Source organism: Gorilla gorilla, chromosome 4 (genome assembly GCF_029281585.2).
Source record: "Gorilla gorilla gorilla isolate KB3781 chromosome 4, NHGRI_mGorGor1-v2.1_pri, whole genome shotgun sequence".
NCBI classification, from domain to species: Eukaryota; Metazoa; Chordata; class Mammalia; order Primates; family Hominidae; genus Gorilla; species Gorilla gorilla.
The window spans coordinates 179218698-179362876 of NC_073228.2; the positions used below are offsets into that span (position 1 = coordinate 179218698).

General features: G+C 42.9%; 2 protein-coding genes and 1 non-coding gene across 4 annotated transcripts; 1 reads left to right on the top strand and 2 right to left on the bottom strand.

Moving 5' to 3' along the window:
• Window positions 1-24073: 24073 nt before the first annotated feature.
• Window positions 24074-28798, bottom strand: DRD1 (dopamine receptor D1). Of its 2 annotated transcripts, none has more exons than XM_019026187.4 (2): window positions 28683-28798; window positions 24074-27619 (listed from the first exon to the last, which is right to left on the bottom strand). In XM_019026187.4, the coding sequence occupies exon 2, from the start codon at window positions 27134-27136 to the stop codon at window positions 25796-25798; it is 1341 nt and encodes a 446-aa protein (XP_018881732.1). In that variant the 5' UTR covers window positions 27137-27619; window positions 28683-28798; the 3' UTR covers window positions 24074-25795. The 2 variants fall into 2 exon arrangements, with proteins under 2 accessions (XP_018881732.1, XP_004043082.1); XM_004043034.5 differs by lacking the exon at window positions 28683-28798 and adding an exon at window positions 27736-28220.
• A 6075-nt stretch (window positions 28799-34873) lies between these two features.
• On the bottom strand, window positions 34874-34976 carry LOC115934872 (small nucleolar RNA U13). The gene has a single exon (XR_004070609.1). It is a non-coding gene; the product is annotated as a small nucleolar RNA U13 (small nucleolar RNA).
• A 27804-nt stretch (window positions 34977-62780) lies between these two features.
• SFXN1 (sideroflexin 1) lies at window positions 62781-113608 on the top strand. The gene is made up of 11 exons (XM_004043035.5): window positions 62781-63040; window positions 76496-76668; window positions 92929-93099; window positions 94006-94104; window positions 95351-95426; window positions 96005-96090; window positions 97357-97484; window positions 100502-100551; window positions 105817-105866; window positions 106275-106322; window positions 110494-113608. Exons 2-11 carry the CDS (start codon window positions 76505-76507, stop codon window positions 110588-110590), a joined length of 969 nt encoding a protein of 322 aa, XP_004043083.3. The 5' UTR covers window positions 62781-63040; window positions 76496-76504; the 3' UTR covers window positions 110591-113608.
• The last annotated feature ends 30571 nt before the right edge of the window (window positions 113609-144179 follow it).

The window sequence follows — 144179 nt, forward strand, 5'->3', positions numbered from 1 at the left end:
CCCTCTTGCACAGCTCCTGGGTGCTCTTGGCAGCTCTTACCAAATATTTTTCAGTCTGTCTCCTAGCTTCACTGAAAAAGGAGTTTGAATTTTTGTTTTCTGTTCTCCTTATTGCTTTGGATGATTTCCAGGAAGAAACGAAGAGTTTATGAAGTTTGCACATCCATTTTCAAATGGAAGTCTGCCTTGCTTCTAGAATAAGAAAGTAGCATGGAGTCTTGGAACAAATGTGGGCTTTAGAATCAGACAGACCTGAATCAGATCCTGGGTCTGCCACTAATTTCTGTGTGAATTTGAAAAATTTACACTGACCTCTTTGAGCTCCAGTTTGTTTCTTCAATCTATAAAAAGGATCTAGTAACACTTATCTCAGAGTTATTAAAAAGAACATCTTCAGAAAATGAAAGCTAAAATATGGACAGCATCTAGCAGTGCAAATAGTAGGCACACCAAAACATGAAATGAAAACCTATTTTTTTTTTTTTTTGAGACAGTCTCACTCTATCACCGAGGCTGGAGTGCAGTGGCATGATCTCGGCTCACTACAACCTCCGCCTCCCAGGTTAAAGTGAGTCTCCTGCCTTAGCCTCCTGAGTAGCTGTGATTACAGGCACGTGCCACCACAACCAGCTAGTTTGGTTTTTTTTGTTTTTATTGTTTGGTTTTTTTCATTTGGTTTTTTTCAGTTTTTTGTTTTGTTTTTAGTAGAGATGGGGTTTCACCATGTTGGCCAGGCTGGTCTCAAACTTCTGACCTCAGGTGATCCGCCCATCTCACCCTCCCAAAGTGCTGGGATTACAGATGTCAGCCACTGGACCTGGCCTGAAAACATAATTATTATAATTCTTTCATTGCATTGTTGGTGGTGACTAGAGAACAAAAGATATGAGAATGCAGTTTTTAAAACACCTAGATGAAAAGGCACTAAAAGTACAGAGATATGTCTTCCATTCTGCGAAATCTGCACAGGAACAGTGAGAGCTGCTGATTCTTACAGAAGCTCAGAAAATAGGTTAATTCTTTGCATCCTGTCCCTCCTCTCCATACTTAGGTTTTCTATCCCCACCTCTACAGAACACATGTCTTGGTTCTGGGCCAATGGCTCAAGCCAAGCCAATTAGCACAACCTCATTCCCTGACCACGATCCATTTGTTCATTGATGGGTATTTGATTAATTCAGGGCCAATGAGATTGTAAAAGATGTTAGCTGGTGGTTTTAGAAAACCAAGATTTTACTCTTCTGAGGGAATTTCTGAGAGCAACCTTGTCCCTCTCCCTTGACACGGTCATCAAGTCCCAGAAGATTTTGAGAGCCCTCTTAAAACTGCAACAGGAAAGGGTTATGGTCTTGAGATGAGGCTACCATGACAGAGAGGAAACACAGAGAGAAAAAGACCCTGGATCCTTGATGATATTGTTGCACATCTGAATCAAAGCAACACTGGAGCCCATCCAACCTCTTCACTGTGTGGTAAATAAGCCAATTAACCTTCTTCAAAATGGTTATGCCCATTTGAGTTTGGTTGTCTCTTACTTGCAGCTGAATGTACTCTATCATATTATCAGACAGCAAAGTTTCCCAACAATTCCCATCACCATCATTAACACATTCTCAGCAAAAGACCATCTTTAATCCTGTGTCCCAGGTGGTTTCCAGAATCAAAAAACCATTACTCAGTGTCCCTTTTATGATTCTGTTTTTTCATAGACTATGCTATTGTATGGGCCCAACAAACGCTTATCGATAAAAGCCAACATCTGTTAAGTTCTTAATACATACCAGTCTCTTTACCAAGCCCTTTGCTGCATTCTTTCATCTAATTCTTACAACATTCCTCTGAGATAAGCACCACTGCCTCTTCCTACACAGGGAGAAACTAAGACTTAGCCATCTTAGCTCCCCGACCTAAGTTATAGATCAATAAACTGGTGAATCCAAGAGTCAAACTGACTCCAAAGTTGAATTCTTAAACACTTCGCTAAACTGTGTCTAAAAAATATTTATTGAGCACCATCTATGCACAGAGAGGAATCAATTAGTTTTTCCTCATGAGTTGCTTGTGAGCTAATGGGATAAGCAAATTTGTACACAAATCATTATAGCACAGCAGGGAATGCAGGAACATGCCTGAAGAGACAAGTGGAGGCCAATTCAGGAAAAGTCCCGTAATATGCAAAGCAGCCAGGACTCTATCCTGAGGGTGATGGGGACCCAGGGAAAGGTTTTTGGGAGGGGGGTGACGTGATCAGGTGGGTTCTGTAAACTGTGGATGTGACTGTAATGTGAAAGATAAATGAATGGAATGAGACTGGGGTTTAGCCAGCCAATGAGGAAGGTGTGCAATACTCCAGGTGTGATGCGATGTGCACATGGCCCGTGAAGAATATTCAAATGACTTCCCCTTGAATGGAAGAAAGAAAAGGAGTGTAAAGTACTTCCACATTCTGCTGCAAGCACACATTCAGCCCAGTGGGAGCTGCAGGTGTGGACAGCACATCCCACATTAGGGAAGTGCCCCATCACACCAAAAACCATACCCCTGCCACCAACAATGAATATCACTCTTTCTAGGTGACCTGCTGAACTGCCCAGCAAGTGCCTATGATAATTGGATTGCAGAGAATTAGGCCAGAGTCAGCCATGGATTGGGTGTGGCCTCCAGAAGGAGAATGTGCTCCATCGTGCTTTCAACTATTGTAAAGACTAAATTGATTCTGTGACTCATCCCAGTTCTCACTATGGAAATCTGTCCTTAACCATGCCAAAGCACACACACACACACAAAAATGTAAACACATCCAAATGCACACAAGATGAAATGAAAAGAACACTTAATTGCAATCAGTCAATGGCGTAAGCCATTTCTTTATTTCTATCTGTGTCCTAACCTTTGTGGCATTGCTTCTAAGCCAGAGGTCATCATCAGACTATAATTGCTAAAATTTAGTGAGCATGCACATTAATGTATTCATCTCATTGAATCCAAAAAGAAGAAAAGATCCTGTTATGTCAGTATTACTATCCCAATTTTGAAGAAGAGAAAACCAAGGCTCAGCAAGGAAGTACCTGAGCTGAGACTCGAATCCAGTCTGTGTAACTGGGACCCCATGCCCTCCAAAAATGAGTACTATCTTTCACATTTATCCAGCACTTCAGATTTACAGTAATATAATGTTAGGTTGTTTAATCATCACAGCCACTCTCTATAAAACAATTGACATTTTTCAGGTGCACAGGCTGAGGCTTAGAGAGGAGAAATGACTGAGCTGGGATCACACAGCAAGGAGTAGAAGCAATGTTTCTATTCAACCTCCTGAGACAATTGTTCTAATCACAGGAAAACACTGCTCATTTCACTGTAGGAGCTTTGCACCTGCCTGGATTGATATGCACCTTCTATTTCTGACTCCAAATGGCTGAGTAATCTGCTCATGTTAATGCATCAACCTAAATTACAGTAGAAAAGAATCTAAAGTTGACCACCACCTCATTATCTCACCCTTTTGCACAGAACAAACAAGAAGAAGAACAGTAGAGAATGTAGCCCTTGGCATTCTTTCAAAAAAACCCTTTTCTTATTATTGTATTCTAAAGTATCTATGCACCAAAATTGCAAAGGAGTTTAAAGAACTGTCTTAAAACACATTTGGGAGTAGATTTGCTTCCCGTTCTTTAACAAGTCCTGGGCTGAGGTAAAGAACACTCATTTTATTCTTATGGGTCTTGAAATCCATGTCTTTCACTTTTTAAGAACTAGGATTAAAGCATCAAAAGAAAAGTCCTTATTGAAGGGCTTTGCGTGACTGGTCAAGAGTGAATTTACCAGCCATCTCTCCAGGCTCCTGTCAGCTCTGGCCACAGGGGACAGGCCACCATTGCCAGATCAGGGCAACTAATGAACCAAGAAAAAAGGAACTACCCCTTTACTGAAGGCCCACCACATGCCGGGGGCATACCACTTGCCAAGCACTCTACACAGTCTAGGGATGCATAGCTAAAAGCCTAAATGCACACACCCTGGAAACAGCCTCTCTGGGTTTGAAGCCCAAATCTGGGCTATTGGCTGGAGGCCTTAGTCAAGTCTCTTAACCTCTCCATGCCTCAGTTTCTCCTCTGCACAATGAGGGCTGTAACACTAGCTTCCTCATTGTATTGTTGTGGGTTGGGATATACAGAGAGCATAAAGTAATTCCTGGTACACAGTAAGAGTTCTCTTTCTTTAAATATTAACCATAATTATTACTACTGTCTTTTTTGATTCTTACACCCACTCTGTGAGATAGTGGTTCTCATCCTCTTCTGGTAGATGAGGAAACTGCAGCTCAGAGCAACAAGGCAACAGTGGCTGGGGAAGTGACTGGAAGAGATGAATTTAGCCCTGGTCAGGCAAAGCACGGGCCTGTGGTCTGCACTCCCTCACCTCCAGCTGATGGGCACTATGCCAATATTTTCAAGTTTCATAATCCCGGTAAGTAATAACCCACAAGGAGAAACCCACAAGGTAGAAGTGCTGTCAACATAGGACAGTATACACAGATAGCTGGCAATCAAACACACACTATAATCTGGTTGTGTCTGGTTCTGCTACTTATACTCAGTCTCAGAAATTTTAATGACACTGTCTTCCATCCATCCATCCTTTCCTCCACCCACACACCCACCCATCCATCCCTTCATCCACCCACCCACCTATCCATCCATCCTTTTATAAATCCATCCCTCCATCCTTCCATTCACCCACACACCTATCCTTCCATCCACTCACATGTCCATCCATCCCTCTACCTATTCACCCATTCGTCCACCTATCAAATATTTACAGAGATCATACTCTTTGTCCTTTCCGGTAAAACTGCTAAAAATCTTTAAAATAATTCCAAGTTGAACTGCTTACTGAATTATGTGCTGGGTGCTACCGGGATATAAAAAGGCTATCTGACAGATCTCAACCACAAATGTACACCCTTCAACACTGGCACCCAGAATATATTTATCATTTACCTTCCGTGCCCACCACCACCCCGCCCCGCAACAAGCAAAGAATTACTCATGAGACAGTTCCTGATTTGCATCCAAGGCAAAGGGCCTTGTTATTTGGACAGCTGACACATCCAACTTTGCTAGCTTAAGATATATATTTTTCTTAATATTCAAATGAAACTACTTCAATCTCCCATCTACCTGCTATGGTCTGAATATTTGTCTTCTCCAAAAACTTGCGTGTTGAAACCTAATCACCAATGTGATGGAATTAGGAGGTGGGCTCTTTGGGCTGATTAGATTATGAGAGTTCATGAGTTTAGTGCCCTTATAAAAGAAGTTCCAGAGAGCTGTCTTTCACCTTCAGACATGAGGACACAGCTGTGAGAACACAGGGAGAAAATACCATCTATGAACCAGGAAATGGGCCCTCAACAGACACTGATTCTGCTTGATCTTGGGCTTCCCAGCCTCCAGAACTGTGAGAAATAAGTTTCTACTGTTTATGAGATACCCAGTCTATGATATTTTATTGTAGCAGCCCAAACTGACTAAGTCACTCCCTATCAGGAGCAGGTCTGTCTTCCCACCCAGGGTGATCCCAAGAACTTGCAGGGTGTCTATTCAGTCTAAGGAAGCAGGTCTTGTAGCCACTATCAAAAGATCAGAACACAAAAAGCTCTGCTTGACTCAATTGTTGCCTTAGGCAGCTTGGGCTGTGGGACTTTGGTGACTGATAGGGACACACTACTTTATCTCTGAAGATGCATAACATCAAGGCCATGTCCAGCTGGGACATGCATCCCCATGGCCGAATGGTATAGGTACTATTTTCTCCAAATGCTTAATGAAGACAGCAAAGGGAGTAGGGAATACACAATCTCCTCTTCTTAAGTGTCTTGCTTTGTTGTGGTTGCTGCACCAAACCTCTACCTCCATAGTGAAGCTCTTTGGGGACTCAACTCTCTCAACACATGACACACACACACATAGTTCTATGCAACATTTATAATCCAGGGAGTCTATGTTAGAAAGAATTCAGTCCATTATGCCATGTATTCTGCCTAGAGCTCGTCCTCCCCTAAATTTTGGAGAGCTTATACAAAGAGGTGAGTGGGTCAGAGTGTTGGGTCCAATGGTGCCTCACAGGCCAAGGAGATCATCCCAGCATCAGAACTTCAGTTTGGCCTCCACACACACTCCAGTCCGGTCTAGGGGAAGTCCTACCCTCCCCCATCCCAGGGCCCACCCACTCCCTGACCCATGATGATTGGCAGCCAGAATGCCCATTCTCTTGTCTCATGTTTCCCTAAAGACTGATATCAGTAAATTTCTCTCAGTTCAAGATCCTCAGTTACCACCCTATATTTCTTTTCAAATTTTCCACCATTTCATTTTCTGGTGTCCTCCTCTTTTCCCCTGAGAAGCATCGCTATGCTGTGGCCTGGGGAGGGGAGGGAGAATCCACAGGCTGTGGGGACATTTCATAGGCTTCATCTAGGCATTAAATGAGGAAATGAATGCAAAAGTGCCCAGCACAGTGCCTGACACATAAAAGCACCAATAAGCTTCAGCTGTCTTCCCCCTTCTTCAAACTACTTAATTTTCTGTGAAACTAACACTTCTTTTCTAATTGCCCTTGACTTCACATTCTTTAGCCCATTCTTCGTTACTAATCCATTCTTGCTACTTCCTCCTACATTCCTATTGTTCGTGTTAAAGATGACTTTTCTATTCACCTGTGTAAGTCTTGCTGCCTCCTACACTGATTAATTTAGCTAGATTGAAAAGGAGGACTAGTGCTTCCTCCATAAAACTCCAATTAATCAATCATTTTAGAACTTGAGCTACTTTGTGTGGTGGTATTTGTGGAAAGAGCAGGAATATTGCTGTCAGTCCTGAGAGGTGGCATTTACTGGCAGATAGACTTCAGACAAGTAATTTTACTCCTGTAAGCCTGAATTTGTTTATAGTACCCTAACTCACAAGATTGGTGAGATGTTTACAAATAACCTAAGAGAAGTTTCCTGGGCAAAGCCTGACTTACAGGTGCAAGGTAACATGAAATTACTGCACTGAGACAGATTTAGTTCTGAGTATGTTTATGCCACTTAGCCTATTTTTGTATATAAATTGTACAGAATACTTTATCAAACAAGAATAGAGTATACATTCTTCTCAAGCTCATACAGAACATTCACCAAGATAGACCACATTCTGGGCCATAGGATACACCTTAACAAATTTAAACAGATAAAAGCATACAAAGTATGTTCTCAGACCACAATGGAATTAAACTAAAAATCAACAACAGGAAGATAACCCCGTATATTTATAAGTTAAACAGCACATTTCTAAATATCACATGGGTCAAAGAAGAAGTCTCAAAGTTAACAAATATTTCAAATTAAATGAAAGTCTGAATATCAAAATATGTGTGATACAACAAAAACAGTTCTTCAAAGGAAATTTATAATATTAAGTGCATATAAGAAAAAAAATCCCAAATCAATAAGCTAGGTCTCCACCTTAGGAAATTACAAAAGCAAGAGTAACTTAAGCCTAAAGAAAACAAAAGAAAAACAAGAATTTTAAAAGCTAGAGCATAAATCAATGAGACTGAAAACAGAAAAAAACAATAAAATCAGCAAGCTGGTTCTTTGAAAGTTTCAATAAAATTGATAAATTTGACAAATCAAGAAAAAAGGAGAGATGACACAAATTAAAATATCGGAAATGGGTGGGGGGGAATGACTTTACAACTGATTCCATGGACGTTAAAAGGATAAGAAAAGAATAATGTGAACAACTCTATGCCCAAAAATTTGATAAAGTAGGTGAAATGAAAGACAATTCCTTAAAAGATACAAACTACCAAACTCATACAAAGAAAAAGATAACCTGAATATCCCTATATTTATTTAAAAATCAAATTAATAATGTTGCTCTTAACCTTCCAAAAAAAGAAAACACCAGGCTTAGAGAGTTTCACAAGTGAATTCTACCAAACATTTAAGGATTTAAGGAAGAAACAGTATCAACTCCCTACAATCTCTTCCAGGAAACAATTTCTAACTCATTCTATTAGCATGAGGCCAGTACCATAACCAGATAAAGGTATCACAAGACATTACGAAAAAGAAACACTGTAGATCAAAATCTCTCAGGAACATAAGCACAAGAATCCTCAACAAAATATTATTAAATCAAATCCAGCAGTGTTTAGAAAGAAATTTACATGATGACCATATTGGATTTATTCCAGATATGCAAGGCTATTTCAACATTCAAAAATCAATCAATGGTCTGAAATCTTACATTTATGTCTTTAATCCATCTTGAGTTAGTTTTTGTATATGGTGAGAAGTAGGATTCTGCATATGGTTAGCCAGTTGTCCCAGCACCATTTATTGGGTAGGGTGTCCTTTCTTCATTGTTTATTTTTCAAAGAATTTATGATGAAGACCCCAAAAGCAAATGCAACACAATCAAAAGTTTCATTAAACTAAAGGAGCTTCTGCATAGTAAAAGAAACCCTCAACAGAGCAAACAGACAGCCTAAAGGATGGGAGAAATTTTTTGCAAACTATGCATCCAACAAAGAACTAATATTCAGAATCTTTAAGGAACTTAAATGAATCAACAAGAAAATAAAAAAAAACCCCACTAAAAGTGGGCAAAGGACATGAATAGACACTTCTCAAAAGAAGACATACAAGCAACCAACAAACATTTTAAAAAATGCTCAACATCACTAATCATCAGAGAGATGCAAATCAAAACCTCAATGAGATATTCCGTCACACCCCAGTCAGAATGTCTATTATTAAAAATTCAAAAAATAGCAGATGTTGGCAAGATTGTGGAGAAAAGAGAACACTCATACACTGTTGGAGGAAATGCAAATTAGTTCAGCCCGTGTGAAAAGCAGTTTGGAGATTTCTCAAAGAACTAAAAATAGAACTACCATTTGATCCAGAAATCTCATTACTGGGTATATACCCAAAGAAAAATAAGTCATTCTACTAAGAAGATAATAAGTCAATAAGTCATTCTACATGCACTCATATGTTCACTGCAGCACTGTTCAAAATAGCAAAGGCATGGAATCAACCTAGATTCCCATCAGCAGTGGATTAGATGAAGAAAATATGGTACATATACACCATGGAATAGTACCCAACCATAAAAAAGAATGAAATCATGTCCTTCAAAGCAACATGAGTGCACTTGGAAGATGTTACCCTGCGTGAACTAATGCAGAAACAGAAAATCAAGTATCACATGTTTTCCGTTATAAGTAGAAACTAAATCCCACTTGGGTTCACATAAACATAACAATGGAAAAAACAGACACTGAGGACTCCAAAATAAAGGAAGACAGGGAGCGGGGCAAGGGCTGAAAAACTTTCTTTTGCATACTGTGTTTACTATCTGGGTCATGGGATCAATAGAATGCCCAAACCTCAGCATCATGCAATATGCCCTTGTAACAACCCTACACGTGTATCCCCGAATCTAAAATAAAAATAATTTTTTTTGAGATGGAGTCTCTGTCACCCAGGCTGGAGTGCAATGAAGAGATCTCGGCTCACTGCAACCTCTGCCTCCTGGGTTCAAGTGATTCTCCTGCCTCAGCCTCCCAAGTAGCTGGAATTTTAAAAAATCAATCAATGTAATCCACCATATAAACAAGCTAAAGAAGAAAATTGTATAATATCAGTTGATGAAGTAAAGATGTTTGACAAAAATCTAGCAGCCAATCCTGATTTTTAAAACTCTTAGGAAACTAGGAATAGATGTGAACCTCCTCAAAAAATAAAAATAAGAATATTTACAGAATTCTATAGCTAATGTCATGTTTAATGGTGACAAGCCAGATGCTTTTCCCCTAAAATAAGGAACAAGAAAAAGATTTTTTTCTTCAACCATTTCTATTCAATATCATACTAGAAATCCTAGTTAATGCAGTGAGACAAGAAAAGCAAATACAAAGTATACAGATTGGAAACAAATAAAAATATTATTTTCACAGATTATATGATTGTCTATTTTAAAAACCTCAAAGAATCTACAAAAAAAGAAAACTGGAACTAAAGTGATTATAGCAAGATTGTGGGATACAAGGTCAACATACTAAAGTCAATTGCTTTCCCATATACTAGCAATGAACAATGGAATTTATTTTTTTAATGTCATACAGCACAATAAAATGAAATACTTATAGATATAACAAAATGTGTACAGAATCTGTGTGCACAAAACTACAGAGCAATGACGAAAGAAATGCAAGATACAAATAAATGGAGAGATTCTGTGCTCAGGGATTTAAAGACTCAATATCGTGAAGGTGCCAATTCTTTCTAACTTGATCTATAGATTCAATGCAATCAGAATCAAAATCCCAGCCAGCAATTTTGTAGATATTGACAAACTGATTCTAAAGTTTATATAGAAATACAAGGGACCTACGATAGCCAAAATAATTTTGGAAATGAACAAAGTTGAAAGACTCACATTACCCAATTTCAAGACTTACTATAAGATACAATAAATAAGACAGTGCGATATTGGTGAAAAGGTAAACATAAATTAATGGAACAGAATAAAGAGCACAAAAATAGACCCACATACATGTAGTCAACTGATCTTTGAACAAGGACCTAAAGCAAGTTGCTTTTTGTGTTTTCAACAAATGATACTGGAATAATTGGATGTCTAGATGTAAACCAATGCACCTAGACACAGACCTCATACCTTACACAAAAATTAACTCAAAGTTGATCATAAAGCAGTGCGACATGTAAACCTTTAAAATATCTAGAAGAGGACCTGGCGTGGTGGCTCAAGCCTGTAATCTCAGAACTTTGGGAGACCAAGGCAGGAGGATTGCTTGAGCTCAGGAACTCAAGACCAGCCTGGAAACATAATGAGATCTCATCTCTACTAAAAATAAAAAAAAAAAGTTAGCTGAGCATAGTGGTGCGCACGTGTAGTCCCCGCTACTCAGGAGGCTGAGGCAGGAGGATCGCTTGAGCCTAGGAGTTTAAGGCTGCAGTAAGCTATACGCACGCCACTGCACTCCAGCCTGGGAGTACAGAGACCCTGTCTCAAAAAAAATTAAAATAAAATAAAATACTTATGAGAAAACACAGGAGAAAATCTCTATACCATTGGGTTTTGTGATATATTTCTAGATACAACAGCAAAAGCACAGTCCACAAAAGAAAATATTAATATGTTGTATTTTATTAAAATTTCAAACTTCTGCTTTGTGAAAGACTCTATTAAGAGAATTAAAAGACAAGCCACAGACTGGGAGAAAATGTTCGTAAAACATATATTTAATTTTTAAAAATTGCATCCAAAATATACAAAAAACACTCAACAAGAAAACAATCCAGTGTTGGGCAAAAGATATGAAAAGACACCTCACCAGAGAAGGTATACAGATGACCAATAAGCCTAAGAACAGATACTCAATATCACTTGTCATTAAGGAACTTCAAGTTAAAACAACAATGATATACTACTGCACACCTATTGAAATGGCTACTGTTTAAATGCCAATACAATTTGCTGGTGAGGGTGTGGAGAAACAAGAACTCTTACTCATTGCCGGTGGGAATGCAAAACGGTATAGCCACTTTGGAAGATAATTTGGTGGATTTTTACAAAACTAAACAGAAGCCCCATATGATCTGGAAACTACAAGCAGTCCTACATATTCACCCAACTGATTTTAAAAGTTGTATCTACACAAAAATCTGCATGCAAATATTGATAGCAGCTTTTTAAATAATCACCAATAACTGGAGGCAACCAAGTCGTACTTTATTTAATAGGGGAATGGATAAACTGTCCATCCATGCAATGGAATACCATTCACTGTCCATCCATACAACGGAATACCATTGAGCAATAAAAAGAAATGAGAAAGAGAAAGCTACACAGAGACATGGATGAATCTTAAATGCACATTGCTAAGTGAAAGAAGCAGTCTAAAGGCAATGCATACTGTATGAATTCATGTATATGACATTCTGGAAAAGGCAAAACTACACAAAGGGTAAACAGATCAGCAGTTGCTGTGGCTTGGCAGAAGGAAGGTTGAATAGGTAAAGCACAGGAGGTATTTTAGGGCAGTGAAACTACTTTACATGATATTATAATGCTGGATACATAGCATTATGTATTTCTCAAATACCACAGAACTTTACAGCATAAACAGTGTACTTTAATGTATGGATTTTTTTAATCATTTGGGAGTTCAGCATATCCTAGGATGGAATGTAGACTATGACAAAATAATCTAACTATATTACAAATGTATGAAACAACCTCACTGAAGGGGGTAGAAGAAAAAAGGACTGACGTTAAGTAGCTTTGGAAATGGTGGAGTCTGTAAGACAAAAGGCCTTAAGGAACTGCACATAAACATTGTACCTACACACTTGATAAAATTGATTCCCACAGGGATATGAGCTAACAACTCTGAAACCACTATACCTGTGTCATGGAATTGAACAATTAAAATTCAGTAATTGTCCATGCGTGCTTAATGTTTAGCTCCCACTTATAAGTGAGAACATGTGGTATTTGGTTTTCTGTTCCTGCATCAGTTTGCTGTGGGTTATGGCCTCCAACTCCATCCATGTTGCAGCAAAGGGCATGATTTTATTCTTTTTCATGGCTGCATAGTATTTCATGGTATATATGTACCACATTTTTTTAATCCAATCCACCACCATTGATGAGCACCTTGTTTGATTCCATGTCTTTGCTATTGTGAATAGTGCAGTGATGAACATATGAGTGCGTGTGTCTTTTTTGTATAATGATCTATATTCCTTTGGGCATATACTCAGTAATGGGGTTGCTGGGTTGAATGGTAGCACTGTTTTAAGCTCTTTGAGAAACGTCCAAATGACTTTTTCACAGTGGCTGAACTAGTGTACATTCCCACCAACAGTGTATACTTTGACACTGCAGACTACGAGAAAGGGAAGGGAGGGAGAGGGACATGGGTTGAAAAACTACCCATTAGGTATTATGCTCACTACCTGGGTCCAAAATACCCAATTATCAATCCTACACATGTACCCCCATATCTAAAATAAAAGCTGAAATTAGAAAATAATAATAATAGCTGGGCGTGGTGGCTCATGCCTGTGATCCCAGCACTTTGGGAGGCCAAGGCAGGTGGATCATGAGTTCAGGAGATCGAGACCATCCTGGCTAACACAGTGAAACGCTGTCTCTGCTAAAAATACAAAAAAAAAAAATTAGTCTGGTGTGGTGGTGGGCGCCTGTAGTCCCAGCTACGCGGGAGGCTGAGGCATGAATGGTGTGAACCTGGGAGGCGGAGCTTGCAGTGAGCCAAGATAGCACCACTGCACTCCAGCCTGGGTGACAGAGCAAGACTGTATCTCAAAATAATAATAATAATAAATAAAATTCAGTAAATGGATGGAAAGTAGTAGGATCCAGATTCCTCACTGTTAGAATGGGAGTTATAGACAAGCAAGGGGAGGAGGCTAGAATGACCCATGTGGTAATGGATTCAAGTTGGAGACATCAGCAAGAACTCAAGTTTAACTTAGTATAGATACAAATGATTACACATAAAAATATTTATATGTATGCACATAGGCTTGAAGATGCATACATTTATTTGCTCTGTAAGCTAAGAAGACCTATAAGTAACAATCCAGTAGCAATGAGCACACCTAAGCACCCAGATCTTGGTTTCCAACACCATCCTCCAATAAAAGGAACCAGAGCTCCCTGGAGAGAGGACTGATTCTAGGGCTGGGGCAGGAAATATCCGAAATGAACCTGGAACATCTTATAGAGCCAGAAAGTAAGGAAGTGCAGAAAGAAAGAAAAAACCCACAATGATAGGAGTATGTCAAAGGGATCCGGGAGCCAACGACAGAGTTCCCAATGGCCAAAGGTGGAACAATCTGAGCAACAGAATAAAGTGGTATTGGATTATTACTCAAAGTCAAACGTAGGTTATATGAGCCATACCGACATAAATAAATAATTGAATACATAAACAAACAACCATGGAAGAATAGACACATCTCCTATGCAGAAGAATTCCAAATAATTCACATAGATAACCCCACCCTTAAGTGCAAACTGCACATAATGATGTTCTTCAAAAAAATATCATATGGAAATTGGGGGTAACTTTACAGTGGAGAAACCTGATAAACACTATTTCAGCCAGGTGATCAAGGTAATAAGTCATGTTGATAGTATACATCCTTGATATGATATGATAAAAATGGCTCAGCAATCTTCCTTCCAAAACCCCATAACCTCAGTCTAATTATGAGAAAAGCAGACAAATCCCAACTTAGGGACAATCTACAAATGACCACTACTCCTCAAAACTGTCAAAGTCATCCAAATAAGAAAAATCTGAGAAACTGTCACAGCCAAGAGGACCCTGAGAATGTATGACTAAATGTAATGTGCTGTCCTGAATGGGATCCTGGAATGGAAAAAAGGACTTTAGGGGAAAACGAAAGAAATGTAAACACGATGTGGATTTTAATTAATAATATATCAATATTAGTTCACTGACCCCATATTAGCGTAAGGTGTTACCAATAAGGGAAACTGGGTGTGGTGTATATGGGAACTCTCTATACTACCCTTGCAGCTTTTCTGTAAATCTAAATCTATCCTATAATACAAACTTGCTTTTAGTTTTTGTTTTTTATTTTTTATTTTTTATTTTTTGAGACAGAGTCTCATTCTGTCGTCCAGGCTAAAGTCCAGTGCAATCTCCACTTCCCGGGTTCAAGCAATTTTCCTGCCTCAGCCTCCCGAGTAGCTGGGATTACAGGCACCTGCCATCATGCCCGGCTAACTGTTTTCTTTTGTATTTTTGTAGAAATGGGGTTTCACCATGTTGGCCAGGCTGGTCTCAAACTCCTGGCCTCAGGTGACCTGCCTGCCTCAGCCTCCCAAAGTGCTGGGATTACAAGCATGAGTCACCGTGCCTAGCCAAAACTTGCGTTTGAAAAACGTGAACTGGTAGCCCATATTTCTTGACAAACCCCAAGCTCTCTCCTCCGCCAGCTCTCCTCTCCTCCTCCGTGCCCTCTCTCCCTCCCTCCATGCCCACCTCCTTCTCTGTTGAATTTGATATCTCTATTAAATGCACATCAGTAGTTTAATAACTGTCAGGGAGAAAAACAAGAAAAATCGAGCTGACTGTTGACTCTTTATGCTCATTCCTGTGAATGTAGAGTGAGTGTGAGCAGAGGTCTCATGACATGCAAACTTAGTCTGGCCAAAGCAGTCGGCCATTCAGGAACTGATGCTCTAAGAAGAGGTCCCCAAAGACATTCTCCTATACAAACTTGTGTTTCAAATCACTTAACCTCATTTACCAATCTCTGTCTACGATTGACTACATATTAGCAATGCTCCCTGATTGAGTATCTCACCTCTGAGGCCCCTCTGCATTTGACTCATTCTTCTAATCTTTTGCAGGTTATACAGTCTGATGCTTCACACTTAAATTTCTTCTCCTTCTAAATACTCTTTCTGAGTATTCCTCCCTCAATACTGCCCTAAAAATTTGATCCTCAAACCTTGGATTTAGAACTTGAAGCCTTCATTGCTATTCTCTGGAAACATCTATAATTAGGAGCCTGTGGGAACATTTAACATAAAAATATCACAAAACATTTAATATCTATGTCAATGATGAGAAAAATAGAATTTGAAAACCTCCCAAAAGGTTAAACCTAAGAACAAACACTGGAGTGTTTTTCAGTTTCAAAATAATCAGAAGTGGTTGATGTCACAATGTAGACTGCTTTTTAGAAGAGGCTGTTAAACATTTGAGCAACAGCAACCGAGCTAGAAAACCTAGAGAATTCAATCGGGAAAATGGCAGTGGTCATTCCTGCTGTGCCCAGTAGCACCTGACATCTTTGCTCTCAAAACTTGGAGAAAATTCTTGCTGTGGTTTGTTCAGAGCCAGGGTACTAGAAGTCTCCAGGGCTCTGAGCTTTTACTATTAATAAAATATCCAAAACTGACCTGAGGGGAATGCATTGGCTCCAAAATATGACAAAAGGACTGCAAAATTAAAATTAAGAACAATTTCACAAACAACATCTAAAAATCCTTCTTTTTTGCAGCAAATATATATATGTATATATTTAAGAAGGAGATGGGAGCATTTTAATATGTTTGATCTGATTTGCATTGTGGCACCAAAAGTAAGCGTAGTTGAGGTCTATGAAGGTCTTAAAACAAGGCAGGCCCCTGGGAAGAGCCACTTTGTGTCAACTTCTAGGATTTCGGACCTGTTCCCACTAATGATCCCCAACCTGGAGTCCCCAAGGACCCCCTTGTGGGTGTGTTTCATCATTTCCCAAAAGCTGAACAGAGAAAATGATTTAACCTGTAAGAAGGGCACACAGTGCATTATTTTCCAAATGACATGCATTTCATCAGCATTATTCCAAATATGGACTCTGAGGAAGCTCAGTAAAAGGGTCCCTTTGTGTAAGACCTCCACGTAGTGGTGAAAGTCATGTCCTGGGGGAAAGGGCAAGGGCTGGGAGCAGGGCGGGCCCTGTAACCCTATGATCTGCACTGGTCAGCTGAGCCTCTACAAGCCAGGCCCCAGTCCCAGCCAGCCTCAGCCAAACCAGGCACTGATGATCAAGCCAGAGATGTGCACAGGTGAGCTCAGAAACACACACAGTGCTCAAGACTGTACCTTCTTTCAGGGTCTCAGCGCCCTCGTCCCAACCCCGCCAGCAAAGCAACCACAGCTGGAGCTCTTCCTGCCTAACACCCAGTCCAGCATGCTTCTCTAATAATTTTATTTTAATTAAACCTACGATACACGTAAACACAAGATTCTTGTAAAAAGCAAGAAATATACAAAGTAAAATGTTAAGGCCTCCCCACCTTGGTTCTCCCCAAAGCTCACTCTTCTCCTGAGAGATACCGCAGAGGTGCACAGTCACGGGGTGGAGCTTACACTTGAGGACTGGGACTTACCTACCAGATTATTTGGAATTCTTCTGCATGGGAGATCTGTCTATGCACCCACATTTATTTATTTATTATTTGTTTCCATTATTCAGGTGGGTAGGCACTTTTCTACATCTTTTTCTATGTATTTACATTAAGAAATATATACTTCTTACACTTTTTGAAATAAAAGGAACTGTATTGCTTGACAACTTGTTTTTTCACTAATATGCTCTGAAAGTTCTTTCTTAACTATGCTTATGGATCTACCTTTCTTTTAAACTACCGCATACTAGCAACAATGTACATTTTAGTAATTCATTCCCCTCCTGGCTGGACACGTGGGTTGTCTTCAGTTGACTTTTACAAGCAAGGCTGCAGTGTGCATCCTTTACACACACATCTCTGAGCACATAGGTGAGGAGGCATGTAAAAGAGATTCATGGAAGCGGGATTGCTGAGCCAAATTGTGTGCATGCTTTAAAGTTTGGTTGTCCTAGCCAAATCCCCCTTGCACTTGTCCATATCCATTTACACTGCTATGAATAGGGCAGGAAAGTGTCTGTTTCTTGCCTCTAACCCAGAAGTTCTGCTATTCAATGGAACCTCATCCAAGTGTGACATTCTAAATGTCATGGCCCTAGGAGCAAGCAATATTAGTACCAATGAAAGCTTTCTAAAAATGGCATGCCAATTTGCTCTTGCCTTGAAGGTATTATGACCAGTCTTGTTAAACAAACTAGAACCCTCACCTTATTGCCCCCGGACTGGATCCTCTTTAATCCTCTCCTTTGCCAGTCAGGAACATACTGTTTTACAGCCAGTAAAAACCCACAGCTGTTTCAGCAGAATTAGTGTGGAGCACCCGTCTCCCCCGACACTCCCCCTCAACCATTTAACAGTAAACAGCAGTGTGCATTAAAGAAGCATCTTACAAATGGGGCTGACCATTATCTTAATTACAGTCAACATGTTTATAATGCTAAATACATCTGTCCTAAAAACTCAATCTCAAAACAGTGTGCATGGGGCTAGATAATCTGGGAGCGCATTTGTGACATTTGGTTGACATTTCCTCTCTCTCCTGGGTAAAAGGGTTGATTGCTATCCAGGCACATCCCCATGAGAGAGAGCCCTAGTTTGCCATTTAAACACTATTTCAATTATTTTTCCTGTGATTGTGTCAGTGATGGAGAAACCTAATTTAGCAGAAAGGATCAGCCCTTATAAACTCAGCAGAGTCAATCCCACAACAAAAATTAAGGTTTGTGTATAATAAGCACCTACCCTAAACTTTTCATAAAGTTATCAATTCGCTTATTCATCTAATGAACTAAAATATTAACTTGGATGGCTATTGCATGCCAGGCCATGCTGGGTGCTGGAATACAGTGTTGAAAAGGACACACTGAGCCCTCCAAGGGCTGCCTCACTCACTGGAGAGAACGGGAACCAAACAGCACACAGGACAAGACGGATGTCCTGCAAGGGGCTGTAGTCTGGAGGGAAGGATTCCAGCTCTGAGGCCTACACTTGAAATGAGTCTCAAACAGATGAGGACGACAAGGAGGAAGGGTGTCCCATTTGGGAGAAAAGCAAAGAGGTGCCACCAGTATGCCTTTGAGAGCAGTGGGCAGATGAGCACAGCTGGAGAGAGTTTGCAGAAGGGAAGGGCATGCTCACATCCTGGGGCTATTGGGAAATCATCTGGTTAATTCTTCAGGTGACCGAGAAGGGGCTTCTGCAGAGGGTAGAGATCACCCCAAAGCCACTAATTTGGCAGCCTGTAAGTCCCCATTTGGATCAAACCTAATACATTTAAATTCTTCTCCACTTCATGGCCTATATCCAGAAAATCCATCTAGCACCCACTTCCCAGTCCCATGTTTTCAGGCCCTGGAGCTCCCACCCCAGCTCTCCTCATTCCCTGTCTCTTTCCACCTGTCAAAGCTCTGTCTGTCCTTCAAGCCCACCTCCAATGCCACTTCCTTCCCAGCCCTGTGCTCGGTTCCCATGCTCTGCCAGCAACACTCTCCCGTCTTCCCCATCCTGTCTTTACCCTCTCACGTCACTCTCCGAAAGCACCAGGCAAGTGTAGGTAAATGTTTGCTGAAATAAAGTGTACCCTGATTGAATTGATCTGCAAACATAGGAATGTTTCAGCCCTTGAGTAAGCCATCTCCCTATTTTGTTATCTTTGAACTCAAGGTAGTGTTTTTGAAATTTTAATGTCTCAAACGTTTTCTTACACTCTACCCAAAGATACAAGCTTCCTGTTGTCCTTACTCACTTAATTCTTTCGAAGACCGTCAACCTCAGTGTTGCTAATGTTCACAGCTGGGTAATGTTCACAGCTTGTTCACAGTTTATAAAACCATTCTCTCTACTTTTTGTATATCCTTGAAAAATGTCAATAATAATAAGAATTTTTTAACACACAGTATTTGAGATATTTGGAACCCTCTTAGGAAGTCCTTGTTTGGTTAGGACTATTTCCTAGTAAACAGATTATTGATTAAAACTATAGGCTTTCAAGTCAGAGAGCCTAAATTCAAAGCTGGCCCCATCATTTACCAGCTGTGTGACCTTGAACACATTACATGCCCTCTCTCAATATTAATTATGATCTGTAAGATAGCAATGATGATAATTGCGCCCACCTCGTAGGATGAGTATAAGAATGGAATGAAATAAGGAATGCATAGTGCTTGACACAATGCAGGGCATGTAGTTATCAAGGCTCAGTAAAATTGAATTAGTGGCATTACCTGGAAAAAAAACTCCTTCTCCTTACATCAAACTTTCAAAACATTTTTTGGTGATGGTTTATTTGCATATGTGTCTTTCTCCTCTAAGACTAGAATAGTGTCTAATCCATTTCTGTGTCCCTAGCACCCAACACAGGGTCTGAATCATAAAAAGTCCTCCTAAAAGGTTACTAACTTCAAATTGTATTGAATCATATATATACATATACACACATATGTATGTGTATACATATATGTACATGTATAAGTATGTATATGTCTCTAAGTACATATGCATATATATGCATATATAAAATATATATTATATATATGCATATATAAAATATATATTATATATGCATATATATAATATATATTATATACATGCAATTACCTCTATACAACCATGTCACTCTAGGGAACTGCAAGCCTCAGAAATCATGTGGAAGTTGTACCCAAAGACTTTAGAGAAAGGCTAGCAGACTTACACAAATACATCAAGCACCCAGAAATAAACTTCGCTGAAATTGTGACTCCAGCATTCCTTATTTTGACTTGTTCATTCTTTCATTCATTTAACAAAGACTTAATAAGCAACTCCTATAAGCCAGGCAGTGTGTCAGAGGCTTAGGAATATACAAAGAGACGAGGGAAAAAATAAAATAGCTTTTGCTCTCATATGCACATAATTTAGGGAAAATAATAAGGAAGTAAGGAGATCACTTCATGACAATGTGGTAAGCCCTTGGGAAGAAATTAGGGAGTAGAGGTGGGAAGAAGGCGCCAAGGAAAAATTCTGACGTTGATGCCTGACTGAGTCAGAGTGGACAGACAGAGGCAACAGGGAAGGGTGCCCCAGGTCAGGGAACGGCAAGCACAGAGGCCTAAGAACAGGAAAGGACTCCACAAACTGGACAAAGCTCACAATGCCTGCAGGGTGGTGCCGCTGGGGTCGTAGCAATAGATGAGGCTGCAGAGGCCACCAGAGGCAGGATCATGAAAGGCTCTGAATGAACTTTATTTTTTTACTAAAAGTAATTGGGAGCCATCGAAGAATGTTAAGCAATGGCATAGCCATCAAATTTGCATTTTATAAATATCCCTCTGTTAGCTTTCTGAAAGCAAAGAGAATGGGCACTTGAGAAACGCATCGGGGGAACTATCAGAGTCATATTTTGCCTATAATAGATTTTATATCTCCTACTTCTTTTCTTTTCTTTCCTTTTTTTTTGAGACGGAGTCTTGCTCTGTCACCCAGGTTGGAGTGCAGTGGCCAATCTCGGCTCACTGCAACCTCCGCTTCCCAGGTTCAAATGATTCTCCTGCCTCAGCCTCCCGAGTAGCTGGGACTACAGGCATGCACCACCACGCTCGGCTAATTTTTTGTATTTTTAGTAGAGACGGGGTTTCACGGTGTTAGCCATATATCTCCTATTTCTAAGCCAGAAAATATCTTAGAAAGCATCTTATCTAACCCCCTTATTGTAGAGACCAACCCCCCACCTTATTTTCAAGGGATGTAAAGCAGCCTGTCCATCTTTTTTTAAAAATGAAATGGAACATCTTGCCCTACAATTCAGCCTTCCTAGGTCCCACCACCACGGCCATTTTGCTAGCATTTCTGCCAGTGGAAGCATAAGAAGTAGTATCAGTTCTGAGTACACAGCTCAGGGCAGACCCTTTTCAATGGCTGAAAACATTTACCCATTTTGAAAGCTGGTAGAGTCTGTGTTCTATGAGCATGAGAAAAATTCCAACTGGCTTTGTATATTTTCTCATAGTGATTAGAAAGTTAAACCCTTTTAAATCAGAGATTATTCTTGAGCTTCTAATACTATTTAAATTACAACTCCCAAATCTTGAATGATGTAACAGACTAAAGTCCAAATGCTGCTTTTTAAATTCTGTGCATCACACGGAAGTTACTTAACGTGACAGAAGGCAACATAGATTGGCCTGCTAACAAAATCCTGGAGGTTTTGTCTGTGCTAGAATGCTGACCATCTTCTCAATCCTCCATAAAATAAACAGGTTGATTTGTCATCGTTTATATCCAGGAAGTCTCAAACATATCCGAAGAGTTGCATCTTACCTATATAGTACTACAATTTCATAGCCCAGAGGGCTCAATCCTTCTCATGACCGAAGTAACCAGATCGTGCAAAGCAGTAAGTCCAAATTTAACAGCCGGCAGGCCATCAACTGATTTATTACTCCTGAAACAAATTCTACAAGATAAAGACATTTTAAGAAGAAAATGTTGTGGATAGATTTATTCAATCAGTATCTAGTGGTAACTTAAAGCAATTTTCTTAACCACGCAGATATAAAAAGCCACTTGCTTTTGGAATACCAGATAACCACAGCAAAAGACAATAGTGTCTGGGAAAATCCCAAACCACCTGTACTCTGAAAGTCATTTCCATTTGCTTTAAGCAAACATGCAACAAGTCAAGTATATAGCAAATCCATTATTACTAATGCAACAAATATTGTGATTAACCCCTTCAGAATAGAGATCTTGCAAAGAATCAGTGAGCACTTCTCAGTGCTCAGAGCTCTTATAGGCATTAACTTCATTTTAACCCTCCCAAGAACCTGCATATTTATTTCCATTTCACAAATGGGCAAACAGGCTGAGAGGCAAAGGCATAGGGCTATGCTCACACAGGTAGTTGCAATTCCTATCTGAAATGTCAGCCCTCCCCTGCCTGAAACAAAGCCTGAGCTTTTTTGCATTCCAGGCCCTCAACTGTGGGCTGGCTCTGGGGGAAAGAGTGGCTGAAATGCTGCTGGTGCAGGCCTGGAGATAAATCATGATGGAGCCCCCAGAGAGTGGAGAGTTCAGAAAGTCACTGAAGTTAGACTACATATCAATTTGCTTTGGGGGGCAACACCCCCAATGAAAAAGTTAATGCAGAGGTTTTGCTCCTCCCATTTGATGGATCAGGATAACTGAGGCTCAGAAAGCATGACTTGCTCAGATGCCAAGAGAAACCAGTCACTTTCCTGAATGAAACCTACCCTATGCATTGAAGCCCGGTGCTCAGTCCCCACTTCCACAAAACTTCCTGCTGTGTCAGTTACCAATAAGAGCTGTGTATCTAGTTGATTAGGAAAGATGTCTTCTTGGACGGAGAGGGGAAAAAAGCACCTCTTTCAAGTTGTCTTAATCTTGGTAAAGTGTTTCACATATATTTAGCATTATTAAGGCTCACCAATACAGTTAAAAATGAAGTGAAAGTCATCTTGTAATTTCACTTTTATAATTATAAATCAAATTCTCCGAAAGGTTCTTTGAGTAAAATTAATATTTCATAAGATGCCCTTTATCAATCCAACATGCCAGGAATCCAAAGTAGTCTCATTGAAGGTGTATTGAATTTTATAATTATTGAACATAATTTCTAGACATATCATTCATTTGCACTCTTTTGCCGAGATAAATGGTAAAGGCTCATATTTCATGGGTTTGACAATTCTGCCTGAGCATTGTAGCTTGTGTTGCTGAGCTTCTAATTTAAGAACAAAATTAGGCTTCAAAGAAAAAAGATATCCATAAAGTTATGAAACAGAAAGAAAAGGCATCATGCTTTTTGGGTGCTCATTCTAGGTATGTTCATTATATGCCAAAGCCCAGAGAAGGGAAATACAGAATTTAAAAAGACACCATCTGTTATGTGATGTTCCAAATTGTAAACTTAACCCTTAATTTCTATATCACCTGCTGTTCTGCTGTTCTCTTTCCTCAGTACAGGGGAAAAAAAATGGCTTAGCGTATTAACTGAGTAGCTTTGGCAGGACCTACGGATGTGCCTCATAAGACATTTTGATAAGCTCAGCATCACAACCTGTATATTTTCTCCAGAAAAAAAAAATTGTTATATTTTACTTTTGAAACAACCATCACATGTACAGTGGTTGCCATCAGCTGAGAGGCTACAACAACGCAACCCAATAGCAAGCCATGGTCTTTTCTGAAATTTTTATTTTCTTTAAAATGGGCTTTTTGGAAGAAAAAGCAGAGATTTTAGAAAGTTTTAAAATCTGTGAAATGAGAAGTAAAATAATTCCTCAACTAATTCCTTTTTTCAAAAAAAAATTATTAAGACAGAAGGAAAAATAGCATATAGCCCAAATCAGAAAACATTTTCACTTTAAATATTCGAAGGCAACATGTGCCGTACATAACTGAAGAAACTTCCATTAAAGAAAAAAAAAAGTAATATATACTTGAAAATGCCTGTGTTTTGTTCCTTGTAGATCTGAAATGTTCTAGTTTTAAAAACACATTTAGCAAATGCAACACAGCTCATTCAGGGTTGATTTGAGTTCACAAAATATTTTTATTATGTGTAAGAAAGCATACAGCCAATAAAATTAAGAAAACATTCACAATACATAAATAACACAGACCTGATGCAGGAGATATTTTTCAGATTTTTTTTCTTTTCACGGATTGCATCTAAATGTTAAGTTCATTGCTTATCAAGAAGAATACGTTGTAAACATTTCAAAGAAACTCTGTTGAAATGCCCCACGAGTTGGCATCTGGCAAGGGAGGCTTATGATACTTTTTACAGTCCAGGTGATGACGCAGGAACCTGATTCCAAAGCACAGAGAAAGGACTAGCATTTGTCAAAAGAGATGCTGATGGCTTTGGGGGAGCTCAACACACCCAAAGGGAAGGATTCTTCTGTTTCTCCCACCAACAGAAGTATCTGACTCAAGGATGATAATGAGGCACTATTCGTTAGTTAGTATACCATTAACATTTAAAGACTCCTTTAAAAATCAGCTCTAAATTCAGATTAAAGCACTATAAAAAGTAGCCCCACTGACTGGTTTGGTTTGACCTGGTAAGATGGAAATGCAGGGTTTGAGTTTGGTCCCTCAGTGGGGCTGCTGTAACCCACTGTCTGTGCTACAGATCTCTCTCCAGGAAAGCCATTTGTGTGGTTCAGAAAAACTACCTGACACATGAAATGAGTAAAGATGGAGAGGGCCAATTATTTTACATAAATACAAAGCAGCATATACTTTTCATTACCACCTAAGATCATAAATTTAATGCTGGGTTCTTCTTAAGTTGGCTTTTATTTAAGATATTTACAGAACTGCAAATTCCCCTGGGAAAGTCTTTTGTCATTTAAAACGTTTTGAACACAGTAGTAGCTATACTTTTTTAAATTTTTCAAAATCTTTTCAGAAAAAGAAAGCATTTATAGCATTTGTCAATTCTCACCTTGCATTTATCTGTGTCCATGAATTTTAAGGAATCATTTCAACTTTATTCCCTTATCTATCAGTTTCTGCTGTGTTTCTAGAAGTTATACATGAACATTTAGAATCTCACAGAGTCTGTGTGTTTGCTTCATTGGCTTATAAAGTGCTAGTTAAATGGCCAGAAATGTGGTTGTAAGGTCTTGGATAAAACTCATTAATTTATCCTATTAAATATGATAAATATATATTTATTATATAATAAATTAAAAATATCCATATATACAATAAATAAATAGAACCAATATCAACAAAACATCTCTCAATTCTGGAAAAAAATTTCTCATTCCTACTGTAAGCCTCGATTAATGTTTTAGAAATAATTTATGAAGGCATGCACCTACCTTTACAATCTGAAAACTTTGCTGGGAACGGTGTTAGCACCTGTTTGTATACAGCAAACTCAACCCATCTCATTTTCTTCCCAGAAAAATTTGATTTTAAGTGAAGCTGTTCACTGTTGATTCTTTGCCCTATTTGGTAAATCCTAAGATAAGAATAAATTTCTAAAAACAATTCTGAAGCCAAAGACATGTCCCTTATGGCTCCCCATGTTTGTAGTGTCCCTGTTTGATTGACTATGAACAACACAGAAAATACACTGGAATGTATTTGAAAACAGAGTTAGTTGTGTGTTGGAAAGCAGCAGAGGGCTCTCCTGACACCTCAGAGTCTCACCGTACCTTAGTTTCTTAACAGCAAGCCCCAGAGCAATCTCCTCTAGCTTTTGGGATGAGCATGTGTGGCAGGATTCATCTGTGAGTTCAGGTTGGGTGCTGACCGTTTTGTGTGATGGGTTGGATCTTCTCCAGAGAGACGTCAGTGTCATAGTCCAATATGACCGATAGGGCTGGGGACAGCTTCTCCAAGGGTCTGGCGATGCCAGCTGCCTCCTCCTTTTTCAGGTCCTCAGAGGAGCCCACAGCATGTGGGATCAGGTAAACCAGATTGCACTCCTTGGAGATGGAGCCTCGTGGCTCATGATGGCTGGAAAACATCGCGGCCCCATTGTTATTGATACTCACCGTCTCTATGGCATTATTCGTCGCAGGGCAAAGTCTGTAGCATCCTAAGAGGGTTGAAAATGCCTTCCGAAAATCAGCATTAAAGGCATAAATGATGGGGTTCAAGGATGAATTAGCCCACCCAAACCACACAAACACGTCAAAGGTGTTGGAATCAATGCAGAAGGGCTGCGTCTCCCCAGACCCACAGAAGGGCAAAATGCAGTTCAAGATGAAGAAAGGTAGCCAACAGCACACAAACACACCCATGATCACCGACAGAGTCTTCAGGACTTTAGTTTCTCTTTTGAAGGACATCTTAAAAGAACTTTCCGGTTGAGAACATTCGACAGGCTTTCCATTACCTGTGGTGGTCTGGCAATTCTTGGCGTGGACTGCTGCCCTCTCCAAGGCCGCAATGCGCCGTATTTGTTTCTGAGCAATCCTGTAGATCCTGGTGTAGGTGACAATCATGATGGCCACAGGGATGTAAAAGCTTATTACAGAGGATGAAATGGCATATGTCCTGCTGAGGCTGGAGTCACAGTTGTCTATGGTCTCAGCCAGGGAAGTGGCATTTCCATCAGAGGGGCTTGTGGGTTTTGCCTTGTGCCAGCTGAGCTGCACTGGGATGAAGGAGATGAGTACAGACAAGGTCCATGCCACACTGATCAGGATGAAGGCTGCCTTGGGGGTCATCTTTCTCTCATACCGGAAAGGGCTGGAGATAGCCCAATACCTGTCCACGCTGATCACACAGAGGTTGAGGATGGATGCAGTGGAGCACATGATGTCAAAGGCCACCCAGATGTTACAGAAGGACCCAAAGGGCCAGAAGCCAGCAATCTCAGCCACTGCCTTCCAGGGCATGACCAGGACGGCCACCAAGAGATCCGACACAGCCAAGGAGATGACAAAGAAGTTGGTCACCTTGGACCGCAGGTGTCGGAACCTGATAACGGCAGCACAGACCAGTGTGTTCCCCAGGAGCGTGGACAGGATGAGCAGCGACAGGAAACAGGCAGTGAGGATACGAACAGAGAAGTCCCTCTCCACCACCAGCCCAGTCCCGTCCATGGCAGAGGTGTTCAGAGTCCTCATCTTCCTAAGAGAAAGCACATCAGGGGCTCTGACACCCCTCAAGTTCCTAAGCAGGGAATAGGGGTCAGTCAGATTTCCAGGAGTCCTCCCCACCAGGCAGCACTTTGCACAGCCAGATTGCTTCCCTGGCAGAGGGTTTCACCAACATTCCATGAGAGGACCGCTTGAGTGGCAATCCAAGTCAATCCCGTGGATGCTCACTCTTGATTTCTACATCTGTCTTCTGACTCCCTTGCTGCAGGTCACTGTCTTGGGCACCAGAAAGCCCCTGAATTCCCCAAATAAAGCACTGGCTTTTTAGCATATTCTAAATCATCAATCCAGTGACTCCTGGGCCTCTGCTCTGCTAGTCAGTTGCAATCACATTTCGGGGCTGTTGCTTTTCTGGCGGTGACAGGAGATTCTCCCCTTCTGAGACTCAGCTGAAAATACATGTCTTCTCGCTCCTCCAAGCCCCTGGCTCCTCAGCAGCTCTCCAAACGCCTTAAAAAGCAAAAGGAAAACACACGGTCTTTCTCCAAGACTTAAGCAGATGGCATCATTACTCACGTCAAGCCCAACCTAATAATTCCCAGGGCGAGCCCGTCCGAGCCACCTACCTTGCCTTGGGGTCGTCTCTCTCAAAGCCCCTGGAGCTTGGAATGTGGACTTCGCTGGGGGCAGCGGCTCCGAAACGTTGAGGAAGCGCTCCTGAGCCCAGCCAGCTGTGCGCAGCAGGGGTTCGGCTCCCGGTGCGCAAAAATCGCCGGGGTGCGTTTGGGGAAAGGATCCCAGGCCAGGTCCCAAGAGAGGCGGCGGCGCCCCAGTTCCTTGAACAGCTGGAGATTGTTCAAAGGGCACTGGACCCCGGGTAAGGGCTCCTGGGCGCTCGGAGCTTCCTTGGGAGAGAGCACTCCCAGGACTGGTCACCTGGGCAGCTTCTTTTCTTGGCTTCCTTTCGAGAGCCCAGAGCCTTGGCGAACCTCGGGCGGCCTTCAGCCCTACAGAGCAGGGCCCTGCGCCTCCCCGCAGGCACTGCCCGCGACCTCTCAGGAGCCTGTGGCAATGCGAGGCAGCGAGCTGAGCTGGCACCAGCAAGCGCACAGGCCGGCGGGGTTCCCGCGGGGCACAGCCCACCCCGCCCGCGCGTCCCCTCCCCTGCCCTGGGGGCGGTCCTCGCTTGACAGGCAGAGTTGCGGGCGACAGCCGCACGTGGTCCCCCTGGATGGTTCTGCGGGCGAGGTGGGCGGAGGACGCCCCGGTGAGTGCTTGCCCTCCCTGGTTACCTCGCCAGTCTCCGGAGCCCCGCGCAGCACGCGCAGGGCCCGCGAGACAAATCCAATGTCAGAACCTCAAGTAAGCTTGAGTCCCCTGAAAGCAAAGCTCAGCCCCGACATCCAGCGCCTCTTGGGGTCAACCCCTAGCCGGACCCAAAGCCCTAAGCGAGCGGGAGCACCCCCCATTCTCCGCACACCAACTCCTAGAACGGCCGGCGGATGTCCGACCTGCTTTGTCTCCAAGTGTCCCCTAACTAGGGTTGGAGATGCCCGTGGGCGCCTGTACTCACCGCTCGCAGGGAGGGCGCGGCGCAGCTGGGATCCGGGCCAGCGCGCGCCGCTGCGCCCCGAGGGGACTCACTCCTTCCCCGCCCAGGTGGCGGGCGCGTCCCGGCTGCGGTCAACGCCGGACTGCAGCCGGTGCCCCGCACCTCCCGAGCGCCCCAACCCCATCGCCGCGCGCTCCGTGTGCCCGGGGCGCCCTCTGCCGGCGGCTGCGACTTCCCGAGCCCCCGCTGTGCCCTCGCGGGTACCAACCTCACTCACAAGGGTTCCAGCGACCGCCAGGGACCCGCGCCCCGACTCGCTCTTCCCGGTCCATGACTGCCAGAACCTGAAAACAGGCAAGCGGAATCTTCTCCACTCAGGACTCCTCCGCTTGAAACACCCTGAAAAACGGACAAGGGTGAAAAATTTTACTTTGCTGGCATTGCATTCGTGAATCTATGTTTCCTCCTGTGCGCCCACTGCGTTCAAACCTGGGGCGCTAGAGCAGGCGAGACGCAAGCCTTACTCTCAAAGAGAACGGCAGAGCGGGCATTGATTCAGCAGCATCCGTGTTCCCGGTGCACGCTTTACGTTGTTCCCCCGATAAAAGAATCTTTCCCCCCCAGGCCGGCTCAACCCGCTTCGCCCAGGTGGAAATGCGGCTCGGAAAGGTAGTGGGGCCTGCTCAAAGTCACACAGCTAACGCGGGAGCCGCGCCGCTGCCCACCTGTTCTTTTAACTCACCGCATGTGGTACAGGAGCCCACAAACTGGAAAATTACCTACAGGGCTAAAATACAGGGAAGAGTCATGTGGAGGCAGCGGGGCCTGGTGGAGGAGGAGCTCCCAGCCTCTCCTGGTTGCCCCAGGCAAGCTCACAGGTGAGACTTTGCACTAATTGTGCATAAATTGCGACACTGTGGTGCCTTCCTGTGCCTTCCGAAAGGTGGGAGGAGAATAAGCATGGATCCCCCAAGTCACACTGCCTGACTTCCTGGTCCTGCCCTGCCACTGTCGGCTGCATGTGCACTCTCTCCTCTCCGAGCTCGGGTTCTTCCTCTGTGAAACGGTGAGGACATAACAGGGTTGTCATAACTATTAACTGAGACGGTGTTTCCAGAGGGCTTGGCACCAAACCTAGGACCCCGTCAGCCCTCCATAGGCAGGAACCCCTGGGACCCATTAACAAACCAACAGTCCAGGCCAGGCGCGGTGGCTCACGCCTGTAATCCCAGCACTTTGGGAGGCCGAGGAGGGCGGAGAATGAGGTCAGGAGATCGAGACCATCCTGGCTAAAACGGCAAAAATACAAAACAAAATTAGCCGGGCGTGGTGGCAGGCGCCTGTAGTCCCAGCTACTCGGGAGGCTGAGGCAGGAGAATGGCGTGAACCCGGTAGACGGAGCTTGCAGTGAGCCAAGATCGCGCCACTGCCCTCCAGTCTGGGCGACAGAGCGAGACTCCGTCTCAAAAAAAAACAAAAACAAACAAACAAAAAAAACTAACAGTCCAATCTCCACGACAGCCATGCACCATATCAGAAGCAAGAATTTTCTCTGGAAAAAAAAAAAAAAAAAACCCTAAACCAAAATAATAATTCCATTTAGTTCGCCAGCACAAACTGTACCTTGGTTGTTTGTTTATTTAGAGACAGAGTCTTGCTCTGTCGCCCAGGCTGGAGTGGAATGGTGCTATCTTAGCTCACTGCAACCTCCGTCTCCAGGGTTCAAGCGCTTCTCCTGCCTCAGCCGCCCAAGTAGCTGGGATTACAGATGTCTGCCACCACATCCGGCTAATTTTTTGTATTTTTAGTAGAGATGGGGTTTCACCATGTTGGCCGGCCTGGTCTTGAACTCCTGACCTCAGGTGATCCACCGGCCTTGGCCTCCCCAAGTGCTGGGATTACAAGCATGAGCCATCGCGCCCGGCCTTTGGCACGTTGGCTTTAGATGAAAGGACCATATTGCTGGCACAGACCCTCCGGTGCCTGTGCTTACGGCTGTCTCCTCCCACCCGTGGCCTCGCCGTCACACACAGTGTCCAACAGACTGGGGGTCAGAGACGCAATTGTTGCCACACACATTCCCCAAGAACGGCATTTCTGTAGAGCCCTAAGTCATGCTTAACGTAACACTTTCAGATCACTTTCCCCAAGGCCGTCATTCTCCAAACTTCTTGACTTTGTTTCATTTTCTTTCTTTCCCTTTTACTAATAAACACCAATTAAAGATATGTTTCTGGTTCGAGACTTGTCATGTAAGCCTGAGCATTTAACTCCTGACATTCTACCCTGGCATCTGCAATTTTCCACTGAAACTACCCAGAAATAAAATAGGTAGGAGAAATTCAGCATTAACCTTGGAAAGCAGGAACAGGTAGGATCCTGATCTGTGGGATAATGAGCCAGTGGAATTGGACTGGGCGAAGCAGGACTCCACAGGAATATTCCATACGGCAAGAAAATGTACTTCAGGAAGTAACCTCAAAAGAACACACTAACTGCCCTGCCACCCCAAAATCGAGAGAGCAGACTCTGGAGGTAAGGATGAGGCCAATTTGAGGGATAAAATTCCTGTCTAATGACTGCCTTTCAGAAGTGCCCCCAATTCCCAAGTCTTCTCAGAGCCAACAACAATGCCACTGCTCTTGTAATTAAAAAACAAGGATGACAAACACAGCACAACACCTGGGCTTCAGGTGGTATCATGCTCAAGAAAACAGCAGTTTAACAGTGGGAAAATATTTGACACGACATTTAAATATTAATCAAAATTGTGTTCCAAGGAACATTCATAACATACTTCATATTCTCATTTCTCTCAAGCCCACCAGCTGCTCAAAAAACCTTTTTGTTTTGCTTGAAAAATCACCTAAATTATTTCAAACTAGCCCATACTGACCTTTATCTTTTTCTCTCAACCCATTTATCTGACAAGTCCAGGTGATCAAATCAACACATACCATTTTGGTAGTGATTGAGCGCTATTTCTTGACCACAAGTAAATTTCTGTCATTTTCAATGAAATGACAATTTCTGTCATTTCAATATTAAATCTCCTCCCTACCCATATGCTATGGTTTGAATGTCTCTGCCAAAACTCATGTTGAAATTCAATTGCCATTGTGACAGGATTAAGAGTTGGGACCTTTAAGAGGTGATTAGGCCAAAGGGTTCTGCCCTCCTGAGTGGACTAACGCCATTATCTTGTTATCTCTGGAGTGGATTAGTTACTGCTGGAGAGAGCTCCTGATAAAAGGATAAGTTCAGCCTCCATTCCCTCCCTGCCTCTTGTGTACTCTCTTCTTCTGCCAAGTTATGATGCCACCCCATGATCTGAGACTTCCCAGCCTCCAGGAACTATGAGCCAAATAAACTTACATTGTTTATAATTTACCCAGTTGGTGGTATTCTGTTACAGTAGCAGAAAACAGACTAGACATCATAATATACAAAAAAGGCTCAGAAACCCAGCCAGCAAAGCAAAAACGGCTAACAGGTAGAGAAGGAGAGAACCTGAGAATAACCAAGGAGGTGATTTTGTTTAAGATCACCAGGAAAACCAGAGTGTTGGACCAGTTTGTCTATCGTTCTATAACTCACTGCCTGAGATTCCCTCCTAACAGACGTAGGTCACCGGCTTTTGAACGTCATTGCTGAGAGAACAGGAAAGAGTAAAATGGAGCTGAAATCTCAGTGTTTCACTTTGCACAGAGTGTGAATTTCAGAGGAACTTACAGTTTTGCTAGAGGTTTGGAGTTTTTCCTATTTTCTTATTTGAAGCTAAGGTGAAACAAAGCCTTCTATTTTGTTCTATAAAAATCTCCGCCACAAACCTCAAGAACACAAATGTAAATGCAATCAGGTATTAGATCATGCTGAGAATGTAAACCCAACACAAAAGCACCTTTGTTTCCCAATTTAGTATGTATTTTAAGCTCTACTGTGTGTGATTTACACACTGCGAAGAGGAGGGTGTCAAAATGATGCTTTTCAACAAATCTTTATTTGGAGTATATAAAAGTCAGTGAATACAGAAGGCACACTATCAAAGGGGAGCTTAATATCATAAAAGACTAAATAAAACAACAGAACGGTCAAGTATATCAAATGATGTATTTAAGACTCTTTGGGATTATTAAAGTGGATTTTATACACAAAATGATTAGCTTACCATGTCAGTGAAAAAAAGATAAAGTTTGGCTGACCTTGACTAAGTAACTAGAATGCATGTTTCAGACAATAAATGTAACTTTTCTGAAATTCCTAATCCCATGTCATATTTTCCCCTCCTATAGCTATACAATTCAAAAATCAACACTTTAAAATTTCAAAATCAATATATATCAGTTTCTGCAGTGGTTGGTGGGTAGTGCAACATGCATAATGTGTTTTCTATTGTTGCACCTGCTCTTCATTCCCTTTTTCCCCTCTTTTCTGCCTTTCATAGGCTTAACTGAGTAGTTTTTATAATTCCGTTTCATCTTTTTTATTGGCTAGTTTTCTATATTTTTTGTTATTTTCATGGTTGCTTTAGAGTTTATATCATTTCTCTGTCTATATATATATACACACACATACACATATATATATATTTTACAATATACACATGTAATATTTTTCAAAGCCTGCATTCAAGTGATATTATATCATTCCATATATCATTAAGAACATTACAATAGTATTCTTCCAAGTCTTCTTAAATGGTCAATTATCTTTTAAAGAACTCTAAGTAATAAGAAATAAATACTATATGTTTCCCATGTGCCATTTCTGATGTTCTTCCTTTTTATATAGATCCATATCGCCATCTGGGATCATCTTTCTGCTAGAAGGACTACCTTTAACATTTCCTGAAGTGCAGGGCTGCTGGTGGTTGATTTTCTTCAGCTTTTATATCTCTAAAAAGTATCCATTTTGCTTTCATTCTTGAAAGATATTTTTGCTAGATATAGAATTCCAGATGGACAGATTTTTCATTTTAATGGTTTCAGATGTTGATCTGCTATCTTCTTATTTATATTGTTTCCAACAAAATATCTGCCATCACCCTTATCTTTGTCCCTCTCTACATAGCATGTCTTTCTTTCCTCTGGCTATTAACATTTTTCTTTTCTTTATCACTGGTTTTTTTGGGCAATTTGATCAAGATCTACCTCAGAGTAGTTTTCTTCAAATCTTTAGCACGTTTGGGATTTGTTGAGGTTTTCTAATCTGTAGGCTTACAGTTTTTGTCAAATTTTGAAAACTTTGGTCATTATTCCTTAATTTTGTTTTCTTTTGTTTTGTTTTGTTTTTTTTGAGACAGAGTCTCACTCTGTCATTCAGGCTAGAGTGCAGTGGCACAATCTCTGCTCACTGCAATGTTGGCCTCCTGGGCTCAAGTGATTCTTCTGCCCCAGCCTCCTGAGTAGCTGGGATTACAGGTGCACGCCACCATGCCTAGCTAATTTTTGTATTTTTAGTAAAGATGGGGTTTCAGCAGGTTGGCCAGGCTGGTCTCGAACTCCTAACCTCAAGTGATCTGCCCACTTTGGCCTCCCAAAATGTTGGGATTACCAGCGTGAGCCACTGCACCTGGTCTAAATATTTTTTTTGAATCTTTCCCCTTTTATTCTCTTCTTTGGGTTCTTCAAATGCATGGACTGCTTGCAGTTGGCCTCCAACTCACTGATGCAAGTTCTCTTCTCCTTACTCTCTTTTCCCTCAATATTACATTTTGGATAGTTTCTATTGTTATATTTTTGAGTCAACTAACATTTTTCTTCTGCAAGGTCTAATGTGTTGTCAGATCTCATTCTGTGTATTTTTCATCTCACATTTTGTAGTTTTCTTCTCTGAAAGTTCATTTTATGTCTTTTTTACATTTCCTGTGTATCTACTTAAGTTTCTGAATATAGGAAATATGGTTATAATAACTATTTTAATGTCCTTCTTTGCTAATTCTAACCTCTGTGTCCATTCAATTGATTTTTCTCTTCATTATGGGTCATATTTGTCTAATTCTTTTCATGCCTGCTAATTTTTTTGGATGCCCTACATTACAAATTTTATCTAGTTGGTGCTACCCTTTTTTATTCTTAAAAATATTCTTGAGCTTTGCTTTAGAACATAATTAAGTTATTTGGAAATAATTTGATCCTTCAGTTCTTGTGTTTTTTCTTTTTCTTTTTTCTCCTCTTTTTTCTTTTGTTCCTTTTTTCCCCTTTTTTTCCTCACATCAGATGAGTGACGTGCTGACACTGTAACAAGGTTTAAGGCAGCACATCACACACATGAGCATGAAAACCCAATCATCATGCTTATGAACCACAAAAGGATTCAGGTATTGCTTTTAAGAGGTGCTAGGTAGAACCAGAGCAGAGTTTAATCTGGGGTTATTTATTTTGTGTTATGGAAGCAAGATTCTTTTTCAGTGTATCTGGCTGGTGGTGGCAAACCCTGTTCATGGCTCTGTGTCAGTGCCAGACACTGAGATACTGTTCCTTATAATTTCCACACTTATATTTCTGCACACTCATATACTGGTTAGTCCTCTGCTGAACGCTCAAAGGGGACTCTCTGAAGATCTCTGGAGTCCTTTCTGTCTCTCTCTCTCTCTCTCTCTCTCTCTCTCTGTCTCTTTCTCTGCAGGTCTCTCGTTTGCAGGACTCTGTTCTGTGACCTCTGGTTGTCTTGATCTCCCTGGACCCTTAGTTCTGTTCACTCAACTCAGGGAGTCTCCCGGACTCCACCTGTGTTCCCCCTCCCTGCGCCATGGCTTGGAACATCTTTTGAGGCAGTAAGCTGGGTGACAGTAAGTCTCACCTCATTTTTCCCCATCTTTCGGGGATCGCTGTCCTTTGTTTCCTGACATCCAGTATCTGGAGAAACATGTATTTTGTTCACATTATTGGTTGTATCTGGTGGGAGGGCAAATCTAATCCCTGTTATTCCATATTGTCTGGAAGCAGAGATCAAGAAAAGTCACAACTTTTAGATTTAAGTCTCAACTTTTTAGGTTTTAAATCTAAAAAGGCAAAGGAATCTAATCAGGCAAGAAAAACTGAGGTTAAAAATGGAGACTAGTCCCCATTAATACTTTAATTAATTAAAGTATTAAAGTAATACTTCAATTAACTGAAGTATTAAAGTAATACTTCAATTAACTGAAGTATTAAAGTAATACTTCAATTAACTGAAGTATTAAAGTAATACTTCAATTAATTAATGTATTAAAGTAATACTTCAATTAATTAATGTATTAAAGTAATACTTCAATTAATTAAAGTATTAAAGTAATACTTCAATTAATTAAAGTATTAAAGTAATACTTCAATTAATTAACGTATTAAAGTAATACTTCAATTAATTAACGTATTAAAGTAATACTTCAATTAATTAAAGTATTAAAGTATTAAAGTAATACTTTAATACCCCAAACCTGCTCTTGGTTCATGGCTCTGACCCTCCATAGCATCAAATCTAGCCCTGGCCACACCTGTCATTACGGTTCCAGCATTCTCATCTTCCCCCATCTAAATCCTTCACTTTTAGGAGACATAGAGGGTCCATTTGGCTCAGCCTGGTCTTTAGGGGCTATGGGGAATGCCAATGCTTTGAGAAGGGATGGAACGGTTATGAACACCACCATGCCTTCCCTAAGTATTTTTTGAGTGCCTATTATTGGCCAGGTACTGTTCTAGGTGTTGGGATCATAGCAGTGAACAAAACAAACCTCCCTGCCCTCATAGAATTTATATCCCAGTGATAAATGATAAATACCTTTAGCACAACACAATATAGAATTGCTATAAGCTTTGATTTTGTTGAAAAAGAAAAATGCACTTGCTAGCAAAGTCATAATCTAAGCTGAGATGAAAGACAGGCTAATCCACAAAAATTGTTTATCCTGTGTAAACATAGAATCTATTTAAGTCACCTTAGAGAGTCTTCTTTAGGCCATTTATAGAAAACATGAATGAAGCCCAGGGGAGAGTCTCTGCAGTGAAAAATGCTGAAGTGGGCTCTTGAGGCTGGAAATCAATGCTTTGCAAAGAAATAAAAGCTGCTAATTTGTCTGCTCGGCCCATGAGATTATATATCACTGGAGGAGCCCAGAGAGTATCCTTCAATTCACAAAGGGCTTTCCTCTCAGCCTGCCTCTGCAATGATTTAATTACTTCCCCTCCCTAGAACACAAGCACTGGTCACTCTCACCCCCAGCTTCAGGTATCCCAATTCAGGAGATGAGCCTGGGGCTGCAGTGGAAGGAACAGTGGGTCAGACAGACCTGGGTTTGAATCTTGGCTCCATTACTATCAAGCTGTGGGGCCTTGGTCAAGTTTCTTCACCTACATGCCCTCCTTATTTCCCACCCCTGAAAATGCAAATACAGCTGCCAAGAAGCTTACATGAAATCCCGACCAAAGTATCAAGTAGATAAGCACAGATCAGGAAATCTTCCCTTGCATTGCATTTTGTCTTGGCAAAGGCTGTATGTAAAGTGTACATTCACAGGTCTTTTCCAGCCCAGCATCCATTTCACCTTCTCTGAAGAAAACATCCCAGATTATTTTCGGGGAATGACCTGTTCTTTATTGAATACATTCTGCTGGTCTGATAGGGCCTGCCCCTCCCTAGCTAAGGGAGTAGACACATAACCTGAGACAGGTTGACCAGATGCTTCCTCCCTGAGATTTGTATCTTCAGCAGAAGGACAGAGAAATTGAACGCATATGAGTGAAATAGCATCAGCCTCATCAGCATCCCTCTGACCAGACTGATTCTGCTGTGAGACTATTCATGGAACTCTTGCTTCCAGAAGCCCTGGGTGCTTTGTTCCTTGTCCTTTTCCAAGCCTGGCTCTACAGCCTCCCCTCCACTCAGTGTTACCTTTCCAGTGAATTTCCATTTGATTAGGTTAGCCATGGTACATTTCTGTGACTTACAATCAGAGAGCTCTATCTGATCAGCTGAAGAAGAAGAGAAGAAGGAAGAGGAGGAGGAGGGAGAGGAGAAAGAGAGACAGGGGAAGAGGGAAAGAGGAGGAGGGAAAAGGGCAGAAGGAGAAAGGAGAGGAGAAGGAATAGGGAAGGAAACACGTTTTATGTCTTATTTGGATTTAAAACAGCTGGAGCCACAGTTTTCGCTTGCCTGGCCAGCGAAGAGAAGAATTAAACACAAGGAACCTCAGGTTTTTTCCTAATTAACAGATGACTGATGACACTACATCATCTATATAATGATGGATCTTCCCCCATAATTTACTTCATTTACAAACTTCATTCCCTATAATAAACATATTTAATAGATTAAATAAATGAAGTGTATTACCTGCTTCTAGTGGGCAATCCCCTGCTATCTTACCTGGAATCAGCAGAGCTGGCAGACACCAAATCGCCCAATTTTGGACACTGAGATTGGCCTGATTAGCTGTACCTCCAGAAATACAGCTAATGGAGGTGCCCATCCCAGCTTTGGGAGGGTGGATAGAGCACCAAAAGAGACTTTACGGAGGGTGCAACACTGAATCTGATCTTAAAGGAAGCTCTCATAGGACATGCTTAGATGAAGAAGGAGGGAAAAGCATGTTCACAGAAGGAACAATGTATGCAAAGACTCAGGTGGGAGTGTGTGGGGAGGGGAGAAAGAGGGTCCTTTTAAAATCAGAGCACTTTTGAGGTCAATGTACTTTTATCCAGAGATTTACAGAGTCTCAAGGATACCCGAGAGACCTTGTTATTCTCATGAAGTAGAGAAACTGGAAGAAGTCCACATATTTTACTAGTTTTGTTACTGGAAAGGAGACTCAATCTAGACACCAAGAGAGGGTTCTTGGATCTTGTGCAAGAAAGAATTCAGGGTGAGTCCATAGAGTAAAGTGAAAGCAAATTTATTAGGAAAGTAAAGGAATAAATAATGGCTACTCCGTAGACAGAGCAGCCCCAAGGGCTGCTGGTTGCCCATTTTTATGACTATTTATTGATTATATGCTAAACAAGGGGTGGATTATTCAGGCCTCCCCTCTTTAGACCATATAGGGCAACTTCCTGACATTGTCATGGCATTTGTAAACTGTCATGAGGCTGGTGGGAGTGTAGTAGTGAGGACGACCAGAGGTCACTCTCGTCGCCATCTTGGTTTTGGTGGGTTTTGGCTGGCTTTTTTACTGCAGCCTGTTTTATCAGCAAGGTCTTTATGACCTGTATCTTGTGCTAACCTCCTGTCTCATCCTGTGACTTAGAATGCCTTAACCATCTTGGAATGCAGCCCAATAGGTCTCAGCCTCATTTTACGCAGCTCCTATTCAAGATGGAGTTGCTCTGGTTCAACACCTCTGACAGCTTTAATTTGGAAGAGATGGAAAACTTTGAGGAGGTTCCCGAGAATGACCAGCAACCTCACAGACAGAATCCTGGGTACCTTGGGTAAAGGTTTCCTCTCCATGCCACCCACAAGACACTGTGACCCCAATCTCCACCCCTCCACCTCTCTGGAATTTTTCTATTATATCATCTGTCCACACAACAGCTCCCCCAGATTTTACTTGTGTTTTTTATCAAACTTATCATCTTCCTCCAAAACTCGCTGCTCCTCTTGTAATTCCTCCGTTGGTGAAAAACACTCCATCTTCTCCATACACGACAACAATTGGACTTCAAAATGAACTTTTGCACATCAAATGGCACTGTAAACAGAGTAAAAAGACAACCTATAGGTCAGGAGCAGTGGCTCACGTCTGTAATCCCAGCACTTTGGGAGGCTGAGGATCATGAGGTCAGGAGATTGAGAGCATCCCGGCTAACACGGTGAAACCCCGTCTCTACTAAAAATACATTACATATAAGCATTGTGTAATGCTTCCCCTGCCTACACCACGTTCAGAGTCATACACTCTTGCTCATTCTTCTGGGATTCGGGGAGATATCTGCTCCTTTCACCTGATTTTAATACCCAGTGTTCTAATCCAGGTCTCAATGTCTGTTGTATGGGTTACCTCAACCAGCCTCCACATCAACATCCCAGCCTCCCCAAGGCATACACCATGGACCTGAGTTGTTTGGTCATGGGCTATGTGTCTCCAGCTTTCAGAGAAACTCTGTAAAATCAGAGGAGCAGCACCTCTAATTGACTCTTCTATTTCTACCTGAGGCAACCGGATGTGGTAGCAAATATTATACACTATTTGCCCCTTACTTTAAAATTGATTGCTTCGTTATATAAACTTTTACTAGGTCTTAGATTTCTTTAGGTCTTGCCTTATTGGAAGAAATTCTGTGTGCAATCTTGCTGAAGAAGGTCCTGCTAAATGTAGGTAAAAGAAGGAAAAAAGCTGGTGTGGCTTCACCTGTAGATGAAATCCTGAACAGTACAGCCTTTTAGGAAAAAAAAAAATGATAAAATTGGAAGTAGGAAACATTTCAAGAATAAAACTCTGGGGCGAAGTTTAGAAGGGGGATGAAGGATAAAAGACTACACATTGGGTAGAGTGTACACAGCTCAGGTGATGAATCCCCCAAAATCTCAGAAATCACCACTAAAGAATTTATCCATGTAACCAAACACCACCTGTTCCCCAAAAACAATTGAACTAAAAATTAAAAAAAAAAAAAACCTCCATTCCCTGATTAGAAACCACAAAAGGGGCCTTAAGAGGTTGTCTGTAAATAATGTACCTTCAATCTCTCAAGGCCTTTCATGCTGATTGACCATCACAGGAAATGGTATTCAAATCAGCATCTATCATTTTTGGAAGGTTTATAAACTGACATTTTACTTTGCCAGAAATAGGAGACTCAGAATCCAACCTTGTTTGTGTCTTCTCTCGTGTTACGGAGGCAAATGAACTGATGAACCTGGCAGATTTCCCATCTTCAAACAATGATGGTTCATGCTGACACTGTCCCTGGCTGCAGACGGCACCTCTTTTTTTGTTCACCTGACAAAAAACAACAATTGGATTGGTCTCTCCCAGACCACGTGGTCCTCACAGGCTGCCCATCATGGGCCTCAACTCTCCTGACCACGTGGGACAGGCACAAGACCCACAGTACTCTGTTCAGACTCTCTCTCAGGCATCTGAAATTTCCATGGAGACAGAAGGACAAAACGACAGAGCTGTCTTTTCAACAAATGATGCTGGGAGAACTGGATATCTACTTGCCGAAGAATGAAGTCATACCCTTATCTCACAGTATCCACAAAAACTAGCTTAAAATAGACTAAAGAGCTAAATGGAAAAGTTAAAATTATAAAACATAAGGAGAAAGCTTCATGGCATTGGATTTGGCAGTGATTTCTTCTTTATGACACTAAAAGCACAGGCGACAAAAGAAAAAAGACGGAAATTGGACTCCAAAATGAAGAATTTTGCACATCAAAAGGCACTGTAAACAGAGTAAAAAGACAACCTATAGGCCGGGCGCGTAGGGCTCACGCCTGTAATCCCAACACTTTGGGAAGCCGAGGCGGGTGGATCATGAAGTCAGGAGATCGAGACCATCCTGGCTAACACGGTGAAACCTTAAAAATACAAAAACAAAATGAGCCGGGCGTGGTGGCGGGCACCTGTAGTCCCAGCTACTAGAGAGGCTGAGGCGGGAGAATGGCGTGAACCCAGGAGGCGGAGCTTGCAGTGAACCGAGATCGCGCCACTGCACTACAGAGCAAGACTCCGTCTCAAAAAAACAAACAAAAAAAAGACAACCTATAGAATGGGAGAAAATGTTTGTAAATCAAATTCCTAATAAAAAATTAATATTCATAATATGTAAAGGACTCCTATAACTCAACAACAACAATTAAAAACTAGGCAAAGGACTTCAATAGACATTTCTCCAAATAAATTATACAAATGGCCAATGAGCACGGGAAGAGATGTTCAGCATCACTAATCATTAGGGAAATGGAAACCAAAACCACAGTGAGATCCCGCCTCACACCCATTAGGATGGCTACTATCAAACAAGCAGAGAATAGCAGGTGTTGGTGAGGATGTAGAGGGATTGGAAGGAACTCTTGCGCATTGCTGGTGGAAATGTAAAATGGTGCAGCTACTATGGAAAGCAGCACAGAAGTTCCTCAAAAACGTAAAAATAGAATTACCATATGATCCAGCAATTTTGTTTCTAGGTGCATACCCAAAGGAATTGAAGGCTGGAACTCAAAGAGTTATTTGTACACCTATGTTTGCAACAGCATCATTTACAGTAGTGTGAAAAGATCACCGTGGGCATGTTAACATTTTAAAGCATTTATTTGAGCAGACAATGATTCATGAATCTGGTAGCACCAAACTGCAAGTAGTGTGGGCTCCACCAAGAGGGTGTGAGGGGAAAATTGTTAAAAGGTGTTCATGAAAGCAAGACAAAGAAAATATTTGATTGGCTAAGGCAGGAAGTCTCCAGTTAGAGGTCAGCTGGAGGTTTCTGATTGGTAAATTCTGTAGTGAGAGGTTAGTTAGCAGTTTCTGAATGGTTAAGCTGGGGTTTCATTTTCCTAGGCTATGGTCACTCACACTGAATGGGGTTTCAGTTTGCTTATGTAGGAATCCAAGGTGCTGGGTTCTCAGCCACATGGACTCCAAATTAATTTTTTTTAACAATAGCCAAAAGGTTAATCGGCTCAAATGTCCGTTGATGGAATGAGTCAATTAATTTGTTTACTTGTCGATGAATGAGTAAACAAAATGTGGTATATACATACAATTAAATATTATTCAGTCTTAAAAAGGAAGAAAATTCTGACCCATGCCATAATGTGGATGAACTTTGAAGACATTATGCTAAGTAAGATAAGCCAGTCACAAAAATAACAAACTCTGTGTGATTCCCCTCATAGGGGGTCCGTAGTCAAATTCATAGAAACAGAATAGTGGTTGCGGGGGCTGGGCAGAGGGGGAGTCATTGTCTAATTTGTAGTGTTAAATTAAGCTTAGCCTAAAGCTGACTGCTTACATATTTTAAGTTTAGCCTAAAGATCCCTCCATACATGGTGAACTGTCTCCTAACTGGATGTATGAACAGATTGTAACCTACTCTTGTACCAGTCACTGAGTTTCTGCAAATCAAAGGTGACCAGACCCTGTTTAAATAAGGCAAACATTGAGCTGTAGCCAATACAGTAGTTTCTGCACCTCACTTCCAGTTTCTGTACATTACTTTCCTTTTTCTGTCCAGCGATCTTTGACCACACTGCAGCAACGGGGTCTCTCTGAACCTATTCTGGTTTAGGAGACTGCCCAATTCATGAATCCTTCTTTGTTCATTTAAACTCTGTTAAATTTAATTTATCTGAAGTCTTTATTTTAACAATTACAGAGTTTCAGTTTTGCAAAATATAAAGAGTTCTGTGGATAGATGGTGGTGATGGTTTCACAACAATGCGATGGTAGTCAATGCCACTGATCCATACCCTTAAACAGAGTGAAAATGGTCAATTTTATATTATTTTATCACAATAAAAAGAAAAGGAGGTCAGAGCTGAGCCATCAGGCAACAGCCTCCAGAGTGTCGCTCTGTCATTGTGTGCTGTTGAAGACCCCGGTGCTTCCCTGACCCCTCCACGGCAGACCTGAAGGATCGGCGCTCTTTTCTAGCCTGTGAGTGCCCCGTTATGTTTACCATCAAGTCCTCTTTTGGACGAAGTCACCCAGGGTAGGCTTCCTTTTGCCAAAGAACATTCCCTGAAATGCCAGCATTCTACATAAAGTGGCTGCAGCTATCTGCCTACCAGAGAGCCATCCCCAAATTGTTCTATGGAAAAAAGAATACCTGCCGTTTGCTTGCCACCCCTTATGCACCCTGCTGCCACCTCGTTCCAGGGTCATCCTAAGCCCTCCAGAATGAAGATTTATTTGGCAGTACATTCATGTTTTTATTTTGGTGTCAGTCTGATATTATTTCCATTTTCATTCCTGTAGGTGGCATGTACCACAGCTCATGGGCCAGTAAAAGCTACCAATTGCACCAGTCCTGATTCCTGGGCATGATGTGATAGTCTGCACTCATCCCATCTGGGTGAGGAGCTTGTGCAGACATCATCTTCATCTTACCCAAGAGAAAATGGAGGCTCCAAGAGGGGAGGGGATTTTCCCAAAGTCTCAGAATGAATAAGATGATGGAGCCAGTGTCTTGCCCAGCCCTGTCTAACTTCAAAGACCATAATCTCTATCCGTTGGAGAAAGCGTGGCTGGGATGTTCTGTATATAGGAGTAGCTCTTGGATCAAATGCTAAAGAGCCAGAGATAACTCTCCAAATCACATAGATTGATTTGAGACTAAGACTCATTATTATTACTTAAAAAATATATTTTTAAACTACTTATGGCATGAAAAGCAAATTTGCAAATTGAAGCAAGGCAGTCAATAGATCAACAGATGTCATTTTTTAAAGCCAAATTGAACACATTCACTAGAGCATATGAGACTCAGTGGCAGAGCAAGAGATCAATAAATTAAATTAAATTTACTTTAATTAATGTATAAATCTACAATTTAATTAATTGGGTTAAATTACTGCAAAACACAGCCAATCTCAAATGGAGGGATTTCTGAATCAAAGCCAGTATAACAATGTTGTTCTAATGAGAACACATGGACACAGGGAGGGAAACATCACACACAGGGGCCTGTCAGGGGGTCGAGGGGGAAGGGGAGGGAGAGTATTAGAACAAATACCTAATGCATGTGAGGCTTAAAACCTAGATGACAGGTTGATAGGTGCAGCAAACCACCATGGCACATATATACCTATGTAACAAACCTGCATGTTCAGCACATGTATCCCAGAACTTAAAGTACAATTTTTTTTAAAAAAAAGTTCTTCTATATTTGCTGCAACATAATCAATGTCATGTTATTGCTCATATATGTTGCAGTGAACACACACGCCTAAAAAATAATGATGACCACAAAACCAACACAGTGAGAAGGAAACTAATGTTTTGTTGGTGCCCTCTATGGGCCAACTGTGATGAAAGTTTTATCATCCTTGTTTTGAATACGAAGAAACTACAGCACTGAAATACTTGTTAACTAGCCTGAGGTCATATACTAAGAAGAGGCAAAGCTGAGATTCATACTTGATTCTATCTGATTCCAAAGTCTGGCCTTGTTCCATGATCTTTCAAGTTTACGTATTCATTTATCCGATGACATATTTATACACACACAGTACGCACACTGCTCCTAAATCACCGTGGACTTATTTACAATTTATAATTGTAATAATTGCTATGAAAGAAAGCAAACAATAGGAAGTATTAAGAGAAAATACAGGCTGGGGGTGACCTTTTTGGTAAATTATTGTTCATAATATTTGCTGCCTTTCCTTGGGAGAATATTCTACTTGCCCAGCTCATTGACTTCAGGCTTAGCTATGGGACTTTATACATCCCTAAGGAACACATGCTTTGTACTCTATGGGACTATTATAGGTCCCCACCCTGGGGAACTGGGGAGTGTCCATGTGACCTGATTTAGCCAATAAAATGAGGCTGGAGAGAAGTGTATTATTGCCAGGAAGAAGCCTGGTTTTTATGCTTAAGGCTCACCAACTTTCTCCACTCCGCCCTAAGTCCAGCAATGTCCCAGTGAAGGCTGTTCATCAGCCTGTGTCCCAGAGTGAAGTCTTCGTGAACAGGAGCTGCAGCTGGCCCTCGATAGAATTGTCATTGTTGGACCAGGCACAGTGGCTCACGCCTGTAATTCCAGCACTTTGGGAGGCCCAGGTGGGTGGATCACTCGAGGCCAGGAGTTTGAGACCAGCCTGGCCAACATGGCAAAACCCCATCTCTACTAAAATACAAAAGTTAGCTGGGCGTGGTGGGACACGACCATAATTCCAGCTACCTGGGAGGCTGGGGCATGACAATTGCTTGAACCCGGGAGTGGCCAAGATCGTGCCACTGCACTCCAGCCTGGGCGACTGAGCTAGACTCTGTCTCAAAGACAAAACAAAACAAAAAAGAATTGTTATTGTTGTAAGTCACTGAGATTCAAGGATCATTTGCTAGCACAACATAATTTAACCTATCCTGATGGATGAGCCTTCTTAACTTGGGGGTGAGTGAAGACCTCTTGGAAGAAGTGACGTTTGAGCTGAGACCTGAATAAAGGGAAGGATTCTATCTGTGAAAGAGCCAGGAGGGGAGAGATTTCCAGACAGTGCAAAACAGCCAGCACACAAGCCGCGGGGTGGGAAAGAACTCAGCACACTTGAGGAAAGGAGGCCTGAGTTACCGAGCTGACGAGAGTGGTGAGGGATGAAGCCAGAGATATGTCCACACCTGAGCACAAGGGCCTCGCCAGCCACGTGAGGAGGTTGGGTGGTATTCCATGTGTGACAGGAGGACACCCAGGGAGCCAAGCGGTGGAACGATGTGGTCAGATTCAAGCATGTAAGATTGTCCTCAATGCTGGGTAGTAGAGGAAGCAGGGAAACCAAGTAGGAGGCTTTGTTCAGGCCTGTTAAGGGCCGAATGGTGTTCCCCAGTAAATCACATGCTGAATACTAACCCCCAGTAGCTCAGAATGTGGCCTTCTATGGAAATAGGATGGTTGCATGTATAATTAATTAAGTTTAGATGAAGTCACACTAGAGGAAGGTGGTTCCTTAATCCACATAACTGGTATCCTTATAAAAAAAAAAAAAAGAAAATTTGGGGCCAGGCGTGGTGGCTCATGCCTGTAATCTCAGCATTTTGAGAGGCCGAGGCGGGCAGATCACGAGGTCAAAAGACTGAGACTATCCGGGCCGACATGGTGAAATCCCATCTCTACTAAAAATACAAAAATTAACTGGGCGTGGTGGCACATGCCTGTAGTCCCAGCTACTCGGGAGCCTGAGGCAGGAGAATCACTTGAACCCAGGAGGAGGAGGTTGCAGTGAGCCAAGATCATGCCACTGCACTCCAGCTTGGCAACAGAGCGAGATTCTGTCCCAAAAAAAATAAAATAAATGACAAAGAGGAAATTTGGCTGCACACAGACACACAGGGAGAATGCCATGCGATGAAGGCAGACATTGGGGTGGTGCTCGCACAAGCCACAGCATACCAACAATTATCAGCAAACCACCAGCAGCAGAGCCAAGGGCATGGAACAGATCCTCTCTCACAGCCCCAAGAAAGAACCAACCCTGCCGACACTCTGAACTTGGGCTTTCAGCCTCCAGAACTGCAAGACAATAAATTTCTGTTGCTTAATTCACTCAGTTCATGGTACTTTGCTATGTCACCCTAGCAAACTAACACAAGGCTAGAAACAATGGTGCCTTGGACTGGGGTCATAGCACTGGAGGTCGTCAAAAAGTAGATGAATTCAAGGTTTTGTTTTGTTTTTTTGTTGTTTTTTTGGTTTTTTTTTTTTTTTTTTTTTTTTTGAGACAGAGTTTTGCTCTGTTGCCCAGGCTGGAGTGCAGTGGCACTATCTCAGCTCATTGGAACCTCCACCTCCCCAGTTCAAGAAATTCTCCTGCTTCAGCCTCCCCAGTAGCTGGGATTACAGGTGCATGCCACCACGCCCCGCTAATTTTTTGTATTTTTAGTAGAGACAGGGTTTCACCTTATTGGCCAGGCTGGTCTCGAACTCCTGACCTCAAGTGATCTGTCCACCTTGGCCTCCCAAAGTGCTGAGATTACAGGTGTGAGCCACCACACCTGGCCTCAAGGTACATTTTTGAAAGTGGAAATAATGGAAGTTTCTATTGGATTAGACATAGATTATAACGGAAAGGGAGGAATTAAAGAGGAAATTCTCAAAATTGTGTATCATGCACTCTGTCCAATGCTTTCATGGATTATTGCCTCATTTCATCTTCACCAAAGTCCCATGTATCAGTTGGGTCCCCTGGGATGCAGACACTGAGACAGAATTAAGAATATAAGAAGTTTATTAGGGGTAATACCTGTGGATGATAAAAAGGAGAGGAAGCAGGATTAGGCAGGGAAAAGACTGTGAAGCAGATGTGACAGAAGATTCAGCCACCCCAACCCAATAGGGATCTTCAGAGCAAAGATTTCCCATCACAAGCATCATGCATTGGCAGAAATAGGCCCTAGTGTTCCCACCATGCTTGGTCGTTGGCTGGCGGGAACTGGAAACAGTGTGGCCTCTGCTCAAAAGTGAAGGTAGACCCTGAAGGCTCTGACAGCTAGAAGCTGTCAGCTAAATTCACTCCTCACAGTGAAACAGCAAGTTCTTATTGGAAGGGAGATCCAAGCCGCTCACCATGCTCTGTAACGTACAATTTCTAACCATATTTCTCAAATTAGGAAACAGAGGTTCAAAAATCAAACTTTGAAACGTTGCCTTGAATGGGACAACATAGACTCTGGCTCTGCTCCTCTAACGTCATGGTCTCTGCTGAATTATGCTGAGTACTTGTGGCAGAGACTGAAAGCTGGCTCACTCAGCACCCATTCCAGTGCCCTCGAAGCTTGCCTCACAGCACGATAGGGGATGAAGAGCTAAAAAGCAAAGTCTCAGATTCCTTTGCAGTGTGGGTACAGGTGCGTGACCTGGTTTAGGCCTGTCTGATGTACCACTAGACTTGGTCATGACTGTCAGAAGTGAAAGGTAGGACTGTGGCAGATAAGAGGCTCACCTGGACAGCTCTGTGGCTGAGTCCCTAGACCCACAGGTGCCGAGTGGCAGGTGGTTAACAGCTGCATTGTTTTTGCTAGAACAACCCTTGATATGACTGACTGATTCTCCCAACTGTGCTGTGCCTGGTTCTTTAAACACTCCAGAGTTTTGCAAACTATCCAATATCCTTTAACAAATTACTTTCTGTTTACTCTAGGAGGAAGGACCTCTGCTGTCTGCAATAGAAAGCCTTGAGATTCATGATACTGGCTAGAGTACACTGAGCCATACGGACACAAATGCACTATTTAGCAGGGAAATTGAATTGAAATCCAAGTGCATTTTTCAAGCTCTGGCGTACTGCACTGCAGCATTTCTCCTAAATGAATTGAACACATTTTGGCCTTAGCTGCATGCAAACATGTCTAAAAAAATCAAGTACACACCTGGCAGGCAGTGTATTGGTTAAAAGGGTCTCAGGTCTCCTAGAAATTGCCATGCAAGAACCAGACTTTTTTCCAGCTGTATGCAAATTAACCATCAGCATCTTTAAACAAAGCAAAATATTAGCTGAAAAATCGAGTGCCTCAGCTACAACACAGAATAGGTGTTCACAGATTTTTGTTTAATACAAGGCCCTCTTAAAAAGTCCCATTTTTATCTCTGATGTAATTCAAAGAATGTGTATGATTTTTTTCCTCCCTAGCTGTCCACCAAAAGCAAATCAAAGGCCTTTTTCCTCAAGGAAGTTTCCACACTACGCAACAGCCAACAATGTCAAGAGCTGATTTGCAGGCTGAGCTCAGTCACATTAGGGACTTCTTCCTATGCAAGCGGGGCTGTTGAAGTCAACAGTGAGATTAGTAAGGGGGAGAGTCGTGCACCTGGAAACAAAAACCTGGACCCTCCTCGTAGCCCTGCAAAATGACGCTGGCAGTGTGCAAGCTCTTCCTTCCCTGAGCCTCTCTGTCCTCCTCTGCAACCCTGCCTCAAGCGGTCATTTTCAGGATTGCACTGAAAATCTGACAAAGCAGGAAGCTGATACGGTCTACAGAGGCACTGAATTGAGGTAAACAGAAATTTCAGAGGCCACCTCTGCATGGAGAAGCTACAAGCAGAACCGTTCAGTGCACCACCACCTCGGACCACACCTCCCCAAGTCATCCAGACCCCAGAGCCACCTTTTTCTGTTGTTTTGTTTTTTCTTTAGAGACAGAGTTTTGCTCTATTGCTCAGGCTGGAGTGCAGTGGCATGATTATGGCTCACTGCAGCCTTGAACTCCTGGGCTCAAGCCATCCTCCCACCTCAGCTTCCTAAGTAGCTAAGGCTGCAGGCTCTCACCACCTTACCTGGCTAATTTCTTTTCTTCCTTTTTTTTTTTTTTTTTCTTTTCATAGAGACAAGGTCTGGCTGTGTTGCCCAGGATGATCTCAAACCCCTGGCCTCAAGTGATCCTCCCACCTTGACTTCCCAAAGTGCTGGGATTACAGGCATGAGCCACCGTGCCTGGCAAAGCCTCTTGGCCAAAATCCCCACTCCAGTGGCTGCCAAGAAGCTGGTCTCAAAAATCCTATCTGTTCAATGGATGAAAAATCCAGCATCCTTATACAATGGAATACTACATGACAATGAAAAGGAACAATGCACTGATGCACGCAGCAACGTGGAGGAATTTCACAGCCATTGTGATAAGCAAAACAAGACAGACACAAAAGACATGCTATAGGGATTCCATTGATTGGGCATGCTAGAAAAGGCTAAGCTAATTTAGAGTTACAGAAAGCAGACTAATGGCTGTTGGGGATGGGGGCTTGACTGCAAAGGGACACAAGGGAAACTTTTTTGGACACTGGATATATTCTAAATTTCAATTGTGATAGTAGATATACAAATGTATATAACTTGGTCAAAACTCAATGAACTATACAACTTACCGTGAATTGTGCAGTGTGTGTTATATAAACTATGCCTCAATAAAGTCAACAAGAAGAATCCTGTCAGGATGACTAAGACTTTCTATGTGAAAACCCCCTTTCTATGTGTTCCTCTTTAAATACCTGCCCCCTTGTTCTCTCTGAGGGCATAGATAGTTTTGCTGCCACTTAAACCTGAATTATAGTTATCCTCATCACAAAATGTTGTCTGAGAAAAATATGTAGGCTCTGCACTTACTTTCTGTGTGACTTTGAGTATAATACTTCACCTCTCTGTGACTCAGTTTCCACATGTGTACTACGGAAACAGCAGTACAAAGAGGGCTCAACAACACAGCTTACACAAGAGAGCCCAGCCCAGAGCTGGGTATATGCTGTGTGCTCAATAAACCCTGGTTTCCCGTCTTCATGCCATCAGTTATGGCTCGTTAGATTGCATATAACAGAACATCTGGCCCAATTTATTCAGAGGTGGGACTAATGGCAGAAGAGCCCAGAGCTTGTACTGACTTCAGAAGGTCAGCATCAAGGCCAGGCACTGGATTTCTCTCCCTCTCTCTGCCATGCACTTGGGTATGTCAGCATAATCCTCTGGCCGCATGTGGTGCACTCCCTCCCAGCAGCACCCGCCTCTCCCTTTGGGCCTCCAGAGCTCTCTGCCTCCCATGCCATCCTGAAGGCCCTCTCTCTGTCCCCAGTTGGAACACACGCCTTTTGTCTTAGCCAAGAACTGAAGCTACGGGCCGGTAACATGCTAGTAGGATTAAGCAAATCATCCTGGAGCTGAAATCTGAATTCTATGCTCCCCAACTAAGTGGCTGCTACAAACTGGGGTACAAGTGACTGCTTCTCTCAGCAGAAGAAGGGGAGTAATGATATGGGAAGATAATCAACGAATGTCCATTGAACACATTCTGTCAGGGAGTTCATCAGGAAACAGAAAATACAGAAGTTATTTTAACAGAGGATTTAATCTAAAGAATTGTTTAAACAGGTGACAGAACACTGAAGCCATCACAGTGTAGCAACTGCAGGAATCAGCTACCATTCCTAATACCAGGGGAATGAAGAGGAGAGGCTGGGATTATGAAATCGGAGAGACTCGGGGAAAAGAGAGCACTTTTTAGCAGGTGCTCCTGGCCCTGAGCTTAGAGGAGAGGCCCTTTGGTTCCAGGACCCAGAACCCTGAGGAGAGGTGCTGGGATCTCTAAAGGGGTGTAATGGGGCTGAATCACGGTGTGTGGAAAAAACCTAGCTCTTGGATGAAGAAGCAAGGCTGTAGTGATGCCAACAAGAATAAGATGCAAACAGGAAGGGACATGTCTCTCCTTCTGCTTTCAGTCTTTCCTCCCTCCCTGGGTCTGCATTAGAGCCAGCTGGCAAAGCACAAATGTGGCTTACAGAGTCATAGAATCACAAAGCATTGTACAAAAAAATTCGGTTTGGAGCAGAGAGACGATTACTTAACAACTAGCCCCCAAACTATTCCACAATCAGGGTATCAGTGAGGACATTTTCGCGGCAAGAAGTAGTAACTCCAACTTAATTAGCTTAAGCAATGAAAACATTTTCTTCCCCAGGAAGAGCTACTCCAGATTTGCTTAATAATTCAACTGTTCAACATTGCTGTTAAGGACAACGTTTTTCCCATCTTGGAGGAGATGCTTCTTGGTTCCGGAACCCAGAACACTAAGGGGGAGTGCTGGGGTCCACACTGTGGATATGTGTGTGGATATATCACATATGTGGATATGCATATAGGCACCTCAGGAGATTTGCTGTCATGCATATACACATATACTATATGTGTATATATACACTGTATATATGGGTGTGTATATATAGAAAGAAAATTTATTTTATTTTTTAATTTTTATTTTTAGTTCTGGGGTACACATGCAGGATGTGCAGGTTTGTTACATAGGTAAATGTGTACTGTGGTGGTTTGCTGCACCTATCAAGCAAATTCATTATAAATATACTGACATAAAGGATGTGTAGAGCAAAATTTACAAATGATAATAAATTTTACAATACTCCTTATTCTAAGTTTCATATAGGCAACTGGTTCTCACAGGATAGATACTTTCATTGATTTTTGCCAAACTCTTGGATTCTTAGCCAACCTATGGTTGCAACTGATCAAGTTTAGTTCAGGCATCACCTTGCTTGATGTAGTAAGACAAACTGAAACCATAAAGATGTATGTGTGAACTCCACTTATTAGCCAACAACACGAGCATCTCCCATAATTGAGCTAAAAAAAAAAATCTCTATCTGGAGCCCTCTTTCCACCGGGGTGATTGAATGTTTATCTTAGTTAATTCGAAGTTTACCTACCTCCTCATTTTCTAGGGATTACATCTAATTTCCAGGACATAGTGGGAGGGCCCCTGTGATCTTGCGACAGTTCAAAGAGCTCACTGGTTACATAGTTGCTCATCCGTCTGTCAGTACTTGTGTTTACACATCCCTCATTCCCGTCCGTGGGACACTTTGGATCTGCCAGCTGTTTCCATATCCCACACTGAGAGCCCAGGAATCTCCATGAAGCGAAGTCCCCATCTCCCAAGACTCATCACCATGCTCTGTCAGGGAAGCAGGATGCAGATTCCTTCTCCGTGGAGCACATTAATATCTGAGTTTTCCACGTTTTCCCTCTGCTCTCCTCTTCCTGCAGCCTGATGAAATCATTTCCATTCTGTGGGAGCAGTAAATCCCGACATGCCTTAAACGCCCTGATCCAGTTTAGCTGAGAGTGCAAGGGAAACTGGCTCACTCTTTGAAGAAAAATAAAGCTGACTTCCTACCTCTCATACCGCATACAAACTCTAGACAGATTTTAGATTACATTTTACCTTCTAGATGAATGAAAGACCTGAATGTGAGGTGTAAACTATACAACTAAAGCATTAAACATTAGAGCAAACCTTTTAAGCCCAGAGTTGAGGGAGACCTTCTCTAATAAGATGTCAAAAGGCCAAAACAAAAGAAAAACAAATTAATGGATTTAATTACACCGATGTTCGAGATAATCTGTTCAACAAAAGTACACGGGAGACAAAACTAACAGGAGGATGACAGGTTGGGGGAAGATATTAGCAATGTTTTTGGCAGACTGGGAACACTTACAAAGATATAAAGCAAAGGAAAAAAGGCAACAAACATAAAGAAGTGCTAATAAGTAGAGGAGAAGATTCTCAAATTTTTTAATAACCAAAGAAATACAAATTAAAATGACAATATAGCACTTTATTCCCATTAGATTGGCAAAACTTAGAAAGAAGAATAACACCAGGTCTTGGTGAGATATGAAAAAAACAGGAGCATTTTTGCACACTGGTGATGAGTCATACAATGACATCATTCTGGAAAGTCCTCTGGCAGTGCTATCTAAATTAGACATGCAGGTATCTACAGAAATTTCACCCTTGGATATGTTTCTGGAGTCCTTATTAAACAAGACCATAATTGGATATACGTTAATAAGTTTTTGCAGGGTTAATGGTACTGAGAAGTACCACAACACATCCTAGGTAGTAGATAAGTAAAATGCATCCTAGGTAGTAGGTAAGTAAAACGTGGTGGCTCTACACCAGGGAATTTTATCAGGAGTTAGAAAGAACAAACTAGATCTATACAAAACAACATAAACAGATCCCAAGCACTCAGAAGTGAGTGACAAGTGAGAAAGCAAATGGGATCTCCAAAAGAATACCATTTTTATAACTTAAAACCATAGGCCCAAAGCATTACATATTCTGCAAAGATATTTTGTAACGTGTTAGAGCTGTTGCCTACAGAGGACAGGAAAACAGAAATGGAGGGTGGGAATAAAGTGAATGATTTCTTTCAAACATCTTGTCTCCATTCAGACTTTCTCCATGCCCCTAAGGATCCAGATTTATTGACCCTAGAGTTCTGAGTCTAGAGCCTTTCTTTCTGCCTTGATGCAGCTTATCATTGAGAAAATCAGCCCAGAACAGCTCAGCCATTTGATGAGGAAGGAGAGGAATAGCAAAGGCAGTTGGGGGTTGGATCAGTTAATCAGCTAACCAGCCAAAATCTCGATATATTCTCCCTCCACGAATGTTTCAGGGTTCTTGGTGAGAGTTTTCAAATCCATAACAAAATAACCAGAAAAAGAATGTCTACTCTGTGTTGCAATTTGCCTATGATTTGGATGAGTCTGTTTCAAATGACCCTCCGTGAGGACTGCCACATTCAGTTGTGCAGCCTGTGCACTGCACAAAGATGCTCCTGCCCAGGGGAGCAGGAGGAAGCTGGAATTCACCAGGGACTCTGTTTACAAGCTGGGCCTGCCTGGGGCTCTTTCAATCATAGCCTGGGGCTCTTTCAATCTTAGAGAGAATCCTCAGGAGGTCAGCTGTAACTTGTCTGCCAGAAAGGGTAACCTTGCGAAATTCCTACAATGGTGCTGTATGTACTTGCTGGAGCCCTGACTTAGTTTACCCTCAGCCTCCCCATGTCTCAGTCTGGTCAACATCCTTATCAGAAATTCACACTAGCTTCCTTTACAATCTGCCTTTAGGACAGTCCTGAGGCAAATTTCACTTGTTCTTCCCTCTGCCTGGAATGCTCTTCCCCAGATAGCCACACGGCTCACTCTCTTCCTTCACTCAGGCCTCTGCTCCAACATCCCCTCTACAGAGAGGCCTTCCCTCCACATCTCCTCTAAAATAGGCCCCCATCCTGCCTTGCTCTCACCTCTCATCCCACATTCTTCATCCTGCTTATCACCCATGGAATGTGTATGTATTCATTTATTGCAAGCTTCTCAAAAGGAGGGACTCAGTCTCACTCACTAGTTGGTGCCTGTCCTGCGCTGGCACAGAGTAGGTGCTCAGCAAATACATGTTAGATGAATGCATGGATTGGATCTAAACAGCAGGCAGAGTACGGTATTCCTCTCCAAAGAGTGCAGGAAATAGAACAGCATGCTGAACCAGGGCAAAAAGAAATGTGAAGTATCACTTCTTCCTTAATTCTGCCCTATTACATATAATAAGATTAATTTGACTAATGAACCAGTTCCTTAAAACCCATAATGGAGTGGCTCAGTTTTCTCCAAATGATAAACATTGTCTTTAGCCTCTAGGAACTATTTCAAAGACATAATTGGCTTCTAAGCGATGCTTAGCACGCTTTATTTTTAAACAAAGAGCCAATTCATGACGTGTTCTTCAGATGCTTTGTATGTGAGGCTTACTGGGCTTTCACTCTAAAACAAGAAATGCTGGCCAGGGGGATGGGAGAGGGGTAACATTAGGAGAAATACCTAATGTAAATGATGAGCTAATGGGTGCAGCAAACCAACGTGGCACATGTATACATACGTAACAAACCTGCACATTGTGCACATGTACCCTAGAACTTAAAGTATAATAAATAAATAATTTTTTTAAAAAAGTTTGTGCTTGAATGTTCTTGGCTGCTTTATTCATAACAGCCCCAAACTGGAAATACTGTAAAGGTCCAACAATTGAAAAATGGATACAAAAAGAAATGTGATATATAACAGAATTCTATGCCACAATGGGAAAAAAATCCAACACCATGGATAAATCTCAAAAACATGCTGCATGAAAGAAGCCAGACATCTACACATACAAGTGTGGCCGTATGATTCCATTTATATGAATAATAAACGTTTCAGAGCATGAATGAGTTCCAGAACAGGCAAAAGTATTAGCTTGGTGCAAACTAACTGTGGTTTTTGCCATTGAAAGTAACGACAAACAACGCAATTACTCTTGGCTACTCCAGACAAGTGGTTAGGGAAGGCACCTCTGAGGAAGGTGACACTAATAACTGAAAATTAGTGTCAGAAATTATGGAAAGCCGGTGACAGAAAGCAGGATGATGTGATGTCGGGAGTGCGGGTACCCTGACTGAGAAAGGGCAGGAGGGAGCTTCTGTGTCTGAGTGGGAGGCAGGCGTCATTGGCCTCTACAGGAAAGGTCTGATGTTGCCTGGCATGTGACCTCAGCTCAGACAATCAGATGCTCCTGCCCAGAGAGGGGAGACTCCATTCTGGTAGTGGCTGCAGCAACCAGTTTCAGGAGAGGAGTGACTTTCGTCCAGTGTTCAGGGGTGGAGACCACAGAGTCCTCACCACAATGGGTCCGTGGCATAATCTGGGCTGTGACAGTAACTGCAGGCACTTTTCAAGGAGCTGAGAATATAGCAGGGGATAAAGAAGACAGGATTCCTGCCCTTATGGTAGAAAATTCTAGCTGAAAACAGAGAAGGAACAAATCAAAAATAAGTAAACAAGGTAATTTTTTGTTTAGTTTGTTTTTGGTTTTGTTTTGAGAAATAATGTTGCTCTATTGCCCAGGGTGGAGTACAGTAGCATGATCTCAGCACACTGAAGCCTCAACCTCCCAGGCTCAAGCGATCCTCCCACCTCAGCCTCCCAACTAGCTGGGACTACAAGGGTGCCACACCATGCTCAGCTAATTTTTTAATTTTTTGCGGAGATAGGGTTTTACTATGTTGCCCAGGCCAGTCTTGAACTCCTGGTCTCAAGTGATCCTCCCACCTCAGCCTCCCAAAGTGCTGGGATTACAGACGTGAGCCACCATGCCTGGCCTAAAGGAGGTAATTCTGAATAGTGACAGTATGACAAAAGAAATAAACAAGCAATGAGCTCCAGTGTGAGTGAGAGGGGCTACTCCAGACAGGTGACCAGGGAAGGTACCTCTGAGGAAATGACATTTGACCTGAGAGCATTCCAGGCAGAGGGAACAGCATATGCAAAGGCCCTGTGGTAGGTAAAGCTGCCCTGTTGAGCCAGCATTACCATGAGCATGGGGAGCAGTGGTATATGGTAAAACTGGAAAACTGGAACAGGACAGATCATGAGGGTCCATAGGCCACAGTAAAGAGTTCAAATTTTATCATAAGTATAACTGGAAGCTGTTGATGATTTAAAAGCAGAGGGCGCATGATTTTATTTACCTTTCCAAGAGATCAGGGACTGAACAGTTAGAGGCAAGAGTAGAAATGGAGATGTAAAATCAGGGGTAGAGTAGTGTGACGGTTGCTTTTATGTGCCAACCTGGCTAGTCTACAGAGTGAATTAATCAAACACCGATCTAGGTGTTGCTGCGAAGGAGTTTTGTAGATGTGGTTGATATCTACAACTAATTGACTTTAAACAAAAAAGATTACCCTCAATAATGTGGGTGGACCTCATTCAATTGGTTGAAGGCCCTAAGAGGAAAACCTGATTTTCCCAGTGAAGTTCAGCCTCAAAACTACAGCATCAACTCTTGCCTGAGTTTCCAGCCTGCTGACCTGCCCTAGAGATTTCAGACTTGCCAATCACCACAATTATGTGAGCCAATTTCTTAAAATAAATCATGCTAGACAAATAGATGGAGAGAGAGAGATGGATGGAGATATAGTATATAGAGAGAGATATAGATATACAGTTTATTGGTCCATTTCTCTAGAGAAGCCTGACCGATATAAGTAGTTAACCCCTCAGGGTTCCAGTGAAGACGAGAGAAGATATTTGTGCAAGTGGTTAGGGTATGTGTTGCCTGCCCCACTCACAGTGGACACTCAGTTACCGGCATTCCTCTCCCTCCCTTCTGTAAGGCTCTGCTGAGTTTCTGGACCCAAAATCTCCAGGTCTTCCCTCACCTGAGAAAAAAACACACTGCATCCAATGTGCATGAGTGGGTAGTGCAAAAAGATTTTCTTCGACAGGTCAGGTAGAAGCTGACACACCTGCTCCATGAAATGTTCTACAGCCATTCAAACAAGAAAGGGCACCTTCCCCTAGGTCTTCCCTGACCTGGCTCCCTGTCACCCCCACACCCCCTTCTTTATTTCCTTATAGGACTTACTACCTTATAACATGCTATATATTCTACACTTTTTTTTTTTTTGAGACAGAGTTTCACTCTTGTTGCCCAGGCTGGAGTACAATGGTGCGATCTCAGCTCACCACAACCTCTGCCTCTCAGGTTCAAGTGATTCTCCTGCCTCAGCCTCCCAAGTAGCTGGGATTACAGGCATGCGCCACCACACCTGGTTAATACTGTATTTTTAGTAAAGACAGGGTTTCTCCGTGTTGGTCAGGCTGGTCTCAAACTCCCAACTTCATGTGATCTGCCCGCCTTGGCCTCCCGAAGTGCTGGGATTACAGGTGTGATCCACCATGCCTGGCCTTATATATTCTGCTTATTCATTGTGTTTATTGTCTGTCTTCATTTCCTACACAATCAACTGCGTGAGGGCAAGGGGCTACATGTGTTCCATTCACCGTAGACTCCTTAGCACTTAGAATAATGACAAATGTAGAATCAGTCAGTGTTCAATAAGCATTTAGTGAATAAAAAGCATGAAAGAATGAATAATGAAGATTATGATGCGACTTGAGAACATGTTTATAAAATATAACTTTGAGTGAAGAAAGCAAAACATAAAACACATGGACCAGGATTCTCACCACATATTTAACAAACAAATACAACATTCACTGGATGTCCTGCTAGACACCGGGGACAGAAAGTTGAATGACACTGAGTTTCTTGTTTGAAAGAGTTCATGGGCTAGAGAGAAGACAGGACTGTAAAACTATGCAGAGAGAGTTTATGAAGTGCTTCAGGAGCCATGAAGCTGGAACTCTAAGAAAAACGGCTCTCAATTAACAAGGCTCACCATTGACCAGGCACCTTGCTCATCTCTGCACATATCTAATCTCAGGTAACGGTCACGATGGCCCCAGGTAAGTGTTAGTCTTACCCCATTTAGACATAAACCAATGCACAGCAAGATCAAGGAACTAATTTGTGTAGGGTCTTACACCCGATCCAGGCAGAGGTGGAATCAGAACCCAGGCGGACCCGTCTGCCGATCCTGTGTGCTTAAGCACTGTGCCACTTGCTTCTGGGTTTCTGCATACAGAGAGCTGAAACTCAAGCATGGGATGAACTGAAGTTTGGTGGGTCAGAAAAGGAATGAAAATATTGGAAGGGAATACACTAAAAATCTAGCAGGGAGATTTCTGGGGAGTAGCATTGAGTGTACACTTGTACTTTTCTGTACTTTTCAAATTCATTTGATTACGTATTTCTTTTATAGTCAAAAACAATGTGGCAGCCGGGTGCAGTGGCTCACGCCTGTATTCCTAGCACTTTGGGAGGCCAAGGAGGGTGGATCACAAGGTCAAGAGACTGAGACCATCCTGGCCAACATGGTGAAACCCCGTCTCTACTAAAAATACAAAAATTAGCTGGGCATGGTGGCGTGCAACTGTAGTCCCAGCTACTCAGGAGGCTGAGGCAGGAGAATCACTTGAACCAGCGAATCAGAGGTTGCAGTGAGCCAAGATCACACCACTGCACTCCAGCCTGGTGACAGAGTGCAGCCTGGTGAGGCTCCGGGAAAAAAAAAAAAAAGGCTAATATCATCTGGAATTTAAAGTTTTCATTAAAGAGTTCATTTAAACAAACAACAAAAAATATGGTTCTCATTGGATTACCTGTCCTGTCCTGATGAAAACTTCACTTTGTGATACATTCAGCAAGATCTTTTCTTGGCTCCCTGAATTTTTGCTATGCTCATAAATGCCCCCAACCTTTGCTGATTTAAGCATTGTTTTGTTTTTGCTGTTCCCTGAATGGTCAAAGTCCATATTAAAATGCAAGGGTTTTGCAACTTTTGTTGATGCAAGCCTAGCAAGAATTCCCAAGCATTCGTTTTCTGAATCAAAGAGAAATGTCATTTTAGCTTTATGGAAGCTGTTTCTGAAATGGTTGTAATTGAAACAATGACTGGAAATCATACAAACCCTTGCTTTCCACTTTTAATTCCCTCTCATTTTTCTTCCTTCATCAATCTGCTTTTCCCACTTTTTCAAATCTGGTCGCACTAGCTCAGATGTCACCACCTCTATGAACATCTCCTCTCCCGTTAGTCAGGGATGGAAATTCAACTCACAAGAGCTTAAGATTTTAAAAAGAAGGAAAAAGGAAAAGGAAGGGAAAAGAAAAGAGTTGGGGTGGGGGATGGGGGTTATTGACTCCCATAGCTGGAAGCCCAGGAGGTAGACCAGGAGGCAGATCTAGCCTCGGGCTTGGCTGAGTGTAGGGCCTGACATGATGTCATCTGACCTCTGTCTCTCTCACATCTTTTAGCCTGGCTTCACTTCCACAGCTCTAGCAGCCCTTAATCGACATTCTCTTAGATTAGCTGTCTCAATATATGTGTGTGGTGGCGAAGGGAGGCGGGGAGGAGAGGTTACTTCTCTTCCCCGGCGCCTACATATAAATTCAGGGCAGAATTCTGTTTGGCCCAGCTTGGGCCATGTACCCATGACTGTGGCAGGCAGGAGGAGATCAAGTACCATGATTGATAATTGGACAAGATCAAATGAAATGCAGGAGGGGAATTCCCCAAGAGAAACTGAGATGCTGGAAAGACAAAAACTACACGTGACAGAATTTTTTGAAGAAAAAAAAATCCACAATTCTCCACGAGTCTATGTATCTACACCTGCTTACCACGTTGCTTGGCAACTCCTCTCATCAAAAGATAAAGTCTATTTCACCCTGAATAGGGGCTGGCCTTGTTGACCTGCTTTGACCAATAGGATGCCTTGGAAATGAAGGTTTGCCAGTTTCAAGCCTTGGCCTCAAGAGGCCTTGAGTGCATCAACTCTCTCCTTTCTCTGCCTTTGCCATGTGAACATTTCCAGGCCAGCCTGCTGGAGGAATGAGACATGGAGCGGAGCCATCCCTACTCAGTTATCCCAGCTGAGGCCCCAGACACATATGAGAGAGCGCTGCCAAGATCAGCAATGCCACTGATGGCCCAAAGGTGACCACAGACACATGAGCAAGCTCTGCAGAGCCCAGCTCAGGTCAGCAGAACCTCCCAGCCAACCCATACACTCAAGAAAAAAACTAAATGTTTACTGTTGCATAGTCCCAAGGTTTTGTGGTTGTCATATAGAATTACTGTGGCAACAGACAACTGACACATTTGTATCTACTAAACCTCTCCACATGCCCATTCTGCAGGCAACTAGCCAATCCCTTCTGTGTGTTCTCATGGCACTTAGTTATACAATATATTCCACATTCTACTGTTGCAAGTTTTCTATTGAATTGTTACCATTTATTTCAAACAAGTATTTACATGTCTATCTCCTGCTCACAAGCTCTTTGGAGAAACTGGTTTTGGTTTGTTTTTTTTTTTTTAATAATTGTTAGTTTTCCTTTGTGTGTGTGAGAGAGAGAGAGACAGGGTCTCACTCTATCACCTAGGTTGGAGTGCAGTGGCACAATCTCAGCCTACTGCAACCTCCACATCCCAGGCTGCAGCAATCCTCCTACCTCAGCCTCCTGAGTAGCTGGGACCATACGCCACCATGCCCAGGTAATGTTTTGCATTTCTGGTAGAGATGGGGTTTTACCATGTTGTCCAGGCTTAAACTTCTGAGCTCAGGTGATCCATCCACTTCGGCCTCCCAAAGTGCTAAGATTATAGGCATGAGCCACAGTGCCCAGCCAAGAAGGGGCTATCTTTTATATATCTTTTTGAGGCCAGCACTTGGCACAGGGTATGGTACAGAGAAAAAGCTAGTTAAACATTCATAGGAATTTGGAGGATGAGGAATAGCACTCAAAATATCTGTGACATATTGCTTAAGTTTTAGAAGTTTTGTTTTTCATGTTTGGATCATTAATCCACCTGGAGTTGAGTTTCATGTATTATACAAGTAGGGATTTGGCTATCCCAGTACTGTTTAATGAATATCTAACCTTTTTCCCCTGACCTGTGATGCCAACTCACAGCAGGTTTCTACATGTGCAGGTTTCTACATGGATGGCAACTCTATTTGGCTCCGCGAGGCTGTTTGTTGACCCTGGAGCAAACACACCACCTTTGTTATTTACCATTGTTTTATAACAAGTTTTGTATCTGCAGGACAAGTCACTCTGCCTTGCTCTTTTCTTAAAAGCTTGTTTGGCTATTTCTGGCTATTTTTTTCATATACATTTTGCAGTCCGCTTGTGCAGTTATAATACGCACTCCACCAAACACACTAGTGTTGTCGAATTTTTTTTTCTTTTTGGAATTGTCATAGGTCATTTGGGAGAGAATTTACATCTTTAAAAATGGAATCTTCCTATGTAATTTATGATGTAATTCACCATTTATTAGATTTCATTTGCCCTTTAAATATGCCCAGGTTACCCACCTGGTCCAAAACACCGTGATTCCTCTCCTGGATAACCACAGCATCTCGCGAAACAGCCTCTCTGCCTGCACGTCCCCTCCCACACAGTCTGTTCTCCATAAAGAAGACAGAGTGCTGTTGTTGCTGTTATTGTTGTTGTTGTTGTTTAAGACAAAAATCAGGTCGTGGCACTAAAGTCCTAAAATCGCCTTGTAGCGCCAGTCTTGCCAAGCTCCACACTTTAATTGGGTAAATGAGTGCGTGAACGGATGCTGGCTACGCCAAGGCCCTGGGAATAAAGAAACGATAAAGAAGCCGTCCCTTAAGGGAAACCCAAATGGAACATAGTGGCCCCAGCCCGCGCAGAGCCCCACACCACCGTGAGGATGGGCTTGGAGTTCCTCTTGGAGCCGGGGCGCGGTCGCTAAGCCAGAAGCGGAGTCGCGGGCGCGGGGCGGGGCCTGGACCCGGACCTGGACCCGGAGGGCGGGTCCCTGGGCCTCGTAGCTCCCCGGCCCGGACGCGCGCTCACAGGCCCGCGCGAGGACGCGCTCCGGGGACGCGCGAGGACGCCGTGGCGGGAGAAGCGTTTCCGGTGGCGGCGGAGGCTGCACTGAGCGGGACCTGCGAGCAGCGCGGGCGGCAGCCCGGGGGAAGCGGTGAGTCGCGGGCGGCAGGCCCAGCCAGGTGGGTGGGAAACGCGCAGGGGGCCCGGCGGAGGCGCGCAGGCTTGGGCAGGCTCGGGCCGTGCACCCGCGGGCCGGCTGCGGGGAGACCACGGGCTCGGAGGTCGGAAGCCCCTTTGCGGGCCGGGGATGCCTCGGGCCGGGGGGGTCCCTGCAGCTGGGGATCCCTGCCATCCTGCGGCCGGACAACACCACGCTTCCAGCATCCCGAGGCCCAGCATCCCGTGGGCCTCGTCCCCGGTGGGAAGGGCCCTCCGCCGCGTCCCCGCGCGCCTGGCCGCGCTGTCTTCGGCGCCTGCGTGGCGAACTCGCTCCGGGGACACCAAGATGGCTGCCTCGGGAGCAGCGGCAGCCAGGTGGCCCAGTGCTTGGCCCAGCTCTCCGCGCTCTCGGCTTTGCCTCCTGGTGCTGGGGGTCGGAGGGGAGACCACCTGGTTCCTGCCCTAGAACTCGCAATCCAGTAGGGAGGTGATGTGCAAGGAAGTAGATTCTTGGAGTAGTAGTTGGTCCTACAGGGACCTTGCATTTTCACGCTTTTCTCCTGAACTTTCACATCTGTCACAGGTCTCTAACCTGCCCAGAATGACAATAAACAGTCTATTAAGTGCGTGCCAGGTGACTTAGGTCCATATACTTTTACACTCTTCCGGCCCTGCGAGGTACTGGGTGTTGGCTCTATAATCCACATGAGAAAACTGGGGCTCTGAGAGGTTGAGTGCCCAAGGTCACACAGCTGGCCATCCATAGTCCAAGGCCATCTGAGTCTCAGTCATAAATGCTGCGTTCTCAAAGACGCTTTTCCTTGGCTATGCTGTCTAAAATTGCACCCCCCATCCCCACACACACCCTTTGTAACACAAACTCTGGGTTTTTTCTCTTTAGTGTCTTGTCACTAGTTGAAATTAAAGGTGTTTACGTGTTTTCTTCTCCTCATGTGAACAGGGCCTATTTTGTGTTGCTCAGCCTATCCATCCCCTGCGCATAACAATTGCCTGCACCAAGAAGGCCCTCAATGAGTATTTGTTGACTGCCTGAACGAAAAAGCCTAGCTCTCCTTCACTCCAGAGCTTGGGCACTTAGCTGCTCCGTAGGCAACTCTTTTCTGCGCCCCCATAGCTTTTTCCTTGTACATTTCTCACAGTCCTAGTCCCTCTTCTGCGTTGACTTCTAGATTTTGACTTGGGTGCCTCTGGATTCTCCCTTCTTTGTCCATCCCCCTTTTACTGATCTGCTTCAATGTTCTAGGCATTGTTAAAGGTGCCCAGGGAGGATGCAGGTAAATGAGGAGGCTTTGCAGCTCCTACAGCTTCAGACTTGATATAAAAGATGAGAGGGAACTGTTTGGGAGGATGAATGGGGTGGCTACCAAGAAGTTCTGGGACCTCAAGCAGATCCTTTCTCTCCTCAGCACTGAGCAGGTGTCTCACTTTCAAAAATACAGTGTTTGGGCCGGGCGCGGTGGCTCACGCCTGTAATCCCAGCACTTTGGGTGGCCGAGGAGGGCGGATCACGAGGTCAAGAGATCAAGACCATCCTGGCTAAGCCGGTGAAACCTCATCTCTACTAAAAATACAAAAAATTAGCTGGGCGTGGTTGCGGGCGCCTGTAGTCCCAGCTACTTGGGAGGCTGAGGCAGGAGAATGGCGTGAACCCGGGAGGCGGAGCTTGCAGTGAGCCGAGATCGCGCCACTGCACTCCAGCCTGGGCAACAGAGCAAGACTCCGTATTAAAAAGAAAAAAAAAAAATACAGTGTTTGGCAGGGAGGAGCTATCAGCCCCCATCTCAGCTCAGTACGTATTCAGAGGTTAGATTGAGGCTTTCAGGCCACATGGATGTTCAGAAAAGGGGTGATATCTGTGGTTACAGTTGTCAGAGAGGAACCTGTATGGCAAGGGGTGTCATAATTCAGGATCAGTGAAGTGTTTAGCATGTTCTTAATTTTCTGTAAAAGTTCTATGAAATCCCATGGGGATGGATACAGAAAGGCACCAACTGGCAGGGAATATCCCTTCCTGCTCCTCACTTCCTGCAGAGAAAGCTGAGAGGACAGCCTGGACAGCAAAGGTGGTAAGAGCAGACCCGTCATCAAACGTTGTTGTTCTGGAAGACTTACGTTGAAGTCAGGCATCTGTATCCTGTTGTGTAGCAGTGGTGAGCTGCATTCAGTTTGAGTAGAACCATGAGTGTGACCAATTTTTCCTTTGTGGTTAAAGGTAAGAAATCAAAAGTAGTGAGTCCATTTTTTAAAAAGGGGGGAACAAAGGGCTGTTGTCCACAAAGTGAAAAGTCATTGAATTAGACTATGTATCAAACCTGCACTTAATTACACAAAGTTCAAAGTTAACTAAGTTTTTCTTTAGCAGCTGTTAATTTGTAAAATAGCTTTATAGACTTTGGTATATGGCATCTCTGAGTTGATTCTTATACATGGATGGTAAAACTTCATCCAAGTATCTCTAAAATACTAGTTTAGTGTTGTTCATTTTTTGCAGGCTGATATCACCATCTCAAATAGAAATCAGAAGATTTTTTTTTTTAACTGTAATAACATCACCCATCCTAAGATACTGCTTAAGAAATCCATGCCCATAGTTGATCTTGAGGACTGGAATATGAGCAATGGTTGTAATGTTACATCCGTGTTTTTGTTTTTTGTTATTGTTTGTTTGGTTTTTGAGATGGAGTCTCGCTCTGTCGCCCAGGCTGGAGTGCGGTGGCACGATCTCAGCTCACTGCAACCTCTGCCTCCCGGGTTCAAGTGATTCTCCTGCCTCAACCTCCCAAGTAGCTGGGATTACAGGCGCGTGCCACGATGCGCCTGTTGTATTTTTAGTAGAGACGGGGTTTCACCACGTTAGCCAGGATGGTCTCGATCTCCTGACCTCATGATCCGCCCACCTCAGCCTCCCAAAGTGCTGGGATTACAGGTGTGAGCCACCATGCCTGGCACATGGGTGTTTTAAAGTTAATAGAATAGTGGGATCTGCATGGGAGGGGAGAACATGGCAGTGGGAAAGGCAGGAGGCCTTGATTCTCCATGTCTTCCTGATTCTAGGCAGGCCCAACGTCTCCATGCAGAACTATCCTGGAATAGGGAAGCATATGCAACACAAATCCATTGCTGAGTGGAAATAGAATGAATCTAATGCTTTGCACAGAATTCAACTTTCTGATCTATAATTCGATCTCCTGTGTGGCCATGCCCATAAAAAAGAGATACTATATGCAGATGACCAGCCCAACAGAAATCAGGGAATTTGGTTTTTAGGCTCCTTGAGTTAGTGTGATTGTCCTTGGCAGACACATCTTCTCTGGCCTCCAAAGGGTCAGAATTGAGTTTCAAAGTCAGACAGAACTGTGAAGGCTGTGTCATCTTGGGCATGGTACTAAATTTCTCCAAGCAGCTCTATAAAACCGGGGAAAATATCTTGGAGGGCTGTCATAAGGATTTAGCAATCTAACAATGCATGGAAAGCCTAGTGTCTGGGTGCTCCGTCATGTCCCCTGGACAGTGGACAAGCAGTGACTGACCGGCTGTCTCACACCTGCCTGGCCCTAGCTAAACAAACTGGGCAATCAGACCCTTTCATAACTCTTTCAAAATACGGTAGTTTTAACCAACAGCTTTCCAGCTTAATAACGCAGTTATCATTGTTAATCTTTAGCCAAGATTAAAGGTCTTTGTACTAATTCCTCATAAAGCACATTCCCTGCTAACTTGTTTTCTACAAAATTTTGGAAAATTCTTTTTTTCTCCAGCAGTTAAGCATTTTCTTAGCATGCAGCTAAAAATTTGAAATAAAATTTATCTTGGAGATAAATTCTTTTTCTTACATGTTTCTGATGATCTTCAGGAAGCTCAGGAGCCATTCCTGGCACCAGGAGCTGCACTGATGCACAGGACTGTGGCCAGTGAGGACAGGAGCTTCCACTCGTGGAAAACCAGCTTGTTAATAATGATCCCACTTTTGTTTGGCACCTTAATACAGATTAATAAAGGCCTCTTATACTCTTCAGTTTGCTGATCCTTCCAACTCTATGAGCCAACTCTTACCTGTTTTTATAGATGACAGAATTGAGGCTCAGAGTTGTAAAGTAATTCACCCAGTCACATGTCTAGAAAGGAAATGATAGAATCAGGACTGAAATCTAGATTATATTTGCTTAAATCCGGTTCTCATTCCATAGGTTATCAGGGTAGATGCTCAGGAAATTACACCACAGGGCAGGGGGCCTCCATCAGCAGAAACCAGCCAGAAAAAAACAGCCGTGTGTTCGGTCTTTCCAAACCCAGGACCAAGCCACTGTTGAGTACATAAGAGGCCTTCAGTGGATATGGAAGGCATAAGTTAATTTTGTTGGTGAATGAATAAATAAAAAGACTTTGAGAAATCTATTGGGATGAGGCTCCATGAAACTATATTTACTCAAAACCTTAGTTAAAAGATTGAATTTAAACAGTTTTTAATTTCTCTATGAAATTATTTCTGTCTCTTTTTAGGGGTAAAATAATTTTTCAACATATATCAGCTCTAAAATAATTTGTTCACTTAAATGCAGTATAATGTCATAATTATTAACAGTTCCAGGTAGCCGACATCATTGTGAGAATGTCTTTATGTGATAAAACCTCAGAGTCATTTTTCTTCTTAGCATAAGTGGCATCAGCCAACCACAGAATTTTTTTAAGTCCCACTTTTTTCTCATACCCCACCAAAATTTCTTAATACCGTTAAAATCCAAAAATTTCTTTAAAATCATTCATGAAAAAGATTCTTAGAATTAACACCTCAGTTGGCCGAGCACCAGGAAGCCACATTACAGCTATTGTAATACACGGAGACCGTCTGTCACCAATCATTTTCTTCTAGCGCATCTGTTCTAGCCCCTTTCTGTTCCCTCCACACCTCATTGCACCATTTCTTCAGCTCATGAAAACTGAGCTTGCTGGACATGAGAAACCTGCCAGTGTGCCGCTGTGTAAACCATAACATTTTGCTGCTGCCTTTCTGCAGTCCTGAAGCCAGCTAATAACTGCTCAGTAAGCGCCTCTTCCACAGCTTCCCTAGGTCCCTCTGTGTCTCTGGTGGACTGGGGCCTGCTCCCCTGTCTCCTAGCCTCTCTGAGTGCCTGAAGGCACCACCCTAGCGCTTCTGCATAACTCTCAAAGCCTCAGGTGAACAGGGCAAAGAGAGCACCCTCCCCACTGACTGTCTCCTCACTCTCCCTGTCATCTTTCACTTGCTTCAGGTGCCGTGAAGCTGATGAACCCACACACTCTGGAACACATTCTTTGGCGTCCTGTGCAGTGTGTCCCTCTGAGGGACATTCTTCATGATCCTTGCCGCATCTGCAGTGGGAACGCAAACATCTTGTTCTCCAAAACTTTCTTTTGAAGCATCTGTGGTTTCATGATTATTCACACTGTTCCCAGTGTCAGCACAAGGCTGTGCAGCATGACTTCCTCCAGCGCAGTCTGCAGAAATCCGGAGTCGAGAAGCCTCTGTCCTAGCACTGTCCCTATCCTAGGTCATGAAAGACTGTGATTGATGTTCAAGACACCTCTGTAATGAGATGTTTGATCTTTACCCAGTTTCAACCTTCCAGACAAGCCCAGGGGCCATAATTTGCCAGATGGATGGCTGTATAAGCCAGACCATGGAAAAACAAAGGCCATTCCTGCACAATCACCGCCACCCCAGGACCTCATTCCCTCCCCACAATGGTGCCCGCAGCAGCCCCGCCCCACAACCCGGCCCTGCTGACCCGTCAGTACCAGGTGTGTGGGGCACATGCCCTCAGCGCATCTCTGCCTTGCCCGGGGCCAGCAGGTGCACGCCGGAATGCTGCGGACCAACCAAGTGGCCCGGCCAGCCCTGACCCCTGCGGGTGGAAAAGGGTGCACCCTGGGGATCCCCACATAGCGGCCAAGGCCTTAGGGATACCAGCATCTCGCTCCCTGAATAGACTCTAGACACAAAGTGGAGCCAGCGCAGGGCGCGTCTCGGCGCACCCCCCTCAGCCCAGGCCCCATGCGTAAGGAGCGCTCCGTGTCAGCGCGCTTGCTAGACCCCATTGATTTTTAGAGACGGGTTTTACTATGTTGCCCAGTGTGGTCTCCAACCTCCTAGGTTCAAGCAGTCCTTCCACCTCAGTCTCCCAAGTAGCTGGGATTACAGGCGCACACCACCACGCTCAGTGCTGTTGACTTTAATGTGAATAGGAAATAAGTTTTGATGTTTATTTGTTTTTTAAGTGGGGCTCCTGTTTTTTAAAAATGGATCAATTTATCTGGAGTGCAGGCTGCTCCTGAGCTTGAAGGTGGAAGTCAGTTCATGCGTGAAAGAAGTCTTGCCTAATTGAAACATGGCATCACGGTTAATAATTAAAATGTTATCTGATTTGAGATCAGCTGTTTTTGTGAGAATGCTAATGTGGCATTCCTGATTAGTTTGTATGTTTGTTTGTTTGATTTTTAATTCTGGGTGCAGAGGAACACAGAATATCAAATCCAGTTGGTATTTCTTATGCCACTATAGTACAACTTGAAATCTCTTTTAAGTACAGGAAACAGTGTTGTATTCATTTCCTATTGCTGTTATAACAAATTACTACATATTTGAGTAGCTTAAAACAACACAAATATATTATCTTAGAGTTCTGGAGGTCAGAAGTCTAGAACAAGTGGGCCTTCCTTCTGGAGGCTCTAGGGCAGAGCCCCTTTCCCTGCCCTTTCCAGCTGCTAGGGGCTGCAGCTCACAGCCCAGCATCACTCCAACCTCTGCTTGTTCCCACATCTGTTTCTCTGGCTCTGCCTCTTCTGCCTCCTTCCGTCTCTTATAGGGAGCCTTGTGATGACATTGGGCCAACCAAATATTCCAGGATCATCTCCGCATCTCTCAAGATCCTTAACTTAATCATATCAGCAAAGTCCCTGCACCATGTAAGGTAACATATTCACAGTAGTAGGTGCTCAATAAATAGATAGTAAAGATAGCAGCATTTTTTATTAGACCTTCTCACAGCTTCTGGGGATTAGAATGAGACATCTTTGGCGGCCATTGTTCTCCCCATCACGGGTAACATGCAGTGGGCGCTTCCAGTGCCAGGATTTCGGTGGGTTTAACTGGAGTGTGCAGATAAGTAGTTGGCGTCAAGAACTCCTGCTTCTTCCCTTGCTGGAAAGATGGGGTGGCTTTGAATGACATCCCAGAATCTGATTCTTCCGTCTGCGGAATGTGCATAGGATGTCTGAATCACACTATTGTCGTGAGAAATGAGGTAGAATATTCTCTAATGTGGCAAGCTTAGGCCAGCATCTAGCCCAATTCCTTGTATATAATGGAAATTCTTAAGATGTTAGGGTTCGCCTCTCCCTCTCTCTCCTTTTTCCTCGCCTACTAAGGAAGACATTTTTTGTGAGGCCTCCACAGCATTCTTGATCACTTGTACTTAGAGTAACCTTAAGGTTATTGTAGTATAGAACTTTATAGTGTAAAGGTCAAGTTTTTATTTAAAGGAAAAAAGGGGGGGGCCTCCAAGATATCATTTCTCTGCAGACATTAATTGGTGTCATACTTCAAGAAAAATGGCTAGAAGAGAGTGGTGAGTGGAAAGCTGGCCAGTGCCCTGGAGGCTGGTCCTGCTTTGAGTTCTCCCGGACTTGTTTCTGCTGCCAGCATCCGCCATGCAACCTGGGCAAGTTATTTCCCCTCTGGACCTCAGCTTCCGCATAGTAAGGGCATTGGATAAATCATTTTTAAGACTATCCAGCTCTTATACATGATAATACTTATATTTTATAGAGTAACCATATTTTTGGCTGGGTGCAGTGAATCACACCTGTAATCCCAGCATTTTGGAGGCCAGGGTGGGCAGATCACTTGAGCCCGGGAGTTCGAGACCAGCCTGGGCAATAGAGTGAAACCCTGTCTCTACAACCAGTACAAAAATTTAAAAAAACAAAAACTAGCTGGACATGGTGGTAGATGCCTATAGTCCTAGCTACTCGGGAGGCTGAGGTGGGAGGATCACCTGAGCCCAGGACGTCAAGGCTGCAGTGAGCTGTGATTTAACCACCGCACTCCAGCCTGGGTGACAGAGTAAGACCTTGTCTCAAAATAAATAAATAAATAATAAAGTAACCAATTCTAAAATGAGACCATGATGGCAGCAACTTGCCCTAAAGGTTGCCTTATATTTAACAAATTAGGGATAGTTTGTTATCAGGAACTAGAATTCTATAAAAGCTACATATTAATTTTTGTTTTCATTATTTATGTTAAGCATGAAGGAAAAATAGTGATAGTGAGAATTATAGTTAAAAGGGAAGAGAGATTCCTTGGTATTCAATTTTCTGAGAAAAACCCATACCAGATCTTCACCGGGGAACATCACAGATCACCTAGGCCCGAGGGCAGGCACAGGAGGGTAAAGAAGGGTGCAGGGAAGGAAATGGCTCACGGCCTCATGTACAGCCACAGCCTGGTGTCCGTCCAGCATGACGTCCACACCCAGGGCCATGCTGAATCCCTCGCCCAGCCTTATGCTGGACCTCCTGGATCAGAACCTCTAGAAGGAGGATAGTATTTGTCTTTATAAGAAGCTCTCCAGGTGATTTTGATGTGTTCCATTGGTGCAGAACCATCAGTCTGCACCAGCAGCTTTGCAGGAATAAACGGTTTCCCAAGGAGGGGAGGTTTAACATGTTGTTCCTCTTGCTACCACCATCATTGCTGTTAAATCCACCTCCTCCCGCTTCACTATCCAGAAATGGAAGTGACCAGCTACCAAGGTGTCTTCCTTTTGGCCAGTCGGGCTACCAATAGATTTACCTCTCATCTTTCAGGATGCCACTCTCTCCTGGTTTTCCACCCACCAGTCACTCCCCAGCCCGCTTTGCTGTGCCTTCAGTCCTTTCTGACCTCTTCACACCACAGTCCTTGTATCTCTTTATTTACCTTCACTTCCCTGGTGATCTCATCACATCGCATGACTTTAAATATAATCTCTGTCTGACAACTCCCACGGATAATCTCCAGATTACACTTCTCCCCTGAACTTAGACCTACTTACTCTGCTGCCCGCTGGACATCTCCACTTGCTGCCTCCTAGGGGCCTCACACTTACTCCGTGCAAATCTGAGCTTCCTGTCTTCTCCCTCGGCCCTGTCCTCCTCCAGTTTTTCCAACTAAATGCCTTACGAACCATGCTTTTTCTTTCTCTCACATCCCACATCTAAGATGTCAAGAAATCCTGCTGGCACCATTGAAGAAATACCCAGAATTCCAGTACCTCTTGCCACCTGCACTGCCTCCCAGCTCTGTCTGGATCTCTGCAGTAACCTTGCCACTGTTCCTGCTGTGTCCACTCTTATCTCCCCACTGTCTGTTCTCCACACAGCAGCCAGAGAGATCCTTTTAAATTGTGCGTCCGTTCATTTCAGTCCTCTCATCAGAACCTTCCAATGACTCCCATTTGTTGCAGAGTGAAATGCAAAGGCCTTACAGTGGCTCCATAACCCACATCATCTGACTCCAACCTGAGCCATTACATCTCTTACCTCCTCATCTCCCATCTCCTTCCTCACTCCGCCCCAGCTCATGCCTTCTTGCTATTCTTTGAAGACACCAGATGCATTTCTTTTTTTTTTTTTGAGACGGAGTTTCGCTCTTGTTGCCCAGGCTGGAGTGCAATGGCCCGATCTCGGCTCACTGCCACCTCTGCCTCCCAGGTTCAAGCAACTCTCCTGCCTCCGCCTCCTGAGTAGCTGGGATTACAGGCATGCACCACCACGCCTGACTAATTTTGTATTTTTAGTAGAGACAGGGTTTCTCCATGTTGAGGCTGGTCTCGAACTCCTGACCTCAGGTGATCCGCCCGCCTTGGCCTCCCAAAGTGCTGGGATTACAGGTGTGAGCCACTGCGCCCAGCCAACACCAGATGCATTTCTGCCTTAAGGTCTTGACAATGCCTTTTCCCTCTGCCTGGAATGCTCTTTCCCCAGATATCCACATGATTCAACTCTTCACTTTCCTCTGATCTTGCTGCAGTATTACTTTCTCAGTGAGACGTGCCTTGACTACCCTGGACATGGTGGCAGATGCCTGTAGTCCTAGCTACTCGGGAGGCTGAGGTGGGAGGATCACCTGAGCCCAGGACGTCAAGGCCCTGCTCATGATCCTTCTTATCCTGTTCTGGGGTATTTTTGTTTGTTTGTTGTTTGTTTTTTTTCCCCAACCATTTACTGCCTTCTAATATAATGAATAGTTTACTTATCTTTTGTGTTTTTTGTTTGTTGTGTGTTTTCCTTTCACTCTGCCATCCCAGTGTCAGCGCCAATAGGGCAGGAATTTTTGTCTTTGTTCACCGATGCAGCCCAAGAGTCTGTCATGTAGTAGGTGCTCAATAAGTAGATATTAAAGATAGCAGCCTTTTTTTAGACCTTTTAGAAAAAAACAAAGCTAACAGATTTTTTTTCTCCTAAGTACTTAGTCTGTTATGCATTTAGACTATGGTCTACTTGAAGGTAGGAATTATATCTTTTATTGGCACATTCAGAAATGGGAGGAAATTAGGCCAGATTATCTGTCTTATTCAGTTGTATGATTATGTATGGCATTTATTTGATGACCTCTAAGGATAGAAACAAATGCTGAGTAATACACGTAATTGTAACTTCAAAATGTAGCTCATGGGCAGGGGCCAGCGTGTGAACCCACCTGCTTAAATTCCCCTGCACGCCCTGCAGGTTGCTAATATGCCTCAGCAGAGCCCAAGCCTCTGTAGACGAGTCTGAAGAGTGCTGCATTTCAGAATAGGAACTGGACTCTGCTTTTTGTAATATACTTTATATATTCTGATTCAAAATTTAGTCATGTCTCCATACAATGACATATATTTCTTGTATCCCCATGATGGTGGCAGCAAGAAGGAAGACACTCTACAACACATTCAACTCCCCTTTGGTGAACTGTTTATTCCTGCGAAGCTGCTGGTGCAGATCGATGGTTCTCAACCAGTGGAACACATCAAAATCATCTGGAGAGCTTTTTAAAAAGACAAATGTTATCCTCCTTCTAGAGATTCTGATCCAGGAGCTCCAGCACAAGGCTGGGCTTGGGATTCAGCCTGCACTCTGGGTGTGGACCTCATGCTGATGGGCACCAGGCTATGGCTGTACATGAGACCATGAGCCATTTCCTTCCCTGCACCCTTCTCTACCCTCCTGTGCCTGCCCTCGGGCCCAGGTGGACTGTGATGTTCCCTGGTGGAGATCTGATACAGATTTTTCTCAGAAAATTGAATACAAAGTAATCTCTCTTCCCTTTTAACTGTAATTCCCACTATCACTACCACATCCCTGTTTCCTTGGAAACTGCAAAGTTAAGATGGACTTGCAATGTTGTGTCCAAAAGTTTCCTAATCTGAAACTCTGCACCTGGGCTGGAAATCCACGCCAGCTTTCTATGTCAAGAGTGGGATGTTTCACTTTTCACATTATGATTTCAGGTAGCAAAGTTTCTGACCCTCTGTGATGGCAGAGAACAAGATTTCTCAGTGAGATAAGAAACAGTGGTCACAAAAAAAGAGAACTGTTAGGACACCGTATAGCTGCATTCTGACCTTGGGGAAATAGGCTTCCCATTAGCTTTGTAGCTGGCCTTCTCTGTGTTTGTTACCCCAGCCTGCTCTAGGAATAGCAGGGCTGATTTTTACCTTCTCACTAGATTCCTCACATCTGCAGACCTAACATGCTCAGTTTTGATCCTGTGGTCCGTGATATGTGTTCATTGGAGATTTTGAGAAAGTATACAAGAATGCCCAGCATTCACATCCGACATCTTAATGTACCTCCGAACCTGTAAAGCACTAAGAAAGTAACTTAAGGAAAAGTGACCTGAAAGGAGAATTAAAATTAAAACTGGTATTAGAAATGTAGGGAAGGGAAACAGGTATAAGTAAGCCATGGTTTGAAGCCTTTATAGTGCTTAAAATCCTTTGGCCTGCTAATATCATGCAAAGAGAGCTAGTCTGAGGAAATCACTAGCTGTAAGGACAAAGATGCATAGACAGGGATAAGCATTATATGTCATGGTGAAAAACCAAAAACCACTTAAACATTAAAGGTGTAGTTATATATCCAAAATGAACAGCGGCCACAAGGATGCTCATGAAATAAGTGCAAAAAAATCAGGATCTTAAAATATATAGTATGATATCAACTAATTTTTTAAATTGTATAATAACATGTATAGAAAATGTCTATAAGGAAATGTACCAAAACAGTAACGATGATTTCAGAGTGCCTGGATTATGGGAGATTTTGTTTCTTTATTCTTTATTTTCTATAATAAGCTTGTATTTTTCGGAATACCACAGTAAGCATCTATTACAACAATACAGGGCAGTTCTAAAATAAACATGTATTACTCAGAGAAAGGAATTAATTACTTTTGGAAAAAAAGTAATGGCTCTTTAGCCAGAAAATAAAAATTGTATGAGGATAATTACATGCTGCAGAGTTACTCCTATTCATGGGACTGTGCAACTGTGTTTTTCCCACTATGTTCCTGGTAGCTGGAAGAACATAATTTTTAATTTTTGATTGGTGGTTTGTGTGCTAAACAAGGCTGAATGAATCTGCATCTTTTTTAGTTGTGTAATTTTTAGCATTTAAACCTTTTTTTAATCATTAGTCATTTCTCCTAGTAGGAATAACAACTTTAGTAGGCGTTTGACGTTGGTTGTTTCACTCAGAAAAATGGGTTCAAACTTCAGACCTTGTTACTGTTATTATTTTTAAACTTTTTTTTTTTTTTTCAGAGGCATGGTCTTGCTTTGTCACCCAGGCTGGAGTGCAGTGGCCTGATGATAGCTCACTACAGCCTCCAACTCTTGGGCTCAAGCGATCCCCACACCCCACTGCCACCTCAGCCTCCTGAGTAGCTGCAACTATAGGCGTGCACCACCATGCCCGGATAAGTTTTTAAAATTTTTTGTAGAGATGGGGTCTTGCCGTGTTGTCCAGGCTGGTCTCAAACGCCTGGGCTCAAGGGATCTTCCCTCCTCGACCTCCCAAAGTGCTGGGAATATAGGTGTGAGCTGCCGCACCCATCCTAAAACTTTTCATACCTTTATTTTCTCCAGAGTAATTCTAGGTATCCAACAAGTAAATATTAAAATACTATGTACTTATAAAGAGAAATATGTAGGAAACTATTGAAATTTAGTTAAGATCAATTGAGATTTATAGACAAACTTAGCTTTGAATTTAGATGGCCTTTTTGCCATTTATAGCAAAATTATCTTTATAAATAGGAAGAGTATGTAAATCTTTACTCGAAAATTTAAGGTGACTGTAAAGTTTCTAAATACGTAGTGACATTGTAAGCCTTACACGAACTTGCCTTTTTGACTCTTTGCAGTCCGGGACCATGTCTGGAGAACTACCACCAAACATTAACATCAAGGAACCTCGATGGGATCAAAGCACTTTCATTGGACGAGCCAATCATTTCTTCACTGTAACTGACCCCAGGAACATTCTGTTAACCAACGAACAACTAGAGAGTGCGAGAAAAATAGTACATGATTACAGGTAACATTAATTATTGTTTTTTGGTTTAATGTATAAATAGATCATCATGTTAGGCTGCTATCTTTAAACCTTCACTTAGTGATTTTACAACTTTTTTTTTTTGCAATGGAATTCTTTTGACCAAAAAAAAAAAAAAGGAAGAAAAGAGGAAAAAGACCTGTTATATCCCCCATTGCTCGCCCTTAACACAGATATCTAGGGTTCATATTAACCTGACAATGGGAGTCATCCCTCTTAGTTGTAGATACCAATCCCTTTCTCCTGGCAGCTTGCCTTCTGTTCTCCGATAGCACCACCACCTCCACTACGACATCCACAACCGCTCCGTGCATTTTTCTGTCTCTGAACAGAAACAGCATTATGCAAAAACAAATTGCCAAGAATCAGGGGTAGGTTGGTTCCTTCTACCCAGTATAGGCCCAGTAAGTAAAATCCTGTAGGTAGGAGCTCAGATGGGAAGGGTGCTGGTGGCAATGCCTACAGGGAATGCAGATGTGGGATGCACGCCATCAGTTGAGAGAACCATGCGGGAGGGAGGAGAAGATGCTACCGGTGTAGAGATATTCCAAGGCAGCAGTTGGCCACTTTTTCTGTAAAAGATCGTATAGGAACTATTTCAGCCTTTGTGGATCTGTGTCACATATTATTCTTAAGTTTTTATTTGTGTTTTTTTGTTCGTTAAACAATCCTTTAAAAAAATGTAGAAACCGCTGGGCACGATGGCTCACGCCTGTAATCCCAGCCCTTTGGGAGGCTGAGGCGGGTGGATCACGAGGTCAGGAGATCGAGACCATCCTGGCTAACACAGTGAAACCCCGTCTCTACTAAAAATACAAAAAATTAGCCAGGCATGGTGGCAGGCACCTGTAGTCCCAGCTACTCAGGAGGCTGAGGCAGGAGAATGGCGTGAAGCCGGGAGGCAGAGCTGGCAGTGAGCCAGGATCGTGCCACTCGCCACTGCACTCCAGCCTGGGCGACAGAGCGAAACTCCATCTAAAAAAAAAAAAAGATGTAAAAACCACTCTTACCTGGCAGGGCACACAGGCCACGAACAGTAGTTTGCTGACTCCTGCACTGGGGGAAAGTCAATCCAAAGCTGGGGATTGGATTGTTAGAAGCTTTGTGCCTAAACGTGCCCAGAAGTGATACATCAGAAGCAGGTCCTTAACCATCATCTAGGTAGAGAGAGAACTGACGACAGTCAATAAACACTGAGTCTGGCCAAGTTCTGCCATGTGCCAATGTGCGTAAAGAGGGAATACACAAACAGCAGATATACGAACAGCAGAGCATCCTGGAACCATATGAGAGAATAGTGAAGACGGGCAAAAGCTATAGAAAGCAGAGAGGTTGAGATGAAAAGACAACTACATAGTTGAAAAGAAGATGGCATAAGGAAGATTGCCAAGAACGTACAAATGTAATTGAAATTGAAATGTTTACTGAAGGCAGTGGTAAAGGACCAACATCAGAAATCACACGTAAGAAAAAGTAGAATTACCGATGGAGAGAATGAACCTGAGAAGCTTGCCGGGGTGAAGAACAGAGGTCGGCAAACTTTTTCCGTAAAGGGCCAGACGGCAAGTATTTTAGGCTTTACAGGCCATGCGTTCTTTGTCACATATTCTTGTTTGTTTTTACAACCCTCTAAAACCATAAAAGCTATTCTGAGCTCACAGGCATAGAGAAACAGGCCAGGCCGTGGACTGGTGTTTGCCAATCCCTGATATAGATGGAAAAGAAGGGTACGAAAAAGACTCTGTAAGAGGAAAAGAGAATGGAGACTGAAGATAAAATTAATTGGTGCTCCTAAAAGAGAAACTAGAGAAAATGCAAATAAGCAATATTAAATATATTTCATAGCAACAGAAAGTAAAATGGAATTTTCCTCAGGTGAGGAAAACCATTTCTCTAATTAAAGAGACCTGCCCTATTTCAAGCAGACACACCCACACATGGTAATTTTTTTCCTTTTGTTTTTTCTATAAACTTTTAAAACTTCCAGAAGCATCCATGAACAGGAAAACAACGAAAAGCTATTAAAAAGGAACATGTCAGAAAGGGCTCAATCTTTTCATCTCTACGCTGAATGCCTGAAGATAGTAAGCGACGTGTGCCAAGTTCTCAGGGGAGAGAGTTGTCACTTGCGAATTTCACAATAGATCGTCTTTATTTGCGACAGCAACAGAAAATATGCAAGTGCGGCCGGGCACAGTGATTCATGCCTATAATCCCAGCACTTTGGGAGGCCAAGGTGGGTGGATCGCCTGAGGTCAGGAGCTCGAGACCAGCCTGGCCGACATGGTAAAACCCCATCTCTACAAAAAAAAGTACAAAAAATTAGCTGGGCGTGGTGGTGCATGTCTGTAATTCCAGCTACTCGGGTGGCAGAGACAGGAGAACCGCTTGAACCCGGGAGGCAGAGGTTGCAGTGAGCCGAGATCATGCCACTGCACTCCAGCCTGGGCAACAAGCACGAAACTCCGCCTAAAAAAAAAAAAAAGAAAAAATATGTAAAATATGCAAGTGCATCAAACATAAACTCTTCATAAACCCTTCTTGGGTGGTCAAAAGATAATACAAAATAGAGTTAAAAAAATAAGCCATAATATAAGGTGATTCCTCAGACAGTTAAACATGAATCACCGTGTGACCCAGCAGTTCCACTTCTGGGAATATACCTGAAAGAAATGAAAGCAAGAACTCGAACAGATCCTTGTACACTCATGTACATAGCAGCGTTATTCACAGCAGCCAAAAGTTGGAAGCAACCCGGGTGTCCATCAGCAGATGAGTGGATGAACAAATGTGGTCCCGCCATACAGTGGAATCCCATGCAATGAAATAGCATTCAGCCTTCAAAAGGAAGGAGATTCTGATGCATGCTACAACATGGTTGATCCATGAAGACATTATGTTGAGTGAAATAAGCTAGTCACAAAAGGACAAATATTGTGTGATTTCATTTATGTGAGGTACCTAGAGTAGTCAAATTCAGAGACAGAACATAGAGGGGAAGTTGCCAGGGGCTGGGGGAAGAGGGAATGGGGAGTTAGTGTTTAATGGGGACAAAGTTTTTGTTGGGGAAGATGAAAATGTTCTAGACGTGGATAGTGGTGATGACCACACAATAATGTGAATGTACTTAATGCCACAGAATTGTATACTTAAAAATGGTTAAAATGGCTGGGGGTGGTGGCACATGCCTGTAATCCCAGCACTTTGGGAGGCCAAGGTGGGAGGATCACTTGAGGTCAGGAGTTTGAGACCAGCCTGACCAACATGGTGCAACCCCGTCTCTTCTAAAAATACAAAAATTAGCCGAGTATGGTGATGCACGCCTATAATCCCAGCTACTCAGGAGGCTGAGGCAGGAGAATCACTAGAACCCGGGAGGCGGAGGTTGCAGTGAGTTGAGATCACACCACTGCACTTCAGCCTGGGCGACAGAGCAAGACTTCGTCTCAAAAAAAAAAAGGGGTTAAAATGGTAAATTTTATGTTACGAATCTTTTACTACAATAAAAAAAGAAAAATATAAGAAAGTCATATAAATAGACAAGTGATGAATGTTGAAACACACAGAAATAGTTTTATCTCTAGTATGAAATACTGTATAGAATAAAAGAAATTAAAAGTGGTTTTTTTTTTTTTTTTTTTTTTGAGACAGAGTTTTGCTCTTGTTGCCCAGGCTGGAGTGTAGTGGCGCAATCTCAGCTCACGGCAACCTCCGCCTCCCAGGTTCAAGCGATTCTTCTGCCTCAGCCTCCAGAGTAGCTGGGATTACAGGCACGCACCACCACACCTGGCTAATTTTGTATTTTTAGTAGAGATGGACTTTCTCCATGTTGGTCAGGCTGGTCTCAAACTCCTGACCTCAAGTGATCCGCCCTCCTCAGCCTCCCAAAGTGGTGGGGTTACAGGCGTGAGCCACCACTCCCGGCCTTAAAAGTGTGTTATAAAAAATTGTAATAGATAGCCAGGCATGGTGACGCGCACCTATAATCCCAGCTCGGGAGGCTGAGGCAGGAGAATCACTTGAACCCGGGAGGCAGAGGTTTCAGTGAGCCGAGATTGCTCCCTGCACTCCAGCCTGGGCAACAGAGTGAGACTCCATCTCAAAAAAAAAATAGTAATGGCTATCTGAATCTAAAGCCCTAGATTATAGTGTCAAAAAACAAAAAGGAAATGGAAGAATTAAAACATCTTGTCTCAAATAGGAACAAAACTCAGAAATATACATGATTTTGCTCCTTACTATATTCAATAAATGCATTAACATGTTTCATTTTAAAGTGAGTAAAATATGCATGAACAGAAAATTGTAAGCCTTAATAATTTACTAATATAACAACAAATTAAAAATTTTAAAAATCAAAGACTTTAAAATTGGGTGGAAACACTTAAAAAGCTCAGTGATGATATGACATCCCACTTAGAATACCTGAAGCTTGCATGATGTAATTGTACTTACGAAATTACAGTACATTTTTCCAAGAATCCCTAAATGTCTCCCTTTTTTTTTCTCTTCACCTTTTTAAAGCATATAGACCCTTAAAGTCTGGGTGATAAATTGCCTAGGCCTGTTCCAGATTAGCTTTGAGGTATTTGTTAGGTTCTGTGCTGATAGATACTCTTTCTTTTTTTTTGAGACGGAGTCTTGCTCGGTCACCCAGGCTAGAGTGCAGTGGCACGCCAGCTCACTGCAACCTCCGCCTCCTGGGTTCAAGCAATTCTCCCTGCCTCAGCCTCCCAAGTAGCTGGAATTACAGGCGCCTGCCACCATGCCCAGCTAATTTTCGTGTTTTTAGTAAGACGGTGTTTCACCATGTTGGCCAGGCTGGTTTTGAACTCCTGAACTCAAGTGATCTGCCCACCTCAGCCTCCCAAAGTCCTGGAATTACAGGCGTAAGCCACCATGCCTCGCCTATATACTTTTATATATATAAATCAGTAAGCCAGTTGTTAAATCAGTATGTAAGAAATAACTCAGAGTTTCCTACCTCCCCATCAAGAGATAAATCAGCCATGAACCTTCAGGGGAGATTAGTTCAAGGGCTAGTTAGGGTTGAAGAGGTATCATGTTTTAAGTATGACTGCCAATATATAGTTCTAGTGGGATACCCACAATGCTATTTGAACAATGCTATATGAACCAAAAAGAAAGTAATAAAAATGGCTAACATTAAAAAGCAGGACAAAGGTAATTGCAAATAAAAAGTAGGAAATCACAATTCTGGGCAAATAGATCCAAATATTTTGATATTGATAAAGATATAGTGAATGCCGAACAGACAGTATTCATAAGCCAGTGGTGTTCCATCAAAATATACAAAGAAAGGGTGGTTAGCAATACAAATAGAACTTGATTAGAACACAATCATAGGGCCGGGTGCAGTGATAAGAAACTTTAAGGAATTGTACTCAGAGGAAAGTTTATAGCTTTACATATCTCTGTGATTAAACAATAAAAGCTGACAATGAATGAACTGAGAACCCAGCCTAAGAAATTAGAGAACAGCAGAATAATAGGAAAATAGTAAACCCTGCAAGGTACTTCCTGAGTGCTGGATACTGACGGCTTTAATCATTTCACATTTACTAATTTAACCCTCACAACCTTTGAGGGTAGATAATGTTATTTCCATTTTTCAGATTAAGAAACAGAGGTGGTAACAGAATCCTGCTGCGGTAGGTGGTAGAGCCAGGATTAAAATCCAGACGATCTGACCGCAGAGTTCATGCTGTTAACTACTACATACACTGCTTTTCAAAACAGAGAGGAGTTCATTTTAACAGTCTGAAATTAATTAATAGGATTAAAAAATAAATGTAAGAAATTGTCCTTTGATAAATCCAGAAAAGGATAAGCCTCTGGTAAGTCTAACCAATCTAAAGAAAACAAATAAAACTCAAAATATATAACAAAAGGAGTAAGAAAGCTACCTAAAAGAGAAATAGAATATAAAAATAAAGCCTACTATGTAGCTTTTTTGCTAAAGATTTTAAAAATCTTAGTGAAATATATAACATTCTATGAATACAGTATATAGGTTACCAAAATTGACTCAATCCAAAAGAAGGCAGGGAAAGGGGGGAAAAAAGGAATGAGGAGGAGATGAGACAAACAGAAAACAAACAGCAAGATGGTAATAAAATAAAAATCTTTCCCACAAAAATCTCAAAGGCCAGATGGCTTTACACAGGTAAAGAAAGAATTTTTTCACAGGAAGAATATCAAACCAGCCAGGCGCAGTGGCTCACGCCTGTAATCCCAGCACTTTGTGAGGCTGAGGCGGGCGAATCACCTGAGGCCAGGAGTTCGAGACCATCCTGGCCAACATAGTAAAACCCCGTCTCTACTAAAAATACAGAAATTAGCCGAGTGTGGTAGCTTATGCCTGTTATCCCAGCTACTTGGGAGGCTGAGGCAGGAGAATTGCTTGTACCCAGGAGGCGGAGGTTGCAGTGAGCCGAGATGGCACCACTGCACTCCAGCCTGGGCGACAGAGTGAGACTCTGTCTCAAGAAAGAAAAAAAAAAAAAAAGGATATCAAACCACAAACTCCAGCAGAAAGCAGAAGAGTCAGGAAACACTTCATCATTCATTTCATGAAGCTACAAGTACCCTGATGCAAAACCAGAAAAAGGGATTAGAGGAAAAATGACTAACACCCCTCATAAACATAGACACAAAAATTCTTAACAGAATTTAACAAATCTACCCAGAAAGGGCAATACCCAAAATAAACAGAACTCAAGTGGAGTTATGACAAGAATGCAAGATTGGTTTAACATTTAAAAATCACTGTATCAGTAGACTAGAACAGAAAACCGTATTATCATATCAATAGATGCAGAAAAAGCAGACAAAATCCAACATCCATTCATGATACAGCTGTCAGCAAACTAGGAATAGAAGGGGAAGGTACAACTACAAAAACCCTACGACTAACATCAAACCTAATGGTGAAAGTATGAACACGTTCCTCCTAAGACTGGGGAGCAAGGCAAGGATTTCTGCTCTCATTACTTTTCTTCCGTTGTGCTAGAGGTTCTAACTAGGGCAATAAGAGAAAATTTAAACATTTTTTTTCAAAAAAGACAAAGATAGGAAATGAAAAAGTAAAACTTTCCTTATTCACAGAAAACGTGATCATCTATATAGAAAGAATTTACCAGGCCAGGCGCAGTGGCTCATGCCTGTAATCCCAGCACTCTGGGAGGCCAAGGCGGGTGGATCACCTGAGGTCAGAAGTTCAAGACCAGCCTGGCCAACATGGTGAAACCTTGTCTCTACTAAAAATACAAAATTAGCCAGGCCTGGTGGCGCATGCCTGTAATCCCAGCTACTTGGGATGCTGAGGCACGAGAATCACTTGAACCTGGGAGGTAGAGGTTGCAGTGAGCTGAGATTGCACCATTGTACTCCAGCCTGGGTGACAAGAGCAAAACTCTGTCTCAAAAAAAAGAATTTACGAAAAAACCAACTAGGATGAATGGGTTTAGTAAGGTTACAAGATACAAGATCAATATACAAAAATCAATTTCATTCCTATCTAGTAGCAATTAACAACTGTAATTTTGAAATTTTTAAAATAATACCATTTTCAGTAGCAACAAAAATATTAAGTACTTGGAGATCACTTTAACAAAATATATAAAATGCCTGTACACCAACACACACACACACACACACACACACACACACACACACAAATTACAGAGAAAAAACAGAGCTTGGGTTTTTTTAAAAACTGGAGAGATATACAGTGTTCCTGTATTGGAAGACTCAATATTGTTAAGATGTCATCTCTTCCCAAATTGATGTAAGATTCATTGTAATCATCAAAACTGCAGCAGGCTCTTTTTAGACACTGACAAGCTACTTCTAACGTTTATGTGGAAATACAGGGAGCCTAGAATATTGGAAACAATTTTGAAAAAGAATGAAGCTGAGAAACTCACACTACCTGGTCTTAAAACGGACTATAAAGCTCTCGTAGTAACGACAGTTTAGCATTGTTGTAAGGAGACACATTTAGATCCATGTAACAGAAGAGAATCCTGAAATAGGCACAAATGTGTATAGTTAACTGATTTTATGTAAAGGAGCCAAGATATTTCAATGAGGAAAGGATACTCTGTTCAATGAATAGTTCTGGAAAAATTAGATTCTTATGTAAAAAATGGCTCTTGATCCTTAACTCATCCTATAAACAAAATTTAGCTTGAAATGAATAGTAGACCTAAATATACTAGCTAACACTATTCAACTTCTAGAGAAACCTGGAGAAAATCTTTATGACTTTGATATGGGCAAAGTTTTTTTTTTTTTTTTTTTTTGAGACAGAGTCTCGCTCTGTCACCCAGGCTGGAGTGCAGTGGCACGATCTCGGCTCACTGCAACCTCCGCCTCCCAGGTTCAAGCTATTCTCCTGCCTAAGCCTCCGTAGTAGCTAGGATTACAGGTGCGTGCCACCACGCCCAGCTAATTTTTTGTATTTTTAATAGAGACAGGGTTTCACTGTGTTAGCCAGGATGGTCTTGATCTCCTGACCTCGTGATCCGCCCGCCTCGGCCCCCAAAGTGCTGGGATTACAAGCGGGAGCCACCGCGCCCGGCAGTATGGGCAAACATTTCTTAGATAAGATATAAGAATGAACAATGATCAATTGAAGCAGAAAGAAGAGAAAAACACTGATAAACTGGACTTCATCAAAAGTGAAGTCTTTTTATGACAGAAGACACTGTTTAGAAAATAAAAATGCAATTCACAGACAAGGAAAATATTTGCAAAACTTGTATCTCATAAAGGATTTGTATCCAGAAGATATAAAGAACTCTTATCAATACTGAACTATATCACTTGAACTATATCCATCCAGTAATTACCCAACCCAATTTTTTTAAATGGACAAAAGATTTGAGTAGACTTAGGACACTTCACCATAGAAAATACAGGAATAGCAAGTAAGCATATGGAACTATGCTCAGCATATTAGTTACTAGGGAAATGCAAATCCACAAGAAGATGCTACTTCACACCTACTTCACCTACTAGACTTTGTAATCACCCAGTGGGTTCACCTTACCTGCTGCCTAGACAGAACCGATTTATCAAGACGGGAATTGCAATGGAGAAAGAGCAATTCATGCAGAGCCGGCTGTGAGGGAGACCAGAGTTTTATTATTATTCAAATCAGTCTCCCTGAGCATTCGGTGATCAGAGTTTTTGAAGAAAATTTGGTAGGTAGGGGCTTGGGAAGTGGGGAATGCTGGTTGGTCAGGTTGTAGATGGACTTGTAGGGGGTTGAAGCAAGGTTTTTTAATGTCTTCTCTTCCTGGGTGCGATGGCAGAACTGGTTGGGCCAGATTACTGGTCTGGATGGTGTCAGCTGATCCAAAGTGCAAAATATCTCAAACACTGATCTTAGGTTTTACAATACAGTGATGTTAGCCCCAGGAGCAATTTGGGGAGGTTCAGATTCTTGGAGCCAGAGACTGCATGACCCCTAAACTGTAATTTCTAATCTTGTAGCTAATTTGGTAGTCCTGTAAAGACAGACTGGACCCCAGGCAAGAAGGGGGTCTTGGGGGGTGTTATCAATTTTGTTTCAGAGTCAGACCGTGAACTGAATTCCTTCCCAAGGTTAGTTCAGCCTATGCCCAGGAATGAAAAAGAACAGATTAAGGATTACAAGCAAGATAGAGTCCGTTAGTTCTGATTTCTTTCACTGTCATAATTTCCTTAGTTATAATTTTGCAAAAGCAGTTTCAGAATAACTGAAAAGAGAATTGATAAATAACCTACTGGCTGGGCACAGTGGCTCATGCCTGTAATCCCAGCACTTGGGGAGGCGGAGGCGGGAGGATTGCCTGAGCTCAGGAGTTCAAGACCAGCCTGGACAACATGGAGAAACCCTGTCTCTACTAAAAATATAAAAAATTAGCCGGGCATGGTGGCACATGCCTGTAATCCCAGCTACTTGGGAGGCTGAGGCAGGAGAATCGCTTGAACCCGGGAAGCAAAGGTTGCAGTGAGCCAAGATCACGCCATTGCACTCCAGCCTGGGCAACAAGAACAAAACTCCATCTCAAAATAATAATAATAATAAAAAATAAATAAATAACTGGTACATCCATCCATCGAACAGATTAACCAACTCATATAAACAACAGGGTGCATCTCAAAAGTGTTATGCAAAGTGAAAGAGGTCAGACACAAAATACACAAAATATATATCTACTCACTGTATGATTCCGTTTGTGTGAAATTCTTGAAAAGGTAATATAGTGTTAGAAAATAGATCCATTGGTTGGCAGAAAGTGAGGAAATAACTCCAGGGGGGCCCAAGGGAACTGTTGGAGACATGGAAATATCCTGTACCACAATTCCGGGGCGGTTACACCACCGAGTACATTTTTTCAAAGCTTATCAAATTGGACACTTAAAGTGGATGACTTTTATGGTATTTAAATTATACCTCAATAAAGCTGATTTAATTTTAAAATGTTACGAGATCATAGAAAAAAAGGAAATGCTTCCCGATTCATTGCAACCCTGATACAATAAATGATAAAAAAATACAAAAAGAAACAATGGCCTGTCTGACAAATTGATAATGCAAAAATCCAAAATAAAACACCAACACATAGCATCCAACCTTGTGTTAAAACATGAACTGGTAGAATTTATTCCAAGAATGAAAAGGTGATTTATATTTAGCACATTTATTCATGTAATTTATCACATCAGTATGTCAGAGCAAAAAAGCCACATCTTGATAGATGCCCAAAAGAAGGTAAAATTATATATCTATTTCCCATAAAATAATTAATCAGCTAGGCATAATGGGTAGTACTTCTTTAATTATGAAGAATGCATATCCCACATCAGTAGTGAGCAATGCACGAAATAATGGAACACTAGAACTGAACTTCCCAAAAAGACCTCTAAAGGAAAGGAACCCTGGCCGGGCGTGGTGTCTCACTCCTGTAATCTCAACACTTTGAGAGGCCAAGGCAAGTGGATCACCAGAGGTCAGGAATTCGAGACCAGCCTGGCTAACGTGGTGAAACCCCGTTTCTACTAAAAATACAAAAAATTATCCAGGCATGGTGGCACGCACCTGTAATCCCAGCTACTCGGGAGGCTGAGGCAGGAGAATTGCTTGAACCCGGGAGGCAGAGGTTGCAGTGGCCAAGATTGCGCCGTTGCACTCTAGCTTGGGAAACAAGAGTGACACTCCATCTCAAAAAAAAAAAAAAAAGGAATCCTATGGAATACTTACAGAAAGAAAAGAGGGGGGTGGGGGAAGGGAGAGAGGGATCAAGAGAGGCAGAGAGAAAAAGGGAGAGGATTTTGGTAGTCAAGTTTGAGAAAGTTTGCATTCCACTCTTGAGAATGTCACATTCTATTAACTGTTCGAAGTTTCCAAAAAGTCCAGGAGTGAAAATAAAGCTGCTTAATCATTTTTCCCCAACTTGGACATGAGCCCTTTCTTTTTTTTCCATAATGTATGTAATATGTATGAGAATACTCGGCCGGGCGAGGTGGCTCACGCCTGTAATCCCAGCACTTTGGGAGGCCAGGGCAGGCAAATCACCTGAGGTCAGGAGTTCAACACCAGCCTGGCCAACGTCGTGAAACCCCGTCTCTACTACAAACACAAAAACTAGCCGGGCGTGGTGGCACACACCTGTAGTCCCAGGTACTCCAGAGGCTGAGGCAGGAGAATCGCTTGAACCTGGGAGGTGAAGGTTGCAGTGAGCCAACATTGCATGACTGCACTCCAGCCTGGCAACAGAGCAAGACTCCATCTCAAAAAAAAAAAGAAGAGACCATAACCAACTGAACAACCACAGAACAAATTAAAATACAATGAGGGGGCTATTTATAATAGACACAACAGTAGTTTCCTGTATAAAAGCAACAAGCAATTAGACATTGTTTTTTATTCACTTCATAAGAACAATTTTTTTGGGGGGGGCGGGGTGCGGAGTCTTGCTCTGTCACCCAGGCTGGAGTGCAGTGGCGCGATCTTGGCTCACTGCAATCTCTGCCTCCCGGGTTCACGCCATTCTCCTGCCTCAGCCTCCTGAGTAGCTGGGGCTACAGGCGCCCGCCACCACGCCCAGCTGATTTTTTGTATTTTTAGTAGAGACGAGGTTTCACTGTGTTAGCCAGGATGGTCTTGATCTCCTGACCTCATGATCCACCTGCCTCGGTCTCCCAAAGTATTGCGATTACAGGCGTGAGCCATCGCGCCCGGCCAGAACAATTTTTTAAAAATGTAAAGTACTTGGGAAGAAATGTACCCAGAAATTTGCGTCAATGATGAAAACATTTGGAATCATGTTAAGTTTGAGTAAATGGAGAAATGTGCAGTAGGCCTGGGGAGAAAGGCTGGAGATTGTAGAGGTGTCAGTTTTCTCCAGATTAATACGATTTCAGTCAAATTACAATTGTGATCACCTGTAAAACTGATAAAATAATTCTGACCGGGTGCAGTGACTGATGCCTGTTATCCCAGCACTTTGGGAGGCCGAGGCAGGGGCATCACCTGAGGTTAAGAGTTCAAGACCAGCCTGGCCAACATGGTGAAACCCCATCTCTACTAAAAATACAAAAAAAAAAAGCTGAATGTGGTGGCGGGTGCCTGTAATCCCAGTTACCCAGGAGGCCGGGGCAGGAGCATCGCTTGAACCCAGGAGGCGGAGGTTGCAGTGAGCCAAGATCGTGCCATTGCATTCCAGCCTGGGCGACAAGAGTGCAACTCCTTCTCAATAATAATAATAATAATTCTAAGGTTTATCTGGGAGAATAAATTAGTATAAGGCATCTTAGAAAAAGAAAAAGAAGAGTAGCATGTGGGACAGTTGCTCTACCCAACATTAAAATTGACTGTCAAGTTAAAATGGTGGGTATTGGCATCAGAATGTGTAGATAAGTGGAAACACAATAGAAAGTCTAGAAATCAAGGCTACTATTCACAAACTCTCAACTGATGCAGGCCAGCCAAAAGAGAAAGTTAAGAACGTTTCACATTTTCTTTTCTTTTCTTTTGAGACTTAGTTTCATTCTTGTTGCCCAGGCTGGAGTGCAGTGGCACTGTCTTGACTCACTGCAGTCTCTGCCTCCCGGGTTCAAGCAATTCTGCCTCAGCCTGGACGAGCAGCTGGGATTACAGGCGCCTGCCACCATGCCCAGCTAAGTTTTATATTTTTTAGTAGAGATGGGATTTCACCATGTTGGCCAGGCTGGTGTCAAACTCCTGACCTCAGGTGATCTGCCCGTCTCGGCCTCCCAAAGTGCTGGGATTACAGGCGTAAGCCATTGTGCTCGGTCCACATTTTCATATCAAGATAAATTCCAAATTCATTAAAAACCTAAATGACAAAAAGAAAACAACTATTCTGAGAATGCTAGAAATATCGGTGAACATTTGTATAATCTTTCTAGATAGAAACTTTATTCCTACCTGATTACATAAAAATAATAATTTTCAGGACAGCAGATAACACAACCAAAAAAATAAAAATTGGGGTTAATCGCAGTGTATAAAATATGCGTACAAATTACATAAATAACAATGATGCTGCTGTGGATGGTGATTTTTTAAAAAAAGACTAGTCAAGTAGAGAAAAAAGATAGAAGACATAGCCAAAGTTTTAATGTTGTACATAGCTTTTGTTCCAGCATATTTACTCATTTCTTTCAGAATAATCTTGGATGTGGGGATAGATTTATGTATGAGGGTTTATTTACTTCCTCATCCTTTACAAATGGAGTAAAATTAGAAGCAATTAATATGCCCAACACTAGGAGATTGGTATATATTACAGTATCTTATAATCATGTAGGAGAATACTATACAGTACTTAAAAAGATGGTGTATTCATTTCTTTTTTTTTGAGACAGAGTCTCACTCTGTTGCCCAGGCTGGAGTGCAGTAGCGCAATCTCAGCTTACTGCAACCTCTGCCCCCCAGGTTCAAGTGATTCTCCTGCCTCAGCCTCCTGAGCAGCTGGGATTACAGTTGCCTGCCACTGCACCTGGCTAATTTCTGTATTTTTAGTAGAGACGGGTTTTCACCATGTTGGCCAGGCTGGTCTTGAACTCCTGACCTCGTGATCCACCCACCTTGGCCTCCCGAAGTGCTGGGATTACAGGCGTGAGCCACCATGCCCAGCCTATTAATTTCTTAAGGCTGCCGTAACAAATTGCCACCAACTTGAGCCTCACAGTTACGGAGGCTCGAGGTCTGATGTCAAGGTGTCAACAGGGCCATGCTCCCTCTAAGAATCCTTCCTTGCGGCTTCCAAGGTTCTAGAGGCTCTAGGAATGTTTTGGTGCGCCTTGGCTTATGGGTACATTGCTGTCATCTCTGCCTCCTTCATTACTTGGCCTTCTTCTGTGTCTGATTGCTCATGGCCTTCCTATAAGGACACCATTCATTGGATTCAGGGACCACTCTAATCCAGTATGCCGTCATTTGAACTAATTGCATCTGCAAAGATCCCATTTCCAAATAGGGTCACATTCTGAGGTTGCAGGTGGACATGAATTTTGGGGGAGACACTGTTCAACCCAGTATCTAGAAGAATATCTGAAGACAGAGAGAAATGTTTACAGTATATTACTGAATAAAGAAGGTGGTTATAAAGCAGCAGGTCTGGTGTGATGTCTTTAAGTAAACACATCACATTTAGCTTCTAGAAGAGAGACTGAAGATACATGCATGAAAACATTACCAGTGGAGATGAGTAGGTAAAGACTTGAGGGATTTTAATTGCTCTAATGGATTCCTGTGTTTTCTCAATTTTTGACAATGAATATGTGCTTCTTTGATAAAGGGAAGAAGAATGAGGTACCTAATTTTTTTTTTCATCAAGAGTCTTCTGAGACTGGGCATGGTGGCCCACGCCTGTAGTCCAGCACTTTGGAGGCCATGGCAGGCAGATCGCCTAAGCCCAAGAGTTCAGAACCAGCCTGGGCAACATGGTGAAATCCTGTGTCTACAAAAAATGCAAAAAAATTAACCAGGCATGGTGGCGCATGCCTATAGTCCTCGCTACTCAGGAAACTGAGGTGGGAGGATCACTTGAGCTCAGCAGTTCAAGGCTGCGGTGAGCTGAGATCATGCCACTGCACTCCAGCCTGGGTGACAGAGTGAGACCCTGTCTTTAAAATAAATAAATAAATAAATAAATTCTTCCTGAACTAGCTTTTCATTCTATAGGTATAAAAATATTTAATATCCTTGATTACCATAACTTTTGTCTAATTGTTTAAAGTATTTTAGAGTTTACAAATTCAAAATACATTATAAAATATGTCACTTGAAGAATATTTCAAAATTGAATGCTTTCCTATTCCCTATATATAATTTCTTTTCTGGCTTTTCCAAACTACAGATAATTTGAGATGAATAGATTTGATTTTTTTTTTTTTTTTTTTTTTTTTTTTGAGAGGGTCTTTCTCTGCCCAGGCTGGAGTACAGTGGTGTGATGACTGCTCACTGCAGCCTCAACCTCCCGGGCTCAAGTGATCCTCTTGCCTCAGCCTCCCAGGTAGCTGGGACCACAGGCATATGCCACAATGCCTGACTAGTTTTTATTTATTTTTATTTTTTTGCAGAGACAGAGTCTCACCATGTTGCTCAGGCTGGTTTTGAACTCCTGGGCTCAAGCAATCCTCCTGCCTCAGCCTCCCAAAGTGCTGAGATTACAGGCATAAGCCACCACGCCCAGCCTGAAATGTTCATTTTAAGTGTTTATTGTCCTGTGTGTTTTGAAATTTTTACTGACTATATGTAACAAATTTGTCACTCCATCTAGGCACAAGTGTTTTAGGTGAGCATAAACTTTTTTTTTTTTTTTTGAGACAGAGTCTCGCTTTGTCACCAGGCTGGAGTGCAATGGTGCGATCTCGGCTCACTGTAACCTCTGCCTCCCAGATTCAAGCAATTCTCTTGCCTTAGCCTCCTGAGTAGCTGGGATTACAGGCGGGTGCCACCACACTCGGCTAATTTTTGTATCTTTAGTAGAGACGGGTTTCACCATCTTGGCCAGGATGATCTCGATGTCTTGACCTTGTGATCCACCTGCCTCAGCCTCCCACGGTGCTGGGATTACAGGCGTAAGCCACCACACCCAGCCAGAGCATAAACTTTTAAAACCTTGTAGCCACTTGTCTCTAGGACACTGGGGAGATATTTGAAATGAGCAATTGCCATATTATTTGTTGTTTTCTTAGGCAAGGAATTGTTCCTCCTGGTCTTACAGAAAATGAATTGTGGAGAGCAAAGTACATCTATGATTCAGCTTTTCATCCTGACACTGGTGAGAAGATGATTTTGATAGGAAGAATGTCAGCCCAGGTTCCCATGAACATGACCATCACAGGTTGTATGATGACGTTTTACAGGTGTGTTATGAATATGTAGCAGCAGTGTGTTTACCATTACAGAAGCTCAAAGTATATTTTTGTATGTAAATAATTTTGTTGAAATAAGTATTATTTCATAAGTATATGAAGTGACAAACAAGGTAATTAGCTTGATTGAATCGTTCCATAATGTACTTATGAATCAAAACATCATGTTGAACTCCTTTAGTATATACAATAAAAAATAAAATTGAAGACAATAAAAAACAAAAAATGGGGTATTATTGATGTAAAAGAAAAGAAGTCATTTCACTTTTAGTTCCATTATGTTTGAATGTTGCTACTCTGGGACTCTTTTTTTTTTTAACCCTTCCCCTCTGCTAAATAGCATCTTCTTAGTTGTTCAAAATGAGGTTGAATTTTTTTTCTAAATCTTAGCCCCAAAAGAGAATGAAGTGGAGAAAGAAAATAAAGAGTCTGCAGGCAACTTCTCCTTTGACTCCATTCATATAGATATAGGTATAGGTATAAGTGTAGATATAGGCACATTAAAGATGTATGTGTAGACATAGACATATAGCATTGCAAGTGCTGTTAGGAGGGCCCAGGACCACTTAGCCTACAAATTGTATCTTTTTTCCCCAAGAGAAGGGATCTGGCATTTATTGAATGTCTATTCTGTACCAGGCTCTCTACAAATTTTATCTTACTTCATCCTCATAGTAACCCTCTGAGCTTGGTGTTATCTATATCTACGGAACGAGGAAACTGATGATCCCAGAGGATAAAAGCTTGCCCAGCACACAGATCCTAAGCCTGTGTGGCCTTGTGGCTTTCTCCCTTCCCCAATACGTCTCCTCTCTGGTTACTGGTGTTCACGTTTTCTGTTCCGTGCAGCGGCTGGGCCCAGTGATGGTGGGTATGTGACAGATGCCTCTGTTTTAGGACTACGCCGGCTGTGCTGTTCTGGCAGTGGATTAACCAGTCCTTCAATGCCGTCGTCAATTACACCAACAGAAGTGGAGATGCACCCCTCACTGTCAAGTAAGGCTATGAGAATTGACCACTCTCTGCAGTTCTCCAACCTTCATTTTATTAAGTGGTGATACTCTCCTGTTTAAAATAGCCTATGTGTGCATATTTTTATATTGTTCAGAATATTATGTAGCATCCTTTTTTGTAGCTTTTTTTCTTTTTTAAAGTAAAGTGTTTCATTTTCTCTCTCCCTATCAATCAAACAGTCTTCTTCCAGCCTGCCTTCTCAGACGTTACTTGTGCCTTTGGAAGTACTGGTAGGATGTTACCTCCTTCTCACCCTGGAGCTCATGGCCCTGTAGAACACATGGCAGGCAGCACCGGCCTGGCCTCTGATTAAGTGACAGGCTGTTCCCCCATCTACCCTGCCTGAGTTGACAGACACCAATGTTAAAAGTAGAGGAGACAAAATGTGATCTCTGCAGTAATCAAGGGGAGACCATGGCGGTGTGACCTTTATATCTGATATGTTTTTAAAATAGCTCATCTGTGGAGTCCAAAAGAAAGCAATGAGTTTTAATTTTTTGTCACCTGTTAAAAAAAAAAAATAGGTTCACAAGATTAGTTAACCAAAAACGTTAGTTAGCATAATTGTATTACACTTGAAAGAAAAGTGCTTCTCTTTTTTATCACTTAAAATTGCTTTTGACAACACATATTCTTCTACTATTGTTATATGGAACAAAGGATCTTGAAATCTGCAACCGAGCAGTGTTTATTGCAATTAAAATTTCTTTTAAAAGAAGAGAGAATTGCTTGGGCTTTATAGTTTTTGGACGATAAGACTTAGTATTTTTATACAGTTAAGATATCATTTTTAAATGGCAGCATTTCATTTTTGCTTTCAGTGTGTATATTAATATTTTGAGAAATATTTTTAAACAAATATACCCCAAACATTTAGCCCAATATGCATTCCCCTGTATTCATAGCTTCCTACACACAGCTCCCCTCCTTCTCACGAATACAAAGTCTGTATGTTTATTTATTTATTTTAACCAACTCACTTCAAAGAATACATGTCTGCTTTTTTGGAGTTATAGTCAAGATACGTGTGAAGAATCCCATTGTTTATGGATCTGCTTGCTTTTTCTCTAGATTCCCCTACTTGTGGAGTGATAGTGAATGTTGTTTTGTAGACTCTTCATTCTGAATCATGATCTTTTATATTTCCCTTTTATTTCTTCAAATAATGTTGCACCAGAGTTTCCTGACATGCCCTCGTCGCCTACACGATATCCTTTTTTCTTTTCAGTGAGTTGGGAACAGCTTACGTTTCTGCAACAACTGGTGCCGTAGCAACAGCTCTAGGACTCAATGCATTGACCAAGGTACTCAGATTTTTATTTCCATAATAAAGCTGCTTAATTTGTTATCACCTGCCTGGCTCTAAATCCCTCTACTATTTCTTAAACTAGTTCAAGTCATATGGCTTTCTTGTTATAGTGCTTATCTTCAGCTGCATATTTTAGTTATATCTTCCAATAAGTTTGGGAAGAGTTGTCACCAATAATACCTACCAGGACTGTGGTCTGTGCCTGACTCTGTGTATGAAGTGCTAAATGTTCACCCATCCTGACAGCCCACCAGAGGCATTGCAGAGGGCAGTGTGCCTCAGGCCACAGCTCTGAAGAGAGGCAAGAGCATCTCTCTCTCTCTCTCTCCACTCCAAAGCCCATACTCCTGCAACCACACTTAGCTACAAGGCCTTAGAAGCTTGCATGGTCCCAGCACACCCATGTGGGAAATATACAAATACTGCTAGGAAAAGTTTTGAAAGCATTCTTGGCCTGAGTTTCTATGCAAATGGGACTCTGCATTTTTCAGAGTTTTCAAGAAGAAATAAGTTATTTCCATTCACTAGTACAGGAAAAATAAGATAAAGCTCTTGAAATTTTCTCCTCTGCAGCATGTCTCACCACTGATAGGACGTTTTGTTCCCTTTGCTGCCGTAGCTGCTGCTAATTGCATTAATATTCCATTAATGAGGCAAAGGTAAGACGAATATGCACTCTTAGTAGGGACGTGTGCTTGACAGGAGAGTCTCTTGTAATAATTAGCTTTGTTGAAACTTTCAAATGCTTGTTTTAATATGTATAGGTGAAATTATATGAGATCTTGGATTTCTTTCAAAATACTCTGGGGTTGGGGATGAGGATGGGCATCTTGAGAAAACAAGCTTAGCGATGAGTTACTGATTATTGAAGCAGACTGAGGAGTGCGGGGAGGGGGCTGATGCTGGAATAGTCTTTCTGTGTCTGTATAATAAAAAGTTTAAAAGATATATCTCAGGCTTACACTGAGTTGTGCTTGGGTTGGACAAAGTCTATCCAAAGAAAGTTTATTCTCTAAAATAGGTTCCTTTTTTTTCCTCCAGAATTTTCTTTTGGGGCTTAAAGTACATTATTCTATATCTTTGGAAGTATTGTTTTAGAACTGGCAAAAATTAAAGGAGAAGAAAGAACAACAAAAGCATTTTGGAATGGATAACAAAAAACAGGGGTAACGGTAGAAGTTATACTTAGTGTTAGTAAATATAGTTAATAAATATACAGTAGGGCCATGTGCGAGTGACTGTTTCCATGTCAGCATATTAAGTTTGTTGACTTAATAATGCTGTGTATTGTATCTGTTTCTCGTTTGGAAAGTTGCTCAAATTTGCACATGAGCATAGATTGAAGTTAGTGTGTCCACCCTTTGAATCATATTGTTCCTGAAAAAGGTACACCCTGTTTTAAAAGTTTACTAGTGTTGTTTTACTTTTATTTCTATCAAAGGAGGATTAAACTTGTCCATGGTATTTAAAAATAGATGTGTCTGCTGGGCGCAGTGGCTCACGCCTGTAATCTCAGCACTTTGGGAGGCCGAGGCGAGTGGATCACCTGAGGTCAGGAGTTCAAGACCAGCCTGGCCAACATGGCAAAACCCCGTCTCTACTAAAAATACAAAAATTGCCCGGCACACTGTCACACGCCTGTAATTCTAGCTACTCGGGAGGCTGAGGCAGGAGAGTCGCTTTGAACCCGGGAGGCGGAGGTTGCAGTCAGTGGAGATAGCCACCACTACACTCCAGCCTGGGCAACAGAGTGAGACTGTTAAAAAAAAAACAAAACAAAACAAAAACAGATGTGTCAGTACCAAAAATGACACTTGAGTGGGTATTTGAATTAAGTAGAGGCTTGATCTTTCCCAACATAGTACTATTTCAGGACGTTTATTGAAGGCATTGGTGGAGCTCTCTGTATGTGTTTTGCTCTGCAGGGAACTCAAAGTTGGCATTCCCGTCACGGATGAGAATGGGAACCGCTTGGGGGAGTCGGCGAACGCTGCGAAACAAGCCATCACGCAAGTTGTCGTGTCCAGGATTCTCATGGCAGCCCCTGGCATGGGTTAGCAGGACTTTGTCATTTATTCCATAAATACAAGTTGAACCAGCGTTCACGGATCCGTGAACCAGAAAACAAACACATATATCGCACCTCTTAGTGGAAATTGCCTTCCACTGGGGGTGGCAGAAAATAAACAAGTAAATAAAGTATATAGTATGTGCAGTGGTGATGAGGGCAAGGGGACAATGGGGCTAGGGCATGTGGGTAGGGCAGCCGGGGAAGAGCACTGGGTGGAGGTGTGGGAGTGAGCCAGGTGGGTATCGGTGATGAATATTCTGGCAGAGGGAACCACAGGCAGGAGTTTGCCTGGTGTGTTGCGGGCATTACGGGTGCAGGTGCAGCTGGGGCACAGTGGGAGGGGTGGGGAGCAGTAGGAAGGAAGTCAGGAGGCCACAGATGGCAGAGCGTGGATGGCAGCCCTGGCGTTTCACACTTGGGTTTTAGTCTGAGAGGTAAGAAGCCGGGCAGGGTTTTGAATACAGGAGCAGCACAGTCTGACTTAGGTTTTATCTGTGTGGCTCTGGGTGGTGGGTTGAGAATAGGCTGAAGGAGAACGAGAATATGCAGTGGAGGCTGTGCAGGAGGCTTCCTCAGTAATCCAGGCAAGAGGCAGTGATGGGCTGGACCAGGGCCATACAATGGGAATTTGACCAGAAGGAACTGATGGAGCAAATTGGAATGGTTAGAGCAGCTACGGATAAAATGTGTGCCAAGCAACTGCTCAGGTTTCCCTATAGGGACTGGGGTCAGAATGACCAAAGATAGAAAGTCTACATTGTATTTAGTTCTGCTGAGAATCTCTAGTCCACCCTAAGGCTGCTTAGAGCTACCTTCAGACCAGGGGCCTAAAGAAAGTTCTCAGACTGAGAAATCAGAGGGCCTGGCAGTTAGAGTGCTCTTCACAGAAAAAAAACAGAAATTAGTATGTTTAATTTTCATCTAAACTGAATGCAAATAGCACTTGGCAATTAAAATGAAGCTCTCCAATGAAGTATAACTTCATCAGCTGCTGTCAAGTCATCCATTAATACTTTTTTGCGGTTTTTAAATTCCTTTTGTCACTGTGACTGCTCATCAGCAGGCAAGGAAGAGCAGGCAACAAAAGTTGAAGAAAAGTGCATGAAGGAAAACTTTGAGGAATATGATATTCACATTCCAGCAAATTGGGGGAAAACTGCTATTATCTGGTTTAATGCAGGAGTGCCTTGGTGCCCTGTCTGAGGCTAATGTGTTCTGTAGGGGTGGCTGCACAGCCACAGTCCTGAAACATGGGAAAGCATCTCCTGAGTCCAGGGACCAGCACGTTTGTCACTAACCTAAAAGGAGGCTATGGAGCCCACCCCAGTGTTCCTACTGAGCCCTGATTTCCAGATTTGCTGAAATCGAGGTTGCAGCTCCAGCTTCTGCCCTGGGTTTGTTTTGTTGTTGTCGTCGTTGTTTTTGAGACAGGATATTGCCCTGTCCCTCAGGCTGGAGTGCAGCGCTGTGATCATGGCTCACTGCAGCCTCAACTTCCCTGGGCTCAGGTGATCCTCCTACCTCAGCCTCCCCAGTAGCTGGGGCTACAGGCGTGTGCCACCACACCCAGCTGATTTTTGTATATTTTGTAGAAACAGGGTTTTGGTATGTTGCCCAATTGGTCTAGAACTCCTGGGCTCAAATGATCCGCCCACCCCGAATGCTAGGTATACAGTTGTGAACCACCATGTCCAGCCCTGGGTTTGCTTTTGATTGTGGTCTTTTCCGTTTTCAATTGCCTTACTCCTCTTAGAGTTCAGCCAGCCCAGGCGGACAAATCCATTTCTAGTGATTTGGTTATTTTAAACACTATTTAGTCCCCAGAGAAGAAATACAATCTTTCTGTCCTAGTGCAATTTATAAGAGTAATATTGAAGTAGTGGATATGACAGTTTAGCCTGATAAAAGTTGTCAGCAAATGAACGAATGCTGTCCACTGCATACCCAGTGTTTTACATGCAGTATTGTATCCAATTTCCTCCATTTTATAGAAAAAGAAAACAGAAAGCTGAGGCTCAGGGAAGTTAGGTAACTTCTCCAGGGTCACCCAGCTAGCAATGGTCTAGCCCAGCGGTCCCAAACCTTTTTAGCACCAGGGACCCATTTCATGGAAGACAACTTTTTCATGGACCAGGGGTCAGGGGGATGGTTTCAGGATGATTCAAGCACGTTACATGTATTGTGCACTTTAGTTCTATTATTATTACATTGTAACATATAATGAAATAATTAGACAAGTCACCATCATGTTGAATTAGTGGGAGCCCTGAGCTTGTTTTCCTGCAGCTAGACAGTCCCATCTTGGGGTGATGGGAGACATGACAGATCATCAGGCACTAGATTCTCATGAGGAGCGGGCAGCCTAGATCCCTTGTATGTGCAGTTCTCAATGGAGTTCAGGCTCCTGTGAGAATGTAATGCGGTCGCTGACCTGACAGGAGGCAGAGCTCAGGTGTAGTGCAAGCAATGGGGAACAGCTGTAAATACAGCTAAAGCTTCATTCACTTGCCCACTGCCCTCCTCCTGCTGGGCGGCCCTATTCCTAACAGGCCAGAGATCCATACCAGTCCATGGCCCAGGGGTTGGGGCCCCTGGTCTAGCCTGTACGGAAGCAGTTTCTGCCTGACTCCAAGGCAGGATTCTTTACACCATCCTCCCTGCCTTGTGCCCTTTGTTTTATTAATATAGGAAGAAAAAGTTCCTGATATTTTTATTTTTGCCTACTTAAACCTAAAAGTAAAGTTCTTTTCAAGATTATAAAACTTTCTGGCTGGCAGAGGATGTCATATTACTGTTCAAAAATTTAGAAAATCAGAACAGTTTTCAATTTAATGAATTCAAATGTAATAATTTAAAGAATTGCTACAAACTGTTTTTACTGTGACAGTGGAAATAGCCTAAAAGTGACAGAAGCTTTCTGTCAAATGGTTGGAAAAAAAAAATGTAAGCCGAAAATTGGCATTAAATAAAGATTTAAGTGGATCTATCTTTATTTCCAGCCATCCCTCCATTCATTATGAACACTTTGGAAAAGAAAGCCTTTTTGAAGGTAAGCTGTGGTTCTTTTGTCATTTTCTCAACCCTTTTTATTTCTTTTCAGATTTCAAACCGTATAGACTATTTGCTACCTAAACAGTAAAGAAGCCGAAGGCCAGAGTTTCCTGGGCTCTTATGTAAATAAAAAGATGTTCCCAGGAAGATTTTATTTCTAATCTCAGATGTTTGAAAAAGCTTTTTGTAAATAAAGACTGCCACTATTGAGAGGTTGTAACTCAGTTACACACACAGTCATCTATTGGATGCCTGGCTGGGTAAAAATGAAGAGATGATGTGAATTTGGAATGACATGTGTACAAGTCAGTAGTCATCCTATCAGGAATGAAGAAAATCATCCGGAGTAGCAGCTTCATGGGGTCTCAGTTTGGGAAGAGTTACCACAGTTCCTCTCATCTCAGTGACAAACGCTGAACAGAAGACGTAGTTGGGCATGTTGCATAAGTTTCTTGCTGTGACAGATGGAAATTTCTGTAGATGTACCCTGGCATTTTCTCATGCGAAGGAGCTGGCAAATGATAAAAGCAGTTAGCCCCATCTTAGCCTACCATTGCCGCATTGTTCCAGGCTGTTACACAATGATAAGATGAATAACTATTGTGTTCTCCCCACTTTCATCTTAAGTTGTGGTTTTTTTAGCTTTGCTTGGTATTGTACCCTTTGATCATCATTTGGAAGTGTGTCGCCATGCCTACTCTTCCCACCGAAGCCCCCTACCTGCCCCACTCCCCATATGGAAGGGTCCACTGGTTTCAGAACCCCATTGTGAAGGTCCAGAGAGATGATCAGGACAGCTCATGGCTCAGTCCTGGCACCTCACTGGCTGCAAGGGGGCCTGATTGTAGCTGTACTCCTTCAGACCTCAATGAGAGATATTGCTCTGAAAAAGTAATGGCTAAATACTGTTAAGGTACCCATACATACCTACCACTCTCCAAGTTCACGGTTGCTGGTATATGTCGGTGTTGCATTTCACCCATGTAGAGAGGACCATAGGACAGAAATAATAGTATAGTCATTGCTAAAATAGACACAGAGGCAGCTTATATTAAAATCCCTACTTTTCCACGTTCAAAACACTTTCTTTCACATTCTATTGTGAAGGCGGGCTTCACCATGCCTCTTCCACAAAGGCTGAAGAGGTCACTTCCTTGGCAGCTCATGATGCCCATGCGGTGGTGTGCCTTGGTTGGCCTTCCGCTTGTTCCCACTGCCCCAGGGCCAGGTGTGCCTCCTCTGCAAGGAGGTACTTATCTGGGCTTTTACCTTAGAAATGACCAGACTCCTCCGCAAACATGAAACTAATTGAACATTCTGGGCTTTTTTAAACGGTGATGCTTGGGGAGCATTCAGCATGACTCATCCATCCCCCCACGCCTTATCTCTCCCCAAGTGGAGAGCTGGAAAAAAACGCATCAGCTGTGGGCAGGTGACTCACGGAAATTTTTGCAGTAAACCAAGAAGTTCACCGCCTAAAATCTGGTGCTTCTGTGAACAGTTTTCTTGAAGAATAGTTCCTGTTGTCTCTTTAAACTTGGGTCATTCTTGATGGCACTTTCATTGGGAGTGAAATTGATATGGTTTGGGTCCTATGCTAGTTCTTGTTCCTTAAGTTCTAATTCTTTTATATTCCCTTTTATAAAAGTAGACTGCTGTGTCTACTCAGTAGGCTTTCAGGACTGCTAATTGAATGGGAATGTAACATTTATTTGTTCATTCATGTTTTTTTCAGCAGCCCTTTGCTGAATGCTTGTTTATGCCAAGCAATATGGTAGACACTAGAGTCCCAGAAAGAGGATATGACCCCTGATCTCAGGGAGCATGTAGCATGATATGGGGAAGAGGCGCAAGACACATTGTTAAAATACGCAGCGTTTAAGGTTTGGGGCACAGAGGGAGCGCATAGGAGGTATCTTACCCAACTGGTGTAGGTGAGCAGAGACGTCTTTGAAGAGGACTGGCTGAGGGCCACGTGCTCTACAGAAGCTCAGCAAGTACACAGAGCATGAATTGTTGGAGGTTTGTGGATGGTTAGGTTGGCTGGGATGTAGGCAATGTGTAAGGAATTGACTATACCATATATAAAAATTAGCTCTCAGTGATTCGTAGAATCTAATGTAAAAGTCTACAACTGTAAAACTTCTAGAAGAAAATACAATAGAACACGGGCTAGGCAAAGACTTATTAGACTCAACACAAAAAACACAGTCCATAAAAGAAAAATTGATCAATTGGACTTCATCGGATTTTTAAAATTCTGTTCTTTAAAACTATACAGAAAATGAAAAGAGAAGAAACAGCATGGGGAAAAATGTTTACAAGGCACGTATGTGATAAAGGACTTGTGTCCAGAATACATAAAGGACCCTCAACACTTAAGCTGGGCAAAAGGTTTGAACAGACACTCTACCAAGTACATACAGTTCTCAAGCACCTAAAAAATGCTTAGTGTCTTTAGTCGTTGGGAAATCTAGATTAAAACCACAGGAGCTGCCACTAAATGCCTATTAGAATGTCAAAAACTAAAAAGATTGATCATAGCAAGTGTTGGTGAGGAAATGGAAGAACTGAAACCCTCCCCACTGCTGATGAGAATTAATGTGGTACAGTCATGTGAGAAAATAGTGAGGCAGTTTCTTACAAAGTTAAACAGATGCTGCCCTATGATCCAGCCATTTCCTTTCTAGATCTTTACCTAGGAAAAATAGAATCACATGTCCATAAAAGACAAATATTCATAGCAGCTTTATTTGTAATAGCCAAAAACTAGAAACAGCTCAAATGCCAATAAAAGGAAAATGGATAAACATCTTGTGAATACAAGGGAATACTTAGCAATAAAAAGTAACAAACTAGTGCTACACACAACATGAAGGAGTCTCAAAGTAATTACACAAAAGAATAGACACTGTATATCGAGTCCTAGAAAATGTAAACTAATATCTAGTGACAGAAAGATGAGAGGTTGCCATATAATGGGGTGCAGGGTTTATGGAAGAGGGAGGAACTGCAAAGTGGTACGAGGAAGAAGAAAAACATTTGGGGTGGTGAGTATTTTCATTATTTTGATTGTGCTTATGGCTTCACAGCCACATATGTATGTCAGAACTTACATTAAATATGGGCAGTTGTATGTCAATAAAGCTATTAGATCACTGGGGGAGAAAGAATTTAGAGTCACTAACTTTTCAGGGGGTTTTTTGCTTTTTTTTTTTTTTTTTTTTTTTTGAGACTGAGTCTTGCTCTGTCACCAGGCTGGAGTGCAATGACACAACCTTGGCTCACTGCAAACTCCGCCTCCCGGGTTCAAGCAATTCTCCTGCCTCAGCCTCCTGAGTAGCTGGAAGTACAGGCATGTACCACCATGCCTAGCTAATTTTTGTATTTTTAATAGAGACGGGGTTTCACCATGTTAGCCAGGATGGTCTTGATCTCTTGACCTTGTGATCCACCTGCCTCAGCCTCCCAAAGTGTTGGGATTACAGGCATGAGCCACCACACCCAGCCTGACTTTTAAGCTTTTTACTTCATTGAATATATATATGTACATATATATATATACACACATATATATATATTTATGTATCTTTTAAACATATAATTACTCTCTTTAATTCATTTGGACTTTTCATCTAAACTTGCTCTGTTTGCACAGTTCTGTTAGGTAAGATATGTTCCTACCTTGAGAAATGTTGTGAATATCTAGCGAAACACCAAACATCCTCAGCTGACTAATGTAGTATCAGACTTTCTAGTTGCAAGGTAGGGGTGAATAAGGCAGGATGGGGTGCGGGGGTGGTGCTGGAAGAAGACATGGCATCAGGTTGGGTTTTGCAGGATACTGAAATTGTCTAGGGGCCTTGGCTGTGCAAAGAGCCTTTCCATCAAAACCCTCTGCATGAGCCACAGTCAGCACGTAGTTTGCACATGCCCACCTCCAAGGTGGCACACAGCTGCTCTCTTTTGAGTAACAGGTTAGCCCAGTTTGCTGCAGACCAGAGTCTACTTACAATGAGGAGGCTGCTCTCACAGGGTCAAGAGCACAGGCTCTCGCTAAGTACTATGTTTACCCTCCCATCACCAAATCTGTCCCAGCCCAGATGTCACCTGGCTAGGAAGTGCTGGGGAGTATTTAGCATCTCCTTATGACAATCCTTCATCATCAAACAGAGACAGTTGCCAAAGATACAGTGTTTTCCTTTTCATTCTATCTTTTGAGGAGAGGGGCCCCTCTGTGTGACCTGTGAAGACTAGTTTCCTTGACGGTGCTTCTCCCTTCCTCTCTAATCCATCCCTTTCCCCCCTTACGCCAACCCTCCTGATGAACCTTTTCTCCAGAGGAGTCTCTTTGGGGACCAGGGTATGCCTCCCATGCATGTTGTCTTCTAACAGCTTGTGTTGACTCCTAACTAAGCTGGCTGATTTCATTACAACCAGCTCACACCTTGGTTGCAGTGATTTCTGTGGCCTTATTTATATAACCATATATCTCATCACTCTTTATATTGTGTATTTAAGTACCACTCCTTTTTTAAAACTAAAAATCTAACAGCATTTATTCTCCAGAAGACCAACCAACTTGTTCATTTCCATTAAAAAAAAAAAAAAGTGTGACTAGCAAAAATGTTTTATGCCAGAAATAGTTTTAACCATACTGACAGCAACTAAAACCAAGAAAGACGAGGTGCAAAGTGGGGTGAGGGATGGTAAGCATTTGTTGGGTTTCTGATATGTTCCAGCCACCATACTAGGTGCTTTATGAATGTGATCTGGCATATCTTCATCCACACACTTTTAGGAAGCTGTTAGTGATGTTCATTTTGTACCATCACAAGGAAACGGAAGCTTGGAGAGGCTAGGCTCTGCCTGTGGTTCCCCACAGTCAGGAACTAACCGGAAGGCGGGAGACTTGAGACCTTGGCACCAGGCTGTCCTACCTCCCCAGCCAGGGGATTCATTACAATTAAATGACAGCTACTTCCCCACCTCCATTATATACCCAAGCAGTGCTCAGATTAAATGGAGGACTGGGAGGAAAAATAGAAGCCACTTGATCTTTGCGTGTGTGCTGATTTACAGATCAAAGAAGGTTACAGGAAGTTAGGCTAACACCCTTGTTGCAGCATTTCCCCCAAATTTCACTAACCACGTTCTATCTGAATCTTGAAATGTGGTGAGAGGTTCCTTCCAGTTAATCAGAAGATATTGCCTCTAAGACCCTGTATAAAAAGTATTCAAAGCCATTTATTTCTCAACACAGAGGTTCCCATGGATGAGTGCACCCATTCAAGTTGGGTTAGTTGGCTTCTGGTGAGTAGAAATTACTTTTACATAATTAATTTCTTTTAAAATATAAATACACAGCGTATGAAAGGTGAGTGGGTAATATGGGATACAAATTTTGAAAATGAGGCCATCTCAGAACATCTGGAATGCGTGGCCCCAAATAATTAAATAGAAGTAAACTGTCTTTAGAGAAACCTACAACATGGGGGGCTATTCGTGTGATTCTTTTTTAAATTGTTGTCTCTGTGACTTTTTCATTATTTTGGCAATCCTAGGTAAGAAAACTTACACAAACAGGACTTATTTTTGTTAGACAACACAGAACGTAATGCTCTGAAGAAAGAAGGGATTGTTATAAAAGTAAAATAGAAAAATAAGCTGAAAAATTAACCATTTAAAATGGTCTGACTTTTTTTTTGTATTTTTTTTAAGTTTGGTGTTTGCTACACCCCTGTGTTGTGCCCTGTTTCCTCAGAAAAGGTATGTATTTGTTATTCTTCGGGATCATCATGAGTATTAATCCTAAAAACCATTTGAAGGTGCAGGTGCCATTATTCCATTTCATTGGCAGGGAAGTTGAGACTCAAAAGATACTGAAGCCACGGTCTCTTAAAAGGAAGGGATGGAGGCAGAAATCAAACCCACATCTGTCTAATTTCAGATGTACCCAGCTCTTTGCTACCCCCTTCCATTAAATTTGAAAATGCTTTATTCTTTTGTAAGAATCAGATTAACTCTGATGCAAATTTGCTTTTATGAAAATTTAAAATATGGTCCAATCCACTGGCAAATGCATCTGTAATACAGATATGATAGGATGCAAGTTCCACCCCCAGGGACAGCAATTATATGCACTTAGCTTAGGTGGTTGGTATATTTGCTTCCCTTCTTCCCACTTAGGTTTTTGCCTTAAAAGCTTTCTTGTGCGCTCCTCTCATCACAAACTGCCCTTGAATCCTGTTTGATGTGAGAACAGGACTAACTGGCGTTAAATCGGCATTTTCTACATCAGGTCTCCAGCCTGCTCTTGACCTGACACCAACACACAAAGCAGCGACATTTTGTTGTCTGTCATTTTCTGTAAGTGTTACCAGGCCTCTTGCCTTGGTAATACCCTTTCCTTTGTGGGCCAGTAGGTCCCGAACATATGGTCTTTAATCCCCTAGCCTTGCAGAGTTGGTTTTGGATGAGGTGTTCTGTTCTAGAACTAATGCTGTCAGATCCCTGTACCTGATAGAGAACTCCACCTTGTATCTGCTCTCCCACTCTGTCTCCGACCCTGCTGTTCTTGAATAGAAATTTAAACCTCATGGACAGGAGCCCTTCATCACCTTGGGGCCTACTGAAGAGCCCCCCTTGAAGAGGGCAGGACCTTCAGAACTTGCTCTGGGAGCCTGATTCAGATGAATTTCCTCATCTCTACAGTGGGATAATGATACCTGCTTAATTGTACAAACGCCAGAGTCTTGGGGCTCAACCTGAGAATGTCCATTTCTGTAGTGTGTGGCTTATGAACACTGGTGTTCAGCAGCTGGCCTTGATTTAGCAGTTTAGACTTTGAGCACATAAAATGCCAAGAGGTGTGCCTGATACCAAGTTGTAAAACACCTAAGAAATGTAGCTGTAATTATTTTCAGATTGAAAGGGTTTTAGATTTGAAAACCCATAGAGAAACTTTCTACTTTGGCCTTTTTTCTTTGAGTGCTGCAAAAAAAAAAAAAATGTAGCTTAACATTTATTTTTTATGATTCATTGAAACTCTAGGGGTAGAAATGGAAAGCTTTCTGTAACTACTAGTGTCCTTAGGTGAAGGCCCTCAGAAAGCGTGTGGTTTTACATTTGAGAAACCAATCCTCTTTTGTTTTACTGTATTTTAAAATAGCTTCTTACTCTGTTTTATTGTTTATACATTGTATGTTTGACTTCTTGAGGTCTCTGGCTCCTCAGTTTTTCCTTGGCTCGTAACATAGTATCCTCAATGATCCAAGCATGACCCTGTTTTGCTTATTTTTATTTTACTTATACTAATAATATAATGAATATCCACAAATTCAGTGCCCAATGAGGCAGGAGAATCACTCGAACCCAGTAGGCAGAGGCTGTGGTGAGCCAAGATCACGCTACTGCATTCCAGCCTGGGCAACAGTGCGAGATTCCGTCTCAAAAAAAAATATATATATATATATCTCCAATAAGTTACATCTTATAGGCTCCTCCCAACCTGTGTCCCTGCCTCCCCTGCAGATTTAACCACTATGCTGAATTTCATGCTCTTGCATTTTATATTTGTGTATGTATCTTTAGTTTGTCTTGGGAACTTTTTAGACAAGGGTGTCACACTGTCATAAGATGTATAGTCTTCTAGTACTTGTTCTTTTTATTCAGTATCAGAACTAAGATTCATCTACATTATTGTGTGTACCTATAGTCCATTCATTGTTATTGTTGTATAATAGTGCATTGTGTGAATGCACCACAGTTTCCCGTCTCCTATGTGAACAAGTGATAATGAAAACATTCTTTATTAACATTTTTGAGAAGCAGCAAATGTGTTGCTTTGAGAGATATTTATAGCTTTAAATGTTTATATTATGAAGAATAGCTGAAAATCAATGCACTAAATGTCCCAACTTAAAAAAAAAAGCACAAAAGAATAAACATCAGAAAAGAAGGAAGGAAGGAGATTAAGATCAGAAATCAATAAAATAAATAACAGAAAGAGTAGAGGATCAACAAAGTGAAAACTTGGTTCTTTGAAAATAGAAACAAAATAGACAGTTGTCTGGTGAGATTAATCAAAACAAAAAGAGAAAGAGAAAAGCACAAATAATATGAATGAAAAAGAGGTGCAACTGTAGATTCAGCAGTGATTAAAAATAATACCAACATTATACCAACAGATTTGAAAACAGGCAAAATAGACAAATTTCTGGAAAAAATATTAGCAAAGCTGAAAAATTAGAAAGTCAGAATAGGCCAGATAGTCATTAAGGAAGCTGAAGCAGCATTTAATCTTCCTCCTACAAAGAAAACACAAGAAACAGGTAGTTTTACAGGTAAGTTTCTCCCAACTGTCAAGAAACAGATTATTCCAATTTCAAACAAACTCTCCTGGAAGATGAAAAAGAGAATACTCCCCATCATCCATCAAGGTTTGAATAACTTTAATTCCAAGATCAGACTTGGGCCTTTAACAGACATTCATAGTAATTACAGATACTTAGAGATCAATGGCAAAACAGAAAGACCAGGAGGTGGTATAGCAGGGCTTTGGGATCAAGAAAGATCTGCCTTCAACATCCCAGTTGCACCTCAGGTTTCCTTACCTGTACAGTTATAAGACTGGACTTACAGAGTCTTCCTAAGGGTTAAAATGCATAACGTCTGGCCTAGCAGGTGAGCTATAAGTCATAGCCATTATCATTACCATCATCAGTGTCGTCATCCTCATTTAAAAGTACTCAAAGGCCCACCACATAAACAATAGCCATCATGGCATTTTTTTTCCTACCTCTTTTCTATATTCGTAATTTTTAAAATTTGTTTTGCATATTTTAAATATAAGCTTATATCCTGACTTTTTTTTAACCTTACAGTCTATCACATGTCAACTATATTAATCAATTTTTTTATTGTTTTTTAGAGACAGGGTCTCACTCTCTTGCCCAGGCTGGAGTGCAGTGGCACAGTCATAGCTCACTACAGCCTTGAACTTCTGGGCTTGAGCAACCCTCCTGCCTCAGCATCCTGAGTAGCTGGAGCCACAGGCATACACCAACACACCTGTCTTATTTTTTATTTTTATAGATACAAAAATTTGGGTCTCACGAGGTTGCCCAGGCTGGTCTCAAACACCTGGCCTCAAGAAATCCTCCTGCTTCAGCCTCACAAAGCTCTGAGATTACAGGTGTGAGCCACTGTGCCCAGCCTCAAATATTTTTTTTAAACTAATTACATATCAAAATATTAGCAGTTTTTCTGGTAGGTATTCTGGACAATTTTTCTTTATACTTTAATGAGTGTGCGTTTCTCTTAAAGAATAAGCTTTAATATATGTACACCCATAATACCTTCAAATACATTTTTAAGCACTTAAAGACTAACAGTGGTTATCTCTCAGCGGGATTATAAATGTTTTGGGGGGTTTTTTTTTGGGACATTTTAGTATTTTCTGAAATTTTTTTAATAAGCATGTATTACATACAGTAAACAAAAGCACATTAATGTAGGCAGATTATCAATGTTATACATTTCACTGACTGCATATCTCTTTTTTTATCAATGGTGAACATTGCAAATGATTGATATGGTTTTCTTAGGAAGTGGCATTGCCACAAATGGTTTTTCCAACACCAGCAGGGCCTGAGAGTGTCATCACCATACACTCTTGCCGGCAATAAGAGATTTCACCTTTTAATGATATGAGAGGGAAAAGTTGGGTGTCGGGTTCTCCAGTGCATTTCTTTCATTATGAGTGACATTTTTCTGAAAGGAACATGATCTCGTTTTCTAGCCGCATGAAGCATTTCTCCAACAAGACCCACTGTACCAGTCCTGGGATCTCCACACCTGTGCCTTCTCCCTGCTCTTTCTAGGTCCTGATTCTCACCTCTGCCTGTGTAATAACCCTGTCATTTCTCCCTTATCCCAGTTCCATGTCTGTGACAAGCTTAGAGGCCGAGTTGCAAGCTAAGATCCAAGAGAGCCATCCTGAATTGCGACGCGTGTACTTCAATAAGGGATTGTAAAGCAGGGAGGAAACCTCTGCAGCTCATTCTGCCACTGCAAAGCTGGTGTAGCCATGCTGGTGAGAAAAATCCTGTTCAACCTGGGTTCTCCCAGTTACGGAAACCTTTTAAAGATCCACATTAGCCTTTTAGAATAAAGCTGCTACTTTAACAGAGCACCTGGCGTGGGCCAAGTGCCTGATACTCCCTTACACTGAATCATGTTATGATTTATAGAAATACCCTTCCTGTAGCTTTTATAGTCATTGTTTTTCAAAGACAATATACCAGCCCTCACCCAGGTTTTAAAAAAGCACTGGTAGGCATAGAATAGGTGCTCAGTATATGGTCAGTAAATGTTCTATTGATTATCAATCAGTGAAAAAAGAAATCTGTTTAAAATACTGAATTTTCATCTCACTCCCATTGCAAATCAAGGAGATCTCAGCAGTGAACTGGGAAAATACAAAAGCTCTGGGCTAATCTATAAAAACTTACCCCGAAATATTAAGGGCAGTTTGCTTCTAGTTTGGGGATTGCGCTAGCCCAATGAAGGTGATGAAGTTTTTGGATTTGGAGGGTAAAAGCTCCTTCACACCCCTTCCAAAAGTCAGTCACAGACCACTGCAACATGCCTTCCCTGCTGGATCATTATATACATTCAGATTGTGAGTGGATTGCCTTGGTTGACTTTTAATTTATTATTTTATGTTCTTATAAAGATGATAATCTTACCTTGCAGTTATTGACTTTATATTCAATTATTTACATCAAATAATGAAATAACTGAAATGTACAAATGTCAAATTTTGGAAGTATATTCAATACCAATGCTGTATGAGTGGGCTGAATCCAGTTCATTGTTTTTTTTTTTTGGTAAGAAGTGAGACTACAGTTCCAGCTACCTACATGTCTTTTCTTGTCATCCTTATAGATCTCTTTGGCTTTCAGAAAGGTACAGTGATAATGTGTGTATGAATCAGTCACAATGAATTTTACTTGAATATTGTATGTTTCATTCCACTTCATTTGAAAATAATGAAACCATGTACCACTGTTTACATCATCTGTAGTGATTTCATAGATAATATATTTAATATAACAGATTATGTTTCAACTCTGTAGATGTTTAACGTCATAGACAGTCGGCCCTCTGTATCCGTGAGCTCTATATCTGTGAATTCAACCAAGTTTGGATGGAAAATTTTTTTTTTTTTTTTTTTTTTTTTTTTTTGAGACGGAGTCTCGCTCTGTCACCCAGGCTGGAGTGCAGTGGCGTAGTCTCGGCTCACTGCAAGCTCCGCCTCCCGGGTTCACGCCATTCTCCTGCCTCAGCCTCTCTGAGAAGCTGGGACTACAGGTGCCCGCCACCACGCCCGGCTAATTTTTTTGTATTTTTAGTAGAGACGGGGTTTCACTGTGGTCTCGATCTCCTGACCTCGTGATCCTCCCGCCTCGGCCTCCCAAAGTGCTGGGATTACAAGGGTGAGCCACCGCACCCGGCCTGAAAATATTTTTTAAAAAGATAAAAAATATACATAACAATGAAAAATAATACAAATTTAAAAACCAATACAGTATAACAACTATTTACGTAGTGCTTACATTGTATTAGGTGTTATAAGCAATCTAGAGATGATTTAGCAAGTATACAGGAGGATGTGCCTAGGTTATATGCAAATACTGTGCCATTTTATATCAGGAACTTGAGCATCTGCAGATATTGGTATCGGAGGGTGGTCCTGGAACCAAGCATCCACGGATACTGAGGGGTGACATTTCATGAAGTGTAGATCATTGTTTTCAGAGATTGTAAATGAAAAAAATATAGAAACTATTTAGTTTTGGCAGATTTTTTTTCTGACAATGTGACCAGACTGAATTTCCTCATAAAGAAAAAATGGCGTGCCTTGTGTCTGTGTTTCTCTTTTCTCTGAAAGGATTAATAGATCTGAAGCTTTGGGCCACTCAGAGCCTTACTTGATGCTGCCAGAGTCTTCTCATTTAGATTTTCTGTCTTAAACCATTGGAAGCAAAACGGTTTTCCCGTGACATTCTGGCCTTGGACAGATACTGTTGTCCTCGACGCGTCTCTTTATAAAGTGGTAAAAGCCTGAAATTCAGGGCAGCTCTCCCTGAGGTGCTGAAGGGCTCTTTTCATAAGAAGCTAAGGCACTGCTGCCTGCCCCAGGTGTCCCGCTCCTCTCAGTCCTCCCCCTACCAGGTAGTCTGTAGCTCCATTTCAGAATGTTAACCTCCAGTGAAGAGCTAATGACTGGTTAGAAGATTGACAAACTAACCAAAATTTTACACACTCTGGTTATGTGTGATAAAGGTTATAAAAGGAATGGCCGGGTGCGGTGGCTCACCCCTGTAATCCCAGCACTTTGGGAGGCCGAGGCGGGTGGATCACCCGAGGTCAGGAGTTTGAGACCAGCCTGGCCAACATGGAGAAACCCCGTCTTTACTAAAAATACAAAAAATTAGCCAGGCATGGAGGCACATGCCTATAATCCCAGCTACTCGGGAGGCTGAGGTAGGAGAATCGCTTGAACCCGGGAGGTGGAGGTTGCAGTGAGCCGAGATCGCACCATTGCACTCCAGCCTGGGCAACAAGAGCGAAACTCCATCTCAAAAAAAAAAAAGAGATTATAAAAGGGATGATGAACATGGAGCTGCATCTTTTTAAACGTTGTTTTTTGATGCTTCAGACTCTTAATGCTTTTATATAAAGCTATCAACTGTGTATGTTGATCACAGTTTATAACAAAGAACAAATAAACCAAGATTGGCAATCCTTGCCGATCTTTTAGAAATACCTTTCTGGAGAAAAAAAATCCACATGAAGTGCAATAAGCTTGTAAAGCTAAGTAGTTATTAATATTTCTATTAACATGATACAAAGGATTATGGTTGTAAGTGTTTACTGACTGGCAGTTTTTATTTCAGTATTAGCACAGTGTCTTGCCAGTGTTGGAGGCCATGTATTATTTCAGTTCAACTGGATGAAATGTTAAATAAACTCAGAATGAAAATAAATTCTCTCTTTTGTTTGTACATAAAGGATAAAGCAGTTGGTGTGTTACAACTGACGGTACTTTTCATTCAAATTTAATATCTACGGTACCATCAGCAACTCCTAATGAAAAGATGTTTTTGTATTATGCCTTTAACAAGAAATATATTTCTATTTTGGGCTACCGGTCTTCCACCTTTTTGAACCTCATATACATAAAGGCACACCCACCCACCCCCCAAACTCCTATGACAATGTGATTCCAGGAATATTAATGATGGGCGTGGGGGATGGATTTCAGCTTTAAACTTGGATGGCCAACACGTCTGCACATGACGGTGGTGTAAACATGCTTCTGTATTATTGATCTGATTCTAACCTGGGACTGGCATTTACTAACAGAGAAAGTCTAAATTAACCTAAGTTTGGGGAGTGCCTTAATAAAAGACTTGATACAGAGCTGAGCATTTTAACTTCCTTGGCCATGTTTCTGCATTTGTTTTGCTACAGTAACTCTGTTGTCACTGAAATTATTTAAATATATGCAAGAGCGTAGGTCTAGAAGTCAGACAGAGCCAGGTCCAATCTACATTGCGCCCATTTATAAAATACGCATCTGGGCCAATGACATTCTCTGTGACCTCCAGTTTTGTGGTTTTTGTTTTGACTGTTTGGAGAAATCATTGAATCGTAGAGTTGTTACAAAGATTAAATGAGCTAATCCCTGCACAGCAGTCACCATATTGCCTGGCACTTAGTAAACAGTCAATGAATGGTTGCCTCTTGTATATTTGCTCTAGAGACAGTGGGTGTGCATTCAAAATGCCAGTATATCATTGCTAAAGGTAAGATTTCAGAACCCTGGCAACTTTGCCAGAGATAGCACACAACTTAACTAAAACTAACAGATTAAAATGGTCAAGTGGAGACTTTAAATCCATCCCTTAAAAATGTCCAACAATTAAGGTTTTGCATAAATGAGACAGAAGTAGGAAGAGTCTCCACTCACAGATGAGGAAACGGGCTTGCATTAGTGAAGTGCATGCTCCAGGCTGCTCCTGGTCACTTGAAAACCAGATCTGACACCCACACCTACAGCCCTGTCCAAAAATGTAGACAACTGGAATATGCTAATAAAATTAGTTTTTCTTCTGCGTATTCAGAGTTTTACTAAAAGCCGCAGGAAAATGAGATTACATTTGGTGGGATGAGATAAAGCATCACTTAAACCCTGGATAGTCAAAGTGTGGTCCACAGACCAGAGACATCCAAACTTGTTAGAAATGCAGATTCTTAGACCAGACCCCAGACCTGCTGAGCCAGGATCTGACGGATACCCAGAGCCCCAGGTGATCCCTGAACATGTCGCAGCTTGAGAAGTTCTGGCTACAGCCACATTCCTGGTGTTCCCAGGGGTCAGTGAGCTTCATTGGGTCAATTAGAGGAAAACTTGTGATTTTCCATGAATTTGAATATTTACCCCTCACCAGATTCCAAGAAACCATGGGAAGGGTCATCGTTGACGTGCTTGGGGGCACATAATGAGCTCATGATGGCAAGGATTTGGATTTCTGTTCTGTCCATTGCCATATCCCCAGCACCTAGAACAATTGACACTAGCCCGGGGGCCATGTGGTCATTGGGTTCAACCTGGGCTATTTCTAGGAATATGCAAAGTATACTTAACCTCCTATCCAAATGTGGAAAAGAATCCATTTTGTGTTACAAAGAGGTCATCACCAGCATGTGGAAAGAACAGGGAATATGAGATGTTCTGAGAAGAGGGCTAGAGGGGAAATGACTGAGCAACCACGTTATAAGCATTGTTCTGGAATGAGCCCTTTCCTCGCAGAGGACACAGTGCCTCTGAGTTTCTGGAACAGAAGGAAACCAGGGCTGATACACATAGGGGCTTGTTTAATCCTCACTGAACCCATAAATCCCACTTTCAAAGAAAAATTTGATGCTCAGGAAAGTGGACTGACTTACCCAGTGTCACACCATGGCAGAACCACAATTTTTTTTTTTTTTTTTTTTTTTTTGTGAGACGGAGTCTCACTCTGTTGCCCAACCTCCACCTCCCAGGTTCAAGTGATTCTCCTGCCTCAGCCCCCCGAGTAGCTGGGACTACAGGTGCCCGCCACCACGCCCAGCTAATTTTGTGTATTTTTAGTAGAGACAGGGTTTCACCGTGTTAGCCAGGATGGTCTCGATCCCTTGACCTCATGATCTGCCTGCCTTGGCCTCCCAAAGTGCTGGGGTTACAGGTGTGAGCCGCCGTGCCCGGCCCAGAACCACGATCTTAATTTACACCTCCCAAACTCTCAAAGCTTCCCCATCAACAGGAATGATTATAACCAGCTTTAGAACATTTCACAATCTCCACAGTGTTCTCTACATACATTCTTCCTTGCAGTTCCCCCAAGGGTTCCTCTGAGCATCATCTCCATTCAAAAGTTAGGGAAAGTCTTAAAGAAGTGAAATCGTTTGCCACAAACCTTACCCGAGATATTCAAAAGACCACGAAGGGTTTTATTCACATTCACATACACATACATACAAGGTACGTAGAATATGTAGAGTTCCAATGAGCACCCAGCCAAGGTCAAAGGTAATTTCCAGGTGGGGCCTCATAGTAGAGTCATAGAAGCAATGGTTCTCCAAGTGTGGTCCCTAGACCAGAGCATTAGCATCACTGGGACCTTAGAAATTCCCATTCTCAAGCCTATCTCGCACTTAACAAATCAGAAACTCAAGCTGGGACCCAGCCAACTTTTAACAAGCTTTCTGAATGATTCTGATGGACATTCAAACTTGAGAACCATTGGTCAGGAGGATGAATGCTTGGAGTTGGACCTCCCAGGCTTGGATTCAGCTCAGTTCTTCAAATTGAGGTAGGCTAACCTCTCTAAACCTCAGTTTTCTCATCTGTAAAATGAAGATACTACTACTTCCCTCACTGAGTTATTGTGAGGATGCAGTGAGTATTAGCAAATAGGCAGCCCTTAACCTGGTACCTGGCACAGTGCACATCCAGTACATTTTAGCTAAATGTAAGATGGATGTGTGATCCCTGGGACAAAAGGCTGACAACATTTTGCTGGTGACCCTATTGGGAAACAGCTACTCTCATGAGTGCTGATCAGAGTGCAAATTGCTACAATGTCTACAAGAGTTTGGCAGTATCTATCAAAAGGTATAAAAGCATAACTCTCTTTTAAGCAGTTTCACTCCTGAAACCTAATCCCACATATGTATACACTCATGTTCACAGAAGAACAAGGCTACTCCTATGGAAGCCGTATGAATGGAGCCTGTTGAGTGGATTTGGAGGAAGGGGAGGTTGGAGGATGTTTTCCAAAGATGGTGAGAAATTTTCAGGCAGAAAAAAATACTAAGTGTATACTACTATGGGGTAATCCAACGTATAAAAATAAATTTTTCTCTGGGCACAGTGGCTCACGCCTGTAATCCCAGCACTTTGGGTGGCCAAGGCAGGTGGATCACGAGGTCAGGAGATCAAGACCATCCTGACTAACACGGTGAAACCCCATCCCTACTAAAAATACAAAAACTTAGCCAGGCGTGGTGGCATGCACCTGTAGTCCCAGCTACTCAGGAGGCTGAGGCAGGAGAATTGCTTGAACCTGGGAGGCAGAGGTTGCAGTGAGCCACGATTGCGCCACTGCACTCCTGCCTGGGCAACAGAGCAAGACTCCGTCTCAAAAAATAAATAAATTTTTATCTTGGGAATTTTTTAAAATTTCTGATTTGAATTCTTGCTAAGTAGATATATATATATAATGATTGACTGTCATAAATATAAACTAAATTGGGAAGGAAGGCTATCTCTACGTGATGAAACTGAAAGTCATTTTTAAATTTTCTTCTTTATGCTTTTCTATTTTTGCAGATTCTTTTCTGCCTCTGCACTCAGGACATATTAAATGCTATTTTAAAAATTCTATGTACATTCTAATCTCAATTTTGTAATAAATACATCGATATGCATAAAAGACATATAAGAAGAATATACACCAAAATGGTTAACAGTTGGTGTCTCTGAGTTTGCAGGTAATCTTTATTTTATTTACACTTTTCTAATTCCCAAATTTTCTGGAATGCACCTGTATTCATTATAATCAAAAAACCACCCAGTTCAGGCCTTTGAGTAATGTCATAGCTTGGAGCAACACCCAAGTCTCCAGGCTTCCTCGCAGGGTGGGCGATGATTCCGGCCCAGGTTCCCATGCTGGCAGCCCTGGGACAACTCTCAGCTCTCCCAGCTCGAAAGCCCTGGGGATACTGAGCCAATCGTGGACCCTTCCCTAGATTCCAGCTCCCTACTGGAAAAGATGGAAACAGCCTGGACCTCAGGAGCCTTGTCAGGCCTGAATCAGGCTCTGACTTCCGAGCCAGGAGAGCGCGCAGCGCTGAGAGGCGACGCCAGGGCGCAGCATTGTCTGCAAGATCGCGCTGCCGGAGCCGGGCGCTCCCCGCAGCTGCCGGCAGGTGGCCCAGGGCAACCGTTTGCCGCCCGCGGACGTGCATCTACCAGGCGAAGTCAGGAAAGAGGCAGAGGAAGCTACAAGAAAGATATGGTCTCTCCTGCTGCGGCAAGCTGGGAAGATGCCCTGGCTTGGCGTCCCACGGATAGGAGTGGATTCGTCCATTCCGGATACATTTCTTTAGGGTACATTGTACCGGGCATCTGGTTGGGGGTGGGAGGGGAGGACAAAAAACAAGGGTGGACCAGCCCCCGTCCTTGCCCTCAGCATCGTCAGCACTGTGACACACAGGTCAATTAACACCAGGTTCTGCAGGAGCACGGAGGCTGAGCCCTGAACCTTGGCAGTGGGAAGGGAGCAGGGAACAGGGAGGGCCTTAGGGGATGAACCCTCAGCCACACCAGAAGGATGAGCAGGACCTCCTCGCTGGGAGCAGCAAATGGCAGAAAAAAACCCAGGGCTTCTAGGTAAGGGAGACTGCATACTAAGACCTGGAGACCAGGGAAAGTGTGGCTGAGAGTAGTGTGCAGGAAGATCCCACCAGGATGCCAAGTCATGAGGGCCCTGCAGTGCCCACAGAAGCAGCATGGATTTCATCCTAAAAGTTGGGGCTCCTTCGGAAAAGTTTTGTGCAGAGAAGGAGCAGTAGTTAAATCTTAGCTCTGCCACTGTTTCTGTGATATGAGACAAGCCACTTGCCTTCTCTGGTCCTCAGTTTTCTCCTCTATAAAATGAGTACAATAAAAGCTACCTTACAGTCTTTTTGTGAAGATTAAAAGGGGTAAACAGAGAACTCTGAGTCAATGCCCAGTATGTGTGACTTGTCTTCCCTTGTCCTTTTATTTCTTTTTATTTTTTATATACTTTAAGTTCTAAGGTACATGTGCACAACGTGCAGGTTTGATACATAGGTATACATGTGCCATATTGGTTTGCTGCACCCATCAACTCATCATTTACATTAGGTATTTATCCTAATGCTATCCCTCCCCCAGCCCCCCACCCCCGACTGGCCCCGGTGTGTGATGTTCCCTGCCCTGTGTCCAGGTGATCTCATTGTTCAATTCCCACCTATGAGTGAGAACGTGCAGTGTTTGGTTTTCTGTCCTTGTGATAGTTTGCTCAGAATGATGGTTTCCAGCTTCATCCATGTCCCTGCAAAGGACATGAACTCATCCTTTTTTATTTGTCCTTTTATTTCTCTGCAATAACATTCAGATGGAAAAGACAGATAAGCGAGCCATCTCCAGCATGGCCACAGTGTCAGCCTGGCAAAAATTAGTAGTCCAGGGGAGTCATCTCAGCTGGTTTCCAGGGGCCAGGAAATCATTTTCATCATGTTTGATTGCAATCAAGAACAAGTTCTGCCCTCTTATTCCCGTTAATAATAAAAATGTATCTTAAAAAATGCATCTTATTCTGATTATAAAAATACTATCTCCAGGAAAGACGGTAGCTGAGAGAACAATTTAAAAAAAAAATTAAAAATAGAGAAGAAAATGCCAACTCCATTGAATGCAAAAGACCCAACTTCATGATACAAACTCTAAATAATAATTTTCATCCAGAATGTAGGAGGGGGGATCCTGGGACCCACTTCTGGAGTGAAGCAGCATCAGGTGAGTGAGAGAATGGCTGGGCGCTGGGTAGGACATGAGGGTGCAGGTGCAGACACGTGCGAGGAGGACAGGAACAAAGAAGAACATTTTCCTCCGATCTGGTTCCCTCACTGAGGGGTGAGTCACAACAGGAAGTCCAGTGATGATCAAGAGCCGATGAGGAGGAAGAAGATACCATAACCGAGAGAGAAGTTGAGGCTGTATTCAACTTTCCTGGGAAGCTCAGCTACCTGCGCTCGTTTGCAAGACAAAATCTGGGTCATAGGGAATTAACAAAAGAATCCTAAGCAGCTAAGTTGAGCCTCACATAAAAAGCAGAGAGAGTAAGAAGAGGGGGCAGATAGAGAGGGTCCACAGCAACTGAGAGTGGTGAGTGGGCAAGAGGCAGTTTTGGAGAGAGAAGGTGCAGAGAAAGGCAGCGATGGAAGACACCATCCTTAAAAGTTGGCTGAGCATGGACAGGACATGCCCATTTCGGTGTAGAGCAAGGCTTCTCATCCCTGGCTTCATTCCAAAACCACCTGCCAAGCGTTTCAAAGTATCTGTTGCTCAGGCCCCATCCAAACCTATTATATCTCAATAACCAAGGGAGGCCTGGGAATTGGAATTTTGAGCTCCCCAGGCCAGTCTGAGGTGCAGTCAGGATTGAGAATTGCTGTTCTAGAGAGAGAATTGTGCTTTGATCTACTTTAATAACTTTGGGGGTTGATGGATGGTGTTTTTAAATGCATTATACTGATGTGAATGCCCAGACCTGAGCTAAGAATATTGACATTTATTATCTCATTTAAATCCAGTGTGCCCCTGTTTACAGATAGTGGTGGCTAACATTCATTGAACAGTTATTTTGCCTTAGACAACACCTCATTTAATCTCACAACAACCCTGTGAAATAACTAGTTATCCCCTGCTACACAGATGAAATTATGACATAGAGCACTGAGGTAACTTGCCCAAGATCAGCCAGTTAATAAACGGCTGAGGCAGAACTGAGCCTGCGCATCTGGCTCTAGGGCCTCCTGGTCAATACACCAACATCTGCCCAGGTCCCCCTTCGCTTGCATTTCATCAGAGGGAGGGGCAGGCCAGCCTCTGATCCCAAGGTAACCACAACCAAGGCTCCATTCAGACTGGCCTGGGAGAAGGAACCTAAATGAGGCTGAATGCAAGCAGCAGATGTCCCCGCACAGCAATTCATTTGCTACTGGGAATATGGCTCGGCAAAGACTCCAGTATGAATGGAGTTTGCAATTTGAAAGATGATGTGTCTGGAGCCCTGCGGCGTGCTCTATTCCGGCGTGCACCTGCCTCCTCCATTCATTCCCATCTCCGCTCCCATCCTCGCTCCACCTCAAACTCCTCTTCTTCCCCCTGCCCTCCTTCACACCTCAACCTCTCTGACCTAAAAAACTTGGTTTATTTTTACTATAAATATAATAGGCCACACGCAGTGGTTCACATCCTAGCACTTTGGGAGGCTGAGGCAGAGGATGGCTTGAGCATAGGAGTTCAAGATAGGGCATAGCAAGACCCTGTCTCTACAAAAAAATTAAAAATTAGCCAGGTGTGGTGGGCATACCTCCCAAGTAGCTATGGTCCCAGCTACTTCGGAGGCTGGGGCAGGAGGATCACTTAAGCCAAGGAGTTTGAGGCTGTAGTGAGCTATGATCGTGCCACTGCACTCCAGCCTGGGTGACAGAGACAGACCCTGTCTCTAAAAAATAAAAATAAAATTAAAAGTAAAATAATACTTTCTTAAGAATAAGATAGCACAGAAGTATATCCCAACGCTGCATGCCGCCATCTCCTGCTGGGTACAATTTCCTGTGTGTTCATCCAGGCCTAGCATAGGCTCATACAAACATTATGCTCATCTGTCAATGTTTCTGCTTTTGAATTGTCTGCAAAAATTAAATCCTGTTATACAAATTATACTACAACCTTATTTTTTTCTCCTTAAAAATATGCCATGAACTTTTTTCAAGACAAAATATATTGATCTTTCTCATTTTTAAGAGCTTCATAGAATTCTGTCATACTAATTCCTATAATTTATTTATCATTCCCCTATTGATGAACATTTATTTCCACAATTTTGCTACTACACACACACACACAAAATGCTGTCATGAGTCCCCTTGTGCATAGCTTTATATTCTTGTGCTATTGTTTCTGTAAAAGAGGTTCCTAGAAGTGAGATTAGCTAGTTCATAGGATGTGAGCATATACATTTCTTTTTTCTTTTTTTTTTTTTTTTGAGATGGAGTCTCACATCGTCACCCAGGCTGGAGTGCAGTGGCATGATCTCAGCTCACTGCAGCCTCCACCTCCCGGCTTCAGGCAATTCTCCTGTCTCAGCCTCCCAAGTAGCTGGGACTATAGTCGCCTGCCACCACACCTGGCTAATATTTTCTATTTTTAGTAGAGATAAGGTTTCACCATGTTAGCCAGGATGGTCTCGATCTTCTGACCTCGTGATCCACCCGCCTTGGCCTCCCAAAGTGGTGGGATTACAGGCACGAGCCACTGTGCCCGGCCTGAGCATGTACATTTTTTAATGATAATGATGATGATAATCATCTTGCTAACTGCATTTAGCACTTACTTTGATATGCCAGGCATTATAAGAACATTATATTCATTATCTTATTTAGTCCTTCCAACAGTCCTGTAAGATAGATTTTATTATTATCTTCATTTTCATGCAATAGCATTAAGGCCTAGAGAGGTTGGGTTATTGCTTCAAATAATACAGCTAATAAATGAACTGTCTGCCAAAAAGGCGGTACCAATTTTCACCCTAGCCACAGGGTCATTTCCCCAATCATTGTCTTTGTGAGAATGAAAATCTAAAGGTACCTCTTTTTTGGTTTGCTTTCTCACCCCTTGAGGTGAACATCTGTGGCTTCCATGATCACCACCCTATTTCAGACCATTTTCTCTCCCTATTGGACCAGAGCCTCCACAGGCTCCTGCTCCCAGACTTTCCCCTTCCGGTCCATCCTCCACACTACCAGAACACTCACACTCTCCCCTAAAGCCCTTTGGTCTCTCGTTGCCACCAGGATAAACTCCTGGCTCCTTGATCTACTATTTGAGGTCCTCCATGACCACATCCCTGCCAGCCTGTCAAAGCCACTATCCTTTCTCTGGCCCTCTGTCCTCTTCCTGTCAGCTTTTCCAAACCATGACCCTGCACCACTTTCACATCTCTGAGCCTGTGCACATGCCATTTCTTCTTTCTGGAAGGCCTTTCCATCTTTGATTTTCCTGGCAAATTCTTACCCATTTTTCAAAGCCCAGTTTAAATGGCCTCTCCTGAAGCCAGGATGAAACCAAGGATAACACCAAACTCTTAGTGACAGCAAGCTTGCAAGTGAGAGTTATTCTGTTTTATACTTTTTGTGCTTTCTATATGTTTTGCAATGAGTAGCTGTTACTTTCATAATGAGAAAAAATAAAATACCTTTAATTTTTAGCATCTTTTCCTTTGAAATTTCTTAGTCTATGCTTTATGAAGTAGTCATAAAGCATACTTGGACATGCTTGTAATCCTAGCTACTGGAAAAGCTGAGACATGAGAATCACTTGAATCTGGGAGGCAGAGGTTACAGTGAGCCAAGATTGCACCATTGCACTAAAGCCTGGGTGACAGAGTGAAACTTTGTTTTAAAAAAAAAAAAAAAAAGAGTGGATTTGGAGGACAACCACCTGAGACTGCGCTGGAAGAGCTGGAGCCACAGGCCCCCCTAGCTGTCCCACAGGGCCCTGCTCTCTGAGGCTTTACCTTACACAGAGGAGGAACTGAGGACAATGCATTGCTGGAGGAATGGAAGGAAATGCTAGTGAAAGACAGGTCACACCAGTAGGGAGAGAATTTTCCAAAAGCTGCATGAAGACTAGAAGAAAAACAATCTCTTTAAGGAGGTTGCAGACCTGAGCAAGGCCAAGAACTGGGTGTGCTTCAGAGGGGACTCCCGGCGGCAGCCACAAAGGTGCATGCTCCAATCTCCCTTCAGGAAGAGTGTGCATTTCAGCTACAAGACATGCAACTGGCTGCTCCTTCTGCTACAGCTTTCAGGGTCCATCTCTGCATGCAAGTTCTAGCCGAGGCCATACTCTTCCCAGGAAGCCCCCTCAGCCAGTGACTGAGCATGGTGGGGGTACTTGGGCTTGGCCATTTCTGTCAAATGTGGGATTCTTCTAAAACCCATCTTTGCTCTAGGACTTTGTGCTGCATTCACAGAATGTCAGATCGGCATCACAGTCTGAAGGTTTTCCCTACTTCCTCCCTCTTTTACCTTTCATAGCTGCTGTGCCCAATATGCCCTTTGATTGGCTAACATTTACTGAGCATGTATTATACATCAGGCACTGTGCTAAGGGATCTATGTGCCTTGCCATTTAGTCTCTACAGCAATCCTATCAGATAGCAACCGATAGCACTCCACGTTATAGGTGGAGGAAACAGGAACAGAAGGATGATGTGGCTCACCTTGTGTGTGGGGAGAGGGGAAGCACAGCCAGGAAGAGATGGAATCAAGATTGGGTTTGGGGATCGGATCTGCACCCTCCACAGGGGAAGACACGCTTCTCACTGCTCTGTCCTTTCCCCTGGATGTTTTCCAGGCTCTAATTTCCTCTAGATTTGAAAAACGAACTTTCCTTCTTGGAATTTGTCCAATTTTGGAATGAAGTTTCCTGGTCTAGTCACAAATTCATTAGCAAGAGCTCAAATTAAGGGCTTCCCCTCAGTATGGTGTCCCTCAAAGTCCTGCCTTGGGGACTTGACTGACCAAGTAAAGGAAAGCACTCACTGTGCAGATAGCACGGGAAGAGCTGCTTTGGCTTCCCCAAGATCAACAGGCCCTGAAAGGCAAAGACCTGGGTTTGGAAGGTGCAGCAGGTTAGAGGAAGAGTGAGGCTTCTCCGCTTCTGAGAACAGCATGGGGAAGTTCCCAGCAGGGTGCCTGCCTCTCCAAGTCACACACGGTTAGTCACCCCTCTTGCCCCAGAGGCTCTGCTTAGCTCTTCTGTCAGTCAGAATCTCAATTTCATCTATACCTCACAGCCACAGACTTTCAACTGTAGACCTCCATGGTCTAGATATTCTCTAGCCCACTGTCACCCCCAAGGAGCTGGTCTCCAAAGTCTCATCTGTGTAGGAGATTCAGCAGATCCAATGCATGAAATAGACCAGAGCAAGAATTTGATTTTGAAATGAAATCAAAACAGAATCAACCAGCACAAACCTGGCTTCCAGCCCAGGCACCATGTCCTGGAAAATAAGTCACTGTGTGAATTTGGGACAATCACTTACCTCTTTGAGCCTGTTTTCTCATCTGCAAATGGGAATAATAATAGTACCTGCCTAATGAGGATTTCATGAGGATCACAGGCAGTATGCTCAGCTCCGCACCTGGCACAAAGCCAGCTCTTAATATAGCTTAGTTACCATCTCATTTTGGGTCCCTTAAAGAGTAGGACTTCTTGACTCTACTTCAAGGTTGACTTATGAGGTAATCCCAGGAAGCACAGTTGGAAGAGTGAAAGGAGAAAAGCCACTAAAAGTTGTCATCCGAAGTGGCTTCCTACTGTGGGCACCTAGGACTCAGGCACTCTGAGAAACAGCGTGGAATATGCATGAGAACTGCCGGGAAGCTGGAGGGCTTGTCCCCAGACTCCCAAGCCTCATTTGTAAGGGATGCCCTGGGAGGCAGTGACAAGCCCCACAGCACATCTGGGTGCACCTGTGTGAAGACGGAAACCCTCAGCCCAGTGAAGAGAGCCCAGTGTTCGAGAAGGAGCATGGTCAGCTTGCAGGCCAACTCAGGACAGCCAGGAGGGTGTGGGGAGCATTCCTTCTGCTCTAGTTCCCATTATGGTTACTGTAATGACAAACACGGGTAACAGGGTATATTATCTTGTGTTATTCATGTAAATATATAGACCACGACAACTCAGTCCAATTTTCATTGTCTTCTGTGATGCTCAAATTTTGATAAATACCCTAACGGGCTTCATGGAAAGAAGAGGAAAGACCAGTTATTTTATTAAGGGCTGTCATGGTCAGGGACTGTGCTAAGCAAGTAATCCTCACACAACTCATGAACTTGGATATGAATATCCCCATTTTGCAGGGAACAAAACTGAGGCAAAGAGAGATTATATATCTTGCTCAAAATCCTACAGCCTGTAAGAGGCAGAAATGGGATGCAAATACACAAAATAAGACTCTGCTGTCAATCATCTAAACCTTTGTGGAATTGAACTGAATATGGCATGATTCTATGAAGTAGTTTGGAAGCCTGGTGAGTGGGTGGGGCAGGCCAGCATTCAAAGTCAGGCACCAAGAAGGCTGAGTTCGAAGACTGGGCGCAATGGCTCACGCCTGTAATCCCAGCACTTTGGGAGGCAGAGGCGGGTGGATCCCCTGAGGTCAGGAGTTCGAGACCAACCTGACCAAATGGCAAAACCCCATCTCTACTAAAAATACAAAAATTAGCCAGGCATGGTGGCAGATGCCTGTAATCCCAGCTACTCAGGAGGCTGAGACACGGGAATAGCTTGAACCCGGGAGGTGGAGGTTGCAGTGAGCTGAGATGGCACCATTGCACTCCAGCCTGGGCAACAGAGCGAGACTCTGTCTCAAAAAAAAAAAAAAAAAAAGAAGACTGAGTTCATAACTTTATTAGACACCTCCCAAGGGCTTTCCTCTAGACCAGAAGGATGTCTCTTCTGTTCTTAGGGAAGCTGTATGGAGTACCCTTGACATAACTAACTCCATCTCAGGAAAAGGCTCCACTTGATAATTCATAGGGCACTCTGCCAACAAGGATAAGATGTTTTGTTTAATAAACAAATTTAAAAAGTAAAGACTGCATCTAACCAGATAAGGACACAAACAAGCAATCTCTTCCGCTATCAGTTCTCACCAGAGAACTCTGTGACTATAAAAGATTAGGCCTTCAGCAGCTCAAAATGGTAGTCTCAACTGACACCATCTTGCTGTCACTTGTGATAAGAACTTGGCATCTGCTGCCAAAGGCTCTGCCACCTCAAAGACTCTTCCTTGCAAGACCAACAGACTGCCCAGCCCAGAACAGGACACCTTGTGTCTTCCTCGCTCCCCCTGGACTCATTTATTAACCCTTTCTCCTATCTCTTTTTCCCCTTGATGTTAAATGCTACATTGTTTGTGTGGCGTGTTTAATCTATAACACTTCAAGTACACTATTATGCATGGTTTGCAGTATTGACTGACTTACGGAGTGCCCGCAGCTCTGACTACGGAGTAAATGGGAAGTATTAAGGAGAACTGCCTCCTTGGGAACTCCACAGAGCTCGTGGCTCTTGTGATGGAATCACCATCAATACAAGCCTGACACTGTGGAAAGACACAAGCATGTGTGGACCTGGCTATTTCTAACCTGGCACTCCTCATGACAGAAGCCAAAGTGACAATTTGCATATGTAGAATGAGAATGGTCGGCCTTCAGATGGACTTCATTCATTGTTAGTAGTGCTCCCTTTCATTCTCAACTGTCCTGGTTTGGACAAGACATTGCATGTCTCCCTATACAAAATGCTATTAAATTAACAAAGAGCTTCCGCACAGGTTATTTGACTTTATTATCCCCACAACCTTAAGAGGAAGTGTTTATGACACTATTTGATGGAGGGGCCAATCAAGACCCAGAGAGGATGTCCTGCAAGGCCCTGGCCTGGCTGAGACTAGAACCCAGACATCTCTTTTGATTCCAAAGCCCAGGGTCTTTCTGCTTGATCTTCATGCATTGTTCTTACATTGATTTGGTCATTTATTTATTCATCTTTCACTCATTCATTCTTTCTTTTTCTTTAGAGCACACTGTGCCAGTTTTTATGTTTCTCTCTGCTTCCAGAAGTTCAGGATACAGAATGAAGCAAAAACCAGGCTTGACAGCAGTGAGCCATGTTCACACCACTGCACTCCAGCCTGGGTGACAGACTGAGACCCTGTCTCAAAAAAAAAAAAAAAAAAAAAGGAAAAGGAAAAGGAAAAGAGAAAGAAACTCAATTGTTAGGCATCTCCCTGGGGATTTTATCAACCAGGAAGGATAAATTGGGAGCACAGGAGAGGCAACTGGAGGTTGACACCAGCCCAGACAGATTACCACCTGTTCTTCTAAGAGCTGCTCCAGACAATTTTCATTACCTGAGAGACTTTTTGTCTGTATAACAGGACAGCATTTATCCCCATGCATTTCCTCCCTCACCCTCCCATAACTAGTATCTCTACCACCCTCCAGAAGCCCCAAGTCCCTATTCATTTCTGTAGCTCAGGATGCTATATAAGCTTCAATCATCTGATCATTCCTCCAGTGTCATATTCCGTGGAACTCCTGTGCATACATATGTAATTAGTTTTTCTCCTGTTAGTCTGTCCTATGTCAATTTAATTCATAGCCTAGCCAATGAACCTAGAAGAGTGGAGGGAAGTCATTATTCCTCCCCTAAAACACAACATATATGTATATGAAATTGTTAACAATGGCGAATTTGTATGGGTCTGCAGCAACCTCAATTCTTGCTTTCTCAGAAGAAAGAATTCGACTGAGGGATAGAAAGCAGAGTGAGAGACAGAGTCAAGTTATAGAGCAGAAGCGAAAGTTAATTAAAAAGTTTAGAGCAGCCGGGTGCAGTGGCTCACACCTATAATCCCAGCACTTTGGGAGACTGAGGTGGACAGATCACAAGATCAGGAGTTCGAGACCAGCCTGACCAACATGGTGAAACCCCATCTCTATAAAAATACAAAAATTAGCCGGGTGTGGTGGCGCGTGCCTATAATCCCAGCTACTCAGGAGGCTGAGGCAGGAGAATCGCTTGAGCCCGGAAAGCAGAGGTTGCAGCGAGTTAAGATCATGTCACTGCACTCCAGCCTGGGCGACAGAGCAAGACTGTCTCAAAAAAAAAAAAAAGAAAAGAAAAGAAAAGAAAAGTTTAGAGCAGGAATGAAAAGAAGTAAACTGGAAGAGGGCCAAGCAGGTGACTTCAGAGATTCAACTGTGCTGTTCCTTTGACTTGGGGTTTGACACGCTTCCAGGGTTGCATTACTTCCCTGATTCTTCCCTCGGATGGGCTGTCTGCATGCACAGTGGCCTGCTACCACTTGGGAGGGGCTGCAAGCTCAGTGTGTTTACTGGAGTTGGATGCATGCTCGTTTGAGGTATTCTTCCCTTACCAGCCAAGTGTTTAAATCCTGCCATGTTGCCTCTTAGTGCGCATGCTTGAGCCCACTCGCCCAACTTTTGCTATCTTATTGGGAAGCTGCTGATCACCAATTTCAGGTGTTTTTTTGTTTTTGTTTTTGTTTTTTTTTTTGAGACGCGGAGTCTTGTTCTGTCACCCAGGCTGGAGTGCAGTGGCCCCATCTAGGCACACTGCAAGCTCTGCCTCCCGGGTTCACGCCATTCTTTTGCCTCAGCCTCCCGAGTAGCTGGGGCTACGGGTGCCCGCCACTGCGCCTGGCTAATTTTTTGTATTTTTTTAGTAGAGACGGGGTTTCACCGCGTTAGCCAAGATGGTCTCCATCTCCTGACCTCGTGATCCACCCGCCTCAGCCTCCCAAAGTGCTGGGATTACAGGCGTGAGCCACCGCGCCCGGCTCCAGGTGTTTATATCTATTAGGAGACGGCCTTTCCCTGGCGCCGGCTGCCACCAAGTATTATTTTAGAGACACAGTTCACAACTGCCTGACCATCACCTGATGGTCACCTCCCATTCCTGGTGGGAGGGAAGGGGGACCCTTTCCTCTCCTGCTCATGTCTGCCTGACTACCTACTGTAACAAAATCACCACTTTGTACACCTTGAATATATTCAGTCTTCATGTCTCAATGTAATATTTTAAAAATTAAAAGAAGAGAAAACAGGCTTGAGTCCTTGTCTGAAAGCCCTTGGGATTCTTCGCATACTATAGCGTGGCTACAGCTGTTTGAACCTTTCTCTAGGTTTAAATCCTGGTTTTGGCAGTAGCTAAGCTACTCTACCTGGGCAAATCTCAGATTCTTCATCTGCAAAATAAGATAATCAGAGCAAGTGCCCACCTTGTGAGCTGCTGAGAGGAGAAACGAGATAAAGCATGGGGAGGGGCTGGCACCATGCCCTGTACACAGGAAGCCCTCAGCAAAATGCAAGCCAGGTATTTCCTTTATCAGGCGGGAAACACCACCCAGATCTAACCTAGGGGATGGAGTGAGCTTTGGGAAACGAGAAGATTGGGGTTTTGTTTTTTGTTTTTTGTTTTTAGCTCTTAGCCAGGAACAATAATTGAAAATTTTATTCCCCCCCCCCCCCCCCGCAACCCCCCAGGGAACACGAACCACGTTTTAAAGAAAACAGTTGGGGGTGTGGGGTGGAGAGTTACTTGGCTTCCAAGGTAAAGGGACTTGGGAAATGTTGAGCCTTAATTTCTGCATCTATGCTCCATTTATCCTAAGAGACTTCCCATTTAATCATACAAGGAAGGCAGAATCAAAGGGGGCATATTTGCATCATAAAAGAGGTAATTGAATTCAAATGTGTGGAGTCTTTACCTTTTAGAGTCCCCAGTCCTTTTGTTCTCCCTTCTAATCATTCCTGGCAGTTTTTGCAAAAGGCTAAAATGTGGCACAGGAAGATATCAATACAGGAGGGAAAAGAAATATGGTCATAAAAGGGGTTAATTCAAATTGTGGGCAGAAAGCCCGTTTTCTTCTTTTTTCTCTTTTCCTGTGAGGGACTCAGACCCAGAGAGAGGGAGCTGTGACTGGCAGCCGCTGAAGAAAAAAGCAGCTGAATTCCTGGTTTCCTTTTCTTTCTTTCTTCTCCACCCAGTGCGGGGAGGGCGGGTATTTCTTCAAAGAGGAATTTTTAAACATCTGTACACGTCTGTTTTTAAAAACAAAACAAACTAAAGTTATTCATTAAATGCAAACAAAACACTTGAAAATCTACTTAAGTTTCAATCTTATGACCAATTAGAGAGGCAGAAAGGCACTGACTGAGGGTCACACTTCATCTCCTCAAAGTTGATGTGTTCATATTATTTCCATTTTACAGATGAGGAAATTGAACAGAGTTCAAGAAGGTCCTAGAAATTGAATGAGGGAGGCATTGAATTCCATTCTTTTTACTAGAAAGAAATTTAGAAAAAGACGAAAGAAGAAAAGGAAGGAGAGAAAAAAAGAAAAAAGAAATGAAGGAAGGAAGGAAGGAGCATCTTATTTGGTATTATAAAGTGAAAAATATAAGAATATAGCTTCTGAGACACACGCTGAGCCAGAGCTGAGTATCAGAAATAGATGCAGTAAAATAAAGGCTGTGTGGAAATGTTATCCAGCAAATGGGCTTGCTGCCGGATGTGCACGGAAGCCAATACCATAGCACCAGCGCTTGAGAAAAAAAAAGGCTTTATTGCAAAGCCAGACAGCAAGGAGAACAGGGTCCCAAACTGTCTCCCCAGTTTGGGGTCTGCAGCAAGTTTTGGGGATCAGAGGGCAAGGGAAAGGATTTAGGAATGTTGGCTTGTCAGAGTCTGATTGGAGGGCTTCGAAGTTGACCATTATGGTAAGGTATGCTGAGGTGGATGTTAGTCCTGGATCTTTTTAACCAATGGACCCCTCGCTTCTGAAAGAGTTCCGGTGGTGGAGTTCCGGTGGTGGAGTTCCGGTCGTCAGGTTCCGATTCGTCACGTTCCCACCAAGTCCCAGGCTTCCTGGTCCTGTGGGGAGGGATCGATCATTGGTTCTGGGTGTTGTTAAGTGAGAGCTTTATCCTACTGCGCATGCCCTCACTAAGTGACCTGAAGTTTCGTCTCTGTTCTACCTACAAGGTAACAGGACGCTTTCTTAACAGTAGGCTCAGTTTGGGCTGGTCCTGCAGTCACAGAAATAAACCTCCTGTGGGTGCATGAGTAAGAAAGTGAAGCCCAGCTGGGCGTGGTGGCTCATGCCTGAAATCCCAGCACTTTGGGAGGCCGAAGCAGAGGATGGGGGAGTTGAGGGGGGGGGAATCGCTTGAGGTCACGTGTTCGAGACCAGCCCGGGCAACATGGTGAAACCCTGTCTCTAATAAAAGTACAAAAATTAGCCGGGCATGTTGGTGTATACCTGTGGTCCCAGCTACTCACGTGGCTGAGGCAGGAGGATCACCCGAGCCCAGGAGGTGCAGGTTGCAGTGAGCCAAGATCGTGCCACTGCACTCCAGCCTGGACGATAGAGCCAGACTCTGTCTCAAAAAAAAAAAAAAAAAAAAATGGTGAAGCTGCCTGGTAGGGACCCTGTAAATAGCATGTGTCTCTTCTAAAAGGTCAAGTTAAAGACAGTGAAGACGGGGGCAATGTAGTTTATCTCCCCAACTCCTCCCACAAACACATACAGAATAACTAGGATAGCAAAAGAAAAAAGCCTCAGACACCGTATTTAACACAGTCAGGTGATTGAGTATCCCAGAATACAGGAAGCTGGAATGGGGGCACTGACAGTGGTAAGAGTCTCCTGGAGTGTGGAGTCTCCTGGAGTCTCCTGGAGTCTCTTGGAGCTCTGTAGGCTTTCCTGGGTCTCCAAAACGCAAAGAGAAAAGAGCCACAGGGAGGGGACGCTGATGAGAACAGAATGCAAGATGACCAGGGTAGGACATTTGCAGGTAAAGGTAGGAAAAGGTTCGTTATATAAAATGTATAGGAGGCCATGGTTTTGGACTGGCTACAACTCAAACTAAGAACAAAAACTGCTCTCTTGAAGTCCTGTGAACAGAAGCTGGATATAAACTTCAAGGGGAAAGTCTTATGCCTGATGCCTTGCGTGTGGGCCGCACAGAGAGTTCACCAAAATGCCCAAAGCCATAACCAATGATATTCAAACTACAAACTGGGGTGAGAAGCTGATAGCTTCACACTGTGGATAGCTACTCCCAAGACTTCAGAACAAAACTCCCTGTCATAACGAGACTCTTACCCCTCTTAATTTTTCTTTGCTTTTATGCCTACCTTTTTCACTTGGCAGGATAATGCTATAGTTGGAATTTCTGTGGTTAACTTGACAAAATATTGCATCTGTCATGCCTAACCCAAACCTTTACATGACCTAAAGGATCTGTTAGTCCACCCAGTGAATAACTTCAGCAGCTTCCCTAATGCAACTGTTGTTCAAATTGTGCTTTTATGGAGTCAGACTTCTAGCCCCACTTGTTCTCACTCTCTGCTTTAATTTAACCCAGTCATGGGATACTGGTTAATAGACTTCCCTACTAGCTGAACAGGAAGGAGTCTATGCAGTTGCTGATGCTTCCTGTTACATATGGATAAATAAATTGGGTATTGTAGAGACTCAGTGAAAAAATTAACTAACAGGCTACTTGGTTAAAATGGAAAGACTTCTCATCTGGCTCATTCTTTGATCTATTTGATTTTGAGTTTCGTTGCTCATTCTTTGATCTATTTCATTTTCATTGGTTTGGGTCATGGAATATGCCCCTGGCTAAGGAGCATTCTCCACACTCTTGGTATTATACTCCTGAGAGTCATAATAGTAGTCTCCTTGCTTCATGGTATCCTCTCAAAAAGCCTTAAATGCCTCCATGCACCCATTTGCTGAACATTGAATGGTCTCTGGTTGGAATGATGAAAATGTCAAGAAATTAATGATAACAAGGACAGTGTAACCTATAAATGACATTTTGACACCAAAAAGCAAAGATGGTGTTGACTGAGAGTAGAGTTGATGCCCTAGGTTTTGGTCACACCCTCATCTAGGTGAAAGCCTGGCTAAAAGGTGGGAATTGCCAGGTAGAGCAATTGGTTTGGATGGAGCTCCTGAGTCAGGCCCAACAGACCAAACCAGAGAGGAGTCCCTAATGCTAAAGTTCCACACTACCAAGCTGAAATGAAATTGTTTATCTAAACTTCCAAGAAATCAGAAGAAAGAGAGAGGGAGATAATCGCAAATCTCCAAACAGCCAGTCTTAGCCAGCATGATACAGAAATTCCCTCTGCTTTCCCCTTTATAAGAAAAGTAACTTCGAAATGACAAATTTGCTTTTTGTGTTTTTGTTTCTGCTTTTCTCAGCCCTTTTCTGCTTACAAAATCTGCTCAGCTCATTGGAACACTTATTCTGTTTTACAGAATGAGTTGTTACCCAATTCTACAATCACAAATAAAAGCCAATTAAGATCTTTAAACTCGATTTTGTTATAAATCTGTAGGATACTTGGAAGGGGGTGGGGTGATGAGCAGAGGAGAAAGATCTCTCAAAGTCCTGGGGAACTTGCTGCACTGAAAGGTCCTTTTTTTTTTTTTTTTTTTTTTTTTTTGAGACAGAGTTTTGCTCTTGTTGCCCAGGCTGGAGGACAATGGCATGATCTCAGCTTACCACAACTTCAGCCTCCCAAGTTCAAGCAATTATCCTGCCTCAGCCTCCCGAGTAGCTGGAATTACAGGCATGCACCACCATGCCTGGCTAATTTTTTGTATTTTTAGTAGAGGCAGGGTTTCTCCATGTTAGTCAGGCTTATCTCGAACTTCCAACCTCAGGTGATCCGCCCACCTCAGCCTCCCAAAGTGCTGGGATTACAGGCGTGAGCCACCGCGCCCGGCTGAGAGGTCCCATTTTTTAATGTTTGTGAAAGCAACAGAAGAGCCATAGACTGTGAGATATCAAAGAGAAATAGCACTGGACCCTTAATAATGGTGGCAAGACAGATTTTACCCTGACTATTGCAGCAGGGAAGAGAGACTCCAGCATAAACAGAGCCCGACTCCAACTAAGACAAAGGTGACTTAGTGAGGTTTTCAAAGGGAAAACAAAGAGGAAATAAGAAGGAGTTATGGGGAAATGGAATACTACAGAGGGATGTAAGTGAAGAATTACTGAAAATAGTTTGGCAATGTGGGTTGGAACTATGAACACTTTGCAGTATGGCTGCATTGAGTTTTTTTGACCAAAGCCTCAGCACAGGGGATAGTGTTACCTTTAGGTTCGTGGTCTAGTGCAGGTGGAAGCCAGGCTAAAGTCTGGTCAAGTTCCTTAGCACAATGTTTGGGCAAGTCCTTTCTGCTGCATGAAGGTGCACAGTTCACAGTGGCTAGGAATGCTGGTCCACCCCTACCTCTTGCACAGTGTAGAAAAAAAATCATATTCCTCAGTAGAAAACTATGCACTATCGGCCAGGTGCTGTGGCTCATGCCTGTAATCCCAGCACTTTGGAAGGCCGAGGTGGGTGGATCACCTGAGGTCAGGAGTTCGAGACCAACCTGGCCAACATGGTGAAACCCTGTCTCTACTAAAAATAAAAAAATTAGCCGGGAGTGGTGTCACGCGCCTGTGGTCCCAGCTACCCAGGAGGCTGAGGCAGGAGAATCACTTGAACCCAGGATGGGGAGGTTTCAGTGAGCCAAGATCACGCCACTGCACTCCAGCCTGGGCAAAGAGTGAGACTCCATCTCAAAAAAAAAGAGAGAGAAAAGAAAGTTATGCATTATCTATGTGCATCCTTTATGCCTTATTAGATTCTAATTGTATGGGAGCTATTTTCTAACTCTGAAAGTAGTATGTAAGTGGTAGATATGCAGATTCTGCCCTATCTGATAGAGATTTCATTGATTCATCTCACCCCTACACACAAACACACACACACACACACACACACAGAGGTTTGTCTTCATTTGCAATTCATTTCCACATTCCTTGACTCCACATAAATTTGTGCTTTTCTGACATTTTCTTTGAACCAGTTATAACATCTGCCTGGTTCTCTCATTGATTAACAAGTAAAGTAATGTTGAACATATGTTTATTTTTGTATCTGTATGAGAGTCCTGATTTTATTTTTTATGAAAATTGTCTTTTAACAACAGAACTTCCTCTTAAAATTACAGGGAAACCCATCCCACTTAACTATAAGTAAACAGAAAAAGATTATGGTCAAAGACTAAGAGAGAATAGAATAATAATCATGGTAATATACCTATGAAAATAAAAACACATCAGAAACATATGGCTCCAAGAAGAAAAGAATCATAACCTAATATTTCAAAATGAGCTAAGGAACTTTAAAAAATGATAGCAGCTATGAAACAACAATCTGCAACAGAATCACAAAAGCCCAGAAATGAGATGGCTAAATGTAGGAGGACGTAGGACAAAAGCACTGATAGTGCTCAGGAACAAGTGAGAAATAAAAATTTTAAATTTAGAAATGAAGACTGAGGCTGGGCACAGCGGCTCATGCCTGTAATCCCAGCACTTTGGGAGGCAAAGGCGGGTGGATCACAAGGTCAGGAGCTTGAGACCAGCCAGGCCAATATGGTGAAACCCCGTCTCTACTAAAGATACAAAAAATTAGCCAAGCGTGGTGGTGCACACCTGTAATCCCAGCTACTCAGGAGGCTGAGGCAGGAGAATTGCTTGAACCTGGGAGGCAGAGGTTGCAGTGAACCAAGATCACGCCATTGCACTCCAGCCTGGGCAACAGAGCGAGACTCCATCTCCAGAAAAAAAAAAAAAAAAAGAAATGAAGACTGGCCAGGTGCAGTGGCTCACACCTGTAATCCCAATCTCAGCACTTTGGGAGGGTCTATTGAGCTCACGAGGTCGAGGCTGCAGTGAGATAGGTTTGTGTCATTGTACTCCAGACAGAGCAAGACCTGTCTCAAAAAAAAAAAAAAAAAAAAAAGAGAGAAAAAGAAACAAAGACTAACTTAAACACAAAAGTGAATAGATGCCATAAAAATTACTGTTAGAGAAATACAGAATGAAAAGGAGAAAAAAATGAAATAGAATACAAATGAAGAAGTAAAAAGAAAAGATTTGAGAGAAAGTGATAGATATAGAACATATTCCTAATAGATTAGAATGCCCAACATGTGTATAATAGTTCCCAAAGATGGGGGTGGAATGCAACACAAGAGAATAAATAGTATTATACAGAAATTACGAGAGGCCACTGTTTTGGATTGAGCTTCAATACTCTAGGCTTCGACAGACCAGATCAAACCAAAACAGAGACACTCATGTTAAGTACCACAGAGTCAAAGCGAAACCTTAAGGCAACAGATCTCAAAAGAGACCAGTTCTTCCTGAAATCAGAAGATTCCAGTCTGAGTCATCATCATAAGGAAGTCTCTTCTGCTTTAACCCTTAAAAAGAAGTAACCTGAAGTTACCCAATGTTAACCAGCCTTCTTTTCCCTCTTATTCTGTTCCTCGTTCCCACCTCATAAAACCCACCGTTCTGTTACTACCCAGTGAGAGCTCTCAGTCTAGTTTATTGAGTGGAGGCTACCCTGATTCATGAATTGCAAATAAAAGCCAATCAGATCTATAACTAAATTTGTTGTAATTTTGTCTTTTGATGATTCTGGCATTGTAGGACTTTTTCCTTAGTTCAGCTAAAAACGGGGTCCTTGTCACACGACCAGGAAAGATTAGGCTTATGAACACATAGAAGGGTGAGAAAAGTGGAATGTATTGGGTGAAAAGGAAAAAAATTCAGCAAAGCCAGAGAGGTTCCTGTTAACAGGCCCCCATCTCACAGTCTCACAGATTGAATCACAGGTTGCCCCCCCGGGAACAGAAGCGGCCAGGCTCCTGCCCCCTGCAAACGGCACAAACTTTCTGAGGCTCCACCCCAAAGCACACGCCTCCCAGTGCACAGGCCGATCAGAGGCTCTAAGGGAGCCCTTTTTACTTGGCTGTATCACTGGCAACCACAAAGGGACCCAAAGGACCTGGCTCATGGTTCCCAGGACTCCTTGAGGAGTTCAGGAGAGGTGCTGCTGACCCTCTGGAGGCTCTCTCTGTTCCACACAGAGCCCTAAGCATTGTAAGTCAGTGCCTCTCGGGTCAGACGCTACTCTTTTTGCATTGGACCACCTGATCTTTTCGGATTTCAAATCCAGGGTTTAGTTTATGCTGTGAACCCATGTAAAACCTCTTGGGGTTTACAGTGGCTGAAAGTCACTGGCAGAGCTGTGGTTTTAAATGTCACTGACACCAGTTGCAGTACATGGTCATTACTGCAGGGCCACAAACTTCAGCTTTAGGAATTCACAGGAATTTGAGTTCTATCCTCTTCCTTTCTTTTTCTTGCACTCTTGCGTAGGCAGAAATCATTGGCTAAGTTGGCCAGGGGGATCTCAGCCCCAAAGCCACAACTCAACTGGTGGACATGGATTAGGCACTTAAGAGTTATCAGAGCACTCACTGCCAAAACACAAGGCTTCCGTCAGGGGTAAGGGTCATGGGATGGGGCAGTTGACATCAGTCCACCCACCAGCCTCAAGAAAACTTTCATGCAATGAAGGAACACAGCTAAAGCATCACACGATCCAATCCTGTGGCGTTTCTCTGTTAAGTTTTTTCTTGGCCCTGAGAGGCCCATGATTCAACATAAAAATGGGATCCTTAATTTCTAAATAACTGAGTAATCCACTTTCCGGCTACACTTGCCTTTACATGTATAAGCATTAGGCCCCCAAAGCCGCAAATATTTACAAAAGTGGCCAAAATCTTACTATAGATATTTCAGAATTACAATGGCCATCACATGGGACATTCCAGATGAACAACACTGCATGTTAAGCAGTGCATTTTAAAATGAGGGCTCCCAAAATTAGTCTCACCCAGGGACGCCTACAGAAGCTTCTAAAAAATTTCAAGGAAAATATTTTTGCCTCTTTTAAGAGACTGTTTACAAAAGACAAACGAAAAGCTTCAGGGACTGATAAGAAAATTAAATCTACTAACTTTTTCGATATTTTTCTTTTTGCTTCATTACTGTCCTGCCCTGAAGGTGAAAAGAAAGCTGGATAGGCCAGGCGCGGTGGCTCACACCTGTAATCCTCCTACTTTGGGAGGCCAAGGTGGGCGGATCACAAGGTCAAGAGATCGAGACCATCCTGGCCAATATGGTGAAACCCCATCTCTATTAAAAATACAAAAAAATTAACTGGGCGTGGTGGTGTGTGCCTGTAGTCCCAGCTACTCAGGAGCCTGAGGCAGGACAATCACTTGAACCCGGGAGGCGAAGGTTGCAGTGAGCTGAAATCACACCACCGCATTCCAAGCTAGCGACAGAATGAGACTCTGTCTCAAAAAAAAAAAAAAAAAGGAAAGCTGGATACAATGTTTATAAAAGCTAGGCCCTCTGGTCAAGCAGTCATCATGCTGAATCCAGACATAGAAAATGCTTCATCTGTCCAATTCGTTAATGGGCCCCACCCTGAACTCAGTAATCCAGTTAAGAAACAAAGCTAAATTGAAAAGCCACCTATCTAACTAAACTCATCTCCAAAATATGCCTTTCTGGCATTCCGCTGGTTACTTTGAATTTTCTCCTAGGCTCCTCTGCGTATGTCCTTGTAAAAGCCTGTAGTGAATTTCTGTGATTTTAAATTGCCTCTGCATCCATTTTGAATCTTCTTGTTTCCTACCTGACTGGCACACCGAAATCTAAAGCTCCTCCCAGTCAGGGCTCTCCTAGAGAGTGACTAATTGGATAGGAGTAAACTGGACACAGGTCAGACAGAGCCAAAAGGGCATCAGCCAGCACAAACAAGTTTCCTGTGGGAGGGACACTGGCCGCAGGTCAGGCATTTATGCATTAAGCTGCCCACCAGGACACAGAAGTGTCCTGTAAGAGGCACACCAGAAACATCCACAATCAGTTCCCCGGCATCCGATCACAGCAGGGCTAGAATTCAAAGCCACTCTCCAGAGAGCCTCAAGACCAAATTAAAGGAAAGTGCATCAAATTCAGTTTTAGCAGAAATGGATGTTTTGCCCACCCAGATGAGCTTTGGAGACATTCAGATCTAAAATGTAGTCCACCGTCTCTATCAAACTGACCGCTAATAATAGGCAACATGCCCTAAGTTCTTTCTTGGGGGAAAAAAAAACTTGAGGCAGAGTGCAGTGTCTCACGCCTGTAATCCCAGCACTTTGGGAGGCCCAGGCAGGCGGAACACGAGGTCAGGAGATAGAGACCATCCTGGCTAACAGGGTGAAACCCTGTCTCTACTAAAGATACAAAAAGTTAGCCAGGCATGGTGGCACACGCCTGTAGTCCCAGCTACTCGGGAGGCAGAGGCAGGAGAATCGCTTGAACCCGGGAGGCAGATGTTGCAGTGAGCCGAGATTGCGCCACTGCCCTCCAGCCTGGGGGACAGAGCGAGACTCTGTCTCCAAAAAAAAAAAAAAAGATAAGATAAAAACGAAACAAAACAAAAAACTTGAATTGTTTCTCTGTACATCTGCTGCAGGACTTTCTCCTTAGTTCAGCCAAAAACCAGGTTCTTGTCACATGACAGACACTTTGAAGGGTGAGGGGGAATGGAATTTATTGGGTGAAAAGGAAAAAACAAGACAGCAAACTGAGATAGGTCCTGCTAACAGGCTCTCCATCTCACCAACTGAATCGCAGGTTACCACCCAGGAACGGGAGAGGCCAGGCTCCTCCCCGCTGCAAATGGCGCGAACTTCCCAAGGCCCCATCTCCTCCTTCCAGTGGGCAGGTGGGCATTATTCAGAAAGAATCAGCTGGGAAAAGGACAGGCTTCATCCAGGACTGGCAGTCAGGTTTTTCAGCCTTCAAGCTGTTTTCGGCTTGAAGGCAGGGTTTCATGGGGGTGGGGAGGCCTTGGCTGCCACCTGTCTGTATCACCTCTGAGATGTAAATTTTCCCCCTAAAGTCATTCTTTTTTTTTTTTTTTTTTTGAGACAGAGTCTTGCTCTGTTGGCCAGGCTGGAGTGCAGTGGTCCAATCTCGCTCACTGCAATCTCCGTCTCCCAGGCTCAAGCAATTCTCCTCCCTCAGCCTCCTGAGTAGCTAGGATTATAGGCGTGTGCCACCACCATGCCTGGCTAATTTTTGTATTTTTAGTAGAGACGGGGTTTCACCATGTTGGCCAGGCTGGTCTCGAAGTCCTGACCTCAGGTAATCCACCTGCCTCGGTCTCCCAAAGTGCTGGGATTACAGGCGTGAGCCAGTGCCCCCGGCCAAGTCATTCTTTTAAAACGACGAATTTAGGCCGGGGGCAGTGGCTCACGCCTGTAATCCCAGCACTTTGGCAGGCCAAGACGGGTGGATCACGAGGTCAGGAGATCGAGACCATGCTGGCCAACATGGTGAAACTCCCTCTCCACTAAAAATACGAAAAATTAGCCTGGCGTGGTGGCGGGCGACTGTAGTCCCAGCTAGTCGGGAGGCTGAGGCAGGAGAATGGCGTGAACCCGGGAGGCGGAAGTTGCAATGCGCAGAGATCACCCACTGCACTCCAGCCTGGGCGACAGAGCGAGACTACGTCTCAAAAAAAAAAAAAAAAAAGACAAATTTAGCGCTTCTGGGCTTAGGGCAATGGAACAGGTAATTGAAAGACTGATAGTCTTAAAGGGGGATGGACAAGCAAGGTGGCTCGGGCCTGTAATCCCAGCACTTTGGGAAGCAAGTGGAACACTTGAGTCCAGGAGTTCAAGTCCAGCCTGGGCAACATGGCAAGACCCTGTCTCTACAAAAAATTAGCCTGGCATGTGCTGGCATGCACCTGTAGTTCCAGCTACTTGGGAGGCCAAGGTAGGAGGATGGCTTGGGCCCAGGAGGAGGAGGTTGCAGTGAGCTGAGATGTCGCCACTACACTCTAGCCTGGGCAACACAGCGAGACCTTGTCTCAAAAAATTAACTAATTAATTAAAAGTCTTAAAGGGGAGAGAAACAATTTTGGAAACTGGCAAATGAAACATTCTTAATGAACGCTCTAAGATCTGCTTCTATCTGCATGTCTATGTATGTCTATATATGTATGTGTGTTATGTATATGTAATTTTTTTAAAATTATTTATTTATTTATTTATTTATTTTGAAATGGAGTCTCACTCTGTCACCAGGCTGGAGTGCAGTGGTGCGATCTCAGTTCACTGCAACCTCCACCTCCCGGATTCCAAAGATTCCCTGCCTCAGCTTCCTGAGTCCCAGCCTGTAGCTGGGACTGCAGGCATGTGCCACCATGACTGGCTAATTTTTGTATTTTTAGTAAAGGCCAAGTTTCACCATGTTGGCCAGGATGGTCTCCATCTCTTGACCTTGTGATCCGCCCACCTTGGCCTCCCAAAGTGCTGGGATTACAGGCGTGAGCCACCGCGCCCGACCTGTATATGTAATATTTTTTACCTTGAATGATATTGTAACTACGCAGCAGATTATCCTTGCCTGCTGCCTAGAGAGAGCCAATTTGTCAAGACAGAATTGCAATAGAGAAAGAGCTTAATTTATGCAGAGGCTGCTGTATGGAAAACTGGCATTTTATTATTGCTCAAATCAGTCTCTCTGAGAATTTGGGGACTGGGGTTTTTAAGGATAATTTGGTGGGTAGGGGCCAGTGAGTCGCGAGTGCTGACTGGCTGGGTTAGAGATGAAATCATAGGGAGTTGAAGTTGTCCTCTTGTGCTGAGTCAGTTTGGGTGGGATTCACAAGACCAGATGAGCCAGTTTATCAATCTTGATGGTGCCAGCTGATCCATCAAGTGCGGGGGCGGGGTGGGGGGGGGGGCTGCAAAATATCTCAAGTACCGATCTTAGGTTTTACAACAGGGATATTATCCCCAGGAGCAATTTGGGAGGTCAGAATCTTACAGCCTCCAGGGGCATGACTTCTAAACCCACAGTTTCTAATCTTGTGGCTAATTTGTCAGTCCTATAAAGCAGTCTAGTTCCTAGGCAGGAAGGGAGTTTGTTTTGAGAAAGGTCTGTTACGGTCTTTGTTTCACAGTTAAACTAAAAGTTCCTCCCAAAGTTAGTTTGGCCTGCACCTGCACCCAGGAATGAACAAGGGCAGCTTCAAGGTTAGAAGCAAGGTGGAGCTGGTTAGGTCAGATCCCTTTCACCACTATAATTCTCTCTGTTATAGTTTTGCAGTGGCGGTTTCAATCTTGCCAAAATGTATAAAGAACTCTATTTAATTGACATAAAGAAAAAAATAAACACTTAGATAAGTATTCTCTCAGAAAAATAGAAACTAACTCAATTCAGTTTTAGTTCATGTAATCTGAGATAATCATTGGTAAATAAAGCTAGTTTTGAAATTGTTGGTAAAATAAAAATAGGAATATCTTTAAAATTGTCAGCATTAGTAAGGCTGGGCATGGTGGCTCACACCTGTAATCCCAGCACTTTGGGAAGCCGAGGCGGGTGGATCACCTGAGGTCAGGAGTTCGAGAACAGCCTGGCCAACATGGAGAAACCCCGTCTCTACTAAAAATACCAAAAATTAGCCGGACATAGTGGCAGGCGCCTGTATCCCAGCTACTCAGGAGGTTGAGACGGGAGAATCGCTTGAACCCAGGAGGCAGAGGTTGCAGTGAGCCAAGATTGGACCATTGCACTCCAGCCTGGGCAAGAAGAGCGAAACTCCGTCTCAAAAAAAAAAAAAAAGAAAGAAAGAAAGAAAAAAAAAATTGTCAGCATTAGTAATAATGCAAACATACTTTTTTAAACCTAGATTTACTTCTCAAACAAGCATGTTATCTCCTAGATGTTTAAGGCTATAAAACTAACATTGTTATGTTTAAAGTTTCAACCCAAGAGCAGAATGCCCAATGAAAATAAATTGCTTGGCTGAACTCAGTGGCTCATACCTATAATCCGAATACCTGGGGAGGTCAAGGTGGGAGGACCGCTTGAGTCCAGGAGTTGAAGACCAGCCTGGGCAACATAGGAGACCCTGTTACAGGTAGTTAGACAGGCATGAGCAGGGCTGGAGAGGGCTCTCCCCCCACCCACTAGGAATGTCAAGTGATGGTTCAGCAGTCACCACATTTGCCTCTCTAAAAGTGGTCAATTGAAAGCTGATGCAAGGGAGAGACCATTTCCTGATGGTCCACACCGGTTGCACTAAAATGTTAATTGAATGCAGATGCTAGGAAGAAGCAACTGCCTGGGTATGCTCATTAAGAGACCAAATGGCAGAGTATAACCTTCTGGGGACACTCCACCAGAAAAGGGAAGAAAGCCTCAGATGGGCATGCGTACAACCTCCTAAACACACTGCACTTGTTCACCTCACAAGAGTAAGGAGGGCACTGTGCATGTGGCAGGCCACCCTAAGGGAATGATCACGGGAAAGGGACCAGCCCGGAAAGTCCTAGGATCAAGGTTCAATATCACAGTTGACCTCGGTGCCCACTTGGAACTCTTCAAAGCATACTTTCCTTTCTTTCCTGTTCTAGAGACTTTTAAAATAGACTTCCACTCCTGCTCTGAAACTTGCCTCAGTCTTTTTTTCTGCCTCAGTCAGTCTTTCTTCTGAGAAGCCAAGAATTGAGGTTGCTGCAGATCCCTGTGGTAACTCGGACACATTCCACCAGTAACAACCCCATCTCTACAAAATGTTAAAAAATAAATTAGCCAGGCATGGTGGTGCACACATGAGGTCCTCGCTGCTCAGGAAGCTGAGGT

Excerpts from the sequence above, each read along its gene's own strand:
- SFXN1 (XM_004043035.5), top strand. The coding sequence starts at position 76,505 with ATGTCTGGAGAACTACCACCAAACATTAACATCAAGGAACCTCGATGG. Across the intron at positions 100,552-105,816 it reads AAAAGAAAGCCTTTTTGAAG|AGGTTCCCATGGATGAGTGC; the intron begins GTAAGCTGTGGT and ends TTCTCAACACAG. Across the intron at positions 105,867-106,274 it reads GTTGGGTTAGTTGGCTTCTG|TTTGGTGTTTGCTACACCCC; the intron begins GTGAGTAGAAAT and ends ATTTTTTTTAAG.
- DRD1 (XM_019026187.4), bottom strand. The coding sequence starts at position 27,136 with ATGAGGACTCTGAACACCTCTGCCATGGACGGGACTGGGCTGGTGGTG.